Genomic DNA, 122,629 nt, shown 5'->3' with positions numbered 1-122,629 from the left:
AGGGAATGACTGAGTAGACTTTCAGACAGGACAGACACTGCTTCCTTAGTCATATTGCCATTTGGAGAACACATGCCATGAACCAGCACAGGAAATGTGTGCCGTTCTAGGGGATAGGGAAGAGCATCTGCACCGAGCAGGGGTGGCCAGGGTTGAAGGCCAGCAGAGAGTTTCTCTCTGTATGCATAGCTCACCTGGAGGAATAGCAGTTGCCAGGAAGAGAGATCTCACCCTGGGGTTCTCCCAACACCTACCGAGAATTGTTGCACCTGACTGAGCAGGGGAACCTGCAACTTGAAAGCTGAATTTGAGCTGTTACTTAAACATTTTGCAAGTATAGAGATGATGAGGGTGCCTCTGCCAACCACAAAGCAAGAGAGCTTTAAGGGACGGTTGCCATTTGGGTTACTTCCCTGAAGTCTGTGGATGGAGTGGGTGTAGAGGTGATGTTTGCACTGGGTGGGGGAGTCACTCAAAAATAATTATGCCTGTGTGTGGTTTGTGCTGGTTGTTTTTCTAGCTGTGGGTGGTCTGCAGTTCATATTTCTTATACATGTCATTTGGGTCCACAGTGCCACTAGTGGGGGCAAATGTGGATGATCATAAGTAGCAGCCACCATTTGTTTGCACCAAGTCCATGAGATCCTAAGTCACAGATCCATGATGCAATGGCCTTCATACTCATAACTGGAATTTGTCTCAGAAATCAGGTTATCTGTCCAGTTGTTCTATAGCTAGGCTTTAAGAGAAAAATGAATATGTTTGTTTTAATATGTTTGACATCAAATTATTTGGGAAACATTGGTGAAGTTACAGAGTTCTAAATTTTTTGTTTTGCTTGTTCTAGCTCTAGGAAATGCAGCCAGGGCCTCCTGGATGGTAAGCAGGAGCTCTGCCATTGACTTACACCCTCAGCATGGTCTACAAATATAGAGCAGCATATAAATTTTTTTATGCATGACAGCACTTGAATTCACTAAGCAAATGGGTAGACAGATTCTGCCTTTTGACCTTCCCACCAGCATGTACTAAGGTTCCATTCCCTTTCACATCCATGAGAAGCAAAGCCTTGTCTTACTTTTGGATCACTGTGAAACCATCCTAAGTTGTAGCATGTGAAGTGGTATCTCTCTGGTGTGATTGCCATTTGCATTTGCATGATGCTTAATGGTCTTGGGTTTTTGTTTATGATTATTGGGAATCCTTCTTTCATAAAATGACTTCATATCTCAGTTCTTTAATTTTTTAAGACAAAATTTGAATATGGGTGAATTTAAAAGTAAGAGATTAGAGATGTGGAGGGGAAAGGAAAGAATGGAGCTCCTCTATAGTATCTTCTCTTTCCAAATATTTTTGTTATTGACTTGGTGTATATTTCCTAACACACTATAGATATTTTTAAATTAATATAGCCATATTACAAGACTGAAAGGTGAGAAAGAGAAAGATGGCCTATTCTCCATAATCCCATAACTATAAGGCACTTCAATTTAATTATATTCCTCAGCATTACTAGTTTCACACATATCCTATTTTCTGATTCAATGTGAAATATGATGATAACACAGCCAATTTTTGACGTAACAGTCTTTACCTACATTATTTTTAAGGGCTGTATAATATTCCCAAGTGGAGGCAATAGAATGTTATTAATTACTTCCATTATGACAGCCTGTGGAGAAAAACAGATTAAGGTTGTAACAAAAAGAAGAATGCAGAAAGGCTAGAATGGAATGCCTTCCAGTTTTTCCAAGGCTACACAGACCACTATGCTTTGAGCATAAAGTGGTGATGGAACATGATGATTAACAATTTTTAATAATCAGATAATTTTATTTATGCGATAAGTTCAATGTTAAAAAATTTTAATGACCTGTACAAGCATGAGCAGTCAATGTTGGCATAGGTAAACCCCAATATATCATTGGAGATATGTTCACACAGCCACACAGAAAGCTCCATGTTGGCTTTCCATGCTGGACAGCATCACCATTGGTAACTATGACTCGAGAAAGCTGTCTTGCCCACATGGAACCTTACACATGTATTGAAAGTATTTCCATAACACACTCTGGCAAAGTGGGGCAAACAAAACATAAAGAGCACAGATAATTTAGAAAAGGGTAGTCTATTCACTCATGTCTTAGGAGTGTATCTGGAAGTAAGATTCAAGAACTGCATTGGGGGCCACTTCAGGAGGAGCCTCAGAGGCCAAGACTCAGGGGCAGCCACTTTTTCCCAAAAGCAATAGGAAGCCAGAGGAGGAGGTGTAGGCCCTGGTAATGGAGTAACCTGAGAGAGAAAGAGAATTCTCAAGTTTGTAATTTGGGATATTGATTATATAACTTGCTATGTGTTTGGAACTTGGTGAGTCAGCTGGAAAGTGTGGAGGACAGAAGTCGCTGGTGACCCCAGTAAAAGGAGAGTTAGGAAAGTCACAAAATGAAACCAGACATTTGGAATAACCACTCCTGGAATACTCTCTGTGGGTTTGGGCTCTTTTCCTGGCACGTTACCATCTATTATCTCATTTAACTTTCCATAGCCCTTTGATACGTTTTTCTATAATTATCTCCACTTCAAGATGAGAAACCATGTTTGGAGAAGTGAGTAATGTAGAAGGCCACCAGATAATCGGAGACAGCTGCAGATCAAAAGCAGGCAGAGACCACAGCCCCAGCAGAGCCTCACCCCACTAAGTAATGGGTAGAAAAGTTCCTAAGAGCTGAGCAAACAGAAGAGGCAAGTGATTGGACATCCCTTCAGCTTTCATAGGGTTGGCACCCAAAGTGATGAGGTTCAGAAGAGGGTGGGGGATCCAGTAGTAACAGCCACAGCTATGGGCATACATTTTGAAAAAGGCCTAAAACTGGCAATTTGCAAATCAGGAAAACATACATGAAAGCATGGATAAGAAAATCACCCCGAGCAATCCCAAGGCAGCAAAAAGAATAAGACAGAGGTAAAATCTTGGAAAAGAGGAGAAGAGGCCCTAGGACTCCAGAAAATTCCTGGACTATAGGTACCACAGAGGACAGGAAAATTTCTACCAACATGCAGAGTAGTAGAGTAGTTTGGGGGCTTTGCTCCCTCCCCCCCCCTCCTTTTTTTTTTTTTTTTTTTTTTTTTTTGTTTGTTTGTTTGTTTTTGCTTTTGCTTTTTTTAATCATACTGGGAAACAACCTCTTTAAACAGAAAACTACACTAGAAAAATGTCGGAAAAACCTTCAGGCACCAATACTACCATGTCCACCAACAGTGTTGCACTAATGATTTCTCCTCCTAACCTCTCCCCCCCCCCCCACCCCCATAACAGGAAAAAGCACAGTTCTCGTTTTATTAGGATACAGAAAAACCAAGTTTAGTTACAAAGTAGTTTAAAGGTGTTTTTGAAAGAGGAGAGGGAACCGTTTTAGTAATTTAGAGAGCATGTAGTGGCCAGTCCAGGGGCTATGTGTTTATAGTAAAGGGGACCTGTTTCCCCTGAGGCGTTAGTGTGAACAATTCTATTCAACACTTGACTTTGGGAATTCTAATTGAAAGTCTACAGGTCTCAGAGTCTTTTGTTTGCGCCTTTAGATTCCAGTTTGTTTTTTTAGCTTAGGTTTCTTTGTATAGCCCTGGCTGCCCTGGAACTCGCTCTGTAGAGCAGGTTGGCCTTGAACCCACTGAGATTATCCTGTTTTTGCATCCGAGCACTGGGGCCAACACCGCCTGGCAAGTCATTTTCTGTGAACTTTTTGGTCAAGGAGCCTGTACAGTAGTAGAAAAATCCCTGGGGGAGAATAGCAATTGTTAGGATGTGGGTCAGAGGAAGAAGACTCCAGAAGTGAGAAGTAGCAGGGGTAGGAAAAGAGTCATAAAGATTGGAAAAGGATTCTCCGGGGCCTGTATCCATGTGAAAGAGGTCTCAGATAAATCTGACTGGAGAAGCCCAGGGAGCCAGAGAGAGCCATAACCTACTGACAGTGAGCTGCTCAGTGGAGCTTTGTACTTTCAGCAAATGACATGATGAGTCCATATTTAGGTCTCTTGATTCAGTTTGGTATTAAATCTGGCAATTATATTGTAATCTAATTTTGGAGTTAAACTATGTCTTCCCTGAATTCACCACCCTAGTACTCCACTGAAAATTTCTATAATTATGGGCAGATATCGAAATCCCCCAGGATGTGCCAGGTACTAGGGAGGAAGAGACACCTACACTTTAGAATTACAGCAGATTTCGGAATACTCCAAAGCAGGAAGTTTAGAAATTGTATCCCTCCGCCAAGTAGACCCTCCGCGTCCTCCAAGTATATCCTCTGCCAGTATAAGCCTTTGGTCCTAGGATCCTAGTTCAAACCTCATGATACCCACAGAAATAGCTGACCTGGAGCTAGTGGGAGCTCACTGACTCCAGACTGACAACAGGAGAACCTGCATTGGACCAAACTAGGCCTCCTGGATGTGGGTGGCAGTTGGGTAGCTTGGGTAGTCTGTGGGGCCACTAGCAGTAGGGCCCAGATTTATCCTTTCTCTGAACTGGCTTTGTGGGAGCCCGGTCTCTTGGAGGGATACCTTGTTCAGCCTATATGGGGTTGGTAGAGATTGGTTCACCCAAAGTGATGTGCCAGAATTGGTTGACTTCCCATGGGAAGCCTTACCCTCTCTGAGGAGTGGATGAGAGGTGGGATGTAGGGGAGGTGGGGAGAGCAGGAGGAGGGGAAGGAGGGAGTGGGAACTGGGATTGGTATGTAAATGAGAAAAGATTGTTTTAAAAATTAATAAAAGTAAGTGAGAGAGAGACAGACAGACAGAGAGAGAGAGAGAGAGAGAGAGAGAGAGAGAGAGATTTAAACTGACTGGATGCGTGGCCACTAGGAGTCTGTCATCTCCCTGAAGAGCCCAGAGGTAGAAAGGTGAAGGGGGAAGATCTCACTAGTTGTTGTTTCACCAAAGAAGGCTCCATACTGCGGGCACCAGTGCTACATTGCCATGGGATGTCTTCCAGGTTTTGAAACAGATGCTACAGAAATACTACTGAGGAAGAAAAGGGGGAAGCAGGGGGCTAAGGAAGGGAGTGTGAAAGGGCCAAGTGCTGATTCTCATAGACTCTGATTGAAAAATTATAATGAATTTGAAGCATACAAGCAATGGTTGTTCTCGAAGGCTCCATAATTCAGCAAGTTCACTACAAATCCACCAGACTGCCCCTGTTTTTGCTTCAAATCCCTGCCACCCCAAAAATGTTAGACACACTCAAACACATGGCTGCGATTTAGCATTGTATTGACAGGCACACAGGCCCTCCCTCGGCTTCATAAGCTTGGCCTCCGGTGAACCTGAGCATTTGAAAAACATTAAGTGAGATCTATGCATGCATTGCTCAGTCTGAGGGGTTGGAATTCAAAAAGAACCACAGCTCTGTAGTGATGGAAAAGCCTAACGTTATTCTTGATTTTTTTTTTTTGGGGTAATGGAGTTTGATTTTAACAGGCATATGGCAAAGAGAAGATAACAACAATTGTTTTATATTGTTATTTTATAATTAACCCACTATGACTTCAATATTACACTACATCTCTTAACAACATTGGTTTGATCCCAATAATTAACATTTAAAAAATGGCAACATCCCGGAACCCTATGATGATATAACTTAGCAGATATTAGAGGAAAATGCCAACCTACTTCAATCCTCTTATTTAAAAATTATGTATGGATGCGCATTCGCCTGTGGTATAGTATATACAGAAACCTCGAAATTAAATTTTCAAAATGACAACTTCTGTTAAGCTTCGCCTTCTTCAATCCTTACTAGTCAAAATCTAGTTATGTAAAATAGATCTACTAATTACAGATGGCCTGAAGTAGAGATTTCCCTTGATGGGGCTGTGTTCTGAGCGCCAGTGTCACTGAGTCTGAAGCAAGGGGGACACTGTGCAACGACTCATGGCTAGCTCCGATTTTGCCTTCTTTCATCTTACCCTTTTCCGTCCTTCACCATTTCTCTGTACTCTTATGTTCCTCCTACCGCCTAGAATTAGTGTCAGCATTCCAGTCCTCATTGCTTTTGCTTGGATGCGCTTCCTTTCCCTTTAAATCCATCTAAAAGGGGTCAAGGGGGAGTCATGTATATGGCAAGGCAGTAGGCTAAAACAGACCCATTTCTGATAGCCTCTCAAATGAACAGACAGTGCTTTCTGCTCTTTGGGAAGATCTGTAGTAAATGGGTAAGGAAGGACAAGTGGGAGGTAGGCAACTATAGATATACAAAGCAGAATTAAAATGACTATGGATTTCCTCAGCTGTCCCTAATTATGTGTCACCTTTTTTGTTTTAATTTTTAATCTACGTTTGCACCTAGCCTTAACGTGAATAGCCTATTTCCCTTCTCTCTTTGTAACATGATTAATAAAAGGCCAGAAACAGATATTGGGGGTTCAAGCTTCAGGCTGAAGATCAGAGAAGCAAAGCATCTGTCCACTAGTTCTTACCTGTACCTCAGACTAAAAGGGCTGTCCTGTCCTTAGTGTGGCTGGAGAATAAATCTCTGAGACTGAATACTGAATGCTCTATTCCTACCCTATATACCACTCTGGACTTGGATTAAAGGTGTGGTCCCAAGTGCTGAGATCTCTTTTGCGTGTGCTCTGTTTCTCTTTTAGACTGATTCATTCTAATGTAAACCTGGGTGGCCTTGAACTCACAGAGATCCATCTGCCTTGTCTCTGGAGTCCTGGGATTAAAGGTGGTACCACCACTGTCTGGTTCTGTAGCTGTGGCTGGCTTTGCATTTTGATCTCCAATGACTTTATTAAATCATAAACAATATATCACCACATCTCTTTCCTCCACTTCTCATAAACATATGATCATTGTGGAGCAAAGACCCAAACTAAGAAACTAACACAAGATACTACGATGCTACCAGCAAATCTATGACATAAATATACTAAGATTTCACCAGGGTCTCTAATGCATTGCCTTGCTCTTGTCACCTGTGCTAGGTTCTTGGTCCTTTCTGATCTTTCATGACCTTGGCACTTTGAAGAGAGGTGACTCCTTGTTTTGTGGAGCATATTTCAACTTGTGTTTATCTAGTGATTTTCATAATTGGAATGAGTTTATCCATTTTGGGGGGCAGAATTCTGCAAAAGCAATGGCCCAATTCTTGGTATGGAGGCACACTGGTGTTAACATGTATTGCAACTGGTTGTTACCAACCATAATTATTTCACTAATGGTTTCTGACAATTTCCTTTACTGTGGTAGCATTATTCTTCCTTATGATCAGGGAGATTTGGGGTCTGGGGTGTTCAGGTATTTTCCCTCACACTTTGACCAGTCTACCTTAGCGTTCAGCAGTGGTTCCAGTCAGCAGATTTGTTACTGGGATACCCAGTGTGAATCTCCGTTTCAGCACCCTTACCTGTCAACCATTGCCATTCTTCTCGAGGGTAGAGCCTTTCTTTCTCTGCTCACTCATTTGTCCATTCAGCAATTTGTATTGAGATGGCCTGGTAGATGATCCTAAATTATGATCCAGTCTTACCCTCATTTATGTTGTTGCTCAAATTATTAGTTTTGACTGCTAAGGTTCCTTCAGGACAACTGCTGGAACTCTTCAACCTCTTCCACCTTTGCTGCGAAACTTTTCCTTTTGGTTCCATGATGATGCAGATTAATTTTGCTTTTCACAAGTACAGCCCAAGAATAATCTCCCCCCCCCAAAGATGACTTAATTGTTTTTTTAAAACCACAGAAATAAAGATCTTGGTTCTAGGATTATATTGTCTGGGTACTGTTGGCTATAGCTCACCCCGCAGATAGTACTTAGAGACAAAGATAACATAGATATTGTTAGATACTAACTTGTCCACGCACGCCCATATTCACTTCTGACTCTACCATTAGTCTATGCTGATACTACTGACTCCAGTCAAACACCATAATATGTATTCTGCCTTTCCCTCTTCTCTTATTTGACCTTCTTCCTCAGGCAGTGGGAAGCTTATAATATGTATTATATATAATGTAATATATAATATATTATATATTATATAATATATAATCATATACATAATATAAAATATGTCACAGGGAATAATATATATTTTTTTTCTTGATTTATTCAGTGTCAACATATTCCTAAAGTTTTTTTTTTTACAATTTCCAGGCCATATTCTTGAACTAATCAGGGAACAGTATTTATGTAAAATTCTGTTGCCTTTAGCCCTATAGTGTCCATTCAGAGCACTGTTTTCCAATGTTTTAGATAGATCTTTTGGCATTTAATTATAGTTGTATTCCTATTTGCTCCCTTCACAAACACACCTTGTTGATTATTTTTTGATACATGGCAGAGTACTCTTGGTTGTACACAGATCCAGGAGTTTAGACAGCTGGGTATCTACAGTCATACCACAGACATTTCCATAACCCCAATATCCTTGCATCTGGCAAGCATTTCCATCCTTTCATCTGGCCTGGTGTATCCTAAATGGATGGTCAAGGGGTCTGGCTTTCACCAGACACAGTCATCCAAGCTTCTTCTGTGTTGTTTATGAGTAGCATTCCTCTGTGTGGGCATTTGGTTCATCCCTTATCACATGCTCTGACCTTGCCCATGCCTCTCATGTTTATTTTCATGAGACTGTCCACTAGATTGATGCATGTCTGATTGCTAGTTGGGACTCTGAATTTGGGACTTCCTCAGCACAGCATATACCTCACTTCATCTTATTTACTATGGGTATCTGCAGCAAGCATCAGTCCTTTGAGCATTCCAAGGAGGATTGCTGTCATCTCTTAATTATCTGTGCTAAGATTGGCAGAAGGACTATGAATAATTGAAGTCTTTGCATAATCCACAAGCTTTATGATAGCAACTTCTTCTTTCCCCAAGTACTTAAAGGTAACAAAATCGACTCCTTTTAAGTTTTATATCCCTTTTCCTCCCTTTACTCATCCTCTGGTAGCAGCACTAATGAGTCCTCAGGTGACTATAAAAACAGAAAGACAGAGAAAAGGGGGAAGCATTGGCTGTGTATAATCTACATGGTAGATGAAAAATCCTGACTCGCTGAGAATTGATTGCAAACCAGTAAAAAAGACTGAGTCTTTATATATGACCTTGGCACTGGATTGGCATGTGTTGGATTCCTTCTTGAGACTCCGTTTCTGACTTTAAAGTACTTTTTATCATTCTTTAGCATAGTGAATTTCTCACCTCAGTGACAAACTTACTTACTTAGTTCTGAATGTCTGCCTAAAATATACCTAATATGTCCCCACTGAGAAATATTAGCCCCCCAGATCTGTTCCCTTCTGTCTAGAAGTGCTTTACCACAAATCCAAGATTAATCTGTGGCAGTGGCAGACTCTTTATTGTATTAAAGCAGGCATTGGTAGTTTCCATTCATGGACAGGCACTATGGATAGTCTCTGGAGAATCTACTATGAACAATGGTTCTCAACCTGTGAGTCCCAACCCCTTTGGGGGTCAAACAGCCCTTTCACATGGGTCGCCTAAGACCATCAAAAACCACAGATATTTACATTATGATTCACAGCAGTAGCATGATTACAGTTATGAAATTATGACAAAAATAATTTTATGGTTGGGCTGCAGCACGAGGAAGGTTAAGAACCACTGTACCAGAAAGTCCTAATCTAGGCATGCTTCCTGGGAGAGTAAATGAGCATTTCAGTACAACTTCAAAATGTAAACCTAACAGAATGGAGCCCTAGAATGGCAAGAGCAGCTGAAGGCGCTGGAATACCGACACTGTAACTCGGAAGCCCTCCTCTCCTGATTCTTGCACCCCTAGGACTCTTCTGTCAGATTGCAGAAGGCTCCACTACACTAAAATTGTTTTAAAAAGAAAATTTTGTGCCTCATCTTTCTTCCAGCTCTTATTGCAGAACCTTTTATATAATAAAAAGCATATAATATATTATATATAATATATAAATATTTCTTGAACAAAATATTTTTTGTTTGGTGTTTGGACTTTTTTTAGTCTATTGACTCAACAACAACAAAAAAATCTTATTCTCTTGTGTTGTTTGGTAACTAACTTAATTACCTTGCAGGAATCCATAAAGCTTTGTCATCTATCAGATAATCGTCTGATAAATTGCCTATATGCTAATGGGGGTGTGCAATATTTTTGCCTGTTAGTTTTCATACTGCATTATGAATCTTTCCCTACATCTCTAGAGACTCTTGAAAAATGAATCTTTTGCCATCTCTTTTGGTGATCTAGTGGACCATGAATTTGGTTGATTTTGAAAGTTCACTATGAAGTATGAAATCATGGCAAAATATTTTATTTCAGGGCTTTAAGTCTAAACTACAAAACTGCATTATACAGAATTGACTATCAGCTCAGCTGACTTCTAAATTTCTATGGAGGGCTTTCTGGGGGAAAACTGGTAATCTATGTGATTGGATTTTTTAAAATGTGTACTTGGGCTGAGCTTTGGAATCATGGTGAGATTCTGCCTCATCTAAAAAGTACCCAACAATTGCAGCAATGTAAATTTCTGCTTTTTCATATCATGGGTACCATGGAAGCTGTATGTCCTTCTTCAGTGTGTAGTGATTCTGATACCCCTGTTTCCTAGCTATGGTGTAAACAAGTAAATATTTGTTCACGAATTCTGAGAATTATACTTCAGATAAGTAGATTAATTAAAATGCACACATGTTGATACATTGATACTTAGATGCACAATGTGTGCAAACTAGGATCCTACAGACTGAATTTGGGTCACACATCATTTACATGTGGGCCACAGACTATTATTTTCAAAGAAAATCTGAATGAAGTTAAAAATTGAAACATTCTAACAAGAGTAGATAAGTTTTGCTAACTTTAATTTTTCCCCACATTTTTGAGGCTAGTGGAAATAACTGGCTCATGTGAATCTCAAAAAAATCTTGCTTGAATTTCTACCACACTCACATATTTTCTTAAAAGTTCTTCTAGAACTCTAGATTTTCAGTTCTCCATATCATCAAATCTGTACTGATATCCTGGTTTTCTTGTCTTTCACCTGTGAAAATGTTACTGTTAGCCCACATGTATTCAACAAAGCTGGCATTGAGGTGGTTTTCTGGGGTAAATGATGTATTTATGCTGCTTAGCCCGCATATTCTTGGCGAGTGCCCTTTTGACCACTGGCATGCATTTATAAAACTGTCTGTGTCTGGGAATAGAGGCTGTGGTTATGGAGTCAGTCCAAGTTAACTGGTCCACACGAGGGAGTCAACCCATGACCTTGACCCCATTACCGCAGTGTTCTACCCGGTTAAGCTGAATAATCGAGGGATTGTTTCTTGGCGACCTGATCTGATCAGATGGCATATAATAAGAGTCTGCCTACAGACACGGGTGAGATGTCAGTCAAAGGAGAGCTTAAGATAATGGAAAGTTATCAGGCTCTCCCATTAGTTACCATGCTATAGCTGGCCCAGTAGGCACTAAATTGGACTTTGTCATTATAACTAAATCTATGTCTGCACAGTTGAAGCTTCAAAAAAAAAAAAAAAAATTGGTTTTTTTTTTTTTTTTTGTGTGTGTGTGTGTGTGTGTGTGTGTGTGTGTGTGGAAAAGTGTTCTTTTTCAAGGATTTAGAATTTCAGTTTAATAATTGATGGCATATGTACAAACAATTGTGAAACAAAGCTAAGAGAAAGGCTGTTGGGCTGAATCAGGGAATTCAAGTCTTTGTTTGGTCCCAAATATCTGTGTGCCTGCCCTTAGGTGGGTTTCTACACTCTCTGGGCTTTCAGAGGGATTAGATAAATATACTATCAAAGATCCCTGTAGCTGTGAAAGATTTTTTTATAACTCCACAAAATTTTGAACCACTAAAAACATTTTTTTGTGGGTGTATGTGCACAAATCTTTTATTCTTAAATTTTCAAGTGGAATATTTTCACTGAGGCAGATAATTAAATAAACATGATTTCAAAAGCATCTGCTAAAAAATTTATTTCTGAGGGAGAAATAGCTCAGTACTTAAGAGCCCTGGCTGCTCTTGCAGAGGACCTCAGTTTGGTTCTTAGAACATACACGGTAATGCCAGTTCCAGCAGATCGGACACCCTCGTCTGGACTTGACAGGCACCCGCCATGAACATGCAGGCAAAACACTCACATTGGTGCCTACATAAAATAAATATAATAGATATATTTTACACAGAAACCCAATATAGATCCAATACATATTGCATAAGTAAGTAAGCCATACATTTTATGTTGCATGCTGAGTTCTTAGTAACATTTTATATTTTGAATTGCTCATGAAATACCTTAAAGGTTTTACCTTCTTATAAAGTAGTCATTGTTTGAGATAGATTGGCTATTCCTTTGAAGTTATTATTGTTCATGCATCTCCTGATTTGGGCTTCTTAACTGTGAGCCATTGGAGCCACCTCTTCTCATGTTAACCTGATAAATTTAGATGAGACACGTTTGCTCAGAATTCCACTGCCAAATTGTACATATTGCTGGTTCTTTCTCTGTTCCTTTTTCACTAATACACTCAAATCTTACTTTTACAGAACTGAGATAATGGTGGGATTTATTGTTCTTTTATCCAAACTGACTCTTCCATCACTGGATTGACTGGATTAACAAACATCCAGAGCTCAGTAGGACAGGTCCTAGACAGAGGTAGGATCGGTGTAAAATGAATGACACCAGCTTAGTCACACTTGAAAAAAATATATTGGCTCGACTTTCCAAATAACCTTCCAAAATGAAAAACACAAATACCGTGGGCTCCTACGGAATCAAATGTGACTAATGTTTGTGAAAAAGATTAGCTATTGGAACTCGCTTCAATATTAGGTGGTGAAGTTTAGAAAGACTACAAACATGGGGAAACCAGAAGCATTAAATCCAAAGCTAAATAACACAGGTTGCAGATGCTCAGCTTGACAGTTGTCATTCCAAACCTCATCTGAGTGACCATGCCAATGTTTTCACTGGCCATCAAGAGCCATTTAGACGTATAGGCTAACAGAGTCTAAAGTACTCTGCCACCTGCATAAACATATAGGTGGGCAAAAAGGCATAGTTACTGTCATTTATTTGTATGATAAGATTGCATAAAGATTTGATATTTTAAAAATAACCCCAGCGGTAAAGAATTTAAGTGATAAAAAAATTCAGAGGTAAAGAATTTAAGTGTTTTTTAAAAAATGTGCTGTAACCCATTAGGGATGTTTCACTCTAGGCTCGGACCTCTGGTTGACTTAATTAATTATTGGACTGGGCATTTCATTACAAATGCACGCCATTTCTACCACTCCTTTCTGTTGTCTCTTCCTGAGCACACAGGTAGTCATTTTGTACTGCAGGACAACATCAGGATTCTGCAGGAATTATTCATCTGTGGTATTGAAGAAGGGAAAAATTAGCCATTGCTACAGGAAGGGGAGGGACAAGAAAACACACTTACAAAGCAGAATAGTAGTTTCACAGTCTAGTGGACAAGCAAATAGAAGCCTGATGCTTGGGACAGACTATAAATCAATCTATGATTCTGTTGGCCAAATTGTAAATCATCACTGGGCTAAGCCACTAAAGCATTTCCAGGCGAAAGCATGCCTTTGTGATTGTGCATTATTTGCGATTCTCTGTGAAGTACTGGTGATTGCAAAACTTAGTCAGAAATGCAGTTGTCATTGTTGTCCAGCCCCTGGTATAGATTCTTTAGTGATGATACACAGGTGGAGAGAAGAATTATATCCATTCTTACAGAAACTGAATCCCATAGGAAATCTATTCCTATGGGAAATTATTGTCCTGGCCCCTCTGGACAAAGGGAAACATTATTGATCTCTTGATGGGCCTTTAGTCGTTGCCATTCTGGGTCACACTCCTTCAGCCCCAGATCTGGAGAATGCCAACAATAGTAGGCATCTATTTGGAATGTTCATTCGCTCTTCATATCTTACTCATAGACACCAAAATCTCTAAGCCTACAGAGTAAATAAGGCATGGAGATGGAGTGTCTGTAAGTGGAAAGGAGCCAGAGAAATGGCTCAGTGGTTAAGGGCACCTGCTATTCTTCCCGAGATCTGGATTTGATTCCCAGAACCATAGTGGTGTTTCACAACTACCTGTAACTCTAGTTCCGGGGCTCTGATATCATCTTCTGGCCTCTGTGGGATGGTTGCAAGTGGTCCACAAACATACATGCAGCTGAAACAGTCATCCGAATAAAATAACATTAAACTTAAAAATAAAAAAGAATGATAAAAGACTTATAAAACATAAGAATGGATATTAGTTAACTTTAAAACTGACATAAAAATTTTGAAATCATAATCCCTTGCTTTATAAACTGCTAGGGCTTTTTAAAAATTACTCCTTTTTTAAAAAAAAAATCCCTCCCCTGTAAGAGAGTACAGACAGTTTTAATTTGGTATTTTGATAAGGACAGTGTAAAAATCTAAAGACAAAGACAAGCTAGACAAACACAGTATCTATCTCATGTCATACATACATATTTGAAACCTAAGTTTAAAAGGATAGTAATTGCCAAAATCAGAAACCAAAGTATATGTGTGAAATAGGTTTGTGAGGTATTTCTATAGATGATCTCTCTCACAGTAATCATCTTTAATGGTGCCCTTGGTTTTAAATTCATGCTATAATTTTACCTACTGTTTCTGAAAAGGGAGTATTTGGAGAACATGGAAGCACTGGTCACCTTGAATTCAAACTTTTAGGGACTCGGTGTCCCTACTGCACCATGGGATTCAGGTAGTCGTTGCTTTTGTGAGGTAAATAGCTATTTCATTTTTTTGGTATTGTTGAGGCTATACACATGGTAGCTTGTAACAAGTTTGCTTTAATGCCTAAATTAAGTTGGGTGGTAAATTGTGGATTCTGGGGATATTGTTGCCACTGGAAGCTTTATGATGGGTTGAGTTTGGAGGAGCCTTGATTCTTTTATTATTATTATTAAAGGATATAAAGCAAGGATATAGGGTATAGGTATGATCTTCCCTGATAGCCTGACCCCACCTTTCACTATTCATGCATTATTTAGGATAAGAGTAGAAATTCTATTTAACTACTTTACTTTTACTTGTTGCATCCCCTGAGGACCAGGCAAAAGAAAGTACCCCTCTATTCCTCATGTTTTTGTTGAGGGGAAACAACAGAAACATGAAAGACCAGCCCTGTTTCTTAAATAGCTCATGTGTGAACACTGGTCAAAATAGTGCCCTAATTCATATATGGAGGTTCATATCCGCAATAACCTTCCTCATCTTCACACTTCCTCCATGAACATGTTCTCCATCCAGTCTCATTAAGGATAAATATATCCACACAAGCTTGTTTTGATCAGCAAAATGGTATGGCCTCCATCAAAGCACCAAATATGAGTTCTAGTGACTGGCAATTTCTCAGAAAATAGCCTCAATAATTCTACCATAATCAAAATCACCTTTCCTTCTCAGAAAGAAAAATTAAACCAAAGCTAAGGAGAGCTTTCACCTTTTAAGGAAAGTTTCAAACTTAGTCTCTCTTATTAGAAACCAGTATAATCACTCTTTCCCATTGTCTGAGACTCTCACCAGCTCTATCATGCATTAATTACTTAGCTTCTTTTGTATTTATACAATAAATGTGAGACAAAAAAAAACCCCCCACATAATTTTAGATTTTTTTTAATGGCACAAAGGAAAAATTTCCCACCTTCAGGATGGGGAAGGTAATCTGAAATGTTCTCATTGTCTTTTCAAGAAAAGTTTTATATACTAAAAGGAAGAGGAGTATGAAAATCCCTGTATGCAACATGCAGAAGGTTTAGACCATACAGAACATTAGATGAACAAACTACAGTTAACACTGTGTGTTCTTAATTTTAAACCTCAGATAAGTATGATTTCAGCTTTCATCCTACATGGACTAATTCTTTGTCACTCAACTAATTAATTCCATATGCTAGAGAAAATATGCTAATTTTGGCATCAAAGTGATCTGGTTTTTTGTTTGTTTGTTTGTTTGTTTGTTTAATCAGAGTTATAGACAAGTTTTGCTCCCATTAGCCTGGATCTGGAGCTCTATCATTTATTCCTGTTCAGTGCATATGAATGCCAAAGAAAACCTATCTTGCTTCTCTTAGCATCTGAAGAGGGAGGGAGAACATTCAGGATCCCCTTTAAAATGGTTCTTCACTCAATCTTCACTCACATGAGTCACTATTTTCAAATTGTCAATTTGTCTTTACTCCTAAAGTAGTCATTGTCATTGTTCTCCCTGATAAGGGATCATGGGAAAATTATATGCATGTTAGTTCCTGCTATTGGGCTTTGATTATATTTACATTTGATGTAATGTTTATGGCTAAAGCCTCCAGCTTCCATACACTTTTCTATATAGTCCTCCCAGAGTTCGGGTTTTTTGACAAGAGTTAGGTTTTCCCTGCTCACTCATGCATTTGGCTGAGTTGAGCTGACCCCACAGGCCTGTGCCTGGCAATTTCATTGTCCTCTCCGTCTGCAGGATGAACCTGTGGTCAGAGTGCACTGACTGAAACAGGCTGGGCCTGGGAAGTCTGTCCTGGATGGGGACCCAATTGCAGCTGACAGAGAAAGATGAAGAGTCAGGTAGAATTTGCTCTGAAAACAGGCTTTCCTTCCTGAGTTTTGGGCTTGCCAACGGAAGTAGAGAAAATGGAAGGAAGAAGGAAGAAAGAACATAGTTGCACACATGAAAAGAGAATATTGATTGTTGATTGACATCTGACTTCCTGCCACATGGCAGGCTGTGTCTACTTACTCACTCAGTCTTCAGAGAAGCCCAGAGAGCCAGTTTAAAATGAAGATGAAAATAAAGAAGATATACATACGGGCCACCACTTTCAAATAAGTAAACAGTTAATAAAAAGAAAGGCCTTTATAACTATTAAGAGGACATTAAAATGCAAATAAAGATCTATTTCTTTAATGCATTTCTTTAACATTAAATATATTTCCCAGAAATCCTAAGTGTTAAGTCTGAGTCACTGAGGTTCCCGCCTACCATGTCTTAAAACTAGTGAGAGCGTGTGAGAGCAATTAATCAAAGCTCAGTGCACTCCTGAAGAGCTTTTTCTTCTGGAAACAGAGAGGGAGAAGAGCTTCAACCCAGGGTGGCAGGGACAGCTAATAAGCTTTGTAGAGTCCCCCTGTGAATCTGAAAATCAGACCGTATTAGTATTTTTATCTTTCTTGCTCACTAGCTCATACTTATTTTTCATTTAATTTTAATTTCTGACCTCCTCACAAATCTTTTTCCCCTGTTTTATTTAACCTCCAAGTGCTAAGTTAATAGCATCTGAGTCCAGTTTGCATTTGTTACAAAAATGACCAGGACAAATAACTACTGTCTTGTGGTTGAGGAATCCCTTCACTGGTTCCTAGGAATCAGCCTTCCCTGGGCTCCGGTTGTGTTTGTTTTCAGGAATGCTGGTTATTGGTGGTATGTGTTTGCTTTGCTTCCTGAACCCTTTAGGATTTTCTTTAATGATTTGGTGTTTTCAAACCCATTGCCCTGTCTAGCTCCTCAAACTGGGGAAAGCAAAAGCTCAAGGGTTCCCAGCAGCTGAATTTAGCTAAAGCATGGCCTGAGCCTGCCCTGGCAGCTGTCTGATCCACTTAGGCAGCAATCCTAAGGTGGTCAAAGACCTCCCTGATTTTTAAGCCTAAAAATAAACAACAACATATTTGGGATCTGAATGCTCTGGAATGAAAGATTGCTCTGAAGATCTCCCTTTCTCTCACCCCCATTCAACAATCACACCCCAGAAATGAAAGATGCCTCAGGAAAAAGTGGATGCTTAAGGTTGAGGGTGGGATATAGCCTTAAGGGTGGAAGTAAACATATTCATGGGATTAAAAACCTTTGTTGTTTTAACACAACTTGTCAGCCTCTTAGAAACCTAAACTTACCTGACAGGAATGTCTACACAATATCTCCAGAATGAACATTTTAATTTCAAGAGTCCAACTGCCTAACTATTTTAAGATTAATAAGAGAGATTTGAGTGTACATGTGAGTGTGTGTACGCACGTGCTTGAGTATGCATGTGCACATGCAAGTGTGCCTCCCAGGGATCCTCCTGCCTCTTCTCCCCCAGTGTTGAGATTATAGGCATGCTACCTGGCTGTCCGTGTAGGTTTTGGGGATTCAAACTCAGGTCCTTGTTCTTTAATGACAAGCCCTTTGTCAACTGAGCCAGCTTTCCAACCCAAAGAAGATTTTTAACTTAGCTATTAAAGTATCAACTCAGTTAGCTTTTACTTGTGTATACATCCTAAAAAACTAACCCCCTACCTCTTTTTGCATGCCATAAACTGGATGTGTAGACCCTAATCACAACCTTTATGCTCTGAAAAGCATTCTGGGATTAATAGTATTTTACCTTCCTCCTTAAGTGTCAAAGGAATTAGTAATATACCTTAGAATGTCTTTCACTGCTATAACAAAATACCCAAGGCTACATAATTTCTAAAGAAATAAAGTGTGTTTAGATTATGGTTTTAGAGTTAGATTATGGTTTTAGAGAACCAAAGGCATGTCAATGGGAGGGAGAAATGGGAAGTGTGTGATTGTGAGGAGAGAGAATAAATGGACCCTTCTCTATGCCAATGTATTCTCAAAATAACTTGTTCAGTCCCATAAGACTCATTTTACTCTCATGAGACCTAATCAAGTCACAAGAGAAGTAACCTAGACTCTTAAAAGGACACTAGTCTGTTCTGTCTTTGAGATGGTATTCCAATGACCTAATTACCTTGCACTAGGCACACCACCTCTGAAAAGGGCCCTTCAAGACTCAACACTGAGTCTTGTCAGTAGAAACTGAGTTTCAGCATCTACATCTTTGTGGGACAAACTATGTCCAGTCCAGAACACCATCACAGTGGTATCCATGGAAAGCCAAATTTAAAACAAAACAAAAAAAAATCCAATATTTTCTTTTTAATCAAGATTGTCTTGTAACAAACAAAAGAATGAATCTGATCATTATTCTTTCCATAATATTAACATAAAAGTAGGTAATGCCTCATAGGTAGCCAAAACAATAGGGATGGGGGACTAATTGGTCAATTTTCACTGAATTTTTATCAGATTCATTAACTCTCCAGTACAATGGGAACTATGTGAGCTAAATGAGCTAAGACCTTTGTGACATAAATTTTCAAGAGAAGCAATAGCTGAAGAGCACAAAACCCTTTGAGATTATAATACTTGAGAGTTTTCATCAGCATATGCATATGCTAATTTAGAGCCCATTTTGGAATAAATCAGACAACAGAAACCTTTTATTGGTGGATTTCAGAATAGACTATGGAAATAATAGTCAAAGGCTTATGAACTTCTCTGCCCCCATCTTTAGCTTGAGCTTTTTCAAACTGTATAATTTATAAAATGATGAGGAAATATGATGTGTAGTTTGTAAAACAGCTAGTTATGGAGTAGAGGAGCCATTATCCAAATTCATAAAATGTAATGACCATGAAGTTTGTGTTTTTTAGCATCTGAGATTGATCCATGAGTTTCTAATTTTAATATAATGGATGCCCAGCATCTGTAACCTTTCCTAAGGCATCATTGGTGCCCATAGATATGTTTTGATTGCAGCGGGTGAGATGGATACCTTCTGGCTCCCCTTCAGATTCATAATTTCATCTGATTTGGAATGAGAGTGTCTGAACATTGTTCTTGCCTAACATTCCCAGCCCCTTCATAAGGCATCAGTTAGTAAAGCCAACATGGATTGGATGCTCAGTGGAGTCAAAGACAGTAATGGCATAAACTACACAATGAGATCCAGGAGAAAAACTACAGTCAGGACTTGGCAGAATTAACACATGAATTAAATGAGAGCAGAAACATGGAAAATAGCAGGACTAGAGCCACACCCACTGTGAGCATAATCCATTCCTCAGGGTGCCCAGAGCCTGGGAAGAGTTTGAAAATCTATTATCTACAAGACATGAGCAAAGAGCTAGAAACAAAGAAAACTATAGTTTAAAAATCATATTAAAATCCTCACCCTACAGGAAACAAGTTACTTAGGATTGTTGAGTTGGTTGTATTGAGAAAGGGTAGCTGTATACCTCACAGTTGATATTGTATGGTAGGTTCACTCCCTTTGCACAGTAGAACCACATACAGACCAGAATAGGTATGATTGAGGCCCAAACCACTGACAGCATCATGTCACCATATTAAAGTTCGGACTCTCCTGGTTATGATGTTTAATGAGTGCTCATTCACGAATAGATGAGTGGCTGTGTGGTTGCAGTATTACCACATTCAACTTTGCCATATGCATTTTTGGAGGTTCTCTACCAGGCAAAATAGCAGCATTAGTTAGGTCTAGTCCTGGTGTTTTCAATGAGGTTTTCCCCTCTTTTGTTTACCTTTCATTATTTAAACTTCACCAAGAATCTGTCTCATGATATTATGTCATATTAACTGATAAATTGTCGATGTACACCGCTGCCTGCCTGTTCTGATCAGATCAATTTCTTCTCCAAGTACTGCTCTTTGAGGCTCCTTTCCCTCCTGAGCCTCATCTCTCCAGGGCAGCTGTATTGTCTCCCCTCATCTAGAACTTTAATTCTCCTGCACCGATGCTCACAACACCATTGTACACAAACAGAAAAGAAATGTGGGCATGCCCAAACAGCCATTGACAGTTGAGTGAATGACTCAAACATGGCATGTGAATATTATTTGACTTTCATTTACTTTTAAGTACTTTTATTACATTTATTTATTTGTTTATAGGTGTAAGTTTGTGGCATCCACATATGTGTAAGTCAGAGGACAAATTATGGGAGTCATTTGAGTTCCAGGGATTGAATTTCAGTTGTCAAACTTCCTGGCAAGAACTTTACCAGCTGAGCCATCTCACCAGCCTATTTGGCATTTTTACAGTGGGGACATTCCTGCATTCCTGCTCATACCCAGATGAGCCTTGAGGAACATATGCTAACAGAAATAAGACACACACACACACACAGGAATAATTATAATATGATCTTGATTCTATGCAGTACCTAAAATTGAGTCATGTTCATAGAAACAGAATGTAAGAGGGTCACCACCAACTGGGAGAAAGAGAGAATGGAGCAGGGAAATTCTTGAGTGGAGAGTTTTTCTTTGAATAGTGGAATATTGTAGGAAGGATGGTGGGAGAAGTGGCACAAGAAAATGATTGTACTTGGAGGTATGATATCACATTTTGTACATAGTAAAAAAGAAAGGAAAAGCAAAGAAAAAAATCTACTCTCTTGCCTCCTCCATCTCCAACTTGCTCTTCCTCTCCCTCTCTCTCTCTCTCTCTCTCTCTCTCTCTCTCTCTCTCTCTCTGTGTGTGTGTGTGTGTGTGTGTGTGTGTGTGTGTATGTTTTGTTTTGTTTTGCAATTTTCCTTATAGGCAAGCCAAGTTTCCCTGGTATAAAGCCAATTGAAAACTCCTTCCTCAACACCCTAAGCTCCCACCCTACTATCTCAGCATCTTAACATCTCTAGACAAGCTCTCAAGGCTATAATCTGCTGCCTTACTCTGGTGATCTTGCCCACCTGGCTTGTGCTTGCTACTTTCCACTGTACATTGCCCAGGCTGGGAACACTTGTCAGTCTCCACCTCATTGGACGGCTAAATAGCATTCCCATCTGTTGACCATGCTCTCTCCACGGCATTCATCTCAGATACTTTGGCAAACACCCTTTTCTGATATTCTTCCTTTATTTGTTTTTTCATATTCTTTCCTCTGCCTCCCTTCCCCTGTAAAACCTTTAGATGAAACAGTTGTTCAGACTTAGTTCTGGGGTTGTTTGCTTGCTGACGACAGTCTTCTCTCTGAGAATGTAAGCTCCATGTGGTTAGTGGATAGTTCTGTATCTCACCCTGTTTTGAACCTGTATTAAATGTTTATAATAATGTCTGACACACAGGAGGTGCCTAATACATTCTTCTTAAAGGGATACATGAAATGAAGGAAGTAGAAAAGGGAGAAGGAAGAAAAAGAGAAAGAGGGAGGGGAAAGAAGAAAGGACAGAAGTTTCCCACAAAGCTGTTCAATGCAACCTCTATAGAAATGGACAAGGTCAGGTGTTTGAAGCAAACCTATTCATGAAAATGTAAATTTGCACAAAGAATATGTTGAAAGGTGATTTTTCCACTTTACAAAAAGATCCATCATGGGATTCTTTAAACAGACTACCTAGGTACATGTAAAATAAAATGTTAAGGATTGAAACCATATGTGTGCTCAGAATTTCTCAGCAAAGTGTCTTTTATATAAATCCAGGCTAACCTATGAGCAATTTCCTTAAGGCACCTAGCCCAGAATCACCAACTCTCACATTTCTAAGGCAACAAATAGAGGAGCTTGGAATGCAAGGGCTGTCCTGAACTTCTAGCATGCAAAGCAGTGATCATGGCTACCTAAGGGCTTCGTGACTTTACTCAGAAAAATAGTTAATGGAGAGAGGAACATCCCAAACTCTCCTTCCTGTGTCTTGGGTAAGCAAGGATGCTGTAAAATGACTTCCCAGAGGGGTGCTATGGAAAGGAAGTAGCAAATTGATGCTTTTCTCCCTGCTGCTCAAACCCTGCTGTTCCCTCTGGCACTGAAGACAAAGTCATCTGACTGCAAAGATGGGAAAAAGAAATCAGTGTGATCATAGATAAAGTACAAAGCCACCTCTGAGGGGTTGGGTTTCTTCACTTTAACAAGGTGAAAACCTTTTCATGATCATTTTATCCTAATTTTGTTACCAAGCCACCCCCAGACTCTTTGAAACAATGTCATCTGTAGCCTTCACTCTAGCATGGAAATTTTTGCAGCTATTTCTGCCTTTCTTATTGGACTTTGAAATGAAATATTTATAATAGTTGTGGAACTGGATGATTTGATAGCAGTTCTTGATAAAAAAGAAAATACTTTGCAGAAGTTAAAACTAACAGTCAAACATATTTGGTTGCGGTGGAAGCCAAGCAAGCTACTTTTGAACTGCAGCTCAAGTGAAATAGTTTAGATACCAAAGGAAGGCTATGCTTGGAGTGTGGCGAGAATCATGAAGGTAAACATGAACTAAGTTAGTTTTACCCTTCAAATACAAGGCTGCTTTTATCTCAGAAAAATCTGAAACCTCCAAATTTTTAATAAAATTCAGGACATGGGTGGAAGGGAGCAAGCTTATAGTTTTGGCAAAACTCTGCTCACATCAACTTTCCAAGGCACCATTTCCACCATGACTCTCTAATGTTTTGCATTTTCCACCCAAATGTTATTATATTCAATGGCATCTTGGGAGAAGTGTTTTTTTTTATATAAGTGATGTATGACGGTGTTAACTTCTCCTGTGAATACATTTAGGATAAGAATGACCCCCTAAGCTTCTTCTGAGTACAGCCTAGAAAGCTGCAGAATCTATTCATGGAAATCCTATTTAGATATCTCCTGCTCTATAGGTTATAGTGAGGTCTTGACTATATCAACAAATCTGAATTATATTTGAAAGTTGATGTTCTTAGATTTTTTTGTCTGCCTTTTTTTTTTCTTGGTTTCCTAGCTGCTTCTATAAATGACATGAGGTTGTGAACAGGAATTGATTCAGAAGTGAAGACAGAGTAGAAAGAAGGAGGGAGGATGTACAGAGAATAAGTCGTTGGAGTGCTGAGCCACAAATGGGATATCTATTTGACACCTCCTTCAAAAGGCTCAAGGGACATCATGGAAGAAGGGGCCAAAAGATTTTAAGAGCCACAGGTTGGGAAGGACTGGAGTGAGATAGCATCTTCCCATCATGACAGGACCACTGAGCTCATGAACTCACAGCAGCTGTGGTTGCCTAAAAATGATCAAGACAATTACTATTCTAGTATGAAGGGAAAAGGGGTTTGTGAGCACCTACCCCTGAGGACCTGAACCTATGGACACTTGATGGTTTCTAGGGGAGAGACAGTTTTCTTTAAGATTGTGGCTCCTGGTTGGTTGACCACTCTCCATTGGATGGCCACATACCTAGGAGTATATGAACAGCACAAATTAGTATCAATGAGTTATAAAAAAAAAAAAAAGAATAAAGCATGAAACTGAGCAGTAGGGCTGGAAGGTGTCAGAGGGATAAGTTTGTATGTATGTATGTATGTATATACATAGGACCTTAGAACTGATTAATGAAACTGAGGCTGACAGTTGACCAATGTCCCAGGAAAGACTGAATATAGCAAAATATTGTAATAGTAGATACAGGCAAATGAGGTGAGTTTGTGAAAAAAAAAAAGGCTTGTTAACTGTAATTGTAAGTTCAAAAGTGGGGAGAAGAGTCAAGATTGGGAGGTGTTTTAGTGGTTCTGCACCATGCTAACAGCAAGCTTAGCTGAGCCATGAGCCTCCTGGGAGTAATGCTCAGAGTTACCATTTGTTAGCAACTTCTTCCTTGACTGAAACACAACCCAAAGAGGAATTCCAAAGGAAACATGAGCTCATTTTGTGATTTAAAAAAAATGTGATTCTAGTTGGGGAGAATATAAGACCACCTTCAAATTTTATGTCACATCTTCACATAAAGAGACTCTTATTTCTGTCACAATGGAAGGGAGAGAGTGAGCTTAAACACAGCTGATTTTTAAGAACTCCCAGCTCATAAATGGATGGATGGATGGATGGATGGATGGATGGATGGATGGATGGATGGATGGGCGGTTGGGTACATGGATGAATGGATAGACAGGTGGACAAGCAGACAGACAGAAAATATATTGGAGCCACCAAATATTTAAAATTTGCTATTCGCCAGGCATTTGTGTCTCATGCCTTTAATCTTAGCACTTGGGAGGCAGAGATAGGCAAATTTCTATGAGTTTGAGGCCAGCCTGGTTTAAGAGTAAGTTCTAAGACAGGCTCCAAAGTTACAGAGAAACCCTGTCTCAAAACACCAAAAAGAAAAAAAAATTTCTATTTAATTAAAAATAAAAAAGAATAAATATTTAAAAGTAAAAAGATTTAAGGATAATCTGCCTACACTGAAGAATATGCATTCATGGAAGGACATTCCTTTGATCATTTCATTCATGTTGACTGTCACACTTAGGACAGGTCCTAGTTATAGTTCAGCCACAGTCTTCTTTCATTTCATATGGATGGGTTTCATTTCCTTACACATGCTGAGGAAATCTATGTTCTCGAAACGTAACACACTTAATGCTGTGTACATATAGCTACAGATGTGATAGACGTGTTAAGCATGTGAACCGGAGCAACTTGGGAACTGGGGGCTGCGGACGGTTTGTGGACAGAAGTTTCTGTCCAGCCCAGTCCTGCCACCTTTCAGTCCCAAATAAACACACAGAGGCTCATATAAATTATAAAGTGTTTGGCCAATGGCTCAGATTTCTTATTTGGCTAGCTCTTTCTTAATTATTAACCCACTTATATTATCTTTATATCTCCATATGGTCTTGTCTTACCAGTGATGCCCAGACCTCTGGCTTCCTCGGCAGCTACATGGTGTCTCCCTTCTAAATCACTCTCTGCACTCCTCTTCCCCACTTTCTCCTAGTCTGTAGCTCCATCTATACTTCCTGCCTGGCTACATCCTGCCTGTTCATTGGCTGAAACAGCTTTATTCATCAACCAATAAGAGAAACATTCACAGCATACAGAAGGACATTCCCCACCAGGGGGCTATATTGTAGAGTGAATGTGACCCGAGAGAAAGAGAATAGCATGCAGTATAGATGAGTTCTAATCCCAGGCCTGAACAGAACCAGCGGGATGTGTGTGTCAATGCTCAGAAACACACACACACACACCGCCATTTCCCCCAGAGCTTTTGAGTTTCCGCTGATAAAAGGAGAGCATTTAACTGAGTATTCAATAAGATCCCTTGTTGCCTGTAGTAACATAATCTGATGTATTTTACCTTAAAATGGCAATGGACTGAAGTTCTGGAGAGTCTTATTAGAAATTGTTCAGTTTTTAGTTACATATGAATGGTAATCATTTTGTGTTTTAATTCTTCATTGAATTAATAGCCAGAATTATTCACCCTTAATGGCATAATGCTGTGCTAAATAGACAATATGTGAATGCAAACAAGGAAAGAGGGGACAGAAAAAAAGAATACTTGAGAAACTGTGTTATTTTCCTGCTTTTGTTACCTTAGTTCACTTCGGTTTCATGCTACCGTTCTCGTGCTATTGAGAATACAGTTGAATGAGCTCAGGTAATACGTATCTTACTTTGGCCAAAAAAAAAAAATGCGTGAGTTATGAACACTGTTCTTCCCTTCTAGATTCGGAAAGAAGAAAGATGATAAGGGTGGAAAGCTGGAGCAGAAAGGTGCCCAGAAGCCCGGGAACCTAGGAGAAGAGCTCGAAAGAATGAGAGAGGAGCGGGAAAGGTGAGCAGATGTCAAAGCCCTCCCTTTGTGGACCACAGAATCTGTGCGAAAGTCAGTGGCTCCCAGCAGTCAACAGAAGTGATTTTCCTTTCTGAAGCATGGCAGAGGGCTGCACCTTCTTGACAAAGTGGCGCACCTTCCCCGAGAATCTTTATCGTATTTATAAGAAGAAACCAGTTGTGTTTGCCTTTTATCGGTACCCGTAGCCCATTCTATGTGACTCCCGGTTCTGACTCTATCAGTGCATTTTTTACCATAGCTTAAAGAATGTTTATCCCCCTCCCCTATCCAAAGGTCATTTTGATATTGATGTGTAGAACTTTCAAGTTCCCCTAGTCTGTTCCTCATTTTTGACAGTCTGCTGTATGCCTTTCTTAATTATATTCTGCTAACTCCATTTGGGTCATGTAATTTGAGAAGTACATGTCCTCCTGTTCTCCATTTTTCAAAAGCTACTGTCTTTTATTAGGCTATCAGCAAGCTGAAAAGTATGCTTCCCATCTGTTAAAGGGCCCATTTCATATTTGGCGATAATGGCAGTTTGTGAGGGCCGAATGCTCATATTTGAAGAACATCGTGTTCAGTTTGGACAATAGGTCCTTCACACATCTTTGATGTTAATGCTGGCATTTCTCCCAAGTGGAAGCTTAAATATCTGACTTTAAAACATGCAATTGAATATTCACATGGCTCCTGCAAATTCTTTGTCTTCCTAACAAAATAAAGCTCAGAGAAAGACTAAGGTGAGGCAGAGCTGGATCTAATCATACATATTTGTCTGTGATTTCTCAGGGGGAAGTTCAGTGTATCTGGTTTTCCACTTGCTCATTAGCTAAGTCTATCCTTACAGTTTTCAAGAGTCCATTCTCATATTTTATTACTGTAGTGTACATACTAAGAGAACCATATCTACTCACTGTATCCCCTGTTGACCTTTAACTCCCATAGAGCAGTCAATTCCCATTGAGAAGACTGACTTTGCCAATAAAGAGGCAGGGAAGAGGCTATTTAGTTCTTTCTCATTTTTGAGAGGTTGATAAGCTCTGGTTCCAGGGTCACCAGAGCAGTTAAATGGAAATCAAGTGCTCCACATTGTTGTTGACTATTCACCTGACAGTTACCCTAAAGACAATAAAGGCACTCCCCATCATAGCTGAGAATTCAGTAATCCTGGAACACAAATGTAATTCAGGGACAGACTTTCACGCATGCTGTAGCAGAGACATCTGCATTGGGGGCCTGCATCATAGACCTTTGCTGCTCCCCTGACTTCATTTATTGAGACTGTGTCCAGTGCCTCATCTTCAGGAATCTGAGCTGTTTGCTAGAATGCAGACTGAACACTTTTGCAGTTCAGTGCTTGCTTGAGATGGGGTGAAATCTTCCAGTAGCAGGTGGACTGTGTGCCAGTTAGAAAATTGATAACTAATAAAAAGGGTGGGCTGTCTGTAAGCAAGAGTTCATTTCCTTTCTAGTTTTACCTTTAGGAAGCAGGTGCCTGAGGGATTTTTGTTCTTAAAAGCAAAGCTATAAATTTGCCTCAGCTGACTATATAGGCTTCAGGACCAATATTCCTAAAATACGTCTGGTGAAAATATTGAAAGAACTGTACTATTAGCCTGCATTTAAGCCACCTCCCACATATGTACACATAAAACTGATCCAATGGGGGTTTCCTACAGACAACATTGTCTCAATGAGCCACTGAGGAAGAAGTTGAAGGATCTGATTTTAGGGTTGGATGCTATAAAATTAATGACCAAGGCATTTCAACACTCAGTGGTTAAGAACCATGAGGACCAAAGAAGGTGGAGGCTGAACATGTGGTGTTGCTCACAACCATAGAGTACTGTTCCCTGCCTGTCCATCATCCATAGGAAACCAATTTACAGCTCCCACAGATCTCAGCAAGTGTACTATTCTTCATGGAGAGTTGCCATGGAGTGAAAATGAAAATAGAAAATAATGATAAAGGCTCTCATTGTCCTTTTTTCCTAATATAATCAAAATCTGCTTCTTTGAAATGAGTCAAGTTATCTTATTACTTTCTAATTCTGTCAGTTCTCTATTAACCATTTTTCTAAGTATTTAAAGGCCTTAAATAAAGTACAGACTGTGTATCATTGGGGATAACAGTTTTTCAGAACCAGTTTTTAAACTTCTAAGAACTTTGTAAGCTGCTTTGGCTATTTGTTCTTTGAAATGGGTACACAGATAATAAAAAAAATACTTTTAAAATTGATGTTTATTTTGAGAAGCCAGTTTACCAATAAACTAATGAAAGTCTAAATCAACTTCCTTTGTTGCACAACTAAGAAGAAATTACCAAAACTAGAAGTGGAAAAACAAAAAAGCAAACAAACAAAAAAGAATTTAAACCCAACCATAATATATGGTGTGTGAATGACCTGTGTCCAAATGAATCGCTAGAGGAGCTTGCTAAAAATGAAGCTCCATGAGCCCCACCCAACACTGAAGAATCTAAATCTTGGGAGTCGCAGTCCAGGAAGCATAGTTTATTTAACAGACACATCTGAAGTGACTCTTCAGCTTTCTCAACACCATGAAACACTGATTTGGAAGAATGGGATGCAATTAGGATACCAGACCTTCTTAATTTATGAAAAATGATACCCAGAATTTTTCCTTAGGAAGACTGAGTGACACAGTCTACCACTACCATGACCTTCCTTCATGTGCTTCTCTGAAGCATCCGACCAACCTAATGTGCTCTTCCATGGATCTGTGAAAAGTCTTTCTCAGTGTACCTGAGCTCCCCAGAGAGGGCAAGGCCTTCAATGGGGGATCTACAAAGTGTCATATCATTTGGAGCAGGGCCTAGGCACTCCCCCATGTGTCTACACAGAGAGAATGTCTCTCTATGTATAATGGACACCCAAAGTTCATTTGTATACTAGGGATAAATATTGATCCACTACCAGATGCCCCATAGACTGCCCAGTCCTCCTAACTAACACCCTTGTTCAGGACATCTGGATCTGTCCTATGCTGGATTCCCAGCTATCAGATTGGGGTCCATGAGCTCCCCTTTGTTTATGTCAGCAGTGGGTTTCTCCAGCCTGGTCTTGATCCCTTTGCTCATCACTCCTCACTCTCTGTAACTGCTAAGTTTGCTGCTCTTAATAGTGTTTTGATTATTATGTGGCTAGGGGATTTTTTTTCCTTTTTTTTTTTTTCTTTTTTTCTTTTTTTCTTTTTGTGGCCCACTCTATTTGGTGTTCTATACTTTCATTGTCAGGTCTTTCTTTGGGTTGGGAAAGTTTTCTTCTATGATTTTTGTTGAATATACTTTCTGCACCTTTGGGTTGGGTGTCTTCGTCTTCTTCTATACCTATTATTCTTAGGTTTGGCCTTTTCATTATGTCCTATATTTCCTGGATATTTTGTGTTAGGGCTTTGTTGGACTTAAGATTTTCTTTGGTCAATGAATCTTTTTCCTAGTGTATCTTCAATGCCTGAGATTCTCTCTTCCATCTCTTGTATTCTGTTGGTTATGCTTGCATCTGCAGTTCCTGATCATTGACCCAGCTTTTCTATTCCTAGCATTTCTTCAGACTGTGTTTTTGCTTTTATTTTTGTTTTATTGTCTCTATTTCAGTTTTCAAACTTTGTACTGTTTGAAATGTTTCTTGCAACTTTTGGTTTGTCTTTTCTTCCATTTCTTTAAAGGATTTTCTCATTTCCTCTTTTAGAGTCTCTATCATCTTCATGAAGTTGTTTTTAGGGTCCTTCTCTTCTGCTTCATCTGTGTTGGGAAGTTAAGGTCTTGCTGGTGTGGAGTTTCTATACTCTGGTGGTGTCATATTGATCTTTCTGTTGTTGACTGTGTTCTTATACTGTCGTCTACCCATCACTTCTTCCAGTGTGTACCAATGGGGTCTCTTCCTCTCCTGGTGTGTACATGACCAAGGTGTGTGCAAGCAGGTCCAATACTCTTATGGCTCTCCCAGTGGGTGGTAGTGGAATTAGGGTGCTGGCAGACTCTTGATGTTCTGGTCCATTGGAATGGCTCCTCCATACGCAGTCCCCAGTCCCCAGGATGCTCTGAGCTCCAGAAGGCAAGTGGAGGCAGGACCAGGATGCTGGCAGACTCTAGATAGGCTGGTCTGCTGGGCACATAGTTATATTTTCACATCATGATATTCCAAATACTTTCCCCTGCCATTTATGTTATTCAAATGTGTAGTTTTGATCACTGCTGAGTATTCTATGTGTTTAACATAATAAGATATTTGTCTTCCACTGTCAAGCAATTATTCTGCCTACGTACTTTTTACTGTTCCAGATAGTACCATGATGAGAATCCAGTTACAAAGTCTCCTTATAGATTGCCTCAAATCACACAATTCTCATGCAATTCCTCTTATAAACATCAGGATATATTATTTCCCTTCCATTTATTTGTAATGTTATTTTTATTATTATTCATACATTTTTATAATTTAGCTGCATATCTAATTCCTGATATAGGAATGACTGGTGTATGTGAACACTTTACCTACAACTCTACCATAAAAATGTTAACAAAACCATATAATAATTAATCAGTTTATGGAAACATAGGGTCTTGAATGCTGATTCTCAATGGGAAGAGGCTCTTTTGTACACCCAAGGAAGTTTGGTACATGTAGACACATTTCTGACTATCATTACTGCAAAATGGTGGGGAAGAGGGAGTTTTTACTGCCTTTTGCTGGGTAGAAATCCCTAAACATACTACAATGCACATGACTTCCAACCTCCACAAGAATGAATTATCCAGTCGAAATGTCAATAGTGCAGGGTTGAGAACCTTTATAACCTCAAGAATTCCCAGTATAAGAGAAACTTCCTGGGTGTCAGAAATTGTATCATCTCATAGTATCCTATGGATAATTCAGAGAAATACTCAGTTTGCCAAATGACATGACTCTAAAACATTTATTAGTTGTATGAGAAATTGTGCCTGAATATTGCCGAATGAATATTCCAGCTACATAATCATGCAAGAATAGTTTTCTTGAACATTTATTTTAATGCTGGCCTGCTGAGTACTGTCATTAGTGATGGTGGCCTGCTGATCGGTTACGAATGCCAAGGCACTGAAGAGGTTGACAGTATATATGATGACAGAGGCATCTGGAAGAGTGGAGAGAATCAAACAGAAAGAAGTTAATAGGAATAAATGTACAGTCTTACATTTGGGCCCAGAAATGAGACGTACAAACACAGGATGTGGAGGGCTTGACTTAATACCAAATATATGAAAAACTTGCCTGATGGTTTTAGTTGAGGGTAAGTGCAGCATGAGTCAACATGGGATGTATCTGCCAAAAACTTAATCCATTCTAGGCTGCATTACTGGAAGTTCATGTACAAAATGGAGAAACAATAATTCCCGTTTTATATGGTGCAGATCACACCTGGTCTTGCTGAGCCTGTCACACATAGACAGTGGGAAGCTTTACACTACAATCCATGGAAAGCACTAAAGGACTTGGAGAAACACACTCAGGATTTTAGCTGGCATGTGTGTTTGAACAACTGTCAGATACAAAGGAGAATATATTTATTTACAGCATTGCTTTCATCATATTCTACTTTACCTACTCATTATCTATTTATTTACTTGATAATACTAGCTTAACATGATGAAGAAGAAACACCCCAAACATTAGAATGCATTATGAAACAGTGAATTTGTTGACACTTGAAATGTCGAATACGAAGCCAATGACTAGATTTAGTTCATCAAGTAAATATTAGAATTGTATTAACCTCAATAACTGATGTACTCCTTCCTTCTTAATTATATGCATACATATTCAAATAAATAAAATATTAGTTCTTGCAAATGCAATACATTAAGCCATATACTAACTAAAATAATCATAAGCATCGTTAATGCTAAAAATTTCCTTAGATGGTCTCTAGAGTCTATTCCAGATGTTAGTCTTTGAGAAACATCTAAGTAGAGAAGAATCCATTGAATTTCTACAGCAACCTCTCTTGAACTTGCCAAGGCGCTGACTCATGTAGTGTATATAACACTCTTTTTGGGGTGTGCAAAGCCAAGTCTCTCACTCAAGATCGTGTAGTGGGATTTTTTTCATCCCCTATTCCGCTTCCTGAGTTTATGATGTGTCCCCTCTTGACCCAAGTCAAACGGTCCATGACAATGAAGCCCCACATTAAATAAACTCATCATTTTTTTTTCATGCTTCAGTGAAACAGGCCATAATCAAACATTAGTTCTAAAGGTCCTTATTCACTGCTAGATGATGAACTCAATATTATATGCAAAGATTATTTGTCCTGGCTAAATTAAATTAGCATTTTCCACACATTCAGATTATGTAAATTAGTATCATGAGCTGACAGCAAGATTGTTTTTAACATGTCATTAATTTTAGTTGTTTAAATCTAAGAACTAAGTTTGTAATCTTTTGTGTGGTATGATTTTTTTAAAAAGTCTCAGACCTGTAATATACTTAAATATTTCTCTTCTTAATACTGTCTCAAAACAGGTGGAGAATGGCTAAAAAAGAAATATGACCCCCCCAAACACACCAATCCCTATTTATTTAGGATTATTGTATTGACGAACATCTCTCCACTGACACTAAAGACTGTCTTCCATTAAAATTCCATATTATTGACCCAGAAATAAAAATTCACTAAATTCAGCCTCTTACTGAAAATGGAAAAAAATTAAAAACATAAAAGTTATTTACTTATTCCAGGTTCGTCTGTCCCACGTATGCCATGTCAAGGTTTGCTTTGCAGGGAGATGGCTTGTCACATTAACTAAACATCACTTGTATGGATCATATGAGAATCTGAGTGGATAACTGAAGAGACAATGTGTCCAGCTTCAGCACAGAGAAGCCTGAAAACATATGGGTCTTGTTCTCAACAAGAAACCTGGACACAATGCCAGTGAGAGTTTAGCTAAGATTGAGGAAAATTAATCGGTCTCGGTGTCTGAATTCAAGGTTCTTGGTTTTCTTTCCCTTCAGGACGCCTTCCAAAAACTGCAGAGGCTTCTCCCTCACCTTATCGCCAGGGCTATTTGTGTTCCCTTAGTTTGAATCAATACATGTGTTTTTGATATTTGGCAAACCAAGACTTAATTATGCAGCTGCAAATTCCCCACACAAACGAAATGTATCTTAGAGATATAAAACCATTCAGAAACCATTTTATAGTTTGAGAATTCAAGTGGGTGAAAATCTATTCCCAACCTCTCTGTATTTTATTTAATTATGGAGGACTTATGTTATTGAAAGTTGAAATGAAGGCCAGAATAAGAGTACAGTTTATCCAACATTGGTTTGTAATTTTTTGGAAAAAGAAGATGCACAGGATGGTCTGAGAAAGTATTATATTGTGAATTAATATTTTAGCTTTAACCCACATATTTATTGCACTATGAAACATATAGAGCAACAAATGAATTGGGTTTTATCATTATTTTACCCTAAAAAGAAGCTCATGTTTTATTAAAGAAACCAGAAGGTTGATTTCTTTAATTTGCCAAGTGACTCTTGATAATTAATTATTTACTGAACTTAATCTTTGGCACAATTTAAACTGTTGAAAACAGCCATGTTTTGGCATGGTTATATACAAATGATTAATTCAGCATGGTTTGACTTGTCAATGAATACCCCTGTCTTTTGCAGTAGAATTTGCTGGGTCCCGTGGTTTGGGCAAAATAAAATGTTGGAGTGGTTCCCAGTTTTAATAGTCCCAATTTATTATTACCACTGAACCCTGATCAGATCATGGACTGGATTAGATCCCAGTTTTTCAAAATGCCCCAATTTATGGCTCCCTTAGAATCCTGATAAAGCTGTGTATTTGAATGGGGCTTTGGTTGGCTAGAAAAAGACCCAGTTAATTACTTCTAGATTCTTATTAGATCATCCCACTGTATGGAAATTATGAGAAGCATTACTAGATGGTGTTTCTCAGGACAAGGTCAAGTTCTCCTTTTATACCTACAGAAAGACGTGATCAGGTTGCTGGTTTCCATGGTACTAAGCATCTTCAGTGACTGCAAAGAGGTCTTGCTGGCATTGATTACTGTTGTGCTCAGGTAGTGAAACAGGAAAAACACAGACAATAGTGTCACAGTCACAGCTCACCATCACCCTTCATCCAATGAGTTACCCTTGCTTGATTGACAGGGGTAAAGAGTAAGCCCCAGGGGCAATGTGGATGGCTTGATGAAATCGCTGCTCTTTCATCTGTCCACCATAACAACCTGTCCTAGAAATGCTGATGCTCACCAGCAAAAGTTGGCACATTACAATATTCCTATAGACAAGCTATGGGAACACCTACATCCACACTAGCATTTTTTATGAGCCAAAATCCTTTTATGGAATTTGAATCAATGTTAGAAGTGCTGTATTAGCAACTACTTGTCAGCTGAGCTGGATTAATACATAAAATGAATCACTAGACTGGCACGGTTTCCAACAGTCGTTTAGGAAGGCTTCTGTAAAGTATACCTCTTGAGCATTGTTTTAGAAGAATGCTCCTGCATGAATATCCTAAAGTCGCATATCACATTAGGACATGCATAGAATTGTTGAAATCCATTCAAAAGAAGTCTTTGAACTATTCAGAGTGATTCTCAGAAATATTTAGAATATATTACCAAATTCTTAAAATGGGAAAAAGTTCTTAAAATTCGGTTGATGGAGAACATCTGTTTTCATATACACATATTAAATACAACATACTTGCTATAATCAGAAAACTGGTAATTCACTAAATTTTGTGTCAATAGAGTTATATTTTTAACAGAGATTGTGTCTAGCAGTAGCAGAGTTTGAGAACATTTTCTGTGAAAGCTTTGGGCAGTATAGTAGAAAGCCATTTGAAGACTAGAATTTACATATATACATCCCAATATTATCATTTTTTATAGTATGGAATAAAACACTTTTAGTAATGTATTCATATTGCCCCCTAATTTCTTACCATGAGATGAAATGGCAATAACAATATTTAAATGTCTGCTTTATGTATTTTGTTTGGAGGAAATGCTTTTTAATTGCTTAATTCTTTGGAAGAAAACAACTCCAAAATTTAGGAATAAGTAAAAGTTAAATTATTCCAGACCATTAGCTGTAGACCTATTTGGAACTGGGCATTGGAACAGTAAACTTAATTTTCTAAAGGTGCTCTAAATGTGCAGCCTTACCAGATTTTTAGAATCAAAGAATATTCTAGAATGCTGTCTCATCATCTTTTCTTATTTGAACACATTTTATATTGTATCCTGCTTTGGAAAGCCTCCATGACAACATATCCATTCTGCAAGGCAAGGTCAGGTATTGTTCATATCATTGGCAAGCGTTCCTAGTTGAAAGATCGCTCAGCTTATTTTTTCCCAGAGCCTGCCTCCCCACATACCACCAGCACATCCTTTATCTAAAAACTATGACCTAGGCCTGAGATTTATAATGAGAAATTGTGGATGTGATTTTTCCACATTTCTTAAGAAACTTTGGAAATCTTTGGGTCTCATTCATTTGGGGTAGTCTTTTCTCTAAGGGGTCAGAACACTTCCTAGCTGTCACAGTTTGGACAGGTGCTTTTGGCATCTATGAAGTAGAAAGCAAGGACATTTCTCAACATCCTCCAATATGTAGGGCAGCTCTCTCTTCAACAAAAAAAGTTACTACCTAAGATGTCAGTTATGGCAAGGTTGAAAAATCCTATGTGAAATATGTAGATAATATAGAATGTTTAATATGAACAGGAATGTACTCCAGATACTTAAGGACTCCACAAGTTGAACCTGAGAATGTATATTTTGAAAGCATTTCCCAAGTGATTTTTCATTACAGCCACATTTCTAACCGCTCAGACAACCTATTGCCTAGAGGATCCATGTGGCCACAAGGAAAGGTTGTAAGGCCTTGGAGTCAGTAGGACATTGGTGATAGACTCCACTGGGTATGCACACACTACCATACTACCTTATAGCCACAAGCTTTAAGGGTCTCATCTGGTGAGTGAGAAATCTGCCTCTCTGATCGTTGAGAAAATGAAAAGTAGTGTTTGTGAAGCAAGCACCTGGTTCACTCTGGGCACTGGGTGTTATTTTCCAACCTATTTGAGGATTAAAGCTCCCACTTACCCACTCAGTAGCCTTTGGAGCCTGGAATGCTCTGAGTCCTGCCATCTGTGAATTGGATCCTGTTACAACAAAGAAGGCCAGCTTGAGTGCAGGCTTGGCCCAGCTGGGAGTGGTGCCAGATACTTCCATTCAAGAAGCATCACCTCAGTTCTTATTGATCACCAGTTGTAGCGAGCTTGGCATGGGGCGGCAGCACAGTAGCGAGGGAGTGTGGTCTGCAGCCAGAGTTTGGCAGCATGAAAACAAATGCAAGGAGGAGGCACACCAATGGTGAGAGTTACTGCCAGCTCCTCCAAGATCATAGGGTGTGTGGTTGTAGGAAACACTTGTAACCGTAGCCATTAAACTCATGAAACCCTCACGTTCACATTTCTCCTGTATGCGTTGCCGTATGAGGGAGAGGGTTACTCTGGTCTTGCTCACCCTTTGAAACTAGTCTTTGGTGGAAACTGAGTGGATGTGATATTTTTATCCCTCCTTCCATTCCCTCTCACCCATCTGACTTTGCCCTATGGTTTAATTAATAATTTTACCATAAATTTAAAGTGCCTTCAGACTAATTTCAAATAATAATAATATGACTTCCTTTCCGAGCTCAAAAGTCCTTTCTCTTTCTACTTTTTGCCTCTGATACCTTAGAGAAATGCAGAGGTTGGGGTGCTCTGTGCTTGATCTGGAGGTCTACTTCACCATCAGGTCACTTTTAAGTAACAGTAATAACAGTGGGTTGTTTAGAAAACTATTTTACATATTCATGTTCTTGGAGGAACTTAACAAGTACATAATAACTTTTCACTTCATGACTTTTCCAAAGTTTTTTTTAAATATGTATGAGTGTTTGCCCAAATGACTGTGTACCATGTGCAGTCATTCTTAAAGAGCCAGAGGGCAGCTAATCCTCTGGGAATGGAATTACAGATGGGTGTGAGCACACAGGTGCTAGGAATTAAACCCTAGTTCTCTGGAAGAACAGCCAGTGCTCTTACCCACTGAGTCATCTCTCCAGCCCCAAGATATAGTTTCTTCAAGAGATTGTTAAATATTATAGATTAAGATGAATAGGTCAGTAATATAGACTGCGTGTCCTTCAGCTGAGATGTTTGTGTCCAGAAGTATTACAGATACAGGGGTTCTCTGAACTTTTTAAATATTCATACAGACCATACAGACATTACCAGCTAAGCATTCCTAGTCTGCATATATGAAATACCCTGAAATCCAAAAGGTTATGAACATCATGTGAATCTTCAAAGATGTTTGGAATTTCAGAACATTTTAGATTTTTAGATTAGAGATGCTCCACCTGTTATGGGTTTGATCAAAGTCTTCTAAATCTTTCAATGACTGCCTATTGCAACAGTCCAGACACCTTGGCTTAATGAATCTGTGACAACATCCACATTTCATAATCACAATTTCTATTCCTGGACTATATGAGCTTATATTTATTGACAGTTTGTAGGCCCTGAAAGGCTATGTCAACCTCTACTCTCTCTCTCTTTCTCTCTCTCTCTCTCTCTCTCTCTCTCTCTCTCTCTCTCTCTCTCCCTCACTCACTCACTCACTCTTTCCCTCCCTCTCTCTCTTCCTCTCTCTCTCCCCCTCTTTTTTCTCCCTCCCTCCCTCCCTCTCCTTATCTCTTATCTTCCTTCCAGAAAGAACAAACAAAGGATGAGAAAGTTTCAGAAAAATATGTGTAACCTTCCAGGTGGTGTACAAAGAGGCAGGCTTAGAACCCAATACCTGATAGCAGTGCTCATTCTCAGTCAAGGGAAGTTCACAGTTTATTGAACATCCCACTGTGATAGCTTCTCTGGGGTGATGTTTAATCATCATAGCATTGTTAAGCTTCAGGGTTCCTGTAAAGTTCATACGATAAAGTACCCAGGACTGTGTTTCAGTTGTGTACTTGGTCGGCGCACGTTATTATCAATATTGTCTTTTCTACACTGAATTATGCATATTTGTAACGTATACCTTATCTATTATTAGATTTCAATTGTCTGAGCTTGGGACTATATCTCAGTCACTCTTTTAATTCTCTTACTATCTAATGCAATATATTTCACAGAATAAACAACAAATAGTTGTGGCTAGATGGGTGGAAACATACAAAGCCATGCTGTTATCATAATTTTAATTTTCTTTTTAAGTGAATAATTGCTTATGTGGAACTCAGAGGCAGACAGGCTGAAGAAATGGTTTACTGATGTAAGACTTAGTAGATGCTATGAAATGTTAAGAAAGGGACACTCATTTGTAGCTGATAATAGGTTAGGGAAACTGCATCAGGAAAGCATAATGGCCAGTCTATTAGGACTGTTTATCACAAAAACATATCCTCAAAGGCAAGACCATAAAAATGAATGAAATCCATCTGCTTTATAAACAAAGGAAAATGCCACAGGACTGGAGAGATGGCTTTGTGGCTTTGTTTGGGTTTTGTTTTCTTAAATTGGACCCTTGGCCTCATCCTCTTTCGTTTGTTTAAATATAACCAATTGAATTTCCTTTCAAGAACATTCATGTCAATATTTTAGAGTAAAATATTAGCCTTTTGAATTTGATATATGGAAGAGAAAGAGACACACTGTCCTTAGCTTTTCTCTACCAAAGAAGGATCTCACTGTGCTATATCTTCAGCTGAACCAGTCAGAATTTATTTTACAGATTTCAGAGAGCAAGCATGAAAAATGTGACAGTAGGGTCCTAACCAGATCCCATAGAGCTGCTCTCTCAGGGGGCCAATGCTGCAGAGCAACAGACACACACCTGGCAGTCTGTATTAGCACTGAAGTAGAGTCTTTATCTCCTAAATTATGCCTTATTCAATCCTCTCCTTTAAATTGCACATCTTTTCTTCATGCCTAGGTCTTAATTCTCCCAAAGCATAGGTACTAATATCTACTTGTTTCATTTCTTTCCATCTTTTTCATTTGTTTGTTTTTGAGACAGAGTTTTTCTGAGTAGCCCTGGCTATCATGGAACTCACTCCATAGACCTTGCTGGTCTAGAACTCAGAGATGTGCCTTCCTCTGCTTCCCAAGTGCTGGGATTTAAAGGTGTGAACCACCATCACCTGAGTATTTCCTTCTATCTTAGTAGAGAGCAGATATTTAGTAAATAAAGCCCCGACTGGCATAAGAGTAGAAAAAAATCATAATTTTAATGTTGCTCATATAATTTTAAAAATACACATAATATTAATTACCAATAGGGACATAGTAACCATGTAGCAAAATACTTTGGTAGAAATCTTGCCTATTTCTGAGAGTGTGTTGTTCTGCTTAAAAACTGTACCAACTAGCACCAGTTTTAAAAAGTAAATAGATGCTTAGATGAGGACTGCTTAGAAAAATCATATTAAAATAATAATGAATTCCATTATTGACAGAATCAACAGCTAATTAAAAATTCTATCAGGGAAGATGTAAAAGATGGCAAATTTCCAATACAGATTGACACCAAGGGCACTGACATAATTGATATTTGTTCAATGCCTAAGATGCTTTGCAATCTCTAATTGAACCTTGGATAGCTAGGGAAACATCCAAATGTGAGTGTACACACACCCACAAATATATATTTTCAGAAAAAATCATGCATCTTTGCAAGAAAGTATATGTTTTTTAGCTGAATAACCATAAAAGATATTTTAATAGGTTTCCTTTGTTTAAGGAAAAAAACCCATTGAATCATGATAATGTATGATGTAATTCATATGTTTTTAATCTGGCTATAGTGGATGCAATAAAGTCAAGATAGAATAATTTACGAGTTGGACATTCAAATTTCAGAGTTTCATTTTGTAATAAATGAATGCATATTGAAAAAAGATCTGTGATAGTCAGGTGATTATCCTGACTTTTAAAGAAAAGGATCATAGTGTCATTATTATAGCTTGCTACTTTTGACAGTATTAAATACAAATTGATTGCATACCCATACAAGATTTTCTTAATACAGTAAACTAAAAGATTGGTATCATAATTTTCCTATTCCTAACAATCAATTGTATTGATAAAAAATATGAATTTGGCCCAGGAGTTTTAAAGGATGGACAATCATAGCTTCACAGTAAGGTATAATGTAAAAGCAAGATCATTTTACAGAATAAATTGCACAGAGGTGGGCAGTTTAGTCTTGAAGAAACACAACTCATCTTCCAGCAAACAAAGTTCAGTGCCAAGAAAACAGATTTTATGCTAAAATACACCCTGCCTAAAACATACTTGTGACACAAGCTGAAAATGCATGTCTTAGTCACATCTATAGGCTCTTGTCTGCTAACATAGCTCCTAGAGGCAGAGGCAGGAAGAGCATGTGTTTGTAGCCAGCCTGGGCCACCTAACAAGACAAAGGAAAGCCCAGTACCCTTCATGATCAGTTCATACTATTTAGTGAAATAATGAAGAATAAATATAATCTAATAAAGATAATCATGTGACAACTCATTAATAATTTCAGGGTTTTTTTTGCTGCATACTATTCTTATTCAAATAAGTTCGAATGTCTCTGAGTTCAATGAATTTTTTTAAGTGAAATTAAAACTAATATACTGTGGAACAATCAGAAATTTAAGTTCTCAAAAAGTTATGTAATATATTTTAGCCCATAAGAATTAGGCAGAGACTATAAGCTTAAAGATGTGTGATATGTTTTATGCCCTTATCAGAGCATTCAAAACATACAAGCTCCATAGACATGTTTATGGGTGTATTTATATTTTCATTTTACATTGCCTGCTAAGCAGGAATTTCTAATGAAGGAGTATTAGAAACTGTTTCAAGGATAGCCTTAGAAATTATTACATTTTAGTACAGTATGTCATGGTATCTGAGGACATCGTTCTCATATGAAGAGTCCTTGACCATCTAAAAAGTCTTTCTGATTGTGGAAATTTTTGTCATGCTGAGGCCTTAAGTGTGGCAGATGTGCACAGTAGGCATTGATGTGAATTTGGTAATATTCTGAAATCAGTACAGTAGGCTGGCTTGGGCACTTAAGCCAGTACACTAAGAAAGTTAACATATGAAGCATTGGTGCATTACAAAATTGGTTAAGTACCCACTAAGGTGCAAATATTGTAAAGGATGCTTAGAAATCAAGTTTTTTTGTTTTGCTTGCTTTGATGTTTAAGGAAGAGGGTTTCATTTCTGGGAAGCAATTTGAAATTCTTATAGGTAACTCAAAACAATTTTGAAGGTAACACAAAATCGTGTCTCCAACCCTAGATAAATTTAATTTTTTAAATTATTTTTATTAATTTATTTATTTTCTGATTTATTTGTTTTGTGTGTGTGCATGGGCATACACACACATGCCCAGACATGTGTATACCATTGCACATGTGTGGAAGATGGAGGATATCTTGTAGGGGTGAATTTTCTCCTTCCACCATGTGGGTCCAAGGGATCACATTCAGGCCATCAGACTTGGCAGCAGGTGTATTTACCTGCTGAGCCTTCTCAACAGCCCCTAAATGAACACCTAAAAATATACTTCCTGGAGAAAGACCTTCAAGATGAAGAAGTAATTGACACCTTACTTATTCCCATGGTCTGCCTTAGAGGAGACAAAGGTCAAGCAAGTGATTATCTACAGATATTAAAGTGAAGAGTACAGTCAGGTTTATGGGATGCATATCTTTGCACTTTTCCCATCATAGTTCCTTGCCTATTCCTACATGCTGAAAGCTTGCTTGGACAATCATCTTAGTCCCTCTTACCTTTTACTGTAGTGCAAGACTGTTTCTAAATCTGTTGTGTGCATAGCAGTCCTGAGTGCCATTTAGTCAGGGCCTTCTTTGGGAACTCTGGGGGCCTCCTACTGAGGCCCAGTGAATTTATGTTCATATCAGTCTAGCAAGCCATGTCTTTCTAACAGGCAATTCTCCTCTGATACCATTTTGTATCTTCTTGTTCTCTTAAATCCCCTTCTTTTTACTTGTTTTTTGTTTGTTTGCTTGCTTGCTTTTACATTTCTCACAGGAAAGACTACCTTCATTTTGTCATTTCTGGTGAGTCATTCACAATTTCAGCCCTAAAAGCATGTACAAAAGATTCAAAGTTTGAAACATAGCTGGTGGAATACTTCTCTACTAGGCCCCATTTTCAATACCCAAGGTAGAGAAATATAGAAGGAAGAGGGGGAACTAGAGAGGGAGGAAGGGGGAAGAGAGTGAGACAGAGGTAAAGATGAAGACAGCCAGGAAGGATGGAGGGAGGGAGGAAGTGAGGGAAGGAGGGAGGGAGGGAGGGAGAGAGGAAAGGGAGAATGGATAGAGGGAGGGGAGGACAGAGTGGGGGAGGTAAGGAGGGATAGAGCGAGGGATGGATGGAGGGAGGGGAAAGAAATTATTTTGAAAAAATTTAGTATTTTGGTGATCTGAAGAATTAACATATATTTAGATCCCTGAAATTTTTACCTTTGGCCATGTTATCATGATTTTACTTTAATGTTAAAGTGAAGTTATATAGAAATTATAAAATCCAAGGATTTCAATAAATGGTTTCCTGCCATGAATCATTTGTGACTTTTTAAAGTTAGCTTTGGCCTAACCTCTTCAATAATTCAGTATGATAGTGTTAATTGTCAACTTGCCAGATTCTAAAATCACCTGGAAAATGGGCCTCTGAACATTTCTGGGGAATAGACCTAATTTTGTCAAATGTGATGGTAAGATTCACCCACTGTGAGTAGTACCATACCCTAAACAGGAGATTCTAGACTATGTAAAAGGTAGAGAAAGAAGCCAGCTGAGCATCCATCACCTTCTGCTTCTCTATTTTGGATGCAATGTGATGAGCTGTACCAGATCCATCAAACACAGTGATGGACTATAACTTGGATGCAAACATGAATTGAGCAGCTAGGCATTTGGGGTAAATGGCAAGGTAGATAAAGCAAAAGATGTTGCCTCAACAAGTTCATCCATAAGAGAAAGGGTAGAACACAATGATTTTCATAATGGTAAAGCTAAAACCACAGTGCATTCTGTAATAGGGTATAAAATTGTTATATGATCACAGAGAAGACAGACATCAAAAAATAGAGCCATAGCTGGGACATGAGAACAGACACTCTTTATCATCCAATATTTCTAGACACTTGCAATGAAGTAATTAAATTCAATTATAAAGCACAGCTTCACTGTGCAGCAAATTAAAAGAGACTTTTAAAAAATTTAAGTTCTTAATCCCATCAATAATACATGATATTTTTGCTAACTAGAGAGCAATTTAAGACTCATGGAAATTTTCATTTGAAATCTAAGGGATTTTCCAAGCCATCAGAGTGTTTTCTGTACAGTTTCTCTAAAGTTGGCAGGGTATAGCTAAGAAGCTCACAGCAAAGCTTCATGGAAAAAATAGAAGTTATCTAGTAGTTATTTGAATCAAGCAAGCATGGGTCATAAACTATATTTCTGAAGATTTTTGCTTGAAACATATAGAAAATATAATTTACCCATAAACTATAATTTTAGTAATTTTTAATGTTGTATTTGGAGATAGATCTGAATACAGATGTATATATTGGTAAAAGGTTGGTTATATGTCATCTGAAGTGTACATTATACTGTGTCTTGCATATGTTATGGTGGAGTTAGAATATAAACAAAGGCAAGGCAGACAAAATGAGCTGTAATTATAATTTTGAGAAACTGAAGATGCCAACTAGGTTGACCAGAAGTCAATTTATTTTGTCTCACACATTGTCATAAGCTTAAGGATCCTGTCTGGTCTACCAGAAAGTGTACATTCATGGTGTATACCTTTCACACATACTTACTTAACTTTTTCAAATTAGCAGTTACACCCAGACTTCATTATTCTGGACTCAGTTACCCAGATGAATATCAACTTTTCAGTATTACTGTGATGTGAAAGCAATAGATAGACACTAGAAAAACATGCTGTGAATTTAGATTTTTTTTTTCTTCAAGTCTCCATATGTGGTAGAGCCAATCCTCCTTTGCTTGCCTGGACAGTGCCATCCAGCCACAGCTCCCAGTGAGGCCTTCTTCCCTAGGGCCAGCAGCCAATACTCAGCAGAGCTGTGTGTGGCTAAGCTACAATGATCAATGGGTTTGGAATATTCACTGCATTTTCGACTTATGGCAGTTTCTGCCTGTGCAAGGTTGATCAGGATATAAACTTACATTGAGCTAAGGGTCATCTTTGATTTTTCATTGTTTGCACATTGCACCAGAAAGGGAAAAGATAGAAGAATAAAGAAAAAATAAGATAAACGTTCTCCAGTACAAAGCACATAGTGGAAACCTAGGAAATGGATCAGGGATGTATCCACAGCTGATCGCCAGTTCTGCTGTCACTCCTCAGCACCCAAGCACTGTAGGGTGAGAGCTGGAGCTACACAACATGGCTTCAAGTAAGGTCTGCTTGAAAACCTTGGAAGAAAATTCTATTCAATGAGTTCCATTAAAGCAAGTTAAAGGATTAATATATTTTAGAAAGATCTGCAGCCAAGAGATTCAAACCAAAAGCATTTACTGCTTTACTCTCCATCAAGCAGAAAATTCAATTAACCACCACACACCTGGTCCCCTGAGCATTCTGGCCAACTCAGGCTGTGTAGCATTTATTAAACGTATTTGTGCTATGCCTAAGGTTCTAAGTAGATCTGTGAAGGAGATGAAAGTAACCGTATGCACACTTGCAGGAGGAACTAGTTGTGTGGACATGTGAAGATGGCACAAGTATCTCTCTTGCTGCTACCTCCCCCTACCTGCATCAGACCTTCATAATGGCTATGAGCACTCTTAAAATGGGTTGCATTATGTTTAAGTTAGCCCTCTCCCTCTGAGTTTGGTACTACTGTAGTTTTCACATACAAATGACAGGCTAAATGATTTTCTCATGAACGCAAAATGAGAAAGGAGCTCAGTTTCCATTCTGGGCTGTCTGACCCCCTTACCACATCCTGTCTCTCCGTTTCTGAAGCAGCAGGGTTTGCATAGCCATCTACAGTTGTGGTCTCTCCCGCAGAAGTCTGCTTCATTGGCTCTGCATGGGTAAGGATGGTGCCTCCCACGAAGATCTTAAAGCAGAAATATAAATGTAAATTTTGCTCATTAAAACCATAATTAATTTATTGAAAGTGAATTGTTATTATTTCAGGGACGAATGCATATCAGAATATGCTGATTATTTTAATGAAGCAAGAGCCTCTTCTGGGATACTTCCAGGGTATTATTTGCAAGCAGGTCACTGCAGATTTTCTGAGGGGGAATAAAAGGATTGCTGTTCATTTTCAAGTTTTGCTTTATTAAAAATGCAAAAAGAAATGTGTGCTGCATAATGTGTTTAGAGTAAGGACAAGAAGATGTCTGTGTTTAGAAAGTGGCCCGGCAACCCCTCTTAAACCCACAATTCTCCCCATGGGTTGTTGGTCCTTGTGCCACAGTCATGTTCGTTGGGGAGTAGCTTGTATAGTTGTGGCACCAAGTCCATATCCCCACTGAAATTGTTAGGACTGCAATGTAAAATGTTCCTTCAGTCCTTTCCTTATGCCACATTTCAAAGTCAGTTACATTGGTCTTAAGAGAAGGTATCATCCCAGCCAATTCCTTCTGAATGCTGTATCTGATTACATTTTAGTGTTTTTTTTCTGGTTGTGCCTCCATTCTCTATTGTGGAAGAGGATCCCCAAGCCATTCTTCATCTTCTGTATCAGACTGCTCTTCCTTCAGTTCCCATTATCACTTTCCAGGCACTGTACTATATCTATTCATTCTATCAATATGTAAGGTAAATGATGCCTCTGCTTATGTGGTAAATGAGAAAGAGATATCAAGTATAAATGTGTAATGTAAATAAGTAGAGCAATGTGGTTGGAAGATAGAACTTGGAATGGTGTCTGATGCAGGAGACACAGGTTCAGTCTCAATAAGATAGTCACAACATGGGCAGAAACAACAGCAAATGCTCATCAAGCCTGGGGCCAAGGGGGCTGCATGATTGGAACTTAATAATTATGGAGCAGGAGTGATGTTAACTGAAGTCACAGAGGAGACGATGGCAACTGTACACTCTGTAAGTCATAGTTTATATTGTCTGTAAGTGATTAAGGAAGACTGGAAGTGTTTTGAGCATAGCGCTGCTTAATAAGAGATCACTCAAACTGCGACTTAAAGGATGAACTCTCCTTGGGTTGAGATAGCTAACCACACATCTGTTCACTTTTAAAACATATGTGTCTTTACTGACATTAGGTATGATCTAAGTGATATCTGAATCTCAGGAAGGGGTTAAAGGGATGATGGGATGTATAGGATGTTTAGATACATCTTCAAACCCAGACTCTTGCATTACCATGCTAATAACTGCAATAAATAATTCCAGGCCTTCCTCACCCAACACTTCATAGACACATTTGCAATTTGGAGTTCCAATAAGAAGTGAACCCATCCTTCTCCAGTAGTAAGAGATGTCCAGTCCCAGGGACCACAAGGTAGGCAAAGGATTAAGAAGATAGATGAATAATGGATCCCTTTAAGGACTGGGATAAAAACAAGCACTCAAGAGCATCTACCTAGCACACCATCATTTGTCTTGTTAATAGATCAGAAATTAGAACTCCTGTGCAGACATTCATCGTGTCTAATAAAACACCCTCACTGTAATTCTCAGTACATTATGCATGTAGCATAATTCTCAATACAATATGTGTGTAGAATAAGGGCCTTTACAAAGCCCCCTCACACCTCTATTACAGTCCAGTATAGACCAAGAGTTGTGCTAGAATATTTTTCCTGACAGCCTGTAAAGCTGAATGGGCTGTTTCCTTGTTTCCTAACTGCCAATCAACTCTGGTAAAGTTGTAGTGGACTGCAGGATATTGTCTGGATTAGCATATTAGCCTGTCTCTGGTGGGGGACACTGGTGATTTAAGTCGCTGTTGGCTTTCTCAGTCACCTGTCCTCAATATATGTCATCAAGAAGGAAATCAGAGGATGAGCTGCTCCCCTTAAGCTTAGACCCCTCTTAACCAAGACCCTATCGCCATCCAGTCAGAAGTAGCTGCAGATCTTAGTTGTGAACTGGAGGAACACTCTCATGTCTTCTTCCACCTGGCACTTAAGTGTCCCCTGTCCTTTTCATCTAGGCTAGCACAGTTCCTATCACACGATAAATACTAGATTTAGAAAAAATGGGTTGATGGGCCTCATTTTTATGGAGTATACCAGTATAGGTTCTCAAGAACAAATTCACACTTTCAATGACAGTTCTTAAGGAGAGCCACAGAAAAGGCTGTGGTTGAATAAAGTACTTTTTCTCACCTATTTAAATTCTCCTGCATCAACAGCATAGTAGGAAAAAGACTAAGACTATACACTGTTTCAAGCCTCCTGCAGGGTGCAAAGACTGTCCTCCCCCTCTAGCCCCCCCCCCTGCTGCCCACAGGGAAATGGGTGCATATGTTAGGTGTTTGGAATAAGTATCTCTGCCCACTTAGCTACTGGCAGGTTGTGTATAGGAAGCAAGCTTGCCAGGCCTGTGCTACCTCTCAGCTCAGGAAACACATGCTGTGTGGAGGCCAGATTCCCTAGGCTTCAGCACATTTTTATGTAAGTAAGCATTTAACTACACGGGTCAGAACATGGCCAACAGAGCACCCACCAGGTGTGAAATTCCAGGTGACAAAATAGAAGGAAAAGGAGGCTTAAAGAGACAGGAAAGGATATGAAGCTAGTTTCCTCTCATTCTCTGTATTTTTCCTGTTTCCTCTATAGGAAGTTTGTGTAGATCTCAATATCCTGGACAGTCAACATGAGGGATTTATCTTCATTCTTTCCCATGTGATAGCATTACCACCATGTCAAAGGTCTCTCGTTTATTTTTCAAATACAGCCTTTGGCAGTCCCTAGGACTAAAAAGTGCTGTATTCCAGAAAAAAATTAATATAAAAGGGAAAAAATGCCTTATTTTCGCCACTGCTTCTCATAGTGCTACAAACAGAGGGCGCACACAAATGAGGGGGTTATGAAGAATAGAGACCATTTCCTGCCACATACAGATGTCAATAACAATAAAAATAAGCCACATCAACAAGTTATGAATTTTATTCAACCAGCAGAGCTTGCTCAAGGGCAGATTCTTATAGCTCCTTCTTCAGTGTCGCTTTGGCCAGCAGCCTGGGAGCATCTTTTAATGTCATCATTGCTTAATGACACCATTTGTAGGGTACTGTCTATAGGATTTCTATAAGGAATCATATATTATTAGAGAATATTGTAAGGCAGCTGGAGGCTGTTTCTCTCCACCCCCAGACCTCTTTGGGGCTAATTTTCCAAGGAAAGCTAAAGATGTTTACTAAGCATTTCTGGGAAATTTATCCACATTATGAGAATACAGATTACAGGAACTCAATGCATTAGCAATGGCGAAAGTTTAATGGGTCTGGGAAAGGTATAAATTTAGGGAAAATGTAAATTGCAATAACGGGAGAGCCATCATCGCATGGCAGTTCTCTTGAGATTGGAGTATTTAGTAGCCACATGAAGGAGTAAAGAATCTTTCCATTTGACATTGTACAAAAAAAGAAAAAAGAAAAGAAAAAAAAAAAGAAAAAACAACTATTAAGAATAGTCAGTGACTATCAATCATTATTTTAGAATACGCAATTGACTCTATCAAATAGATAACATACCCCATGGGAAATCTTGTTGTTTCTGGGCCATCTGAGATATAGAAATCCTTTCTGTTATCTTCTGTTATCTATTTCAGCTGGGCAAAGAACCAGTTAAACAATCTGGACCCTTGTGAGTTAGAATGTCCAACATTGTGGGTAATGGAGGCAGGAGGATTACTGTTGCTTGCTGGCCACTAGGCTAGCTCCAGGTCCAGGGAAGGACTCTGTTTCAAACAAATAAAAATGAAGTGATAAGGAAAACCCTGTCATTTTCTGACTTTTCCAAATGCATGAGCATGCACATATGCACACGACCCTACTCACATGTGCATGTGCTAACACACACACACACACACACACACTCAAATGGTTTCTGCATATCAGATTTTTGCAAACCAGGAAGAACTCAATGTGTTGTTTGTATATGCAAAGAGAAAATATGAAAACATCAATGTAAAAGATTGTGTTAACAATGTTAATTAATTTGCACATCAGTATTATAGAAATATTAAAGCTCCTTTACTGAACTGTATTTACTTATTATAGGAAAAGTGATCAATTATCCCATCAATTGAGGTTTTTTGGTTTTTTATTTTTTATTTTTATTTTTATTTATTTTTTTACCATATCAGTTCTGATTTAGGCTACCTGGAGAAATGAGTGGTACAAAAGGAGATTATTTGGAATATAATTATAGACATCCTGGCAGACATGAGAAAACAATGAAAAATGTTAATGTCATTAAAGCAACTTTGTTGAAAAGATTAAACATTGATCACAAAGACTGTATTTGCTGGTCAGTATAATAACAATTTTAATAATAACAATAATCAAACACTGCAATTCTTCTTGAGCAGGTATAGCTTGCAGCTTTGAAACCATATTGATAAACAAAAGCTAAAGAAACCCTGCCTGTTCTCTGGAACAAAAGATAATTGTAGTGACCTAATTGCAGCTTCTATTATAGGAGCAGAATGACAGCGACGCAAATTATCCCCACTGTCAAAAGAGAAAGCAGTACAGCAGGTACCTTGTAGTTTCTTTAGATGACACTACTGCCTTTACTCCATGTCCCTCCCCTGAAACCCTTTGCTGACCTCCAGTTCTATCACCACTGTAGGTAGCAAACTTGCTTGTCTCCTCCCCCTACTCCTCTCCACTCTGTTGTTTGCCCTTGCACAATAGCAACAAGGAGATATGTCACCCTTAAATCTCCTTTGAACTGGTCAGACAGTCAAAACTGTGCCTAAGGACGTTAACCAGGAGTAGTTCGTGAAAGTACTGAAGGACTATAAAGGTATAGAAGAGGAAGTAGGAATGTGAGAAATCTTCAGTGATGTTTTAGCTGAAGTCATAAAAGGCAAACGGGAGACTCAAAAGAGAAAAATAAGAGACCTGGATCACATTGTGTTCATATCACTATTATGTGAAGCTCTTTGAAAAATCAAAAGGGAAAATGCCTGGTAATCTGATGGAAAAATCAGCCAACGATATGGACAGCTCACGGAAGAGGAAATGAAAATGGCCCCTAAATATATGAAAAGATACTCAGCATCGCATAATAAGAGTCAGACTAATTAAAACCTCATGGAAACATGACTTCTCACCTGGCTTATCAAATTTCACAGCGTTCGACAATGAGCTATGATGATGAGACTAGAGAAACAGCTGTCTTCTTACAATGCAGGTGGCAATACAAAATAAAATAAATATAGAGGGAAACTTATTGCAGTCTAGAAAAAGTATGTGTGTATTATTCTTTACCCCAGCAATCCTACAAATTCATCCCAAAGCCATAGTAGTAAAACGCAGACCGACTGTTGCACAAGACTTTCCCTCGTGGCGTTATTTGTGCAGGCACACTTACTGTCCTGCCACTTGATTTTTATTGTGCTTTGCAAATATTACATTTTTATTTTACAAACTGAAATTTTGTGGCAAACTATGTAGAGCAAGTATGTTGTTACCAATTTGCTAACAGATCTGTGGTCATTAGCATTTTTAGCAATGAGGAATTTTAGAGAAAAAAATGCTACTGTACACATCGTAGACTACCTCACAGTGTAAGCATAACTTGTATGCACTGGAAAACAAAAGACTTCATGACTCACTTTGTGGTGATTTTCATTTTGATGCTGTGGTTGGAAAATGTACCCACAATATCTCTGAGGTATGTCTGCACCAGCAAAACACTGGAGATACCCAGATGTCCAAGAACACATGACTCGTTAAATATACAAAAGCATAGCACATGGTGACTATTATGAAGTTTTTGTTTAAAGCAACAAATATCTATTGACTCAAATGAAGTATTGTTCTAAATGTCTATGTGAAAAAGTAAAGTATATGTATTTATCCCATTTTATGTGTAACAAGGGAAGTATATAAATATATAAACATGGCTGCTTTAAAAAAACAAACAAATATGGTTATACTGTTTTGGATAGACAAGATAGATAATGACAGCTGTGTAATTTATTTTGTTCTATTTATTAGAAAAAGAATTCATTTAAGGCTGGGGAGATGGCTCAGTAGGTAGAATGCTTGCTATGCAAGCCTGAAGACCTGAGTTGGATCCTTAGCATCTAAATAAAAGCCTAGCCTGCCAGCATGCATCTATGTCCTTAGGACTAGTGTAGGGAGGGGTGGGGAGGGAGTTAGAGGCAGGGTGATCCCTGGAGTCCAGTGTTCTATCAGTCTAATTAATCAATGAGATCCAGGTTCAATAAGAAACCAGGTCTCAAAAATAAGGTGAAAAAGGCATGGAGGTGTATGCTTTTAATACCAACACCTAGGAGGCAGAGGCAGTTATTCTGAGGTCAATGTCAGTGAGAGTTGCATGATGAAACCCTGTCTCAAAAGTTGAACATAACAAAAGATACCCAATATCAACCTCCATACATAACACCCCCCCACACACACACACACTGAACATATACATATGCCTTACATGTTTATCAGTAAAAGTCAAAGAGAAAGAATAATCACCTAAAAACTAAAAACAAACCAAATTGAATAACATATCTAAAACAAATTAGTTGCATAACCCTTAGGAAAAGTAACTGGGCGATATTAGAAACAGTTTTGACTGTATATAGTATAATAAAAAATGGAAATTTTCTATCTCCATTTTAGAGAACATAAAAATATTTTCTAACAGAAAATAAAGCCAAGATAACACCTTAAGTTTTAATAGCCTAGTGATAATTGCTCTATGGTCTAAATGTTTGGGCACCCCCCAATCCAACAATGTTCCTATATTGAAACCTAATTGACAATATGATATTAATAGGGGTAGGACTCTGGGGAGATGACTGGGTGAGAAGGAGAAAACCTTTCAAAACTAGATCAGTCTCCTTAGAAGAGACACTGATGCTGCCTTGCCTGTTTGTAAGGCACAGGACACAGTAAAAGGCCAACAGTCTACATCTGAGAACAGGAACCTCATTATTTATGCTTGCTTTAGTAAGATAGTAGTAATGAATAAAAAGAAATACAGATATTCCCAGTTCCACCCATAGAAAACTCTCAGCAGTGAGCACACCTGAACCTAGATTGTGGATTTAGCCACCACTCATTACAAAAGAAAAGGGTACTTGGGGAACAACTTCTTTCAAATTAGAGGGTGAGATTTGCTATGAACCCGAGGCTACTTGCTTGTTAGATACCAGCAAAGACGCTAAACGCTATCGAAAGCAATGGGTCAAGGCAGAAAGACAGAGCAGCTGACACAGAGCCATCTCTGTTCACTATGGGCAACCTGTGCAACAAAAGGAGTAAGGGTGCATGCAATTAAAACCCTAAATACATTGGGATCATATATCATGGGCTCAAATAAAAGTTTACAATAATTTCACAACCCCTGTAATGGAAGACTTAGAAAAAAATCGCTACTAACTCATTTCTTCCCATTGGAAGTATGTAGGGCACTAACACCTTAATCTGGAAATCAGCAATTAAAAAAGAAAGAAAGGGAGGGAGGAAGAGAGAGGTGGGGGAAAGAGAGACAGAGAGAGAGAAGCATTTATACGTATTTTGCTGCACTAGGAGAGCTTCACTAAAATCAAACCTCCAACACTATTGGAGAATTCTAGGTAATAAATAGAAAGAAAAAGCAGCCTTCCCAATGACCACTTTACAACCTGTCATGAAACAATTCAGCAAAGCCCAATGATGATGAAATGAAAAGGCTGTCACAGAACTGCCCGGTGGACTCCAGTCTGCTCTCTTAGAGTCAGTAATAAGACAACCAGGCACTGAATGCACTTGTATGTGATAATACTTCAAGTGCATCGCTGGGATGCTATTTATCCTGTAGTAACATTTCTAAGAACTGATACTGATACTGTAACAGTACTGAGTTATCTTCAGTGTCATTATTGTCTTGTCTAATCAAAATGCAATTGATTTTGATATACAACTTATATCCTATGGTAGTGACACATAAAACTGTAACTCAGGAAAACTTCGTGATACGTGAATATATATTTTGAAGCACATATTTAACAGAACTACCTTCTGAGCAAGATGATTGGATGGTAAAGGAGTGAATAAAATATTTCAATTAAAAAAGCAAGAAAAGCAATTTGTTTATAAGTCACTTGTGAAATGGGAACCTGGGTTATCAGCCAGCTTTTTAGCAGTCACACTGTTATACAAAATGGAGCCACATGTTTATACTCAAGGAAAGACAACAAGCCAATAATTCAAGCTGTCAAAAAACAGCCTTTTGGGTATAGAAAGCATATTTTTACCCACTCAAGAAATGCTGCCCCAATACATTCTTCTTGAGAAGTACACACCCATGGGAGTAAGGACTATGCATCTTTATTAAGGCTGATTATCTTTGCAGATTAATTATTGTTACTTGCTGTGTTAGTTTGAATGAGAATGAACCACACAGGTTCATGTTTTCAAATGCTTGGCCCCCAATTGGTGGAACTGCTTGGGAAGAATTAGCAAGTGTTGCCTTGGAGGAGGTGTGACACTGCGGTCTTTGAGGTTTTAAAAGCCCACACTATTCCCAGTTAGTTAGTTCTCTCCTTCTTCTTCTTCTTCTTCTTCTTCTTCTTCTTCTTCTTCTTCTTCTTCTTCTTCTTCTTCTTCTTCTTCTTCTTCTTCTTCTTCTTCTTCTTCTTCTTCTTCTTCTTCTTCTTCTTCTTCTCCTCCTCCTTCTTCTCCTCCTCCTTCTCCTTCTCCTCCTCCTCCTTCTTCCTCTTCTTCCTCTTCTTCCTCTCTCCCCCCTCTCCTGTGTTACCCTATCCCTCTCCCCCCTCCCCCTACCTCTATCACCCTCTCCTCCTGTCTCCTCTCTCCTGCTCCCCCTCTTCCCCTCCCTCTTCCCCCTGCGCCCCCTCCTTTTCTCTGTCTCATGGGCATTGTTTCACCTGATGAGCTCTCAGCTACTGCTCCAGCAGTGTGCCTGCCTACCTGTTGTCATGCTTCCCCCCCCCATGGACCAACCCCTGGAAATGCCAAGCCAGCCCCCAATAAACTTTCTTCTTTAAGTTTCCTTGGGCATGGTGTCTCATCACAACAATGTAAAATAACTGAGACATTTGCAAAGGTCAAATGAGAGTTGGACAGAAATGTGCTTTACAATGTAGGCATGGTTCAACTACAGCAATGGAGGGGGAGCATGAAGCTAGCCATAACAATGGGAGAAGAGATACAGGTGTGATACAGATGCAGCTATGATGCAGACAGGGGGCAGGGAGACTCCTGTTGGCAGTTGAGTGTCCCTCAAGACTTCATGGCTTGGACATTGTGACCTCAGTGTGACAGTGCTGGATGGTGGATCTTTATCAGGAGGACCCAAATGGAAAGTCCTCAAGTAAAATAAAGTCGTGACCTCAGAAGAGATTAGGAAACTCCAGCCTCCTCTTTCTGTCCATGGTCTCTCTGACACATGTTCCTAGCACTTTTACCTGAGACGATGCCCCCAAAGAGGTCCACATCAATACCTGTGCCATGCTCCTTAGACTCTGAACTATTTAAGCCTCTTTTCTCACTGACAGCAAATGAACTAATGCAGATGCCTCCTGTATTACTTACAAATATTGTCGCTCTATGAGAATATTTAATCTAAGATTTTGTTTTGTAAAATGTATGTTTGTTTCATTTCATAATAAAATGTTAACAATACAAAAGAAGAACATTTAAATTTACCAACTTTTTTTTAAATATTGAGCACATGTGTTAGATAAATCGTATGTGCCCATCATCTTTATGGGAGACATTCTTTGGTAAAGAGATAACTCAAACCAGCCAGTTTTTATATTATATGTTTAGTCTAATTTTGAGTAAATAGTGCATATATTTGCCCATTCCTAGGTGTCCCTCCCTCTATTTGAAGCACCTAACACCATTTCCATAATTTTTTTTTAATCAAGAATGACAAGTTACTTCTAATCCCAGGCCATATGGCCCTGCTCTTACCATTCTTTTTTTTTTTTTTTTTTTTTTTATTACTTTCATTTTTATTTATTTATTTATTTATTTTATTTTACATGTCAATCCCAATTCCCTCTCCCTCCCTCTCTCCCTCCTACCCTCTCTCTCCCCTCACATGCACCCTGACCACCCTCCCCTCCCATCACCCCACCCCAATTCCACATGTAGGGCAATGCCACCCAGGTGGGGCCATGTAAATCTGTCAAATCATTTGAAGAAGGGACTTGAACTTCTCTCTTGTCTCTAGGTTGAGTATCCCTCCATGGGGGATGTGTCCACAAGGTCCTTTTGTGCACCAGAAATACATCCTGGTTCCACTGTCTGAGACCCATATTCAGGGGGCCTGAGTCAGTCCCATGCTGGATTCCCAGCTATCAGTCTGGGGGCCCGTTAGCTCCTCCTTGTTCAGGTCAGCTGTCTCAATGTGTTTCTGCAACCTGGTCTTGTCCTCTCCCTCTGCATCTGGATTCTAGTTCTACAAGTGTTTAGTTATGGGTGTTTGCTTCTGTTTCCAACAGGTACTAGGTGAGGGCTCCATGATGGATAAGTTACTTGTTGATCTCACTATCTGGGAAGGGCATTTATGGTAGCCTTTCTATGGTTGCTCAAATTGTTATTTGGCGGCAGTCTTGTAGGTCTCTAGACCTTTCTTTAGGTTCAGTTTTCTCTTCAAACCAATAATGGCTTCCTCTTTTACGTTCCTTCTTTTCCTCCCCCATCTCTCTCTTTGTCTCTCTCTCTCTCTGTGTGTGTCTCTCTCTCACTCTCTTCTGTCTTCTATTCCTACCCAGTGAATGGAGAGAGAAGTAGGAGAAAGAGAAGGAGAGGAGAAGAAAGCACGTGCCCTTACCATTCTTACTCATAGTTCCCATCATGATGGACTCAGACTCTTACCCACATATACACATATATCTTTGTCACTGGATCCTAATCAATTACACTTTGTCTTCCCTGTAGGTTAACCAGGGGCCAAGTGGGACTCTGCTCTTCTTTCTCATATGCCGTGTAATTGCAGGAAATACTGAACATGTAAACAGCAAAAACAAAAAGAAATTAGCAGAAAAACTCACAGGACACACTGAAGTAGTTTGTAGTCCAATTAGGGGGCAGAATGTCAAGAGTGAATCAATAAAAGGTGTTCATTTTGTTTTGTTTTTATAGTCTTACCCCAACATGAGGAAACAGAGTGATGTTCTCCAGGCAGAACAAAGGGCATGCTAGGGTGTAAACGCAACACATGGAAGAAGACTGGTTTGTGTAATCCACCCACCACTCCTCTCCAAAGGGAAGCCATTTAGTAACAGTTGTGAGCAAATTTTACAAGGTTTATATAATACAAATGTGTCTAATGCTTAACAAAATTGGACCCGGTAATTGCTATTGCATTTGTTCCCATTTGTAACTTTCGACTTTTATTATGAAATGAAACACATGTACAGAAATTTACACAGAAATCAATGGATTCCAAGAATTTTATAACTGTACATTTCAGATAGACGCAGAGTTTACTGAACCTCCACAGTGTAGAGAGGACAAAACAGCGAGGCCCCTGAGAAACTATGACTGACAAGCTTAGGCCTCTAGTAAAGATTAAAGGTCTTTGACTAGTGGAAATGGATTGACTAAGAGAAATTGAGTAATTCTGGTAGAAGTAGTTGAGCTAAAGGAACCAACCACCATAACTTCGGTGAACAATAATTTGTCATAACTGAGGTAATTATCTTATATAAATATAAAAATTCCAAAACACATAATGTAGAAAGGTTGTATTAAGATGCATTTCTAGAAGCAGCCACATTATGACGTTTCCCTGTACCCTGCCCAACAACTCCATGCAGGAATGTTAGTGTATATGTATAAATTACAAGTATCACATATTACTACATGCAAATACCTCCATATAACTTGCTTTGAAAATAGGAATACCATTATGCTGGTAATATTGACTGCCTGCTAGTGCCACTGTTTTAGAAGGCTGTAACCTTATAGGAGGTAGATCTTTGCTGAAATATTTCTGTGACTACTGTTTGAAATTTAAATTAGAATGTATGCTGAAACATCATTTCAGTGACACAAGAATAATAATATAAAGGCACCAGTAGCTTCAATGCTAAGTGTTTTCCTAAAATAATTTCCTTTCCTACTTCTCTGTGTCACTGTCCTGGGAGTTTACTTTCTGTGGTCTTTAATTCGGGGCCAGGTTATCCTGACATCAGATGAACCTACTCCTAGATGAGGTTACCTCAGTGCTTGGTTTTGTTTTGATGAGTCTGGATTTATTTTTGCTCTTTTACCCTCCTTACCATTTCATTTTATCCCTACGTTGTCTCCATGAAGTTTCTTCATAGACAGGAGACAACTCACACACAGGAAATTCAACTCTCCGAAGCTGTTATTCCCCGTTTGGGTCCTCAACCAGGACACAATCCCAGGTCCTTTCTTGTCCTCTGGCTCTCTTTCCTACGTAAAGTCATGCTGACTCTGCTTCTGCAGGCTTTCTTCCTTACTTCAGGGAAATATGTGCCCCGCTAAAAATATAAGCATATATTAGCTCCTGGTATAATCCCTATTTTAGGCTGTCTCAATTCCATTGTGAGGTGTGGGATTGAAACCACTTCTAACTCCACTAAAGATTAATTTTTTCTTCCCCACTCCTTGATCATGTAATGTTTCAGTGAAAGTAGTGAGCTGACCATACTCTCACACACCAGTCTGTTATAATCCACTGAAGATCCCTGATCTGACTGAGAAGATGGTTAGAGAAGTGTTCTCAGGAGCAGACTAAAGTGGTGGGATGGCTCGTTTTATGTCAACTCGACAAAAGCTAGAGTCGTGTTGGGGAGAGGAAAATTTAATTGAGGAAATGCTCCCCACCAGTGGTGCGAGGGTAAGCCTGTGGTCCATTTTCTTAAATGATGTTTGATATGGGAAGGTTCAGAACACTGTGGGCTAGTGGTCTTGGGCACTATAAGTAAGCAAATTGGGCAAGCGCCGAGGAACTAGCTAGTAAGCAGCATTCTTCCCATGGCATCGGCTTCAGTTCCTGCCTCCCAGGCCCTGCCTTGACTTCCCTAGGAGATGGACTATAAGCTATGACATGGAATAAGCAACACAGTTGCTAAGACAAGCGGGGTACGGTGATATACCAAAATCTCTCTGAATCAATTAGACTGGCATAGTCTAGTAAAGCTTTCTGCAGTTGTGGAATCTGTCCTTATCTTTATTGTCAGCACAGAAGCCACTGGTTATATGTAGCTATTAGTCACTTGAATGAATTCATAAGGCTAAAAATGAGTTTTATTTTATTTTAATTAATTCAAATTCAAATTTATAGGGCCACACACACAGCAAATGGGTACCACATTAAATGGGTGATCAAGGCAATATAAAATGTGAATGCTACACACTATAGCCAAGGAAATGGAAATAAAGTGGGGGGGGGGCAATCAAGAAATGTAAATGGAAAGGAGAGACACTATTGTTTTCAGCAAGAGAAAGGAGAGCTCAATAATTCAAAGGTAGTGTGCTCAGGAGGCCGGCCAAATGAGTGGTACCATGAAATGGAAGGCTGTTAGGCTATTCTGAAATTCCGGTATTTTAACCTGTTGAATTTGCAGTGGTCAGGAGACACCTGGGAAGAAGCAATCAGAAACATTTCAGACTGCGTGGGGTGGAGGTGGGTCAGCGCAAGACAGATGAAATGTTTTTTCTTTGACACTTGTCTTGAGAGAGTCTCCTCCGCTCTTATGTACCCTTTTCTGAGACTGCCTCTTCCCCACATGGAGAGACCCTGATATTTGGCAGAGTAATGATGGTGCAGAGAAATCACTATTTCACCCACTGAGTGATTAATATGAAATTAGTTACTGCCACCCTCAGTAGTGCAGAGGAGATTGAGGAAGAACTGGTTATGTTTTAGCAAAGAAAAATGCCAGATCTAACACTGCTTGGCATTCACGAAGAACTTTCTCATCTAGGAATCGCTACACAGCTAGCAAGCTTCACTAATTTGAAAACCTCAAGGAAAGGGAGAGATTAAATAAGAAACACAGATCCTGATATTCTATTTATGCTATTTTAAAAAAAATCAGGCTTGGTATTTTCCTCTCCCATTAATACACAAGTGTAGCCAGGAGGTCTTTATCTTTCTACTGACTGATTTCTCTCGCAGCATTGCACTTATGAGGGAGAGGAAGTGTACTGAATTGCACCCTTGGACTTTCCCAGTGTCTTTTACCTTATTTACAATGGAAATGCTTCCCTATCGTCATAGTACAGGAAGCATTTTCTGACAAACCAGTCTGCACCATCCCTTGAAAAATGATAAATCTTGGCATAATGCCCATTTTAGGCTGAGTCTCAAATTTCATTGGAGCAGGCTGTCTTCTTTATCAAAAATTATTCAAAACAAACATCTATGAATCTGGGACTAACATGCATTGAAAGGGGACAGGCAAGGCCCTTTAATGGGTACCCTGCTGTGTACTCTTTTCATCTTAATTCAGAATCCCTTAGAGATTCAAACTGCCTCATGCAAAATATATATATATATATATATATATATATATATATATATATATATAAATCCTTCCAATTACTTATATGTCAGGTACGTTTTTAGCTTAGTCAAAACAGATATGCAATAATGTATCCTGGCGTATAATTTCATCTGTTGTGTGACCCCAAGGTAGGTGCTGCTTTTCTATCCTAGGCTACCTCTAGGCATCTTGTTTTGTTGCCTTTTCTTTCTCTTACCCAATTTTTCCTTTCTAAAAAAAGAAAGAAACAAACAAAACCTAAAATACAAACACTGTCCTGTCACAAGAAAAAAAAAAACACTTTTAAAAATTATGAAATTATGGCTTGTGGGACTAGGAAGATTGAGTCAGGGGAGGAATAAATGAGAGGGAGAGGGGGAGAGAGAGAGGTAGAGAGGGGGAGAGAGAGAGAGATACCATAAAAGAGGGAGCTATTATAGGTTTGAAGAGAAAACTGACTCTAGAGAAATGTCCAGAGACCTACATGGATGACCCCAACTAACAATCTGAGCAATAGTGGAGAGGCATAAATGCCCTTCCCTGATAATGAGATTGATGACTAACTTATCCACCATCATAGAGCCCTCATCTAGTAGCTGATGGAAACAGAGGCAGACACCCACAGCTAAAACTCAGCCAAACTGGAATCCAGATGTAGAGAGGGAGGAGTGATAAGAAAATAGGGATAAGACCAGGCTACAGAAACCCACAAAGACAGCTGGCCTGAACAATGGGGATCTCATGGACCCCAGACTGATAGCTGGTAAACCAGCATTGGACTGACTCAGACCCCCTAAACATGGGTCTCTATTAGGCCTGGGCAGTCTAAGGGACCTCTGACAGTGGAACCAGGATGTATCCCTGGTGCACAAAAGGACTTTGAGAGCACATTCCCCATGGAGGGATACTCCCCTAACCTAGAGGCATTAGGGAAGGCCTAGTCTCTACTCCAAATGACTTGACAGATCATGTTGATCCCTCCTAGAAGGCATCATCCTCCCTGTGAAGCAGGAGAAGGAATGGAATAGGAGGATGATCAGGGGCCATGGGAAGGAGGGAGGGAGAGGGAACTGGGATCGATATGCAAAATAAGGAAAAAAATATGGCTTTGAAAGATTTTGACAAAGGGTTTGATGTTTGGAAAATGAAAATAGCTCCCATATACAAAAACAACTGTATTTGTTTGAAGAGAAGTTGCTGGTAGACTTTAGGTTTTGTTTATAACTGACCCAGGGCTTCTGTCTGTGTCTCCAGGCAAATATAGACCTTTCACTGCTGCCCAGAGTCCTCTTACCTACCTTCCCTGAGCCCTGGGCTTCAACATCGTCCCCATCCTTCCTTGAACATCTATCTCTTTAGATACAGATACCCGAGCCAGGATCATCTCATTCTCTCATCCTATATATCCTACATCTTGTATTCTCAAGGATAAAGGTTAAAGGGCCTCCCAACACCATCCACATCACCACTGTCCAGTAGGACATCCTAGTGAGCTTTCCATCTAATTCTCTCTGTATAAATTCTCACAATTTAGGTAGGTATAGAATACACATAAATATATTTCCTGCTCCATCCCCAGTAGTCTATATATATTATCACTGACTAGCAGTAACATTCTGTACTATCACTTAAAGCTTTAAGGCTATGCAGTTCTGCCAGTAATGAAGTTTAATTCATTTATATGTGCCAATTCATCTCTGTCACAATCCTATTAATTTCTTCATTATTTTACTCTGTCTGTAGCCCTTGTACAATGAGGCACAATGATCCCCATTTGTGTAACAACAACAAAAAAGACTTTGAGTCTCTTACAAATTACCTTCAATTTGGCTGCTTTCACTGACCAGACAGTCTCTATATTTCTTTTCATATTTAAATCATTCTTTTTCAAACTCTTCCTTAGACAAATACACTGAAACTCTGGAATACTGAAGAGTGAAACCATAGCAAACGTGTAAGATTCTGATGTGCTCTTTCCCATGTAGCCTTGTCCCAAGAAATACTTCCATGGCATCTTTTCCGAGGCATACTGTTGCTACAATCACAGCTCCTTTGTAGGGAGAGACTGCTGTCAGCCCAATCATCAGTCAGAGATGTGTCAGAATACCTATAGCATTGCTATCAAAGTGAAGACTCTGTGACAAATAAAGGTCATGGATTTAAAATTAATCCTCTTATGCTGTTGGCATTTCTGCATGGTATGATCTTGAAGACACAGGAAGGTGACAGCTAAGTGGTTAGCAAGAGTTAACAGAGACTGTTTTATTGTATCAGGATCTGGGATTCACATTAGTCTATGCAACCTCTTCTATATTTTTCAGGATTGGAGCAAAACATCAGGAGCTAAGGGAAAAACAGGCAAAAGGTCTTGTTGATTATGCCACTGGAGCGATTGGATCAGTGCATGATATGGATGATGATGAAATGGATCCCAATTATGCCAGAGTGAACCACTTTCGGGAGCCGTGCACATCAGCAAATGTCTTCAGATCTCCATCTCCCCCTCGAGCTGGACCACTTGCTTACCCTCGGGATGGACGTCCACTGTCTCCAGACAGAGACCACTTAGAGGGTCTTTATGCCAAGGTCAACAAGCCATATCATCCTCCAGCCCTAGCTGACAGGTAATATTAGTGAGAGATGAATGCAGTTTTAATTCAGTAAGTTTCAAATCATCTCTACTGCTGAACCAAATAAAAATGCATCCTTCAATCTACTAAAACTAAAATGACATGGTGCCCTAGACAAGTGTTCCATGTTGACCTGCCAGTAAGGTATCAGTCATCAAACATAAAACAATAGCTAGTTATAAGGTGGCATGGATGGATAGTAACAGTAGAGTGCATGGTACAACAGGGAACAGTCTGCAGGAATACAGTGACAGAGAACTAATAATGAAGACTTTGGAAGTATATTGTCTTTTGTCCTAAGAGCCCTATTGTAAGGCACTTATTCAAGAAGATGACATGAGACTTGGAGGTGAGGAGTCAGAAAAGGGAAAATGGCTTCCAAGGAGGTGTAACTGGTGTGGAATTATAGATAGCTATCACAGTGCAGGAGGCTTTGAAAAATAAGGTTGGGGTTTTATACTCAATGAAAACTAAACTATGATCAGAGGTGGAAAATGAGATCATCTTGGTTCTAGGAGTTTGATGAAGTAGAGAGAGATAGGATGTGACCTGTAGGTTTAGGAGCAAGGGAAAGAGATATTAGGAGCATCTGTCTGAAGCAAGTGAGGAACAAGATGACTCCAACTGTACCTCTTGCCCAAAGAAAAATGTTCTATCTGGGAAAAGGATAGTCTAAAAGAGCTTTGGTCCATATGCATTGTCAGATAGCCTTGCAGTCCCATATTCCAGGGATGGGTTGATGGACCTTGCTCTAATCTGACTGCTGCTGCTTGAAATCTGGAGGGAGGAGGCAAAGAAGAAGGCACAAGAAGTTCTCATTCTAGATGAAAGAAAAAAAACTCATTTTCCAAATTTTTTAGGGTTCTGACAACCACCAGGACCCTAGCAGTAGCCAGCTTTTGTGTGATAGAATGATATATTGCATATGTTTACGTTTACACATTTCCCCAGCTGGGTGATATTATGCACTTTCAATTAGGTTGGGGAGAGGAAGGGAAATCATGGCATTTTTATGCAGACTGTAAAGTGTAGCTTCACAAGACTGATTACCTTTCAGAACCTTTCCAATAACCAAGTGGGAAGCGAGGAGCAATTTTTAATCCTTACTGTCAAGCTTCCAGGTTGATAATATTAAAGAAAGATGGTCAAGTTTTTCGTTAGGACAAAATGAAAATATAAATTCCTATGACTGGGTGATCCGGTCATCATATGTAAATTGCTAATTCCAAGGATAGATTAAGAGTTGGCCTTTTTCTCTCCAGCCTTCACATAGGGTTGAATTTTATCATGTAAATAATAATACTATACTAGAGTCTATTCTACACTCAAGCATAGTCAATCTTCCTTTCTCTAAGTCAGAAAGGGCTCCATGGCAGTCCTCTTTGAATATATCCAATAGAACACCAGCATGTAAAGACGGTATTTCTCAGACCTTTCCAAGCTGGTGTGGCCCAATGCTGATTCCATGTGAGGCGTGCTCAAAGATTAGGCTTATACCAAACCCTTGAACAGAATTCAATCAGGTTTTTCTTTTAGTGTACTCTTCTTTAAGGCCTGGTATGGTAATATGTATTGTTGGTCTTCAAGCATACTGTACAACCAGAACTCACCATTAATCAGAATATTTGTCACTTAAATTTTATTTTACCCATATTTTTTAAGACTCTGGATTGCTCATATTCCTATCTCTGTGACAAAAAAAAATCCATGAGGTAAACACAAAATAAGAAATGTTTATGTTTGTATGCAGTTTCCTGGGTCTCAGTCTATGCCATGGTCACTCAACCAAGCTGTTTCTGGGGTCTGCATCATGCGGCAGACAATGTGTTGGGGAAAAGCTACTCACCTAGTGAGAGCAGGAAGCAGACAGGGTCTGGGAAGAGGACCATGAATATAATTAATCCTTCAAAGTTATGTCCTTTATTATGAACTTGACAGGGTCTAGAATCTGGAGTCTCTATATTAGACTAATTGAAGTAGAAAGACCCATGCTAGAGTAGGCATCAGCAAATATTTCATGGGCCAGAATCCCATACTAAATAAAAAAAAAAAAAAAAAAAGGTAAGGGGCAAGCTGAATAATAGTGTTTATCTCTCTGTGCTTCCTGATAATGTGACAAGCTGGCTTTGATTTCTGCTCTCATAATTTTTCCAACATGGTAGACTGATTGCACCCTCAAACTGTTAGCCAAAATAAAAACTCTTCCCCCATTTAATTTGCTTCTTGCCAGATATTTGGTCACAGTGAAGAGAAGAGTAACAAGCATCCCCCAGACTTTTACTTTCTCAAACTTGGCTCCACTTCTGAATATCTATGACTTTATCGATAGATTAACCCACTGATAAAGTTGCCATCTCTCTCTGGCCCCTGCTATAAACACTGCTGTACCTGGACCAAACCTTCAACATTTTTGGTTCTAAACCATAACACACACATGAACACAGGATTCTAAGTTAATTTTTACTCATATAGTTAGACCAGGAATGAAATCTCACTGGGTAATGTTAAAGGCAGCAACTATAAAATGCTGCCAAATTTTTTTATTTATTTACTGCCAAGTCCAGACATCTATGTGAGTAATGGAGTCTTAATTCTGGCTCTGGCTTCTTTGTGTTAATAAATGCCCCAGATATGCCTTCTTCAGAGTTTTAGACAGCTGTTAAATTTTTGGATAGCAGATCAAAGAATAACTCTTTTTACCCAGAATTGTCTTGATTCTGCTCTTATCTTTAATTATACTTAAAATCTTCTCTGTTCCTTTTTCTTGAAGTCTTAAAGCAAGCAATTTTGCCTTGATGCATAGTAAGCACTAGCTAATGGTAGCTATTATCATCATGGTTACTGTTATGACCACTCGTATTGTCTGGTAGCAATGAAATTCTGGGGTCATGTACATCTAAGATTTCCTTTGGGCCATATTCCAAGCAATGTCCCCAAGCAGACACTGCTAGTTCTAAACCTACCATATTTTACAGTAAAGGGCATATCACTTACCCACCCATCTGTTCAATTGTTCTTCACTCAATAAGCATTTACTGGGCATCTACTGTGTTTTAGATACTATAGAAAGTTCCAGAGAAAATAGGAAGATGATCATGATATGTCAATGAGGACTAAAGGAGATTTATTTTCCGTTCTGTAGAATAGACATGTGGTAATGTAGGGTTGTGATGTCATGTAATTAAAAATGAAAGCTTTTCCTTTTTTGTGCTACATAGAAAAGGCCTCCTAATGGACGTTGGTAGCCCAGGCCTTTAATCCCTGCATTCAGGAGGCAGAGGCAGAGGCAGGTGGATCTCTGTGAGTTCAAGGCCAGCCTGGTCTACAGAGGTAGTTCTAGGACAGGTTCCAAAGCAATACAGAGAAGCCCTGTCTGGAAAAACCAAAAAGGAAGGAAGGAAGGAAGGAAGGAAGGAAGGAAGGAAGGAAGGAAGAAAAGATCTTCAAAGCAGGAGATAGGAGATAGTGGAGCTGGCTCTGGGGGGAATCCTTATGCATTGATTAGATATAATAGTATAACTGTTTTTCCTTTCAAAATAATCAAGTGTGTACAGTGATCAAGTTGGTAGAAAGAACATGCATTTAAGGGAGTCCAGAAATACCCAGAACACAGTATGTGTGGAGGAAGGGAAGTGAAGGGAATGAGGCTGCACAGCACTCTGAAGTCACTGTGTGCGTGCATAGGTCACACGTTGACAGTTATTGGTTGATAGTAACTGCCTAGAAGTTGTCTAGCTCAGGCTCCAGAAATCTGGATGGCAGCATGTGTACAGTGGCGAGTGATGTATGACCCAGTCCTGTGGCCACTGTCATAATTGTGTCCACAGAGGTCAAAAGAATGAAGCCTACAAAGAGAATGTGGCCACTAAAAGTCATTGGTCAACTTAGAGAGGACAGTGTCAGTAGCTTAGTAGGAGCTGAGGGAACTTATAATGAGACTTGATGGGGAGGTGAGAATGTGGAGAGAGAGCCTAATGGTAATAAGAAAGCAAGAGTTGTGGGCTGGGATAGACTGTCTTTGAAGTCGCACCTAGGATGGTGCTTCAGAGCTAGCTCACAAAGTCGCCTCGTGGTAGTGCTACAGAAAGTGACACTCAGAGAAATGTAACTTGCCCAAGAATAGGATTTAATTCTACACCTCTCTGTATCATATTCTTTTACTTAACCCACCATGCCAGGTAGACTTGCCTTCTCCCTTCCTAGTACAGTATGAAGATAAAGTAGCTCAGTTTGGGTTCTTAACATGTTTAATGGTACGTTCAACCATGACTTCTGGAATGGTGTTGATCTGGGTCCAGTTCTCATCCAGATTACTACTGCATGAACTTAAGTAAAATAACTTTCCCAAGATGCCATTTCTTATCTTCATGCAAACAATGCAAGGCCAGGACTGGTGATCAGTCCTGAGTTCATCAGAGAATGAGGAAAAAATGGCATATCCCACTTATAAAGGGTCACTGTGTGATGAAAGATACATAGATCTTAACAAAGACAGTGGTGGGCACGTGGTAGTTACCACATCCGGGCTGCTGGGAAGTACAGGAGAAGGTCAAAGTGACAGGAAGTGTGGTATGTGAGAGAAGGGCTCTGCAACTCCACTCATAACTCTTTGACACCCAAGACTTTTATGTGACCCCCCCAAGCGTGTAAGTAATAAAATGCATATACAAGTAAAACACTGACTGATAACATATAATAAATAAGTCTATTTTAAGATGATTCTTTATGTATAATTTTACCAAGCTTTATAAGTGGAAGCAGATTTACATGCTAATGATATGAACGCTTGTTTATTTTACATAAAGAATTATATCCTGACTGAATATTTGATGCTATAGGACATAAAGCATCTTCAACATATTTCAGAGTTGATCAATACTTTGATTTTTATAATCGTCAATGCTGAAAACACCACTTCACATAAATGCATAGTACAAAATGACAGAAGTATACTTAGGGCCCCTTTTTAAATTGTTGGAAATTCTGTGCTCATCACAGGCCAGAATTCATATAACGATTTTTTTTTCTGTGAAATTCAAGCCAGCAACTCTAACATCAATTTTTCAAATCAAGCATTCTAACAAAATACAGTTGAAAGATACACGAATTTGATATTTGCATGATGAGAACTGATGGTAGGAAAACATTAAAAGTCTGAGTTTCCATAGCCATGTAGGTATGGTAAAAATATAGCAGTCTTTAATATATAGTAATCTCAAATCTGAGCCAGGGTATAGTGTTCATTGTAAATGGTATGTGCAGGGTGAAGTGTTTAAGTGTTTAAAGCCAAAGCCACTGTGAAGTTGGGGGTTACAGATAGGTGAGTGCCAAAACACCATGAATTGATTATGTGGTCACCATGCATCCAGAGACATTTTGCTGTTGCCAAAATTTTTTTTCAACCCTTATGCTCATTTCTGACCTCTTATGGAGTTATAACTCACGGTATAAGAAACCGGTTATTAGAGGAAAAGAAAGAAAAGAATCGATGGCAAGAGATAACATAGAAAGGCCCAAGAGCCAAGCAAAAAGAAGTGGGGTAAGTGGGCCTCAGTCAGCGGGATGAGGTATTTATACTCGTCATGAGTGAGATTAGGGCACAGCTGTGAGGGGAAGAGCTTCCTGAGGGTTTATATATGAGGTGTCATCCTAGAATCCCACAAACTGGCAATACAGAGCATTCTCACCTCTCTATAAGAAAAAGGCTTTATACCATGATGCCAAGATGGCTGAGTGGGTAAAGATGTGTATCAACAAAATCTGATGACCTGAATTTGATCCCCAGGACCAACATGGTAGAAGGAAAGAACAACTCCTTCAGGTTATCCTCTGACCTTGCCATGAAATATGTGCACAAAGTATGTGCACACATACACAATGTGTTGGTTTGAAAGAAAACGCCCCAAAGGAAGTGGTAGTATTAGGGGATGTGGCCTTGGTGGAGGAAGTGTGTCACTATGGGGGCGGGCTTTGAGGTCTTTTTCCTCAAGCTTCCCTCAGTGTGACTGCCAGTCAACTTCCTGTTGCCTACAAAATGTAGGACTCTCAGCTATTCCTCCAGCATGGTGCCTGCCTGCACACTACCATGCTCCACACCATCATGATAATGTAATGAATCTCTGAAAATGTATGCAAACCTTCCAATTAAATGTTTTCCTTATAAGAAAAAAATACCATGATGCCTTAAATGATAACAAAGAACTGAAAACCACTTACTTTTTTTTTATCAAGTCTTCCTCTATATAAAAATATATCTGTTAATATATCTATGCTCAAAACTGGCCCAAACAAGGGTACAGAAGGCATGGTACCCTAGGGTCTCTGGCATTCATTACTTCAATATAAACTCCTCCATGTATTTTAGTCCTATCTCATAATCCATACCTGCAGCCCTCTTGGTGGATGATTCCCCAGATACACTCAAGTCTATTGAGTTTATGATCACTAGGTTAATCATAGTATACACAACTAGACACCATCTTTTGGATGCATCCGAAGCCAAAGGATTTTGTATACCTTGACCTTGATCTTCTATATTTATCAATGTGACCTAAACTTATACATCAGCTGCAATTTCTAGCTTATATTATACTTTTATCTAAAAACCTCTATGCTTTTTCATTTGCATTACTGTTTTAGTTTGTTTTCTACCATTGTAATAAACCATGACCAAAACAGAGGAAGAGTTATTTCAACAGAAGGGAAGTTGGGGCAAGAACTTGAAAATAGGAACAGAAATAGAGGCCATGGAAGAATGCTGCTTAATGGCTTGTTATCCTTTGCTTGCTCAGCCTGCTTTCTTATAGAACCCAGGACCATCTGCCCAGGGGTGGACCTGCCCACAGTGAGCTGGACTCTTCCACATCTATCATTAGTAAAGATAATACCCCTACAGACTTGGCAACACACCAATATTATGGAAGCTTCTTCTCAATTAAAATTCCCTCTTGACAAAGCATTCTCTGGGACAATTGTCCCAGAGATATATATTATTGAATCTTGTATTTATAGAATGACAGGATGGAATATATTTTTGCATCTAAACTAAAATGTATACATGTTAGGATTAAAGCCAGGCATGGTGATATACAACCCCCATCCTAGTAGGTCCAATGCTGAGGCAGGAGAATCATGTGTTTGAATCTAAGCTGGGCTATATTTTGACACCCTATCTTACAGCCCCCCAAAATGTACTTGTTACTTTTAGCTCATTGTTTTCATCCATAAAGATATATATTTTTATTGTTGTTCAAAACATTAGCTATGCTTCACGGGTTAGTTTTGTTACTTTTGTATTTAATCATTGCAAGTCATCTATGTCATTGATAAGATCATTGATCAGTGCCAAATATAATCCTGCATTTCATTACTTAAGACCTACATTAATCAGCTCTCTATGGGATCTTCACTTAGCTATTAATTTAGTTGACTGTTATCTACTTTACACTCTCCATTTCAACTGGAAACACTGTAAAATCTCTGACTTACTTTGATATACCCCATGTTTGAAAGAGTCACTCCATTTACCACTTCTTAACCTAGTCAAGAAAGGAAACCACCTTAGTGAATCCTAAAGTAATTAATTTTCTCTAACAGATAATCCAAATATTATATACATTTAGACTTATTTATATTTCATGTGGTTCAGTAATACTGGAATCTTTGTATTTTCTTACTAAATGCTTATTGACTAGTGTATGACAACTATGCAGTTAAGCTGGTAAATAGCAGGGAACTCCCCAGTCATCCAGGTAAATTCCCTTAATGCTCCAACATGTATTTACAAATGCTTTGTAGAAACTTTTTTTGAGCATCTGCTACATTCCAGAGCTCATACAAGGGAGTTTAACAGTCCTTATCCTCAAGAAACTCAACCTAATGGCTGAATCTGTCTTATAAATGATCATAGTATAATGTTAGAGTTATAAATCCACTGTAAAAAAAAAAAAAAACTCGTAAGTGCATTCAATTTTAGAAAGATCTGAGGCTTTGGGGTCTTCCTTTGACATTGGTTCAAATGGACAATCCCATGAATTTTCTATTACTTAAGTGAAATAAGCCCATTGTCTGCCGCAATAAACATCAACTATACCTCCCAGGATAGCTTTCACACAGTAAAAATGGACAGTATAACACATTAGGCTATGTGTTGAGAAGGTCTATGAATGAAATATAACTGTTTACAAGGGTTATTATTGTAGCTTGTTGTTGATCCTTGATGTCATGCATTTTAGAACCTGATAGAATCCATCTCTTCCATGGTCACATGGTTAAAAGTTCACCATACCTTCAACTCTAACTCTTGCTGGTATACTATAGTCATCAGAAACAAAAAGGAAGAGATGGAAAAGTGAGAGGATAATATACAAAACAACTGAAAAAACATCTCAGATTCTATGAGATTTGTCATATCATTTGCATAAATGAATAATGTAGTTGTTAAACAGTGGGATACTTAGATAATTATCTTTTTCAAACCGTAGCTCATTAAATATCCCTAAGCTAGTCATCAGAATGGTTATTTTCCTTCCATGTCACTTGAATGTCCAATATTCACATACTGAGCTAGCCCAATTTCCATGAGGCCTGGAGAGCTGTCAATAATACAACATGTGAAATCACATCTTTTGGCTACAAAACTAGAAAACCAAATGGATATATGTATGTCCCCCATTTGTGTGGCCCTGGCCTCTTCAAGTAGCCTCTATCCATCTTACTCTTTGCCTGTAGTTGGAGGAAGACCTGAAGCTGTGAGTGAGGCTCCCTGCGGCTGGGTTTCATCTTTGTGTTATATCATAATTCTAAGATACTCCCATGTCTGTTCTCTGGGAAGAAATATTTGGAAGGGTTAAAGAGCCAGTATAATACTCTAAGCAAGTTGATCCCTTTGTAAAAATTTTCCAAAAGTCTCCAATAACTTCACATTGAAAAAAATTAAAGGGTCACTTCTACATGCAAGAAAATGTGAAATAACGATGTTTCATCTTTCCAGTCAATGAAATCAAAAGAGAAAGGAGTTCCAAGTGTCTTTTATAGGTCACTCCCTGGAATGTGTCATAATCAGATCAACTCTAGATGGCTTATTTCTGTTTCTTTTCCTCTCTGCTTTAGGAATGCAAGTTTTAGATGAGTGGTTCATAGCACATTAGCCAAGTATATTCTTATTAACATCCCATGGGAGGTTTCCCTTATTAGTAGCTTGTAGCCCTCTATAATTCAAGCAGAAACAATTCAGTCTGAATAACCTCTGATGTTAGTTAACTAAAGTACTTTGGTAGTTATCTTCTCGATTTTGGCAATCACTGAAAATTTTGTTTTGGGAAATTCTCCAAGAAGAGTAAAGATGAATGTGAAAGGTATTAACAGGCTCTGTAGCCAGGTGGGAACAGCTGGGAGAGAACATATCATGTGCTCCTGGGGCAATGCAGGATAATTGATATCTCTTGTCACAACATTGTATTAATTGCAGACATTCCACATTTCACTAAGCTGTGCTCTGTCAGACAGCTCACATGAGACTGATGTTTGTTCCCAGTCTCCTCCCTAGTGATTTTTCCAGTTAATTTTATTTCAGTCTCACAGTGTTTTAGATCTTCCTTCTGACTCATACCTTTATGAAATCTGTGTGTGGGATCTGAACAGTGAATACAGTAATTTCTTAGAGATGTGGGTTTTCCCCTATAAACACAGCCAAAGTCATCTCATTTCAGTTCAGGAATCCCAGTGATAAATGCTATTTCCATGGAGATTGAACTCATCAGTTGAATGAAGCAATCATATTTCCCACCTCAGAACATAATGCCATTCATGTTTAAGTGACTTTTAGACAATAATGAGGAATCTCTTAATGAAAGAATCTCTATGGCCAGATAAGAGCTAAGAGTAACGGATATACCATTAACTCTACTTCCCTCCATCCCTTCTCTATTTAAAACTTGATGTTCTCATTAATTTCCCCGTGTTCTGAGAGCGCTGCTCTTGGGAAAGTGCTACTTATAATAGACTGACTAAATATTCAGTTTTCAGGAGAGAAAAATGTAGATTGCCTTCCAAGAAAGAGTGGTAATACACAATGACTTTCCTTTCCTAAGACCACCTCCCATGCCAACCGCAGATAACTAAGCACAGCCAAGGAACCCTCTACCCTGCTTGTTAAAACTAGAGTGTGTTTGCTCTCTTCAATGTTTCTCAAACAAATGACTTGAACTTTGGGATCTATTCATCTAGCTATTTACTCAGAGGAGGTTGAAGGCTATCTGTGAGCCATCCTCAGCTAAACATAAAACAGCACAAATGGAATAGAGAATAAGAGCCTACCCTGTAGAAAGGGAGCTGAATGGGTATAAATAACATCATGTTCTTTCTTGGCTATCAGACAACCCCTCCCCTCATTCATTAATTCCATAGATTCTAAGATGCCTGTTGTATACTAAACACTGTGTTCAAGGCTGTGGAGAAGCAGTAGTGTATCAGAAGCCTTGAACTTTGTCTCTTTCTGGCAGAGCTAGACTGATGTCGATCTACTGCTGTTACTGCAAGCCCCTTGTGACCTGTGGTTTGCATTCATCTATTAGGCTAAGCCTCATACCTTTTCATTACACAATCTTTGCTGATGCTAAGGACAGATTTCAAAGTGCCCTCTTTACAATTTCTGGATTTAATGCAATGTGTAATCAAGAATAGGCCATTGTTAGGTCAATTACTTTCTTGTATTTATCTTTTCAAACAATAAATAATCAGTGGGATGGAAGGGGGAAGTAAAAGAGAGTTTTAATGCTGGTACTCATAAATATCCAACATCTTAAAGAGACGTTTTAATATTTATATGTGGTAGAATACCCTCCCCTCTGGAGAAAACCTGGCTGAAAGCTGATATCAACCCATGCAGAAACAGTATTCCTTAATCATTGCATTGTACAGGCTCACAGGCAATCCTGAGAAAGCCACAGGATTCCCCCCAAAATGTGCCCAATAGTCTGTCTCTCAGTTCTCAAATACCAATACCTGTGTGTACACACCTAAGAAGGAAACTTTTTATTGCATGCTCAGTGGATTTTCTATGTCAAGTTTAGTGGAGCCTGGGCCTGAGCCATGCTCTTCCTTAGACCAAGCCTGACCAAATCTCCTTATAGCACTGTTTCCCTCTGCTAGAGGCCACATGGAAGTCCAAGACTGGGAGGCACTGTTCAGGTTATATATATTTGACACTAGAAGCCATAAAAGCACAGTTGTGTCCTGGGGAAGGTTAGCCTTAAAGTCAGATGTGAAGCAAGAACAGCTCACAGGCATGCCCACTCTGAGGTCCTTGAAAACATGTTGTAGGGTGAAGTGAGCATGCTACCAATGGAACTTCTATCAATTGATATTTACTTTTCACTTTTAGAGCCAGGGCATGGACAAGCGCTGGCAGGGAAGGGGAACCTTCAAGAGAGAACTTAAGAGGCTGAACATAGACTCTGAAGCTGAAACTTACTTTGGGGCTGGCTCTGCTACTCAGCATTGTTGCATGACTAAACAAATCGCTTACCTCCTCTTTCTTGATTCCTGTGTCTGTAAATGGACATAAGGACAGCCTACAGGAGAATACTGTTCCTAAGATTTAAGCGTGTTTGCCTATACAAGTAGGCCTATATCATTGTGGAGTTAGGAAGCAGCATCTTTATATGTAGCAATTCCTGATAGTTTATACCATTCTGTCATTAAAAGTATTAGTAATTCCATAAAAGCTAGCACAGTGATAGATGCCTATAATCACAGTACTTGCAAGGCTGAGGCACAAAGGTTATGACTGGGGCCCCTTGGAGTTACATAGCAAGACATTTTGATAAAACTACTGTTCATTAATTCTCTTGTTGATCCCTAATAGTGAATTGAAGTTGGGAGAAGCATATTATCCCTTTCACTTTTATTCCAGTTATTGTAACTTGTGTAATTGCAGTAAAATGTAAAAAGAGGGAATACTGATATTGGTTCTAAACCATGTGCAGATCTGTGTAACTGCTTCTGCAATCAGAATGCAGAACCATTTCCTTCACCACAAAGAGATCACTCTTGTTCCCCTTTATAGTCAGTTGCCCCTCCCCCTTCCCTGTCTCTCAGCAATCACTACTCTATTTCACATCTCTGTAAGTATGCCATAAGTAGCATAGTTCAAAATGGCAATTAAGAATATTGAGAAGAATATGATCTCTTAACCAGCTTTTTTCCCCAAATGCTATAATGCTCTTGAATCCACCCATGTTGTTGTCATTATCAAAACTTCTTTGTGTTTCTGGGTAATAGTCCATGGTGCAAATGTTCATATTGTGGCTATTATAAATATGGAAGAAATTACTCTCTCTTGACTTTTATATGAACACAAGCTCTATTTCTTCCATTCCTCTTCGTATGCCTTTTATTCTCTTTTCTTGCCTTATTGCACAGGCTATAACTCCTATTACTATGTTGAACAGCAATGGAAAGGCTGAAGACTCTTGCTTTTAGTTTTAAATCATATGGAGAAAACAACCTAGCTCTCACCTTTGTAATATTAGCTTCAGTGATTTTGCTGGTATCTTTATTATGTTGTGAAAGTTCTCCTTAAATCCCTAGTTTTCTGAGAATTACAAACCAATGAGGTTTTCTACTTCAATTTATGTAATCATGTGATTTTTTTTTTCTCTAGCTTCTTGTTAATATGTTCTTTCTGAAACAGAACACCAACTGTAATTAAATAAAGCCCACTTGGTTTGGGGTATATAATTACTGTCATATTTTACTATTGCTAGTATTTTGTCAGGATGTTTTGCATTTAAATTATAAGGAATGCTGGTCTGCAGGGTTATTTTAATATTGGCTTTAATTTTGATGAGTGTTAAGACCAGTTTTACTGGATGAGTGGGGAAGTAGTACACATTTTTCTTTTCTTGGAAGAGTGGGTAGAAGTAGCATTAATTATTTTTTTAAACATTTGTGAGGTCTCTCTAGTAAAACTGCAAGAACCCTAGCATTTCTTCTTTAGGAGGCTTCTAATTATAAATTCAAAGACCTTCATAATTGTAAGTCTGTTCAAATTATGTTGTATTGTGTGAATCATGATAATTTTAATCTTTCTAGGAGTTGATCCCCTTTTTTTAATCAAAATTACACTGTGGGATTATCTGTAGTATCTTTCTTATCCTATTGGTAGGGCATTGTCTTATCTTCTGAGGCAAGCATTTTACAGACAGACTAACCACCCCCTGCAGCCTCTCATCACCTCAATAATCTACAGGGTCAGTGGTGTTATTCTATTTCCTTTTGATATTTGAAACATGAGTTTTTTCTCTTTTTGTCACTTTTTGTTTTGATTTGGAAGATGGATAATTTTATTGACTTTTCAGAGGACCATCTATTTTTTTCATTAATTTTCTGGTTCAAATTTCATTGATTTCTTCTTTTTTTATTATTTCCTTTATTCTATTTGTTTTGCTTTTGTTTATTTTTGTGTCTGATTTTTCTAGTTTCTCTAGAAGAGAAAATACTGATTTAAGAATTTCTTGTTTGATGCAACAATTTGTTTTGAATTTCCCTCTCAGCCCTGCTTGAGGTATATTGCATATATTTCTAAACACTGTATATTTGTCGTTTACTATTTTAGCATTAAATTGAGAACTATTCTTTGACCTGTGAGTTAGACATCTGTTGTTTGGTTTTAGGGACTTTCTCTATTTTCTTGTCATTGTTGACCACTCACTTTACTTCACTGTGTTCACAGAGTATACTCTCTCTCTACCCTATATCTGTGAACTTATTTCTCTCTTCAGTTTTATCACTTTGTGACTTTTAGCATTTCTACAGTATAATTCCATTGCTTTTTAGCTTTCAATATTTTCATTAAAAGTCTGTTGTCAGAATACTGCAGTGTCTTTGAAATAATGTGTCTTGCTCTTTTAACTGCATCTACTTTTTATCTTAATTTCAGCAGTTTTACTGGGATGTGCATGTGTGTACATATGTGTTCATATGTGTGGATGTGTGTGGCGCATGTGAATGTGTGTGTACATATGACTGGATTGTTTGTATGTGTGCATGTGTGTGAATGTGTATGTGTATGTGAATGTGTGTATATGTATGCATTGTTCATGAGTGTATTATACAGATATATGTGCAGTGTTTAAACATAGTAGGATATGTATAGCCTCATAAATCTATGGTTTAATGTTCTTATTAGATTTGAAAATTGGTGGTATATCTGCAAATATTCATTCTTTGTTTCTGTCTCACTTTCTGCCTCAGAAATCCAATGAAACAAAAAAATTAGAACTTTATGTTCTGTTTTCATGTTTTGATCTTTTAGTTTGGTTGTTCTATAATGTCCTCTCTGCTAGTTTACTAGTCTTGCCTCTGGTATATACAATATCTCTTGAAGCTAGCTATTGAGCCCTTAATTTTATTTGATTTAAATTTCATTTTCACATGTCTGCCTTTTGTTGATGTTTTGTTCGAAACTGTTATTCTATGATGAAATTCTCTCTCTTTTATTGTCTGTTTTCTTAACTAAATTCATTATAGTATTTTAAGGACCATGTATAATATCAATATCTGAATTACTTATTGTGTTGGTACTTATTAATTTTCTACTTATTTTCAGTGTTTTTATCATATCTCCTGGTAAGCAAGACAATTGTGATTAAATGATAGACAAAACCCCTAAAAAGCTGTAGTAATATTCTAAGCCCGATGTTGTTTTTCTCTGGAGAGGATTTACCTACAGCTTGCCTGGCAATTGTAGTGAAGCTTTCATCCATCTTCCAATCACTAAGGCCAACAACTAGGTTTACTTCTGAGGATACATAGTCTATATACTTTTTTAATTTTTGAGATTGTATTAATTTCAACATTTCTTCCTACCCTTTCCTCCCTCCAGACCTTCTTATATATGCTTCCCTACTTTCCTTCATATTCATGACCATTTTTATCAATAATTGTGATTGCATGCACATATCTATTTGTATATACATATATATTCCTACATAAAACCTGAGTCCATTAAATGTTACTCATATGCATTTTACTTGTATGTATATTTTCAGGGCTGACAATTTGGTACTAAAAAATCAAATAGTCTTCCCTGAGGAAGACCACTTCTCTCACTCCCAGCTTTCTCCAGTTGCCTAAAGTTCTTTGTGTAGGGTGGAGGCTTTGTGGACTTTTCCATGTCCAGTTTGGCGTGTTCCTTGGTGTCATTCTTGTTCGTATTATGTTTGAGTGGTTATGTTGGTGAGATTCTTATGGGTCTAGATTCTGATGTTACTTGGAAACGCAATCATACAGCAAAATCCTTAATTTTCTGGCTTTTGTAATCTTTCCACCCCCTCTTCTGAAATGTTCCCTGAGCTTTAGGTGCAGGAGTGTTTATATCTAGTGGGACTGGGTTCTACAACTCAGCATTTTGATTGGTTGTGTTTTTCTGTAGTGGTCTGCATCTACTGCAAAAAGAAGTTTCCTTGTAGAGGAGTAATAAACTACACTTGTCTCTAGGTTTAAGAACAAATGTTTATAGATTGTTGTTAGGGATTATACTGGTTTAGTAAGTTATTGGTTGTAGATCCTCCTCCAATAGTCATAATTTCACTAGCACTTACTAGTTTAGCTAGGTTTTCACCACCGGCCATGATATTCTTCTTGTTGAGCATGTCTTACATCCAATTGGAGAGTTATTGGTTACTATCAAGATATTCATGCCACTACTGTACCCATAGGGTTATGGTGCCATATTGGTCATTTATGTGTTTCAGTGGTTGAGTAGAACTGTTGGTGGTCTCCCTGTGTCGAAAACTGCATGCCCTCTTCCCAAACTATGGTAACTAGTTGAAGATAGATAATCTAATATTCCTAGGATGTATCCTATCCAGAATCCTACCATGGTTTTGTAACAGGGATCTTTTTTTTTTTTTTTCTTAGAATCGATGAATTCTGGCTTCTAATTTCTGCTCCACAAGAATGCTGAGATTTCTATTCAGCCTCAACATATCTTAGTCATTGCACTCTGATCATTTTCCTAGCATTTGATTCTGTGCCATTTGTGAATTAGCAAATGACTTGTAGAGAAAAGTGGCACAGAATTTTGGACCCAACTCAATATGCTTACCTACCTACTCTTCAAAATCAATCTTGGCCTCTAGGGTCCTGAGTGTCTTGGGAGTTATCCAAAGCCTTCAAGTAGTTTTGTTTTTTGCTTTTTTGTTTCCAAGTTTCCCCAACTTTTCTGGATATTCTCACAAGCATAAGAATAAAATAAGTCCTTTCACCATTATCCAAAAAATATATACCCCTTGTCTCTCTTTAATACTAAGTGATGATGGCATCAATGTATGGTTAGTAAAATTGATAAGAACTGAAAGTGATTGGGAAGAAGGCTTTGTCCATAAGTTTATGGAAGCATGAAAGCCTGAATAACATCCTTCAAATTCATATTTAAAAATCACAAGCATAACGGCCCATACTTTTAGTCTTAGCACTAAGAAGAAAGCCATAAACAGATCTCTGAGGCTGCAGACCAGCTATCCTAGCCTACTGAACAAGCTCCAGGTGAAAGAGAGACACTGTCTCAAATAATAAGGTAGCCTGTTCATTTTTCTTTCTTTCCAGCATCAAGCCCTCATCATGAAAGTCTAGCCATGTACTTTTAGCAAATATAAGTTCTGTTCCAGCTCCAAGTGTTACTATTCCAGGACCAATGGGAAGGACTTCCAGTCTCTCACTATGAATGTTAACACAGTGTTCCTTTCTAAGAGGCATCTTCAACAGATAAACTGAACTGCTCCCTACAGAAGAAAGCAGAAAGAGGGATAGTAAAAAAAATTCAGAGTCCAATGGGCAGTCAGATTGCAAAGAGTCATCATAGTTACAGCTCATGCTGGGAAAGCTCCACAAGAGTCAACTAAGGAAGGGGACTTCAAGAAAGCAGGAAAGACTAAGTAGGCATCTAACACAACACAATGGCTGCTTTTCATGCTTCACAAAGGGCTCATATAAGCAAAAGGTTATGAAGCCTGTGAAAGTTTCTGTTCCTCAAGGTTTGTAGAAAACCTTGAATCGGCATACCAGGTTTTAAAATGAAATGCATTTGTAACTCTAGGCAAGTGCTCTACCAATAAGCTATAGCCCCAACTCTCCACCTGTAACTCTAAAACAAGAGAAAGTGCAGGTGGGGTGGGGGACAGGGTTGGCTCCTGAAGAATGACACTGGGAGTTGACCTCTGACCTCCAAACTTAGTTGTATACACATATATGTATGCGCTCACATGTGTATGCACACATACAACAGAACTAAAATAATATGTTCAAAAGCCACGTGTCTAAGTCTTGGTACATGACACAAATTCACAAATGATTTCTTATTTGAATCTAAATATATATTGACTTGAGGAAACTTGTAGAAGAGATTGGTCACTAGTGTTCACCTTTTCCTTTCTGGACACTCGTATTGAACTGCTACAGAATAAGAATCAATGTCTTGACCTTGGGAGTGTCGGTTACAATAGACACCTCCTATTGGCTCCATTCCCAAAGGTTCTTTTCCCCCACCACAATATCACTAAAACACTCTTTCCCATATTTACATTTCAGTGACCACTATTAGAAAGCAATGTTTCCTTCTCTTAAAGCCCACATCTTCCTTTTTTCTCCAGAAAGGACTGCTTATCCAGTTATACTCAGCTCTTTCTCATGTCAACTTCCAAGCTTTGCCATTGCTTTCCACTCCTTGAGTCTTTGCTCCCCACCTTTTACTCTTGGCAGTAAATCCACTGTTAGTGAAAAATGGCAAGAATTTTATACATCAGTTTACCCAGGAACTTATATGAATAAAAGCTGAGAGACACACCAAAGAAGACAAGTAAATTAGACGTGTGTGTGTGTGTGTGTGTGTGTGTGTGTGTGTGTGTGTGTGTAATGGACACTACAGTGCCAAATTGCTTGGATAAGCTTGGTTACAGGTTAGAGTCTCTGAAATAACTTTTTATGAGTCTGTGTGATTTCCAAGGCTCAGAACTAATCCACTGGAAAGCATAAAAGATGTAAAGCAGAGACTTCAGTAGTCATTTTCAGATCATTTGGCTCTAAATGCAGCTCTGAGGATATGCAGTTCATAAATTTCCTTCTGGATCTTTATTTTTTTTTCAAGAAAATATTCCTCCAAACTTAGCTATCTCAGGTAGAAGACTTCCAGAACATGCTTACAAGTGGGACTGGGGATCTAGGAACTTAATAGGGGTAATGGTGGTGGTGCTAGTGGTGCTGGTGGTGCTGGTGATAATGATGGTGATGGCCATGCTAACAACAATTACTAGTAGAATCCTTTGAGTATTTTGTATTTTCCCAGAGTTGAGACATTTTGCATGTATCACAAGGTCTCCTGAGAAGAGTAGACGTATTTACCATTTCTTAAGTTTTATCATTTTTGTAATATTCAGTAACATGGAATTTGGAGCAGGGAATAAATTCTCTACTTAAATACTATCCTCAGCTCTCCTATGGTGCTTGGCTGTGCAGTGAACATTCTTGGGCCTCTTTAACACTAGGTGGAAGATGCACCTGTGTCTTCTGGCATTCTTGGAGGCTTAAGCTAGTTAATAAATGTTAGCACTGGGGTTCATTCATACTGACTTCTTCTCCCTCCTGGCTTTTCTACTACTGTGGCTTGAGATTCCGTGTCCAAGACTATTCAAGTGGACAATGTTGGGAACAGAAAGAGCTAAAAACAATAAAGAGGGAATCATAAGAACTACCAATGATGAATGTTACACCACCGTAGCTCCCAGGCTCGGGAAACATGATTCTATAACATTTATTTGAGTTCTCTAGTATTTACTAAAGTAGTAATTGTATTTACTCAGTATATATTCATTCAGTAAAATGAGGATGCAGGCCTTACTTTAAGAGAACTTGATGTCTTCTGGAGGAGACAAATATTAAATATTTAATTATATCCATTCACTGAGTATTACCAAGGATATGCCCAGGATGTTGTGAACACCTTTATTTTGTTGAAGACAGAAGAAATATTCCTTGAGAAAGTGGTATTTAATTTGGAATTTTAGTACTTAATAATTGGTGGCAAAATGAGCATGCAAGGCATCTCAGCAGAAGAGCCCATCTCAGCAGTAGGTGCCCTGATGTGGCAAGAATATGGCATGTGGAGAAGCAAAGGTCCTCCTGTGGATACCAGGTACAAGAACAGAAGCTTAGTGGTTCATCAAGTGGGTCTGTACAGTACTTCCCTTCCCATCAGTATATCAAGTATGTAGGTACAGGTGCCTTCTACTATCCCCAGCATCACATCTCAGGGCAACCATCATTTTCAAGTTACCTAGAAAACTTCTTGCTCCAGAAATCTAGCCTCCTGCCCTATCACTCACTTTCATGGCTATCACTCCTTACTAATCTGCTAAGTGCATGTTCCTATAGTTGAAGGTCACTTTTATGTGGTCTAGTATTCTCATACTCAAAGCCATGTGTCCCTTACTCAGAATTTCTAGTTCCTTATTTTGAGACTAGCCCCTCAAATCTTCATTTCTCACAAGCTACCAGATGATGCCTGTGCCTCTGGCCTGGAGTCCTTTGGTAAAGCATTCCTAAAGGAAAAACCCTCCCCCTGTGTACGTTCGACTTACCTTAGGCATCTTTCCCAGTGTTTAGCACAGTAGGTATCAAGTACATGTTTGTCAAATGCATTGATCAGTGAAGGAATCACAGAGTGGATCTGGCTTAGTGACTTCGGCAGTAGGTTTTCAGCATTATTCTTTGGAAAGCTCTTTTGATTCCTTTCAGGCCAAGAGGCCTTGGAAAAGAATAAATTATTGTCATTCTCCTGGAATACGGCCCCAGAAATTGCAGAGTCAAGATCAGCTTGCATTTTAAGTACTTATTTGGCTTCAAAAACTGAAATGCTAACAGGATTACAAAAGGCCGAGTTTGCTGAGTCGTAGAATGTTTATGCTCATGCTTGGTTCAAAGTTCTTGCATCAATCAGTACATTTCTGTGTCTAATTGCAGTTTTAATTTTTTTTTTGCCACCTGCACATGCATTCTCAGTCTAAACTAGCTTCAGCAATTTGCACAGGTATAATGTAACCAAATGAGGCCCTTACCCACCAGCATCACCTACCCCAGTATCTAATGACTTCAAAGGCACTCTCCCTCAATTCGCATTATGATTCAGAAAGCAGCCTGCTATCTTCCTCCATTTTAACTCTCACAATGTTGTAAAACATTTTTAATAGAAAACTTTACTCATTCCAGGCACGATGAGTTTGACTAAGGATGCCACATGATTTTCATTCTAGATTCTTTATTTATATCTCTCCATAGAATCTCTGGATTTGGATCAAAGAAAAAGAAACATTTCTAAGTTCACCAAAAAATGGGCTAGGTCAATAGCTCACTGGGAGAATACTTACCTCAGGTGTTAGTTAGGGTTTCGATTGCTGCGAAGAGACACCATGACCATGGCAACTCCTATAAAGGAAAACATTTAACTGGGACTAGCTTACAGTTTTAGAAGTTCAGTCCATTATTATCATGGCAGGACATGGCAGCCCAAAGATAGCCATGGTGATGGAGAAGTAGCTGAATGTTCTACATCTTGATCCACAGGTAGCAGAAGGAGTCTGTGTGTCACACTGAGTTTAGCTTGAGCATAGGAGACCTCAAAGCCCACCCCCACAGTTACACACTTCCTCCAACAAGGCCACACTACAAAAGGCCACACCTCCTAAGAGAACCATGCCCTATAGGGGTCATTTATCTCAAACCACCACACCTCCTATGTGTAAGGTTATAGGTTTAATCCCTAGTCCTTTCCCTGTCCCACCCCACCCCTAAAGAACTAAAGGAAGGTAAAAAATAAAGATTACATAATCCTCCCTAATATACATATCTGATCTGGAGGAATCTCACTATGCCCTATTAAGTCAAACACAGACTCACAGACCTGGAAGTTTCAAGATGGTTCAGGTACAACTGATCCATCAGATTTCATATGTGACCTGTACTGAAACTCATGAAATAATGGTCTGTGTATGGTGATGAGTGAATGTGAACAGTCTATATCTACATTTTGATTTGAACTTTGGCCCCAAATTACAACTAAAATAGTACAAATGACATTACAATAGATTTTAATAATCAGAATTCTAGTGAGAGGGAAAAGTCAACTCAGTATCAGTTAATAAATTTTGGGGGGATGGGCTCAGAATATTCTGTTTTGCTATCACCCCCTTAATTTGATTTGAATGACCTAATAGATAATCCACTGAAAGTTATTTGTGTGTGTGTGTGTGTGTGTGTGTGTGTGTGTGTGTGTGTGTGGCCTGAATAGGTAGTTAACTAATAGAACATTTGACTAAATACACAGGGCCAAGCAACCCCAAAACAAACAAACAAAACCAGAATATAAATCTCACTCTTAAACATAAGTGCAAGCAAGTTTGAACAAGGATCCAAGAGAGCATTATACTGTAGATGTGCCAGTTGGGGTTGGCCATCCCAAGGTCATTGATTCTCTACATGTTGACCAGTTTTGGCTTTCTGTAAAGGTTTCTGTCTGCTACAGAAATGAAGTTTCTTTGCTGAGGGGTGAGAGCTGCAATTACCTGTGGACATAAGGAGAGGTATTTAGAATATGGTTAGAAATGACTTTGGTATAGGAAAATGGCCATAGGAGATTCTCCCCTGAGGTCCATCACCTCCTCAGCTCCAGATGGTTGGCTAGATTTTCAGAGTATGTTGTCTTCATAAAGAGATTCGTAGCTTCAAGTTCTGTAGGGAAACCAAAGGCCATGGCAATAGCCTATATTTTGGGGGTTTATTGGAACCCCTGCCCACAACTCAAAAAGGGCTTTTCCATACCTGGCACTGGGGGGGGGGTTTGTTAGATATTCTATGGCTTTTGGGTAGAATATTATTACCCTGTATGACAAATTTATTTTAAAAAAGTACATGTACATTTGTATTTTTAAGTTAGCTTATAAAATAAAATATAAACCTATGGCCTTTTCAAATATCCTTAGTGTAGTATCTCCTTTTCTTCCATTTAATATGTATATTTATTTATTTATACATATACATTTAACATGAATTTTTTAAGTAATCTTACAAAATAAGTGATTCCCTATGGCTTTTTCAAATATGCTTAGTGATCCTTCTCTTCTCTCCTTCTATATTACCTTCCCTCCCCTCTCCCCATGAGGAGGGTTCCCCTGTTTGTTTTATCTATTCCCTCCCTTCATAGCACCTGCCCTTCTATCCCCTCTCTAGAATACTCTCCCCTCTTCCTCCTTGGTCCCTTTCTACTTTGATAGCTTCTGTGCTTACTTTAGACTGTATGCTTAAATTTAGGATCTACAAATAAGAAGGAACATGCAACATGTCTCTTTCAGGATCTGGTTATGTCACTCAGTATATTTCCTAGATCCATCCACTTACCCGAAATTTTCATGATTTCATTTTCTTCACAGATAGAATGTTATTGTATCTATGTATCCTATTTCATTAGTATCTGTTAGTGGAAAGACATTAAGGTGGTCTCCATTTACTGTTGTGAACAGAGTGGTAATGAACATGGCAGAGCCAGTAGGTGTGGAGCAGGGTGCCATGTTGTCTGGACCTATGCTCAGGAGTGCATCATTGGGTCACATGGATTATCTCCTTTCAGCTCTTTCAGAATCCTCCTGTTATTCCCAAAGTGAGGAATTACCTTTCCCACATCATCACCAGCAACATGTGTTGTCTGCTGTTTTCTTGATCTTAGCCATTACTTTTTCTTTCTTTTCTTTTTCTTCAAGACAGGGTTTCTCTGTGTAGCTTTGGAGCCTGTCCTGGAACTAGCTCTTATAGACTAGGCTGGTTTCGAACTCATAGAGATATGCCTGCCTCTGCCCCCTGAGTACTGGGATTAAAAAAGGCGTGTGCCACCACCACCTGGCTGATCTTAGTCATTTTAAATGGGGTAAGGTGAAATCTCAAAGTATTTTAATTTGTATTTCCTTAATTGCAATGGATATCAAGCACTTTTAAAGATATTTTCTGCTGATATATTGTTTATGATTTATTAAAGCCACTGGAGATCAAAATAGCAAAGCAGCCATACTAGTTAGCTATAGAAGTTAGGCAGTGGTGGCACACACCTTTAATCCCAGGACTCAGAATTAAGAGGTAGGTCTCTGTTAGTTCAAGATCATGCTGACTACACGAAATTGATCCAGTCCTAAAAGAAACAGCTTACATAAAGGTGATCTTAGCAACTGAGATCTCAGGCCTTTAATCCCAGCACTAGGGAGGTGGAGACAGGAGTGACGTGGCTGGGCCGAGAAAGGAATCAGAGGAGGAGACAAGAACTAAGAACTTTTGCCTCTGAAGATTCATGGAGACAGGATTGCAATTTCAGCTGAGTAGAGGTAAGATCTACTGGCTTGGCTGCTTTGCTTCTCTGGTCTTCAGCTTGAAGCTTGAACCCCAATATCTGTCTCGGGGTCTTTTATTTATCATGCTGAAATATGTCTTAGTTATTTTATTTCTTCTTTTAAGAACTCTGTTAAGAGTCATAGCTCATTTTTAAATGAATCTTTTGTTTTCCTGATTCTTTGAATACTCTGAGATATATATATATATCCACTCTGTAGGTTTCTCCCACTCTGTAGGTTTCTTTTTCACTTGACCAGTTTCCTTTATGTTCAAAAATAAAAATTTTCAGTTTTGTGAGGTCCTGAGGAGCTAGAGAGTTTGTTCAGTGATTATGAGCCCTTGCTGTACTCCCCAGGAGACCAGAATTCAATTCCCAGCACCCATGTCAGGAGGCTTACAACCACCTTTATTTCCAACTCCAGCCGATTAGACATACTCTTCTGACCACCTTCTCCCTCCCTACCCTGCACTCCCCACTCTCCACCCCATGTTCACACAAACACACACACACATGCCCATAAATAAAAACTGAAAAAGAATGGTGTCAGTTAGAAGTACTCGAGTGAATCAAGGAACAATTCCTTGTGTGTCATCACAGGGCACCCAGAACAGCCTTGGCCCAACCAGACACAGTTTGGAACTCTTGAAAAGGCAGAATGATGTGAGTGTTAACATTTCACTGCACATTAATTCTTCAAAAAAAAAAAAAAAAACCTGTCGTTTAATTTTAAATGCTAATATGCATATGGTTAATTAAGAAGCCAAAATTGGCTATAAGCTTGGTGAGTGAGGAGCAGGGGGAGGGAGATCATTACACTTCTGCTCATGGTTAGCTATTTGTGAACCAGCTGATAATGTGCAAAATTAAGATTTCGTAAGTGGCATTTTAAATGAATGGTTAATGGCTGAAGATTAATTAAACAGTCAGAGTTACCGGAGAAAAGCTGTTAAGAATTATGTTTATAGGCCAGTCACTTGCACACTGAAACAGAAAGCCTAAGAGCGGTGGCCTTTGTGTTTACCAAGAGCATTCTAAGGAAGAGGCCTTCATCAGCAGAGACACCCAGCCTGCTCCACATTCTGCAGAGCCGTGGCAGTAGCCTGGGGACATTCCTTTGGAGGAAAAGCTGCCAAGCAGGAAAATGGACTAGAAAGTGGTTTTCATTGAGAAAGTCTTCACTGAAACCTTCGTGGCAGGTAACCAGGCATATTTTATTCCCTACCTTCATGCAGCACAGTTGTGAGTACAAGTAGGCAGAACCCATGGGGTTTATAAGAAGCTACTGTAATGCTGGGAACAGACACAAAATTGCCCTGTGTTGTTTCCAGCCCAAGCACATCCCCCTTAAGTCTCCAATTCTTGGTGCCGGAAACATGGGTTTTATGCATCTGGCTCTACCCCAGGCTGATTCATTGGGGATCAGTTTTCTTTGTGTTCAGTGCTATGCAGTATGCATAGAGGATGCTATAAAAATATTTTTTAAAAATGACTTGTCAGAGCTTAACTCAATAAATATTGGACAAATGAATAATGAGTTACTTAGGAGTTGGTGATTAGGATGTCAAAGGCTCCTTTCAATGTCCCTCCATCCATCCAGCAAATGGCCAGCACTCTATACTGACCCATATTAATGCCTCCTGTGTAATGTCAATGTCCCAGCCTCAGAAACAACATAACTTAGTTGGGGGGGGGAGATACAGAAACACCGAAGTGTAAATCCCAGTGATGGCAAATCCAACTCTGAGCAGCCAAAAAATAGAATGAGAAATCCATCTCAGGGTGGAAGCACCTGAGAATCAAAGAAGTTGGTTCTAGCCAGTGACAAATCATTAGCATTAAGGCATACTCATCTGTCAGTCCATTCAGGCCAGTTCCCTGTTTTTAGGTAAGGTCCAATTGCCCAGTCCAGGCATTTAATATGTCCTGTTCAAGAAGTTCCCTAGACATGGAAATCTCCCCCCCAGCAGAACCTGTACTAGAGTTTAATTTCCCTCCTGGTTAAAAAGTTAATTCATTCATTCCCTTTTCTCTACCCTTTTTTTTTTTTTTTTTTTGTGGTTGGCTGACCTACGAAACACTCATGCACATGAGACTACTCAAAAGGCTGAATTGAACAAGTCCTCTCTGGGTTTACCGTGCCTTAAAGGGTGAAGTTCAGAGCCTGCAAGTTAGCAATGGCATTATGTCTCCTCCCAAATAAGAGACATTTTCTTCCTAACCTAAAAGGGAAACAAACACTAGATTTTTTTAGCCTGTTTTAGATGTTGTTTTTATTGTGTTTTGCTCTATGTATTTAGTTAAACACAGTTATACTTGTAACTCAGAAACCAAAGTGTACCACGGTGTGTGTGCAGATATCAAAGGAAAACTTGTATGAATCACTACTCTCCTTCTGTTCTGTGGGTCCCAGAAATTGAACTCAGTTCCTCATGCTTGGCCATAGGCACCTTTACCAGCTAAACCATCTCACTTACCTGAAAATGCAATGTTTTGGGAATAAATGAAATGAATGATTAATAATATTAATTATAAGCACTACCAAATTATTAGGAACATACAGTTGCTAAGCATTTGCTGTTTTGTGTATATTATGTAATCTTTTTAAGCAGTTAGTATTGCTAGTAGTACCAAGATACAAAGAGTAAAACAGGTTGCAAAGATGGTGAGGGAAGACCCAGTCTCACAGATGGCCCCCAGTCTCCACGAGTTAGCCTGATTTCAGAGGCTCCACACTTAACCACTCTGCCATGTTGACTTTTGTGCTCTTTTGAAAAATTATTTTTCTCTCTGTAAAATTCTGTTTTATTATTTGAAGTCTTTTCTTCCCTGTATATAAAGATTACCCCACACACAGAAAAAAAAGAAAGAAAGAAAACAACCCTTTCCTTGTGTAAAGTAATAGCACTCTGCTGCATAATAGCCCCCAGGTCAGCTCTTGCTACAATTATGAGCAGCTGAATGGCAAATACATTCTGCTTTCAGAGATGTAGTCGAGGTTCACTTTAGGAAAACTGATAATTCAAAGCTTTTCCATTCTCGTAAAAATAGAATGATGCAAAGGGAAAGAAAATAGGTATTTCTTCGAGAAAGGAAGCCTGCCCCCTTGAAAGGCTGGGAGCAAAACCTCCTGTCTGCAGATGCCAGCATCATCTGGGGAGCAGTGATGTCCAATAATTGCAACTAAAAGCTGCATTAATTGACCAGTGATGGGTTGAAAGCTGCCTCCAGCCAGCCTCCCCGCACTCCTGTGCTCTTTTCATAGGCCAAGAGGGAGGCAGAAGGTGATGGGCCTCTGTGGGGTTTTCCACATAGCAGGTGAGCAGCTGGAATGAGGAAGTCTGTTTCTGAGGAGGATGCTTAGCTACCCAGTGAGCTCGGCTTTTCCACCTGATGTATTCAGACCACCTGGGAATTGTTTTCAGAAGGAGACTGTGATTCCAGGCCTGCCAAGATCCCAGATTCTGTATGTCTAATAAGCAACAGGTGACATTGCTACCTGGGCTCCCAACTATTGTAAGGCAATACTTAGCTGATTCTGATTTTCAAAAATAAATATACAGCAAACTTTGTTCTAACTTTCCAAGTGTCAGCTGTTACTTCCTCCTGTCACAGAGATGGTGAGCAAGCCCATTTCAGTACAAACTAGGATGTTCCTGAGGCTGTCTGTCCTTTCTGCTTCCTGGAACAAAGGGAGAGTCTTCTCTTGCCTCTTTTGTGTTTACTGCTGTGGTCTGTGTCAGTGTCTACACCTTGACCTGAGGCTGTACAGAGGAGGCTCTTGCACGTTAGCAACATGTTTGGTCTCCACAGTTGAATGAGTATAAATTTGGATTTCTGTCCCAAACTTCTGCTAGTACCTGTTATGAGTGGTTTTTCCACAAGCCTGGTCCCAGAGCCATGCCAGCCCCAAATAACACGCAGAGATGCTGTACTAGATATAAAGCTGTTGGCCTGTTACTAGTGTTTCTTATTGGCTAGCTCTGTCGTAAACCCATTTCTAATAATCTAAGCATTTCCACGTGGACTAATCTTACCAGAGAGAAGGTCTGGAGTTCTTTCCTCTCAGTCCTATATTTTGAATCTCCTCCTACCTCCCCCTGAATTCTCCTTGTCTCCTAGTCCCGCCTATCTTTCTTTCCTGTTGGCCATCAGTACTTTATTCATTAACCAATATGAGAAACATATTTACAGAATGACATCTCCCATCAAGTAGCCTGCCCAGAGACGTTTTATCAATATAAGTCATCTACTTTTCTTACTACATCCCATTCAAAAGAGACCCTCAATGACTCTGTTTATCCTATCATTGGATTAGCATTACATTAGAATAATATTCTTTACCCTACTGTTTGTGACTTGGTATTTGTTTGAGTAAATACTAACACAACTTCAGTAATGAATAGTATCATAATTCTCATTGACCTGCATCTAATAGCAGGCATCTGTGTAGACTATCTTTTCATGGGTTTGGTTAAATCCCTATGCTGTAGATTGAAATATTTGGATCCTTTTTAAACAGCGACAAGATAACACCACTGAAAACCATTTGTTGCCTAATGAAAAGAGATAGCACCAAATTTTCTGGTGTTTTGTTTTTCTTCTGTGTAGCTAGGATTACAGAATACAGTGTGTTGATTATCACCACTGAATTACAATTAATGAGACTAACTCTATGGATTAAACATTCAAACTCTAGACCAGAGCCACTCTGCCTTAATACCAGGCCTCATTTGAAATACAACATAAACCACACTTGTAATTTAACATTTTTAATATTCTCATTTTTTAAAAAACTGATTAAATATATATATATATATTTAATCTAAACCAATATATATATAAGATATATTTTCAAGATATATCCAACACTATTACAAGACTATGTTACATTCATTTTTTACATACATTTTATGTATTGGGTTCACAAAACCAAGTATGTTTTTTAGACCTTCATCATATCTAAGGGCTCATTCTGAGGTACCTTACCTCCAGGGAAAATGTAACTGCCAATCCTACCTTTTCCTGTGGAGAGAAATTTCCCCTTCTTAGGTGCCAGCCACTGCATGCAGAGGCAACCCTAAGATGGGCTGAACTACACCAACCCAGGTCTAAGTTCATCCCAACTCCATCTTTGCTTTGCTGGGGGATGACAAAACACATGATGTAGCATGACTTAAAGAGCTTTCCCTAGCCTGAAACACAGGGTAAAGGGTGATCTTTTCAGGATGAAGTAGATACAAATCTTTGCACATAAAGGCGTGACCATGCATGACTGATTACAACATTGTAATACAGATGTGATTCTCATTTAGCTGTAGACCTCCCCTTCCTAACCATTCTTCTGTAGAGATACAAGTGCCTCATACAAACTTTTCTCTTGCCTTAGGTCCAGTTCCTAGTAAGCTGGTCACCTCCTCCAAGATGTGTAGATGTTAATAAAATAAGTGAAATAAAACAAGCATAGAATTCACTTTTCTAGGTTCAAGTTTAATCTTCCATATGACTGCTGTTATTTGATGTAGGGAATGTATTGCGGTAAATAAGGATCAGGATAAACAAATAGGCCGAATAGATGTTTATTCAGGGAGAAATAACTTACAACCTAGACAGATGAACACCAGGAAATTTAACCCGATCCTCTCCTGTCCGAGTTACGCCAGAAAGAGAGCGCCTTTCCTCTGACCTCCTTCTACAGGTCACTTCCGCCCATGGCTCCACCCCCAATGGGCGTGGTCAGTGCCACAGAAGGATTATCTCACTACAGGAATGCACACCGCTTTAAGCACCAGTGAGTGAAGATGGCCTTGAGATTTCCTGCCTCCCCTATCTGCATACCAGAACCAGAAGAGTAAGTAGCATTGGCTCTCCTGTCTGTGCAGTGCAGTGAGCATGGGATAGTTCTCACGGTTGAGTCCAACATTCTCCTGAAGGTTGTTCTGGCCCAGTGTGCTTTCCCTTTGCTGTGCTGCACAAATCCATGCCACGTTCCTTTGAGTCACTACAATGCCTGCTATAGAGGCTATCAACATTTTCCTGCATGAAGCTCCTTTTAAAAATACTCCTCGAAGCATTCTATTAGTTCTCATGCTAAAACTCTTGCTATTCTATGATATCAACTTTAGCAGCACAACTCAGAGCTGTTGCTCTTACACACACCACGGTGCCATGTTTTCCCCATGCCCATTTTCTGTGGGTTGGTTCTCTGTGTTACTCAGGACTCAGCTCTGTCATTCTACCCATCAGTCTTCTGTGATGGCTTCAACTAAGGATCGCGGTAGTTAAAATCCAGTACACCTCGCTTCCACTCCAATTTTCCAGCAGGCGCTATACCTTATTTCTGGGCCAATACTATCCTTAAAGCATTAGATAGTCAATAAATATGTATTAGATGGAATGGCAGACAACTCCACCCTTAGCTGCACTAACCTCAAGATGTTACCCCTGCTACTTTTATTTTTCATTTTTCTAAACGCTGTTATTGAATTTTGGGGGGTTCACATCATGCACCCCCAATTGTGTGCACCTCACAGTCCCCCATATTCCTCCCTCATTCCTGTTGCATCCCCCTACCAAAGAAAACAAAACAAAGAACAAAGTGAGCAAGCAAACAAACAAAAGCAAGAGCAAAAAAAAAAAAAAAAAAAAAAAAAAAAAAAAACCAAAAAAGAAGAAACAAACAAACAAAAAAACAGTAGATCAAAATAGAACAAAAACCACACCTGAAACAGAAAAATCTCTGTTTCCCCTTCCCTCCTGCCTCTCCATCACCTCTCCATCCATCCTGGTGGTTCAGAGGCTTCACTGCCTTCACAACAAGCCAGCTCCACACACCCCCGAGTATTCTCTCCTTCCAAGCAGCCCAGTCTCTCTGGGCTCTCTGATTTGTCTATTCTTCATGTCAGCAATTCCAGAGTCAGTTTACTCTTGGTTCTCGGTATTGGGGCAACATACCCCATTCCTATTCTGCCAGGGAGCACTTCCTATCCAAGTCCTCCTAGATGAAGGACTTCCCCAGGTCATACATAGCAGGTCACTACTGTTCCTCCATCTAAGCCGAGCTTCAAAAGCTTCCTGAGGAATAAAGGTAGCACTCACTGTTCAAAAGCTACAATCAGCCAGGTCTGATGATAATGCATCAAAAGAAAATGCCCCCCTTAGCAACTATGTCTTTTAACTCTTATTCCCACACTTTATATTTGTCACCAATGCCTGGTGTTCATCTCAAACCAATCACCTTCGCTGCTACCTTCAAGAGAACTTGGTTTGCAATTAGCATTAAGGAAAGTGTTCTTTAGATTTTTCCATAATTTACTTTCTTCCTTTTAAATTTTTGGCCATTGCTTGCTGTTCTTCCATATCTGGGTATATCTCCCATTATGTATAATTTCTCAGTATTACTGCCTGAGCCCCTAAGGCCATGCCTTTCAGCTCTCAGCTCCCTGGATGTAATGTCTAAGTACCGGCAACACAAATGCCTTTAAAATGTATTGGGCTATGTAGTTTTGCTTCTCCCTCTCTCCCACTATTCTCTTCTGCCTGTCTTCTGTCTTCTCTTGACAGAGATGTCAGATGAGTCACTTAATGTATCTTGCATCTTCCTTGTCTACAAAGACAGGGGGTGGGACTAAGTGATTCCAGAATTTCTTCTAGCTCCAAAATTATATGGTTCTGCAATTCTTTAATGGAAGCAAAATACAAGTTCAGATTGCTCTGCCTTTCCACTGGTGCTGTTATTGTGTCAAAGCATCCCCGCCCAGCAGTGTCCTATCCTCCCTTCCTCCTCTTCAAAGTACTTCAACAATTTTTTCAGGTCTTCAATGTCATTGCGATTTGTTTACAACCGCTTTAGTGCTCCGCGAACTCCACTTTTATGTCCATCTTCATACCTCCGTGCCAACATCTTCATTAACTACACTACTTATGACTTCATTCCCAAATTTCATGTGCTCACCCCAGCAAGTGGTTTTATCCCTTACATTAAATTTATAAAAATCAGACATTTGCCCAAAATCTCCATGAACTCATACATGAAAATGTCTTTCATTTATCAATGTTGTCTTCTCTGTGCAGCTTAAAAATGTGGATGGTAGGATTTATGAGAAGTTTTGTATGTACATATATCTGTACATATATGTGTATGTACATATTTGTATATACCTATATGTGTGCACATATACATGTATATATGTTTTGACTATGATTTTGTTCTTTATTCCATTTTAATATGAAAAGTTATAGGTGTCCTACTGTGAATTTCATTTGCTTGTACCATTTTAAAAAGATTAAAGGAAAATTCTTTCATGTGGTAATAATATCAAAACCTATCAAGGAAGGACAAGGATTGTGAAATGAAGAAATAGAATCTTTGTAGGTATTTCCAGGGAAGCCCTATTCCCCACTCAGTCCCTATAACCTAAAACCTAGTAAATATCTATGAAAAAAAAAACATAATGAAGGTTTAAGCAGATGTGTCCCTTGCCCTCTAGGAGTTTATTGGAGTCTTCATGGGGTGTGGGGCAAGGAGAAGAAATATAGTTTAGGTCTACATTTGACATTATTAAAATGTGTGTGTAGTTTATAGTAAAGCCATAGAAAACTCTGAAATTGCACTTTAGCCTGTGCTAGAAGAAAGCCATAGAAGAATTCTTACAAAGAGTGTTGTGATTTTTCAATTCCAGGACTGATGTGTATCTGCCATCAGGAGGGCAAGTTGATCCCTGTAGTCTGACATTTGACAAGCTTCTGGTGTGTCCTTGCTTACAGCCTTTAATTCAAAGGCTGTAAGTGGTGCTCAGCTTTGTCTTTACAGGTCAATCCATATCAGGGTTTGTTGTCAAAGTGAGTTCCAAACATTAGGAACCACTAAATCACAGGCCGTCTCCCAGGTATATCCACAACTCCATGGTCTGACTCCTGGCCTTTCTGTGAGCAGAGCTACCTTTCTAATATTGATATTTTCTCATATATATATATATATATATATATATATATATATATATATATATCACACACACACACACACACACACACACACACACACACAGCTCTATCTGCATGTACTTTATGCCAGAATTGTGCATCAGATCCCACTATAGATGGTTGTGAGACATCATTTGGGTACTGGGAATTAAAATCAGATCCTCTGGAAGAGCAGCCATTACTCTTAACTCTGCTCCATCTAGCCAGCCCTTCTTCTTTTTAAAGTTACTGCATGCATTTTTTAAAATTAAAACCACTGCCTTGTCTAAGCATGGTGACTCCTACCTGTAATCTAAGTATCTGGAAGGCTGAGGTAAAAGAATTGCCAAGGGTAGCAAGTCAGTGTGGGCAGTCTTAAAAGAAGAAAGAAAGAAAGAGAAAAAAACAGAAAAGAAAAGTGCTGTCTTAAAGAAAAGTCATTTCCAATGAAAACCCACATTTATTTTCTGTATTTTAAAAATAATAGCTTGAGAAACTCACTAGAATATACCTATTAACTGGACAAAACCGCATTTGAAGCAGTGTATTGTATTGCCCATCTATGTGCCACGTGATATGAAACTATTTTGATTGGGACTGTCACAGATAATTTTTACACATAAAATGCACCTAGGGACAGCTTTCAAATGGAGTTGTCACTTTTTGTTTAGCAGGCAGGAGACACTCCATTGTTGTCAAACCCTCTTTGCGAAAGCATCGCCAATGTGCTGATACACTGCCCTAGAGAAGGGGGTCCTTATTCTGCCTGATGGGAATAGAAGGAGTAAGGCTAGTCACTGTCAGGGCTCCCTGTGCTGGAAGGTTCCTTTGTTTAACTCAGACATCCCTGCCACCAGCAATGCTTTCAGTTTCAGAACTGAATTTCTTTCTCCTGTTACAATTTAGAAAAGTGTACAAAGATTCATTTAGATTGTTATTCTCTGAAAGTAGTACAGGTTAATAAAGCCACATGCGTTTGTGCTACCTACTCAGTTCATGAAGCCATGGACAGTTAAAGAAACCTTGAACTGTCTCTAGTTTTTACATGCACACATACTCGAATGGGTGTGCACACACACCTGCATGAACATGTGCATACATGCACACATACATGTGCATGCACATGCGCGCGCGCGCGTGCACACACACACACACACACACACACACACACACACACTTTCCCTTTATTGCCTTTCAAAGAAGTTCTAGTTTTCTTGAGACTAGAACCAAGACATTTCAAAAATGAGTAAAAAAATGTAGTACAATTTTTTACCCATGGTAAAAGGAGGCAGGACTTCTCTTTAGCATTCATAGGGTTCAAAACACTGGGATTTATAATAATAAGAAATGTTTTTAAACTACATGTAACAGTTGATTATAAATAATAGATGGCCCAGTCATATGGATTTCAAGGTAGGGGCTAAAGAAACTTGTTGATTTCTATGTATTTTCTCTCTCAAGATGCTTCATTCCCAAGAAATAATATTTTAGTTTTAAATTTTATTTGTTATTTAATTCCCAGAGAGAGAAGACAATTAGGACAAAGCAATATGCTCTGAGGACCATTCTGGTCCTCACAACTGCAGGTTCTATTGAACACCACATTGTTATCAGCCCTGGGTGTGCACAGCAAGGGGAAAGCAGGTACTTCTCCACTCATGTACTAAGGGCACAGAAGTGGTACACACAAAACAAAGGGGACAGAAATTATTAGAAAAATAAGTAGCTACTTGGAAGGCAGATGGGATAGTAACTTATAATTTAGGTCGGGGGAAAAAGTAAGAAAGTGGTCCATTGCAGGTAGCAGTTGGGATTGTTTCATACATCAGTAACTCCTTTGAGGCCCAGAGAAGTGAGGTATGGGATAGAAAGGCTCTCATGTAGTCCATGCAACCTCCCTATTCTATTTTTTCCATGGCGTCTCCCACTGTAGCCATCCACCATGACCATTGTCAACCATTACATCTCTACAAGCCCTCCTCTCCCATTGATGAGAAGGGGCTACATCTACGAATTTAGCACATTCGCCCATGCACTCTTCTGCCTTCCAAATCACAACTTAATTCTTAGAATATCGGTTATGAGGCTCACAAGCAAACTTAAAATTCTATTTATGACTCAGACAACCAACAAAGTAATGAGATTCTGTGTTATGGAAGCTGTCACATCTTGTCTCAGTCCTGTTGTGTCTAAATGTTCACTCCCTTATTAAGCTCCATTAGGGAATTTTACAATACAAATTGTTTATATGCTATTGGTTTTCTGCTGCCTGACAGTCAGGCACGTTTCACTCATTAATGTGGGTGATATCGTACACTGTTGGGAATAAAACTCAGCAGGAAAGTAGCGGGCACTGACTAAAGGACTACTTTACTTTTCTGTGTGTGACACAATATTAGCTTCTTTGTAGGTATTGTTCAGAGGTTGTGGTCAAGCCTCAGATGCTTTTCTTTGTTAAAATTTAAGTGCTTTTTTTTTTTTTTATCTCACACTACCAAATGTTACATATGTAAACTTAACCCTGGATCTGTCTCCCTTAAATTCTCCATGAAGTACTTTCCTTACCATGTTAGATTTAAGGTAATTTACATGTACAGTTTTGCTTATGAGTTCCAAATGCTCTCATCTGAGTATCCCATTTCATTTACACCACAGCCTTGTGATAGGGGGAAACAAGGTGCTGAATCTAGTAGAAGAAAAGGCTTCCCCAGGATCACCCACTTAACAAATGCCAAGTACCTACCTCCATCTGGGCAGTTCCAGCTCTAATGTTAGGATACTATGATATGGATATGCTTTGTTATTTAAAGATAGACTTTAAATGTGTGTGTGTGTGTGTGTACGCATGAGCATGCAATTTGTTTGTTTTAAGGCAGAGGCTTGCTATATAGCCCATTCAGAACTTAAATTCATAATCATCCTGCCTCAATGTCCTGGATACTAAGATCACAAGCCTCTTAGACTATCATATCCCCCTTATAATACTATTTTCTCAATATTTTTTGTGAGTAGTTGAAAACAAATTTAATTTAAAATAATCTTAAAGCAGAAAGAAAAATTTAAATCAACAATTATTTCATGAGTTGTCAAATATTAACATTTTAGAATATTTTCATCCAGTTTGTTATTTTTTTCCATGTGTATCAACCATACATATAAAAACATCATGTGTACATGGAACAAAAAGAGTCTTATGTAGACTAACCCATGTAATATTTACATCTATTTAATTTTATTCTCACACTTTTGATACCATTATATATGATAATCTTTTTTACCTCTCACAATATTCTATAAAGCATTTTTATAACTATACTCTAATCTTTGTAATTCTCCCATAATACTGGACACTTGAGGTGTTCCAAATTTCCCGTGTTTTAAGTTTCTCTCTGAGAAGTAGGTATTTAGACTATTTCCTTAAGACTATCAGAATAGACATGACTACATCAGGGGCCTGGAAGATGTTGCTCACAATTGTCCAGAAAACAAAAGAGAAAAGCTTCACCTGGCAGTGTGGAAGAGTGGCTGTGGCACCCATTCCTCCTAACTTGAGTGCTTTTGCTTTCTACCCTTTAAGAAACTTCCTTAGTTTGATTGGTCAGGAGTAGTGCCCTGTCAGTTTTACTTCAAACTTCTTAATTGACCACTGGGGTTAAGAGCTATTAGAAACTCAGGCAGTTCGTAGTTACCACTGGAAGTCTTTATTTATTGTGCCTCAGTGGTCCATTATCAGGAAGAATGATTTTTTTGGAATAAACTACGTTTTCCCCTTCAACAGATCTGTGTGTGTTTATCAAGTCATATTTGGATGCAGGTTTTCATAACCCTCTTGACAAAAGAATGAGTGACGGCACACCTGGCCCTTTTATGTGCTGAACCATGCCATATCTGTTTAGGTCTTGTTTAATTGACTCACCCTTCCCTCCAATAGAATAGCATCCTTCTGAATAGAGTATTAAAAAAAAAAACAAAAACAAAACACTGAAAGAAATGTCACTTCGGGGTCTGGACATTGCTATGACAACCCAGCCTCCATCTATCACTATTCTCATCAGCATGTGCTGCATAGGAGACCCCTTTGCAGTGTTTAATCTGAGAATTTTAATATTAAATATCTATTTGACATTGAAAGCTCACACCTTATTTGCTATTGTCAGGCTTAGTTGATAGACAGCTAAGTCAGTCTCCTTTTATAGTCCATTTCTGAAATGAAACCATAAATTTTGAAGCTGGGCTTCATCATTGCAGAGAAAAGCTTTTCCAGCCTATTGTTGAAATATAACATTTTACAGGATTTATGAGGTCCAGATTCAGGAAGATCATTTGCCAAGCACTTAAGGCGGCTTTTGCTGCCCTTGCGTTTCTTCCCCCTTGAAAATACACATAAGGAGGGGAAAGCCATTAGAAAAGAAAAATTATCAAGAAGAATATACCTTATTTGGTACAAATGTCTTCCGTGTAAGGGAAGAAAAAAGTTCAATGCCTTGAGTGTGGGGAATGTTGACTGCACAAGGCTGCTCTTTGGTGACATCTGCAAATGAGTGTCCATGACATCTGTCTTGATAGTCAACGGGAGCCTATGATTCAGAGCAGCATTTGCATTTATGTTTAGAACACAAATCCTCACCACAGCAATTCCAGGATTCTTTGAAGTCCCACGATATGAGAGCTCTGTGATTTGGTCATATCCCACTTAGCTTGTTTTATTGCTGTTAATTTTACACAGGGAAATAGATTCTCTGAAACTTGTGATCACAGTAGCTGTCAAGTGGTTGAAAATGAAGAAAGCCACCAGACAGTGGCAGGTGCATTAAACACTCTAAAATTACTAAATTAATGTAGCTCTTTGTCTTTGAAAGGTTTACTGTCCATGAACTGGACTTAAACTAACAGACAAGCCGTGGAAGGAATGATTCTCAATTAGCTATCTCTCAAGCCAGATCAAGCATCATTGAAGTGCATGTCGGGTGAGCCACCAGCACACCTAGGCAGATCTCAAATTGGTTCATTTTGACAACAAATGACTTAATTTGACATTTTTCTAACAAATACATTAGCTAGAAAGACAAAGTTCTCTTTCTAATTTTTTTTTCCTCTAAGAGAAGCAGCATGTAAAACCATATTAAGTAGGCTTCTCACTCCATTTGTCTTCAATCACGGCCCTTAATGCATGGGTTTCTAAGTAGCCTGTTACCCCTTTGAAACCATAAACAACAGCAGGGAATGTGGGCTGCAAAGCTCTGATGCTTTGGCCATGGGACCTCTCTCCAGTCTGAAAATTTCTTCTGGCCTTGGCACATCCCTGTATCTGGTAATCTTCCTATGGTTCTTTTCTTTATTTTTCTGTTCTCTTTAAAGAATGAAGAAATTTCACATTATCTTTTTATTCAAAATACAATTTATAAAGAACTTTGAAAACAAAGTGTTGGTTACTACATGAACCGTTTGTTTTCCCATGAGACATAGGAATAAATTCTCAAATACACTAAGAGTGACCTCACCTGTTGAAAGGCTCAGCTCCTAATCTTGTCATTTGGCTTTCTTGGATTTTGTTTTGTTTATTTGTTTGTCTCTTGTCCCAAATGTATATTAACCATTTACCTTGCATGTGCTGCTAGCGTAAGGAAAACATCTGTTGTTTTGTAGCAACAGTGTCTTCACATGTCTTTATATTTATGGGTAGATTCCAGTTTGGTTCTATGTGAAGATGCACTTCAAAGAACATTCGGTAACTACACATCTGGCTTTGTGTTGTTCAAATTGCAGGGTTTCAAGCTTTAGCATGAAACCTGATGTAGGCCTTGGTCGTGAACTCTGCAAATGTTTGCTTTTGTACATAAGCCACGATTCTCTTTGTGTACAAGAAGGACTGTGCTTCAGGTTATTGCATAATTAGTTATCTTGGATGTCTTAGGAGTGGATAAGCGCACCAACTCTGAATATGACTTGTATATTTTATAGTAACTCTGAATATACACAGAGGATGTGTATAGAAGCATGGCTGCTAATTTTTTTAGAGTCTCTCTCCCTTTGCCATTCTAGTGGCTGTCTCCTACAAAACTTGAGCCATACCTCAACTTTACAAATCCTCTTTCAGTGTTCACGTGCCCTGAAGTGTATGGTTATGGGACACATCTAAACATCTCCTGTAAGAACTGGGGGCCCTAGGATGACAAAAGCAGTAAAATGGGCGCTGCAGAAGCTACTGTAGACTTAAACTGACATCTTTCCTTGTCTGGGGACTCTTGGTCCATGAAAACAACAGAAAACGAAAGCACACAATTTACGGCTTCTTTCTTCCTCTTGTGTCTAGGGAAGCAAAAAGAACAGAATTCAGTTTTATCCTCCCCAAGATTTAAGTGTGGAACATGGCACTATGGGAAACAATACCCATCCTCACCCCTGAATTATCATGGTTGAGACAGAGTGTGGCAAGGTGTGAGGATTTAGGAACTAGATAGCATCAAGGAGAGCTCCTGCTTGGGAAGCCCAACTCACTGCCCCCAGCCCTTCACAGGACTTCAAGGTACACATGCTCTCCAGCTCTCTCCTATTATAACTAGTCTACAAAGAGCCAACTCACCAGCAGTTGGTTGGCTTGCTGAGGTAGACACCTAGAATCCTCTGTCTCATGATAATTACCGAACCCTTGAAGTAAGGGTTCTTCACTTTAGCCTAGAGGCATGAATGGCAGCACAGGCTTTCAGGTTGCTCTGAAAACCTATCTTTGAGTCTTTCTTCCCTGGACCCTAAGTCAGTTCGCCTAAGCAATTTTCCTTAAAAGAGTGATCAAAGTACTTCAAAATGTAGATTGTTGGGTCGTAAACTAACTCAGCATTGGGTAGGTGGGTGTCATGGTTTTCCAGGACTTCTTCTGGATTGACATCACAGGTGACAGGCACATCCCCTTCATAACATAGTAATCCATTCATTCTTGCCCAGAGCTGGATTGACTAAACAATAAAGAGACTGCTCCTTCTGATTTTCCAGGATGTGGATTGGAACATTTCCATTCGGCAGCGCTCCCCAACCCTGCCTGAGGTTTCAACTACCTCGGCAGAGTGCTAGAAAGAGATATGCTTATTAGACAACTTTATTAATCAGAGTGGAGTGCTGTTTGGCAGTGAGATCCTAATGAGGATGAGGGGCTAAATTTAACTCCAAGATAAAAGTTGACCAGTGTTGCCAGCCTGCCTTCTGTATAGCTGGGAGCTTGGTCAATCTCGCAGTTTCCAGACACTTTCATCGAGGCCTGCACATGCTATATTTAGTATGAAATAGCACAGAAAAAGTTTCCAATAACACCGTTTCAGCACACACGCATACACACATATTCCATAAGCATTAATAAGCAAAGCACATTACTGATGATCTTTATGAGAGCTGATGGCACCGAAAATGTTACAGCAACTGCTGCCTGAAGACAGGAAGCCATACAAACATGTCACAGCGGAGATTGAAATTTCTTTAAACAGTGAAAAAATATCCATGCAATCTGTGGAAATGACAGAGTGGCCTGAAGTAAGCTGCTGAGGGTATACATGGTGCTGTTCCACCTATGCACCTGGGAATGAAAAATGATAACCAAAGGAAAACACCCTCCAGGCAGCTGCTCAAAGTGCTATTGCGTAGTCATGGCCCTCTGTGTCTCCCACATATACCCCGAGCCGCTGTTCCTAGCCTCCCTCATCCCTAAAACCACCACCATTTCCTCCCCTTTCCTTCCTACTTGAAAGTCACCGAACACTGTCTTAAATGGCTCTCTCTTGTTTTCAATTCCCACAAACACTTATGAGTTAAAGGTATCTCAGGTGGGGACTCCATGCCAACTTTTATATGAGATGAAAGAGTGAGTAAATGACTTACAGCCCCTGGCCACTACTGAGGGATAGACAAGATTAAAAATATATAAAACATGTGAGCAATGACATAACCACAGAAAGGAGGGTAAGAGCCACAGTGTAAGTGCCAAGTGCCGTGAGAATTCCAAGCTAGAATGAAAAAGACTTTGTTAGGAATGGGCCAGGGACTAATCCAGTTCTTGGAATCAAATGCATCTGAATTTATCTACTTATCTCCATTGTCATGGGCAACACTTGGCCCACCTGCCATCTTCTCTAACATGCACCAGATTCTGTCCTGAGTTTCAGACTTCAACAAAGGGCTTTCTTGTTGAATGATACTGTCTCCGTTCTGTCTTCCAAAGAAAAGCCAGAATTGTGTCCTAAAATTTTACATTCATCGGCGTTACTTCCTACAAAAACCTGTTGTCAGCGTATTTCCCTCTGAGTAAGATTCAGAAAGCTTACCACGGCACTTAGGGCCCACTGAGTCCAGTCCAGGCTGCAGAAGGCCTGGGTGTAGAGAAAGGAGAAATAGCAATGGGCCGAGAAATAGAGATGGGAGACACTTTGAAGGGTTTGCGTTTGAAATCCAGCCTGCAGAGGCCGGGGGGGGGGGCTTGGAGGGCAGTTATAGCAGTTGTAAAGGTACAACCAGGGTGCCGCCAGTAAAGATGATGAGATGACAGACAAAAGGACACAACAGAAAATTGTTTTTAAAAAGTCTGGTCAAAGGCAATGGAGAAGAAAAGAGAGAGAGAGAGAGAGAGAGAGAGAGAGAGAGAGAGAGAGAGAGAGAGAGAGAGAGAAGAGGCAATAGCTTCAGAGACAATTGGTCTCCTGGACAAAGCCTCTCACAAAGGACTTCTTGTTGCTCCTAAGAAAAGAGAGCATAGTGTCTCTGTCCTTTCAGGACAGCTTGGGTCAGTACCTGAGCTGACCAGGGTAGTGGAGGGGCTTCATCATAGGCATAACAAAGAAAAAATGACTGACAGCTTTGGGTACTCCCACGTTCCCAAGCCCAAGGGAAAAACCAGAGATAACAGCTACTTGGATGACACCCCATTTGGATGAGGGTAGAAAGCACTGACGTCATCAAGCTTTTGGCTTTATAGAGACGCAAGACTTATTTCTCCACTGACAAGGATTTGTGGCACTCACTCAGCAGCTGTTTGAGGGTTATTTTTTTTTTTTTTTTTTTGAAGCCTGCCTCCATCTCCTCCTTCAGTCTTTCCTGGACTTACATCTGTCTTCCCAGCTGTGAGCTGCTGAATCCCAGAGTGCAAAACCCAGGGAGACAAGTGGGGCGGGTGTACAAATACTAATTATGTGCTGCTTAAGTCTAAATCTCAGTCCATTGTGCGTCCACAGGCAAGGGCCTTCCGATTCAAGTGTGTGTGCCTCTCTCCCTTTCAGTGTCTGTCTGTAAACCTTGATGGTATTAAGCACGTGTTTTAATAAATATTTTGTTTGCTGTATTCCCATTAATATTCATAGGGAATGGAGCACTTTGGGCTTTGTGATTTTCTAATAAACATTGATGGTGTTACTAGTTTGTACTGAGTATTCAGTATGCTCCATCAAAATGGCAGCTCTAATTAGGTTCCTTGAATTAGCTAATGGATTTTGAGAAAGATAGCTTAGAAAGCTCTTACAGCTGTCCAAGATATTCCTGCCATGGCAGAAAGACAAAAGGCCCCTGGAAGCTCCAGACTTCAGAGCTTTAGAAATGCAGCTGACAGTTAAAAAGATAAATTGCATTCATATTTTTCCAGTGAAAGTCCTAATACTGAATTAATGTTATTCCTGTAGCGAGCATCCATTAGGAAGCTCATTTTATTATAAGGGTGCGTTTTGACCATTAGCTCCCTTTCTTTAGCCCCTCGCCCACCCTCCCTCTCCTCTCCCCAATTCCCTAGATATTCTGGATGTGGTATTATAAAGCTTCTTTGAAGAAGAGGAAATGGTTCTTTTGGGGGGGGCGGTCATAAATTTAGGAACTCTCTTGAATACCCACTAAGTAGTCAACTTTTAAAGTAAGTCAAGTAATATATAAAGAAACAACACAGTGATTCAACTTAAGCCTGGTGGCTTAGATTTTATGTGGATTTTGAGGAAAATTCAAGCTAGGAGTCCATGGGCATATTTATTCTTGGATAAGGGGTGAATTCATTGTAGACTATGAAGTCTCTAATAAAGCGTGTTACTTCCTTCTTTCATGCTAATGTTCAGTTCAACCAAATAATGCAGAGCCGTCCAACAGGGCCTTCCTGTTTGCATCCTCAGCCTGAATGCTTCCCAACAAATAATGATTTAATGGCATGCGTGCGAGTGACTATATTGTATCTGCAGAGAAACGTTGTTGTGGATTAGTTAACAATGAAGTTCAGCAAAAGGTACAACAGGTATTTTCTTTGGGATATATGTGCTCTCATTAGCTCCTTAACATGTATCCACTTGGAAAATTAATACCTGGCCCTTTCTCATCTGAAAAGTTTCATTTCTCTGGTAATACAGTGGCTCCTTTAGGGAAATGTTTGCTCCGTCATTAACTCCCAACCGTCCACATTCTCTTTTCATCATTTGCATCTTTGTGCTGCTTCTGCCTCCTCTGGCCTGTCTGCCTTTTGGCCTTTTCCCCACCTCATTAGTAACTTTACCAAACAAGGGTCTTGTCCAGGGAAAGGATGTGAACTTTAAGTCAATTAATTGGGATATTATTTATAGCTCTGGGAAAAACATTTGTTGGGAAAGAAAGTAACATTGTTGGTGTAAATGATCTTCTTTTGTGATTATTTTTTTGTACTCTTCCTAACCACCTATTTCTACAGATAACTGACAGCTGACAAAAAGGTAGTTAATAAAACTGGTGGGAACTAGGTAGGGAAAAAAATATTGTGCTGATACAACAACATATTGATGACTGGAAAGCTGTTTTGATCAATGATATAAATTAAGTGCAAAAGCATTATTATTTGAATGTATACTCATATATATGAATGAATATATGCATGAATGAATAAATATACACATATACATATATATTCCCCCGTACTCCCCCCATGACTTTACGATAATGGATGATAAAGGCCATAGCTGACATCAGTGTTTATGGACAAACTGGCTACTGTCACGGGATGGACAGGCTATTAAATGCTGAGGAAGGCATGGCTTTTATTCATTTCACTGTGGCTTATTTATTGAGTTCCATTGTTGGCAGCATACTGCCTAATTTTCCTTCTTTGATATTTGCTGACTTGTTCACTTTTCATATCTAAATGACAAGCTGACACCCTTCTCTGGCAGATCCTTAGCACAACCGCCTCCCCTGAATGGGGCAGTGGCTATTTGTTAATTAAAATCCTGTGACTGCTTTTCCTTAAAATGCCATGAAAAAGAAAGTCTCTGTCAATCCCTACAGGGTTGGTTTCATTTGCTTTGTTTTGTGTTGTGGTTACCTTCTGACCTGTAATTTGGCAGCCAGTACCTTTCCCCTAATGGGAAATTTGTCACTGTATTAATGATGTGTCACGTATCATCACCAGTTCATGTCAGATAAACAAGAGTTCTAATTATAGAAAATATGGAAAGTTTCAGTGCCCCTCCCCTTGCCTCAATCTTCAGTGGTCCTCAGGTACAATGTCCAAAAATTTGAGAACTGGGACTAGAAGGTGAGTTTTGCCAACTATGTGGCTAACTGTTGAGTTTGGATTGTATGCGTGCGTGCGCATGTACACACACACACACACACACACACACACACACACACACACACACACTACAAGAAAGCCCATAGAGGTCAAGTGTTCATCTCTCAGGTTAGTTCTTCCTGGCTGACCTCAGTGGAAGGTCTTTTATATTGCTGCCGCTGTCCTTCTGGAAAGTTTCACTGCCCCATTCAGAAGGACAAGTAAGATCAAGCTATTTAATCCTTTATCCCACAGTTCCCCACATGCTCCTGCTGTCATGGCCAGCCGTGTTCTCTTCCCTGTAGCCCTACCCCCCACGCTGCCCCGCCCCCTTTGCATGCTCCATTCCCTCCTCTTCCATATCTAGCCTCCTGGTCATATCTATGTCTCCTTTTCTCCTCAAGGCCTGACTTCCCCAATGGAGCTGATTGCCTGTCTGTGGGCTGCCACAGGGCTTCATTGCATGTCATGACCCTTCCTCACAATTGGCACATTGTACTATTATTATACACTTATGTCACCATCTCCCCCACTGGACTGTGGAAATCCCTAAGGGTTGGATCTTGATCTTTTTTCTCTACAGAGACAGGGACATGACCCTGATGGAGAAAAACTAAACTTTGAAAAAATGTACAGGTCAGTAAACAGTCAATTACTGGAAAGATCCCAAAAAGGCAGCCAAGGACCTAAGTTTGATATCTAGTTACTAGTTTCCATTCCAAGATGGAAAGCAGATTGGTATTTCTCTAGCAAGGAATTGAAAGAGCCTAAACCTCTTTTAACAAATGAAACAATCTATAGGCTGTGATGGTACTTACTATCCACAGTCCCAGAATCCCTGAGGTCAGTAAGTCAACAGAGCACCAGTATATCCAAGTGCACCTTCCATCCTGGAAAATGAGATTATGGGATATTATTGGACCTAGTGTCTTTGGGGACATAAGTAGATCTTATCTTTTTATGCAACTCTTTGGATTCAAGAATCTATTTTGATTGGGTGGTTGTTCTAACCATATTTGAAACTGCAGAAGATCTCAGCATTTGTGCATTCAGATGTAAAAGAAGTTAAATGTAGATCCTCTCAAAAAAAGTCATTAGTTAAGTTCTTATTCTGGTGGACCTGGTTGTTCTAACAGTAATCGTATCGTTTTACTGCAAATGGAAAGACCTGTTTATCAGATTGTGAAATTCAACACCATATATCATCATTAAGATCTTTCCCATGGTCCTAAAGCTGTGGTCCAAGCATCACACCTGTGTGGCTAGATAGTTTGTTATATGCCCTCTTAACAGACATTAAGGAAATGACTGTTATATGAATATGCATGTACATAATACTGTGATTCCTGGCATCTAGGGTAGATTTAAATCATAATTTTTTAGGCTCTTTCAATTGGAAAATTATTTTTAGTATATTTCTCTTTGTCACTTATTATTTTCCTAAACTCTTCTATTGAAAGAGAAGGTGGGAGACAGGGCTTGATGTGTAAGAAGTCACAGTTTTAACTACCTGACATGTATGCAATATCCAGACTGTGCTCTGAATTTCGAAGCTACCATCCATGCACTGAATCATTAGAATTCCCTTACTTTCCCTTAAAATTGTATGGTCTGTTAGGGCTTACTTCCTTGTTATCCATCAGGGAAGACCTAGACATCCAGCTGTTGAGAATCACTGGGTTGATGGCACTCCATGGTCTCCCCAGGGGGAGAGAGCTCTCTGTTGTTTCTTCTAAGGAAGAGGGAATTTCACAGAGGCCTAGAAAAATCCCAAGGTTTCATGGCCTGCAGCCCACAAAGGCTTGTTTTCCCGGAATGACCCTGAAATCTTAATCCACATCTAAATGTCAGATGTGTATTCTTAAAACACAAGCTGTGTTTGATTTAGGCCTCGAAAGTAATAATTTTATCTTTCAGTTACCGTTACCATAGCTGTTGGTGAGAATATCCTTGAGAAGATGTGTGTACATATCATCATTAATTTGCTCAAGCACCACACACAGTAAAACCTTTTTCCTCCTTGCATTGTCCTTTGCTCAGTTCAAGAAGATGGGTGTGAACTAAGATAGCAAAAACGTTGTAGGTTTCTCCCATTTGCCTTTTTATGTAGATTTTGTTCATTTTATTTTGGATCATAAAATACTTTTAAGGCTCCAAGTGAAACCATGTCTTAAGGATAGTTTTTAAAGTCATTATGTGGTTTAGAAATCTGTGTAAATTCGGAACTAGCCTGAAAAGACACAACAGGAGATCACTATATTGATTGCTCCTTCTGACTGCTCACTAAACCCACCCAATGTCATTTCCTTTAATTCTGCATTAAATGGGTCTCCCCTGCCTGAGTAGCAGTTGAAGCCATTGACTTACATATATGGGAACATGTTGGATGTGTAATACCAGTCTGAACACTGGAATCCCATACATGACATTATAAAATATAAGTAATAAAAGGTTGCTAGAGACTAACACAAACTGAAGGAAACTAAGTTAGCTCATATCCAGGGAAATTTCAGTGGATGGAAGATTTGATAGAAACTTATAGCTGTTAAAATTGCCCAAGCTTCTGTTTTCATCTAAGCTCTGATAAATTAAATGTATCAATTAGATGAAGTTCTGATGCAAGGTCATGTAAGAATAGCAGTGTCGACATGGATTGTAACACAGGAAATGGTTCATTTATCATCTTAAACAGAAGACACAGCTCCACACTGATCCACATTTATTTTTCTTTATCAGTGTGTATGTGTTTGGCAAACACATAAAGAAAAAAAATGAAAGAATAATTTTGTCACCATTCTGTGTTAATTTTCCAATATATTTTAAGATATTTCTTTTTAAGAAGTAAACATTATCATATAAATCACTTAGTAATTTTCCATGATCCCTGTGTACTTCAAATTGTTTATGCCTTGAAACAATATAGATCTCTCTCTCTCACACACACACACACTCACACACACACATATATATATATATATGCATATACATATGTCTTTGAAAGGTCTTGTATATATGTAAGTTGCTTGATTATAAATACTCTACTATGTATATTAAAGGAAATGTGGAAATGTGCCTTGATAGTATTCAACTATGAGTAATTCAATGGCCATTTTATGATTAACACAAAATGGCCTTGGAAATCTGTATACAGCCAGCAGGTTATTGTATATTAGCAGAATAATGTGATTACCAGCCACAGGCTTATAAAGGGGAGTGGAAGCTGTGGAAACAACCATGCATTATTGTTGAATTGTGAGCCACACTATCTGTGTGAAACTCTGAGGAGTTTCAGTATCTTCTGGAAGAAGAGACAAAGAAGCATAGTGTTCTGACCTCAGAGAGCAGCCCTGCATTGTCTCAGGTGATAAAGAGCAAGGTAGAGTCTATGCCTTTTATCTGAAGATATGACATCGATCTGGTGACAAATCTCAGTCACAACACTAATGCAGGAGAAAGTTGCCTTTCATGAATCAATACAATTACATTCAAGGTAAATAGTAGCTGTAGTCACGGTGTGAGTGGGAATGCTTGCCATTATGCAATCAAACGTGTCAAGGGAAGGGGCCTTTCATTTCTTTATGCTTCACCACTGTGGCTTGATACACTGAGGTCAAGGTCCAGTCCAGGGTTCCAATTTCCAAGACAAATTTTCAAGCCATAGAAATCAGAGGGTCAGTTCATCTAGGTCGGATGGAAGTACCAAGATATGGACCTCAAGGGAAGCAGATGCTGAGAGCAGGAAGCCTGTGGAGAAAGATGAAAAGGCAAAGTCAGGAGCTCAGTTGCCAAGGCACAGTGTCCCATTATTGCATCTGGGTCAAATGCCACTAGCACAGTTGGGGGAAGGACCAGGATCCAGCTTGCCCTAATATATCGTCATGTGTTGAGTAGATTTTTTTATTTCCTATGACCCTCACTTGAATAGCAATTCCTCTGGTGCAGGTTTTGAAGCCCCCTGCTACATCCTGGCATAAACAGACAGCAAGAATGCCTTAGAAATGTATATTGATGCATACTCTTCGAAGTTTTATATTAGTATAGAACCTAGACTACTTTCCCATTGTTCTGCAACCTGATTGTTTTGTGATATGCTTATCTTAAAGAGCCTAAACTCTGTCTCTTGACATCCTCTGAGTACACTACCTGAGATTTCTACTGAATGAAGCAGTCCTTGAAGAAAAAGGGGATTCCACACAGAAAAAAATTGACTTTGTCTGTTACTAATATTATTTACCTTTTCACTGAATTCATCAGTCCTAATCAAGGAATTTAAATGCAGTCATAGTAAGCAAGAGGTTCTTAATTGCAGTAATTGTTTTCATCGCAAATTTAACTTAATTCTGGTAGAAGTAAAATTTTCATAGGATCAAGGTAAATCATTATTATTTTAGGGTAAATTATTGGCAAAACTCAGTGAAAATGGAAAGTATCATTTTCACCAAAGCTGTTAGGATAAGAGCCTAGGTTCTGGCAGCTTTAACAAGCTAGGTTCAGCCAACTATCCTCAATAGGCCAATTAATGAGACAAATACTTCTAAAAAGCCAGAAAAAAAGTATTCAATATAGCCAATTGGGTAAAGGAGCAAAGAGGTCCAGTCCTCCCCAAGTCTATCTTTTAAGCCCTGAGTGTGAGATCTGGGTTTAAACAGAAGTCAAGTAGGCCTAACTAAGAAGTTTGGTCAAGGTGTGGTCCCACTCATCATCATTGTTTTGGATACAGTCTCTCCTGCAAGGTGGTCTGACAAGTTGTCAGATAAATGTGAACTCTCTTTCCAAGACAAGGCACCCCTCTAACTGGCACTAGAACTCTTGCTTTTTATCATTTCAATTTCTTATGGCCTATTGTTTCAATAATTTTATAGCCAAAGGGAAGGACATAGGTGTCTCTTTAGAATATCTTTACTCCTGTGAGATAGTTAGATCACTATAGATAATGAAAGCAAGAAGTCAGAAACAAGAATCCTAATATGCTGTCCATGGATAGTCAGTTGGGGTTCCAAAATGTCACTGGATGAAAAATCAAAATATCTAATGCTAATGCAAAAACAGGTACTCTTTGTATAACTGCAGTTTTCAGTAAATGTTCATATAAAATACTTTTCAGAACTTTGGGGGACAAAAATGTAGTTGAGAGAATTCTATAGACAACCCCTCTTAAAAATCAAGTATTATTAAGTATCTTTAATATTATTGGCACATTATTTAAATGTATTTTCATCATGGAATATTACATCTATACAGTATTTGTGTAAATGCTGTCAAGTCAACAGGATGTACAAATCTAAATGTGTTTAATTTACTCATCATCTTCAATACATACATAAGAATAAGATCTTCTCTTCATGGCCCACAGAATCAACTGACCAGCACTCATGGGGACTCACAGAGGTCAGGGGTCTCACCTAGCTCTTCTGCATATATGTTGTGGCTGAATATCTTGGTGTTCTTGTGGGCTTCCTAACAGTGAGGGCAAGGATTGTCTCTGATTCTTTTGCCTGCTTGTGGGACCTTTATCCTCCTACTAGGTTGCCTAATCCACCCTTGATGTGATAGTGTGTGCCTGATTATGCTGTGTTTGATTGAGGTGCCTGGGAGGCCTGCTCTTGTCTGAGAGGAGGCAGAAGGGAAGTCGATCTAGGGGAGTTGGGAAGGGAAAGGTGGAGGTATTGGCGGGGGGAGTGGAGGGAGAAGAAAGTGCCATTGGGATGTAATATATAAGAGAAAAAATAAGCATAAGATCATCAATACATATATAAGAATCTCTCAAAAATTTTATTAGGCAGGAATTTTTTTTTTTATCAACAGAACACAATAATTATACCCATGATAATCTGCCTTGAGGTGAATGATGTTTTTGTTTTTGTTTTGATTTGGTTTTAGGTTATTGGTTTTTGTTTGTTTGTTTTTAAGAATCATTTGTGGAGTTTCTAGTACTGTTAGCAAAACAAAATTATACTTAGAACTTTCCCTGCTGCAGCACCAGCTGCCTCTCCACCCTGGTCTTCATCCACAATCTTTGTCTTTCATGTGGGTTCTAAGTCATGTGTTGATTTTCTTCTGCACCCCATTCAGTTTTACACCAGTTTCCCACATAAGCCTGTTAGTGATATAATATTAATTGCCCAGAAATGTTGGTCTGCAATTGCTCCAGCATCATTCCTTTAATGAATACAGACTTCATTGCTTGTATTCCTATTACTTTAGCTACTTCTATTTCTATTTTTATAGCAAAGATCTGTGCAAATAAAAGAATATCAAAAGGTATGCCTATAAATGTGCTGTACTAAATTCCCTCTGCGTTGAAATGCCTGTGAACTGTTGTTCCACAATGCCTGCTGCATTTTAATGTCTTTCTCCCAAGGCAATGTGATACAGAAGAAACAGCTAGAGTTTTACAGGCACACAAATCCTGGCCCACCACTAACCACTTGTGTTTCTTTACTTCTCTGAGCCTTGGTGTATGAGTCTGGGAAATGCCAACAACATCGTCCTCACAGATTTGAATGGAATCAGATGATGTGAGCATAGATACTGTCTGGGACACCACAGACGCTCCATAAAACTAGTTTAAGTTCTCCAGACCATAGCAGCCAAAAGACTGTACCATGCTCAGACTGATGTTTAGTTCCAAGAAGCACTCTTTTTGGAGGAATTATGAGCAAAGCAGAGTAAGGTTGGATTCAAAAAAAAAAAAAGTATATAGTGCCTTGCTGTGAAGGTTTTCACATATGGTGGTTATTTATAACTATAGATAACTGCAAAAAAAAAAAAATGAAACCCATTGTAAAATTAAGCTCTGTCCAAATCAGCAGTCCTCTAAGAAGGGCTTGCTTAAAGATACTACCTTTAGACAGAGACTATGTAATTGACTAAGAAATTCCCAAATAACATAAATGTCTTGATATATGGATTGAGTGAATTCAACATTCTAAAACCATTACTGGTCACCTCTTATAGATATACAGCTATTTTTTGTAAGAATGGCCAGGATTATCTGGGTGTGGTCATGCACTGCTGTAATCCTTGCCTTGGTTCATAAACAAACAAACAAACAAACAAAGGATCCAAACTCTACTTTCCCTGGTAAAGAACAAGTAAACAAGTACAGAAAGTCTATCCTCCCAATTAGTGATGTGGATGTAGTTAGTGTTTAATCCTTTAAGAGGTTTGAGGTACATCAGAACTTGGTGTTGCTTCTGAATATGTCAAGTAGGAGATTTCCCAGAATTCCTGCTACTACTTTACATAAAAGCAAGAAGACAGACCAGATGGCATTTAAGTGCCTTCAGGAGTCAAATACTGTGCACTAGCCTTAAATCCATGATGTTTTGGTGTTTTCTAGAGGCCCAAGTCTCTATGATATAAACAAGATGGAAAAATTCAAACATAAGTAGCTCCAGATAACAGGAATGTTAGGAGTCAGACCAACGTTCTTAGTCATCTATTAGCTGATAGACTCGCTTCTTCATTTACATGAGCAGAATAATAAACCTTATCTTTTAATGTAATTTTCAGACTTTGAGATATTTTCCAAAGCTATTACATTAGAATTATAAATAAAACCCATTCAAGTGTCCACCCCTATAGCTTGATAGTAGTTTTTTGAAGTTCTGGCTTAAAAGGGATTCCGAGACTAGGGTCCTTAAAAAAGAATAGTATAATTGATTAGTGAAGTGAACTCTGGGAAGATCATAGAAATAAACATTTGCATCAATATATTTGTGGTTTAAGTTGTTGCTATAATGGTTGATAACATTGCTACAAAGTGTGTATAAATCTAGCATCAAATTGCTAAATTTGTTCAACTTCAACACAAAATAAAATCAATTGATTGCTATGCACATGACACTATGATATTTAACATTTTATTAGTTTAGTTATCTACTGAGAAGCTCTGAAAACTAAAAACAAAATGTTGACTCCTAACGTTAACATATAAAACACTTAGAAAACTACACGGTTGTTAACTAAGGGCAGAGAGAGGTTTAGCAATGGAAAAAATAAGACCAAGATTGAAAGATAGTCCCAGATTGTGAGTAAAATACCTGTATTCTATTCCAAATACTATCTTAGAATATTCACACTTGGTAGAAGACATGGCATGTTTTGCATGGAGTCACTCCATGACTTTCCTCTTGTGTTTTTTCTAGGGCCAGATTACTTTTCCAGGTAGTCATGCTCTGTCCCCATAGGGGGAATTTTTTGAATCCTGAACAGCTGTTTTTATATTCTTGCCCTACTGTCTTATTTGAGAGCAGCAAGCTGATCAAACCCATATTTTTAAATTTATGTGTTTATAGGCATATGGAAGAATGGTTTATAGTCTGAATATGATTTTTTTCTCTCCACCACAAATGGAAGAATATTGTGATGCTTGGTCCTTTTATAAAAACAGTATCGTACCAATTCCTTTCTTTCCTTTTCTGTTTCCCTTTATTACTGATGACTTCACTCTACTTGAATTCAATGCTTCAGTTTCTTTGGGGTAAACTAATAGATTATGTATGCAGTGTTTGCACCAAGTTGATTGAACTCATCTGGTGAGTTTGAATGCTGCTCTCGCGTCTCTGTAACCAGCAGAAACCTATGCATGAGATCCAGCTGCTGCAGTCCTCTTGTATTACTACGGAGATAGGGAGACCAGACAGCTTCCAGGGTATAGCCTGCTGCTCTCAGTACATGTGCTCCAGGAAAGCTTAGCAATCCCTTGTTATCTGTAGGGTGATCTTTTTTAATAAAAATAAAGGAAGGAGAATTAGACCTATTTTTCAGAATTTTTAAATACATAAGGAAGGAAAGTAAAGGTCTGTCCCCCGACCCCCGCCAAGCACTCAACTTACTCCTTTTTTTAAAATTTATTCTTATTATTTTCAATTGTGTGTGTGTGCATATATGTCTGTATGGGGGGGTGCATGTGAGTGCAGGTGCCCACATAGGCCCAAGGTGGCAGATTCCATGGAGTTGGAATTATAGGCTGCTGTATAAGTTCTGGGGACCAAACTCCTCATTACTACTGGGCCATCTCTCCAACCTCAGGGTTTGCCTTTTCTTAATCAAAAGCACCAGTTATTGGCCAGTTGCCATCTCTAGTGTGCCCATGAAGCCCAGTGGCCAGTTATTCTTACTGGAGAGAAGCCACAAAGCAAATAATGTGGCCATGTTATCTATTACCTTGTATCAAGTAGAAGACCTTGTCTTGCAAACATATTTACCTAGCTTAAATTTTCAAATACTTCCATTTGCTTTGAGATATCTCATTTTTTTTTTAAATCGGATATCTGATTTAAATGTAAAACTCAACAGAAATACCTGAGGACCTTCATGAATGCAAGTTTCTTCATGCAGGCCCCTACATACCTGTCCAATAGTCACTTGTCCCCCTTTTCACAATCCCTCCCATATAACTCATAAACTACAGAGTGATCTTAGTTTGCTTGTTTTGTGTTTCTCGAGACAGGTTTCTCTGTATTGCTTGTATTGTATATTATACAGGTTGCTCTGTATCAGGCTGGCCTCGAATTCACAGAGATCTGCCTGCCTCTGCCTCCCGAGCATCCAAGGTTCAGGTTATCAGCACTTACTCTTACTAACTAACATGAGAAAGGGAGCATGTATCATCTGATGTGTGTAGGAGGCAGAGTAAAGGCAGCTGGGACCTCCAATGACCCAAATGTACTTGCTGGAAAAGGAATCACCAAAGCAAGATTTTCTTTTGCTCTTCCTCTCTCTCTCTCTGTGTGTGTGTGTGTGTGTGTGTGTGTGTGTGTGTGTGTGTGTGTGTGTGCCTAGATTGCCTCCTCTTACCTGCCCAATTCCTGAGTGTCTACATATTCTGTAAGTTTCAACAAAAGTGCGAACCTCCTCTATGGAGCCTTCCACTGTCACCTTCCATAGCCCGCTCTAACCCTGTCAAAACTTAAGCACTCATAACCCCTGTGAAGATCCTTCTAGTGGCAGCAATCTGAATTCCTCCAAGAATGTGATTCTTGTAGTCATGTAAATGTTTCTTTCTCACTTGCCTGTTCCCAAATACCTGGTATCCACTTCCCAAATAATTGATTCATGGCTTAATATAAATTATAAATGTTCAGCCAATAGCTCAGGTTTATTATTAGCTAGCTCTTACACTCAAATTAACCCATATTTCTATTTATGCTTTGCCACACGGCAATACCTTTAATAGCATGGTATGTTTATCTCCTGTTCCCTCTGTGTCTGGCTGGGGGCTCTCAAGTCCACCCTTCTCCTTCCAATCATCCTTAGTTTGGTCACCCTACCCATATTTCCTGTCTGGCTACTGGATAATCAGCATGTTATACTAATTTGAGAGGTAAATCTTTATAGTATATAAGGGATTATTCCACTGCAGATTCATTCAGGAAAAGAATATGAAATGTTCATCTTTACATCTCCAGATCTTAATGTGAGGTCTGGCACAATGGGACAGTCAATCATTAAATGAATCAATGAGTTTCAATGGCAGGTCAGACCTGTATATCTTTTTTCTCTTGCCTCCCCAGGATGGATTATAAAACATAAGCATTATCCTAGTTCTGATAAAAACAATAATAACCAGTAAACCCAAACTAAAAAGGGGCCACTAGCTGCCCAAGGTGGCACTTGGCAAGCTCTAAGTCTTAGGCAGAATCAATGGCTCACACAGATATACATGGCCCTTGGACAAGGAGCATACTAGAACACTGAGCTGCTGTAGACCTTCCCCTACCCATGTGTTTCCCTTATTGCCATAAACTTCACCATCTTTCTTTATCTATGGTCTTTCTTTACTCATACATTGACCTATGTCCTGCAATCACACTGTACACACTCTCTCTCTCTCTCTCTCTCTCTCTCTCTCTTTCTCTCTCTCTGTCACTCTCTCTTATTCTAAGTTCTTGAGTTTCACTGAAAAGAATGCTGATCCGTGCCAGCCAATCATTTGTCACATCCAACCTTTGGGTCAAGCAAATGAGATTTGATCTGAAATTAGCAATGACATCTGAAAGAAAGAGATACCCATATTAAAATTTAACCAAACACTGTATATATGATTGTAAAAAGAATGTAGTGAGTTATTTAATTGCTCTAGAAGGTCAGGACATTAACTTACCTTCTCATTCCCAAAGCATTTATTAGTCCAAAATCAGATGACTTAACCCTTGGAGTTAAATGTGTGTGCGTGTGTGTGTGTGTGTGTGTATGTGTGTGTTATTCCTTCTTTGCTCATTTTTATTACTGATTTCACCATTTTCCTCATTTGCATTACATTGTCAAGTCTTTCAAATTTGGATGTCAGGCCCTTTAACAGGGAGAGGAAAGGGGTTCCCCAAGGCTGACATACACCATGTGACCATGTCTATTTGTGTGCTACAGTGGCCGTCCCATGGCTGGAAACACTGACCGCATCCAGAAACTTCGGAAGGAGTATTATCAGGCTCGAAGAGAAGGGTTCCCTTTGTATGAAGATGAAGAGGGACGAGGCACGGCCATCTGACCATGACCTCCGCTGGGTAAGCTCATGCCTGATTCCAATCATAAATTCCTCTCTACCAAAATAACTCAGAGCAGAATTACACAGTCAGGTCAAGAAAACTCTGGGCATATCAGGTTACATTCAGGTTTCTTGAGTTTTATAGATATGAACATTACCCAGACCACAGTCATCTTCTCCCACAGAAGTTATTTATATAAATCAAACCACAGAACTGTACTTGTTCATTCTATCTGCTCTCATGCTTTACTTCCTGTTGGGTACCTCACTGGTCTGGGGCAAGCAGGTCAGTTACTTTAAAGAGGACAAGGAAGGTTTGTGAGCCTTAATCCTTCCATTCCTTCTCTTAGACCTTAAATATGAGCTATTAGGAATAAATTTCAAAGTATTGCTGCCAAAGATATTGCATATTTGTATATGAGATTTGAGCAATTTATGTTCCCAAACTTTGCCAGAATAATAGGATGGTGTGTTGCGAGTTAAGGCACTTTTTGCAGGAGGATTCACTATGCTAATTCTTTCAACATTCAAGGAACAAAAGAGAATACTGGCACTAAATGAAGACTTTTATTTCTCTGTGTAGCACTTCCCCCTGTTCTGTATGTCTGGGGACAGAGCTTAGAGTTGGTTGGTAAGAACTTGTCAGTGACAGTACCTAACTTGCAGCTGGCACTTCATACATACCACTATAAATATTAACTATTGATACTATTATTGGAGCAGAGCTAAGTGTGGCCAATTGTAATGTCTTGGCTATTACCCATCCTATGTGTCCTCGTGGATGACTGCGGCTTTCTGGTCTACCATCTCCTTGGAAAGACAAGCATGTTAAAGGGAGTTTCCTGCTCTGGGTTTCATACATATTCTCATGAGATAAAGATACAGAGAATGTAGCTAGTTCCCTTCATTTCTCACATCTGCATCCTATGAGGTTGTGAATGACATGTGGGTCAAACCTTAGTTTCAGCACCTCCCACTGTTGTGCAGAACAATGGCAACTCCTCAGGCCAGGAGACTCCTTTTCATAAAATGGAGTTTATAAACACTAATGGAGCCAGGGAAGGTGGCACAAGCCAGTCATCACAGCCCTGAGTAGTCTAAAGTAGGAGGATCAGGAGTTCAAGGCCAGCCTCATTTACATGGTAAGATTGAGGTACATGGGATCCAACAAGAAAACAAAACAAAACCAAAGAAATGTATAAATACATATTAAAAGAAGTATATTGTGCATATTGGTGATCCAAACCCAGAGATGCCAGCCTCTTTGAAAAAAAGCATGTGAGACCATATATCTGAGTTAGTAACTATTTATGTTTTATACAGATATTAGAATTAAACAAAATGACATTTACAGTGGTGGGACAATGTGTTCTCTTAGATTCTCCATAGTAGAAAAGAAAGATTTCTATGGAATAACAGATGCAGTAATAATTCACTCTGTCTCAAACTTGATCCCCGATTGATTTACTGCCTTAAACAAGAGATGAGAGGCAATTGTTAGGCGAAGTTCAGTCTCCCTTAGCAAACAAAAACCAGTGATAAAGTGATTGCCACTATCCCAGGAACAGAACATCATGTCCAATGCCCTCAAAAGCATTTATGAATTCCTATGAGCAGAATAAGAAAGTGATTTCAGAATGACTAGCCCTTGTTACTTTGGCTTTATTTAAAGATTTCTTTACTTTGAGCTAAGAAGATGAAGATGCTGAGCTTGGAAGAGACTGAACAGGCCTGTGAAGTTCACCAAACCTGAGCTGGAGCTGGTCCCTTGGGAGCCCCCATTTGTAATGATTCCCTTTATACCAAGCAAACTTTTAACCAAACAGCTTAGTGACTGAAGGAGTATCTATTTTAATTTGTGTTTCCCATGCTCCGTGTATTGAGTGTTGCCAAATGTGACTGATTTTATGTTTCCCAGACAATCTGAGTCAAAGGCATCCCAAAGGGATGCTGAGAACTGTACTGTCATAAAAGACAAGTGTTCTCTGTGATCGCCTCAGATACTCCAAACTGGGGATTAGAATCTCAGCACCCCTTCCACTCCTTTCCCAATGCCAAAGAAAAACACTGATACCTTTTGTCTAGGGGAGGTCTGAGAAATTATACCTCTGTCTTGCTACATTTAGAAAGATCTAGGAGAGCAAGTTTAGAAAGTTAACATTTTATTTCTGCCTCTCAGCCTGACCCAACAAAGAGTCTTTCATAAGACTGCAGTGTCTAGAGTAGGCTGGTCCTCAGCACCATGTTAAGGTCAAATCAAGGGATGGGAAAGAAGACCCACACCTACCAACTTATACTTGTCCAGGTATCCAACAAAAAAATCTGAGATTCCAAATCAATAATAGAAACCAAGCTTGGTTCCTTCCACATCCATAAATCTCTAAGCAGGCCATGTTTGTTTACAAAGTCCTCATCATCATCATCAAAAATCTTTCACAGACTTTGAGATGCCCCAGTCCCAGTATAGTACCACACTCAGGTGAAAAGGCCTAAAGAATTTTCCCTATAAGCAATCGATTCCAGAAGACTTCTGAGCTGCCAAGAGAGAAAATAGGAGGATAAATTATCCTGCAACTATCATCCTCCCTGGCTATCCTTGGCACAACTCTGCAGAAAACAAACCTGCAGATACTCAAGTCCCTTATCTAAAATGCTAAGGATTTGTGTAGAACCTATAAGCTTTCTCGAATATACTTTGGAACATCTCCAGACTAGAATAATACCTAATGTAGTCTCAATGTTATATAGATAATTTTAATTTCTATAATTTGAAAATAATGATAGGAAATTGTATAAATGTGTTCAATAATAAATGCATTGTGTGTGCACATGTCTGTGTGCTAATGTTTTGTGGGTAAACAAATGTACACATGTGTATAATCAGACTTTTTATACTGCGAGCTCCCAAATAATGAAAGGGAAACTTCTTATTAATTACAAACAATTTTTCCTTAGCTTGTTCGTAACTAGTTCTTATAACTTAAATTAACCTCATTTATATTAATCTACATTCTGCTATGTGGCTGTTCCCTCTCCTCCAAAATGTATATTCAACTTCCTCCACATCTCCCTGGCAAGACTTTATCTCTCATATTTCTTCCTGGAGTTCCTATCTCTGCTGGAAGTCTAGCCTATCTTCTCATGCCTAGCTATTCACCCACTTAACACTTTATCAAACCAATCAGAGAGGTGCCTTTCACGGAGTGTGATCAAATATCCTGTGTCATATGTGTGTGCATATATATAGAGTCCAGACATGAATCTCAGGTGCCATTCTTCAGGTTCTGTCCATTTTTTATTTTGTTTTTTTTTGGGGGTAGGGTCTCTATGGCGTGTAGATCCTTGGCTAAGACAGCTGACCAGCGAACCCTGAAGATTTCAATAGTCTCCACTTCCACAACACTCCATTTTTTTTTTGTTTTTAATTAAGGTTCTAGAAATAGAACCTGGGTTCTCATGCTAGCAAGCCAAGTACTTTACTAAGAGAGTGATCACCACAACTATCCAGATACATAGAAACAGGTTTTTTTCAGTGTTTGGTTGACTCCAAAGCTGCAGATGTCCAGCTGTACTCTCAAGTTCGATTAAAGATAGCCCAGAGACAAAGTAAGTATATGCACAAAGAACTTTAAACCTAAAATGATGGAAATGTTTGCTGAAGAGTTTAAATGATATTTTAAAGTATTTTTCTCAATGGGAGCTGACATTTTTTTCTTTGATACAACACACACTCAGTGGCTTGAATCTAAGGTATCTCTCACAATTTCTTTTTCATTATTCCTTTCCATTTTCTCCATTTCTGCTCAATTTTAATAAATATTTATGTCTTCAATTTCAATTTCGATAAATATCCATTTACTCAGCCTCAGTGGAGTCTAATCATTAGTAGTAAAGAATATGGCATTATGTCCAATTTAGAGAGACTAACAATATGGCTAAAGAATATATGTGTTTTAGCCAAAACTGACTTAGTATATGTGGCAAATGCTACAACCAACTCTTATGTAGGCTCAGAGAGGTTAACTGAGTCAGTCACAGACAAGATGTATGGAAGCTATTGAGGCTATTTGGAACTTGCTTACTTCAGCACATTTGTTATTATTATTATTATATTCTTATTCTCATCATCATCTCCATGGCAATAATAAAACCTGCCTGGTTTATTCACTCCATCTATTTTAAAACATGTAAACAAACAAGATTGTAAGGTTTTTGTAAATATGGGCCTAAGAGCTGAAAAACCCTTTTCATCAGCCTTCTTTGTGGCTGTTTTCCAATCCAGGCTCTGAAACTATAAAGAATTGGTCTAGAGGGGAATTTCAATGGCTCCAAATGAAATGGCCTGGTGGGTTTTTAT

The 122,629-nt window shown here is 39.0% G+C and overlaps 1 protein-coding gene across 1 annotated transcript; it reads left to right on the top strand.

Annotated features, from left to right (window-relative positions):
• Nucleotides 1-24,283: 24,283 nt before the first annotated feature.
• On the top strand, nt 24,284-118,275 carry LOC127226156 (partitioning defective 3 homolog B-like). Its single transcript, XM_051190062.1, has 6 exons — nt 24,284-24,288; nt 25,248-25,313; nt 26,195-26,254; nt 26,324-26,431; nt 62,557-62,859; nt 118,155-118,275. Exons 1-6 carry the CDS (start codon nt 24,284-24,286, stop codon nt 118,273-118,275), a joined length of 663 nt encoding a protein of 220 aa, XP_051046019.1.
• Nucleotides 118,276-122,629: the final 4,354 nt, after the last annotated feature.

Source organism: Phodopus roborovskii, unplaced genomic scaffold (genome assembly GCF_943737965.1).
Source record: "Phodopus roborovskii unplaced genomic scaffold, PHOROB, whole genome shotgun sequence".
In the NCBI taxonomy this organism is placed as follows: Eukaryota; Metazoa; Chordata; class Mammalia; order Rodentia; family Cricetidae; genus Phodopus; species Phodopus roborovskii.
The sequence above is the reverse complement of the archived record's forward strand: the minus strand, read 5'-3'. Positions and strand labels throughout refer to the sequence as shown.

Excerpts from the sequence above, each read along its gene's own strand:
- LOC127226156 (XM_051190062.1), top strand. Across the intron at positions 26,432-62,556 it reads ATGAGAGAGGAGCGGGAAAG|GATTGGAGCAAAACATCAGG; the intron begins GTGAGCAGATGT and ends TATATTTTTCAG. Across the intron at positions 62,860-118,154 it reads CCTCCAGCCCTAGCTGACAG|TGGCCGTCCCATGGCTGGAA; the intron begins GTAATATTAGTG and ends TGTGTGCTACAG.